The following is a 144,179-nucleotide window of genomic DNA, read 5'->3' as shown; positions in this document are numbered from 1 at the left end:
GGGAATGAATTGTCAAAAATAGGAAGCAGCCAAAGGTTCATAGGTCATATGGGATCACAGAAGAGATTCAGATCCATCCATCCATCCATCATGGCCTGACATTTACTACTCTGCAGTGAATTCAAGTTGTGCTAATCATCTGTCTATAAATATTAAAATGAGCTGCAGTTTCCCAAAAGATTTGCCACAGAGTATGTGAATAACTCTTTGCCTGTGTCTTGTTGAAGGAGTACCAGATTTTGGGGAAGTAGCCTTGCTACTCTTGTGCTTTTTCAAGTCTCCCCACCCCACCTTACCCACTGCCTCAAAGGTCCCTTTCTGAATGAGTTTCACCAGGTTTCTAGAACTGAGGCAATACAAGCAGGAGGTGGGTGTTAGCTTGCTCTTTACCCATAAGAATACTCTGGACAGTTCAAAAGCTCTTTAGTACTCAAAACATACACAAAAAATAGGAAGCATAAGTATGGCAAAGGAAATTATATATTATGGTCACTGAGCACGAGGTGCAGCTGGCATTAACGCAGTGCACAAAACTGTTGTTCACACATCCCTCAACAAGGAACATTTTCTGAGAAACTTAAAAAGCAGTTACGTTTGTTTATTTTCAAAATGTAGTATATAAGAATCAATGACAACTGTGCTTGGAGGATATGATTTCCTTATAATGGATAGGCTAATGGGGGATAGATATCCCCTGTGAGAACTCAATAGCTAATTCTAATTTTCTTTGTCTGGTCTGAAGGCATATGATGCAGCAGCAAGTCTGGGTTGGGTTAGCACCTAGGTCAGGCGACCATCTGAAAATTATATATATATAACTGTTCTTTAATTTATTGGTTTTTTTAAATTCACTTCTGTATAAAGTCATGAAACATACATTCAATATAACAAGAAATACAAAAATAAACAACAAAATGTTGTTGCTTTAAATATGTTTAAATATCTTGAGTTTTGGCTGAGATCTGATTAAACCTGGAACTCACAAAAATAGATTCAAGCCTTATGATGACATGAGAGGACCATCACTCTTAACGACGGGCAAAATTATACTACATTTTTGGCAGTGTTTCATAAGTGGATATGCTTATGGCAAGCATTAATAAGTAGGAAACGATGGACATGCTATTTATGTATGTGTGTTTATGTTCCGGGCACCACATAGGGGCATTTTTCCTGTGCTTTCCAAACTCAAGTGCAGTCCAGGAGCGGATAAAAGGATTAAGAGTTATTTACATTCTGTCTGCAGTTCCGTTCTGGAAAGTGGTTAGGAAAACTAATTGCTCTCATAACATTACTGCATAGCTTTTACATTTAAAGAGGGACATTCAGTACTTAATAAAGACTACCTATGTTATATTTCTGACTATGAGCCCCTGTATTTGATGATAGCTTTGTGCTGTCCTTAATATTAGAGTGGCATACTGAATAAAGAGAACCTGGTTTAAAGTTGCCGCTCATCCAAGGAGCTACTGCTCCAACATCACCACCATCCATGACTGATACGGCATCACTTTGAAAGCTGGAAATTGCAGATCGGTCCTAATTATAAGTGTACAGTGGTACCTCGGGTTAAGAACTTAATTCATTCTGGAGGTCCGTTCTTAACCTGAAACTGTTCTTAACCTGAGGTACCACTTTAGCTAATGGGGCCTCTCACTGCTGCTGCCGTGCGGCCGCCGCACGATTTCTGTTCTCATCCTGAAGCAAAGTTCTTAACCCAAGGTACTATTTCTGGGTTAGCAGAGTCTGTAACCTGAAGTGTCTGTAACCTGAAGCATCTGTTACCCGAGGTACCATTGTATACAGTATGAGGTTGAGCAAGATGTGCAGGGGAAAGAAGAACCACCAGCATCAGATTGCCATTAGTGTCTTAGGGATTAACTGGCCATAGTCCTGAAGATGCTGCCATACAAGTTATTCTGAAAGGAAGGGGCTGTCTATGTAAGAGCACTCCTGGTAGATTGTTCCCATAGTGGGCATTTAGTGTGGGGTGGATAATTTTTTTCAGTCCAAGGATGGGGATATGCACCAGTGGTGGGTGGGATCAGAGGAAAAAGTGGATGAAGCAATTAATGTAAAACTTATCTTTGAAGAGGAGGCTAGTTTCTATCCAAACACACCCCTCTCTACCCCCTATCCAGGCAAGCAAGAGGCATGATCAGAGTTCAAGGGCATATTCCAGCCAGGCAAAACACTTAAGGGGGGGCATAAAAGAGGGCCATTGAGGGCATGGCCTGCAGAAAGTCCCAAGGACCAGATAGAGAAGCAAGATGACCACAAATGGCCCCAGGTCTGAGGATCTGCAGCTCTGGTGGATAACAGACTGTCCGTGCCTCAACAGTGTGATATGATGGCACATAAGGTCAATACTGTTTTGGGAATATTTTCACTGAATAACAGTTTCCAAGATTTCATGAGTAATATTACCACTTAAGGGGAGGACTGGAGCTTTGTACTTACTGCACTTGCAACCCAATTATGCCTCTTATTATTTCTCACCACCACCACAACCCTTTTATGAAAAAAGAAAAGCAGTTTGGAGAGTTGGAGGAGCAGCAGAGAGTGTGTTCTTAACTGTTCTCCCAGCTGCCATTTCTTAACTTTCAATCTCTTCCTAAGGGCTCTTTCATTGTGTGGTTGAAAATCAAGTGAACACAATGAGGTAGCCCTGTGAGGTAAGGGAAAGCTATGAGGCACACAATTTTGAATGGCAATAGCAGGCAAGGGAAAACAACAACAAAAGCTGGCCAATGGGCCTTGATTACATTTAATATATAGTTAGCCAGTAACTTTGTAAAAGACCTCATCTGGAGTACTGGGTTTCAATTTGGGCCCCAAAGTAAAAAAAAAAAAGTTGTGAACAAGTTTGACAAGATTTTTAGTGTAATAACCTGCAGTTTCATAAGAGTATATATTTAAAGGAGATGAATAAATGACCAAATTAAGTTAATTTGGATATGCAGGTATATTAAAAATAAATTTAAGGAACCCCAGAAAGAGGGGGAAGGAAGCCAAGTTTTGAAATGTTAAAATGACTGTAAAATTAGTGAAATGTATAAACCTGAAAAGCATAAATTTTTTTAAAAAACAAGTTTGACAAGATTTAGACAGTGATAATAGTGATAATGGACCCAGAAAACAAATTGTGCAAAGGAGGGCAGAATGAACTGAGTGTGCTTGGCTTTAAAGGAAAGATAAGAAGGAATATGGAAAGCTTTCAATGTTTAAAGCCATCGGAAGCACACAGGGAACAATTATTTACCTATCCACTGGACAAGAAGCGATGGATTTAAAGGACTGGAAAGTATACTTAAGCTAAGCATTATTTATCTAACAACACACCAACCATAGAGGTTGAAAGATCTCCTTCTTTTCAAGGTTTCTAAGGAAAGTTTAGGCAAGTCTCTGCTAGAATTTGATGCTGGAGGTAGATGAGAGCCTCCATAAGGTCAGCTCTTGGCCTAGATAATCCTTTTGGTGCCACTACCTCTGTGATTCGAAACAGCAACAAAAAAATCTTCCAATCTACAAAAGTAGCAACATTATTGAATTGCCCTGCAGTCACCTAGAAATAGCAAGGCTGGCTGCCAAATCTTTGAACTTTCCTTGGTATTTAAAAGGTCAGTTCACCATAGCAACCTTGACACTTCTCCAGTAAAGCCAGAAACATCAACATTTAGTTAAAAGGCAGTGTTTATCCATTACAGAATAATATAGAAGGAGTCTTTTGTTTGCCAGATTTGAATTTTATCATCTGCTCCATTTTCCTTGCCTATCTTCCTTTTTAATATCTGATAAGATGGGCCCAGACGTGAATAAACCTTAGCTTTCCTATACTTGCATTCTCCTGTCCCAGGGCCTCACATTACTAATAATAGGTTCAGAAGATGTGTGTGAGTGATTTAGGTTGGAAAAACTGCACAACAATAGAAGGGTTAAATGTCCCTTATCCTACTGCTGTTTGGAAAATTGCCACCTTTCCCCTCCAGTACCTGCATTTAAACAACCTTGGTGGGTGGTCTTGATCCAGTCATGGATCTTCCCCATAGTGTGTAGTCTAGCCCAACACATGAAGAAAATGAGCAGTGTATACTGATGAGTTAAAGTACCCATCTGTATTTGCTTGACAAAATGGCTTTACAAAGCAAATACATTACTCCCTGAGAAATTAATTGAAACGGCAGTCTTTCCATGCCAGCAAAACAGCGATTTTAATAATTTATAATATATCAACCTGGCCCTGGGCAAGCCGAAGATCTTTAACAATGCCCCAATTTCAGCAATCAGCTAAATTTAGGAGGAGTTGTACTGGTAGCTATCCTAATTATTTTTTAGTAGATTCCTACTACTAGATTTCTGTGATCATAGCCTATAATTTCTGATAGATCGGTGACAGGCCATAAAAATCCCTGACCCATCTTTTCTATCTTGAAAGCCCAAATATTTTGGGTACAGAGAGACTAAAGAAATCTGTTTTCATCATAACTGGAAACAAACTGTCCTCTGGCTGGCTGGCTAATCTAAGCCAGTGTCACGGCAATTCCTATCAGGACTGGAAATATCCCCTTAGGATCTGAGTGATTTCATTCTCTTCTTCCTCTGTCTCATCTGAATTGCACCTGGCAGTGCTTTAAGAATGACGAAACTGGAACATTTTGCTACACAAACCTGTCCTTGTTGAATTATTTTCCCTAGTTCAGGTTAAGGTTGGTTTAAACACCACCACTTCCCCATTGTGTATTAGCTACTAATTTCATAATTCATAGCAGTTCCATGGTGCCAGAAAACTCCTAGGGATTTCTAAGCAGGTGAACTAACTAGCAGAGAAACTGAGCGCCTATGAATGACACACTGCAAATTTGCCATGGTAAGTACTGAGCACAATCCAAATCAAGTTAGGCATGCATATCTGTCACATTGAGATCAATAGAGTTTAATGGCATTTTCACATGGCAGTTTATTGCAGACTTGCAGTTGCTCATTCATGCAAGTTCTGCACAGCACCCACACATTGCCCTCATCAAAATGCCATCACATATTAGTTTGCTATTTAATATGGATTTACCATTTCCATGGAAAAATCTAATAAGTTTACATGCCCCCAGCCAGCCAGCAACAGTAAATCAGGATTAAATATTTGTGATATATGGGATAGCATGTTTAACGAGGATGACACTGTAAAAATCTTGCATGAATCCACAATATACTGTCAATACATGTATGATTAATTCATAAGAACATAGGAAGAGCCTGTTGGATCAAGCCAGTGGCCCATTTAGTCCAGCAGCCTATTCTCACAATGACTGGCCAGATGTCTATGGGAAGCCTGCAAGCAGGACAGCACTCTCCCCTCCTGTGCTTTGCAGCAAGTATTTTTTTACTCAGAGTAGACCCATTGAAATTAGTGGACTTAAGTTATTTCATTAATTTCCATCTGTCTACTCTGAATAAAAGCTAGTTGATCATAACCCAATGTTATTAACAAGTGATAGAAGGTAAAAAACAATTCTTTCTTCATGTCTGAATTTTCTTATAATTCTGTATTATTCCAGATGATTGCATTTGGATTAATTAATTCTGAATGTGTTATAACAGCAACTAATGCAAACTGGGATAGTTATGTCACCTTTTAAACACATGTTACTATACAGGGAAGTTGGTATTTTCACAGTTTCTTCTAATTTGAACTCTTGGATTGAAAGAGTGGTTAAGTGTCTTAAGGAGAAATTTACAGACTTCCTTAGGCAGGGATAAGGAAAACATTTGAATATCATCCTACTTTGCAGTAAGAGTAACAGCACCCTACTACAAGGTTACTTGGTTTCTCTTCATTCAGAACCTTTGGGTGGCACTTCAAAGGGCAAAATGTTCAAACCATCTTTGACTTGAATGGTTCTATACTTAATAAATAAAAAATATATACAACTATTTTCCTTCCTCCCCACCCACTCCAAACCTTTTTGAAAGATGCTAATAACCTCCATTCTCTCCGGTCCTCAGTACAGCCCTTTATCAAAATCTTTCAAATAACTGAATGATTAACATTGTTGTTGCACTTTTGATAACAGCTGTATAAACAGAATGCTAGAGAATAAGATTAGCAGGTTGCCTGAAAAGCAACTTCATACAAAGGCAGTTACATATCTTAGTAGGTCACAGCTCCAACTAACCCTTTTACAGGCCATGAATCCAGATTTATTTCCCGGAAGTTATAGCTTCCATGTATGAGAGTGTTTTTAAAGACATTATGTGACTAGAATCACCCTTGAAGCCTGTTCTCCAATTTTTAGATTATAACCACCCTTCTCTAAAAGACTCTGCTCTTCCTCTGTACGATTAACTTTCAAACATGTATAGTGCACTTCTCTGCTTACAGACTATAAATCCATTCACATTAGTAAAGGTTCAGGAGGGGAAAAAGTTCAGCACTAAATCAGTGTATGTCACAAATAGTGGTTCTTGGTCAGCACCATGCATCACCTTTGACTTGAGAGACATGGATGGAATTGCTGTCTTGGCCTCATAGTAATTATACTTGGAAAGCAGCAATAGGTTGCAGCTCATGAAGCCTAGATGGCTGTTTTCGAGGAAAGAAATTTAGCTGACTTTTCATTATTTTGAAGACTCGGTTGTTTAAAGATTTTAGTATCTAGGAGCAACAAGTTTTACTGCCCATTCTGAGGGCTTTCATTGTAGAAATTACCTAAAGCCTATATTTTGCAAACGTACTGGCACAGGGACTATAAAAACTGTCATTAGGAAATGCACATGCAGGGAAAAATCCAAGCTCCTTTTTCATCATTGTCAGGAAGACATTGGATTAGTACCGTACAGTATAAAAATCAGAACGTTTCTGAAGCCTTGAAGGTGAGTGCATGCCTTTAGTCTTCCCATGAGAACAGAAATTATGATTCAGCTTTAAAGAGAGGCATTATGGTAGACTGGCCAAAGCATTAACCTGGGACCTTGGAGGACATGGGTTCTCCCACCATCAGCACTGCTTAGAATCATAGAATGGTTGTTGAAGCTGCTGGAGGCAAAGTTGTCATGTTGGAATAGAATAAAACTATTGTTTACAATTATTATTATTATTATTAATTAGAGAACCTCTTTTAGACCTTTTTGTGTGGAAAGAAAAATGAATGAATTTGAGACATTTGGGTCCATAGATTGGGAAAGTATCACTTAACAGAAGGAAAAACAGCTGGATGTCTTTCTAGAGTGAATACTTTGAATAATCTTTTTATATGAAACTGAAAGCGGGTGAATTGGAAGTCAGTTTTATTTATTTATATTTTTTTCTTCCTTGTTCTCTGCCTTCTTCCTTTCCTTTTCCTTTTTTTGTGTTCTTTATTGTGGGTCACTATTGGCATTATACACACATGAAGGTAATGGACAGTTAGTGAAGGACCTTGTGTTTGAGGCAGGGAAGGGAAGATCTCCCAGCGTGGCAAAGTGGGAGAAGAAAGGAAAGCTCCCAGGTTACAACTTGAGGGTCCACCCAGACACACTTTTGTTCTGGGTCCTCCTCTGCTCTCCTGCGTGTGAAGGGGGCACCCTGTTGCAACAGTTTAATAAAGATCGGGCTTACTAGCTGCTTTGCTTCTCAATATTCTCTGGTTGGCCTCTGTTATTTTCTCCTACTGATGGAGAACCTACAAAGGACTCTATAAGGGCTCTTATATACCCCATAAGGGAATAAGGGCAGATTTTGTTTACAGCACAAGCACTTATCCTATTGAGGGAACGGTCAGATTTGGGGGAATCCAAGTCTGTTAAAGTTCTGTTACTGAATAAAAATAATCGCTCATGGGTAATGACTAAGCCTAAATCCTCAATCATCGCTCACCTTTCCAGTCCCCTGGTATGTGGAGGCTATATAAAATGGAACCTTCCCAAGAGAACTTTCTTGTGTTTGTTTCACACACTACAGGGAGGCAAATCCAAGGTTGCCATTGCATGTACACTCAACTAGAAGCTGTAACCAGTCCTGGATCCCCAAATAAGTGTGCCCATAGCTGCTCAAGGCACCTCTTTGCAAGTATGTGTGTGTCATGCTTTATGTTTTTAGGTCCACATTTGAAACACCTGGAAAGAAAATGTAATGGACAAAGCAGCCTTACATGTCATCAAACTTCAAAAGTGCATTGTCCGTCCCCCACCCCATTTTTTTTTGTACATTTGCAACTGAAATGTAGTGGGGTAGAAGCTTTTGTACAGTGATACCATTAGCAGGGCCAGGCTAATACATTTTCATGCCTGAGGCAAAGAACAAGATGGTTCCCCTCCTTCTTTGAACAGGCAGTACTTTGGCACTGGTGATGGGAAAGTATTCTTCACTGCTCTTGAGGGCAGCAGGAAAGTGAAGTGGGGATGTGTAGGCCATGTGGGACACACAGCTCTGTCCATGACCAGAGAAGAATGCCTATGGGGGCTCAGGAGGAAAGGCTGGGTGGCTGCCACTCCTACCCACCAGCATCTGCCACTTGAGGTGTTTGCTTCACTCAGTCTAACAGTAGAGCCATCCCTGCGCATGAAAGCCATATTTTTAAAGGAGTTGCACACATACAATACAATAGGCATAGCTATTTTTTGTTGTTGTTGTCCTTACGCTTCACAACAGATTTCCTCTGTAAGGGAGCTCTGTGCAAATACTGCGGTCCAATACAAACTGCACAGCAGTTCCACAGTTAGCTGTTTCTCTCAGAACCTCTGTTCAGGGAACTGTAATTCTCCCCACAACCTTTTTATGTAGATTCAAATGTATTCTACATTATTTGGATGAACTATATTCTGCTGTAGCAGATTTTAAAAAAACAAAACAAAAATCAGAGCCCATTAATTTAGATTTACTGTTTCTGCAGTCCAGTTCTCTCATTCATTTTCCACATATTTATGAACCCCATTTTGATGGGCGTGCCAATTTTTCACTCTGCTGGAGTGAAATTAATGATTTAAGTGTGTCTAACTCCCAATTTTTCACAATAGTGGAGGTTGAGTTACACTGTTGTGTAAGTGTTACGCATTGGGACTGCCTTACTCTGCAAGGCAGATTGAAATCTTATAAATTAACCAAAAGTTGGTTGTGTACATTTGTAGATGTATGATTCACATGCAGAGGAGAAAAGAAATGACCAGACTAGACCTTTTAAATTTTGGAAATGTATATTGGCAGCTCACTCTGCACAGTTGTTTTCTTACATGATTCCAAATCCAGTGTAATTTATTTTACCTCTGCCTAAAAACACCTTATGGGTGGAATTCAACACAGCGCTAAGTTGGAGTATGCATGCAGAGAATGAGGTCTGCTTGCACAACAGGACTCCCCCCTCTGTCCTCCCTCTATGTGACCCCTAAATCTGGGGGGAGGACAGGGGAGGAAGTTCCATTGCACAAGCAGACCTTGTTCCATACAAGCAACAATTTAGCTTAATCCCATCCGAAATCCATATAATTTATCTGTGAATTTACCTCTCAGGTACTAAAAAATAATACTTGTGTTTATATGTGAGAATTCCAATATAATGTTTCCTAGTAATAACTTTATACTGAGTCAGAAAATTGGTCCATTGACCTCAATATCCTCTGTACCAACTTGAAGCAGCTCTCCATTATTTCAGACAAGTCTTTCCCAACCCTACCTGGAAATGTGATTAAGTGTGATATAGTGGTTAGAACGTTGGACTAGGGCCTTGGAGACTAGGGGTCAAATCCCCAATCATCTATGAAGCTCATTGAGTGAATTTGGACTAGTCAACTGCTCTCAGCCTAACATACGTCACAGACTTGTTGAAAGGATGTGGGAGACCCATATATGCCACCTTGAGCTCCTTGGAGGAAAGGTGGGATATAAATGTAATAATGAATAATATAAAAGAAACGAAGGACATTTTGTTTGCAAAGCATGTGCAAACCTCTGAGCTTCAACCTTTCCCCTAGTAATGTGCTGTAATCTGGAGCATTTTTAGATCCTGAGCATAAGAACTTGTTCACACGCTGGGTGGAACTTTCAAGAAGAGCTCCTTGAGTTGTGCTGCAGTGGAGGATCTTCAAAGTTGTTCCAAATGTTGTGGGCATGTTATCAGGCAGTGGGAAGTGCTGCTTTTAGAAGCCTTGTGTTGTGTATGGAGCATTGCACACCATAATTAGAGCCAAGGCTCTTTGTGGTCAAGTTGATATTCCAAATTATTCTGCATGTGTTTTTCAGGTTTACTTGCCATAATTTTTGTGGAATGCTATGAGCAGAAAATGTTGGACACATACATTCATTGTTTTAGTGAGAGCGAAATCTGGAGTGCTTCACACATATTTGAAAACATATTTCTGGACTGCTGCTCACTTTGTGATTCAATTTAGAGTTCCAAATCCGTTATAGCTTTTGGCTTTGCTGGCCCACAGTACTCTCAACAACACAAATGCTGAACCACAAGCTGCAACTCCTTATGCAAATGAATTTTGCTTTCAGCCTCCAGATCTAAAACCGATTGGCATCTTTTCTGTCAGAAATAAATTTTCACCTAGGTCAGGTTTGCCTTTCCTCATATAAATCAGGACCTGATTTAGGCTGGTGATCATGATGGGTCTGGAGGATCCTGATCTAAAGCAGGGAATTGGACCAGATAGGCTTCAGGATTGACATAATACTACACTTCTATAATTTGAGACCCCTATAATTAGTGAGGCCCAGCATTTTATAACCTTACAAACGAGTTTGGAATTTAAGAAGTTCTGCTCACTACTGAGTGGCAAATGTGGAAACTAAAATTAGGCAGATGTTGTGATGTATGGCACCAAATACATCACAAACAGGCTGCTAATGGGTTCCTTTAATTTAATGGCTTTAGCAATCTATTCTGACATCTGATATGATAGTCCAGAAAGCAATAGGACAAGAAGTGGCTACATCCTTGGGGGTCCATCTGCTTTTCCATTCTCACTTACAGGACAAGCAATGGTGCATACAGGCAAACCACGCAGAGATGTGCTATCAGTTTGGTTCACCCCATTTGAGGGCAAGTGATCCTGCTCCAATAACCTGGTACAATTTGTTATGTGGTCATGAATCTCCGTAAGCTGAAGTTTCCACATTGTAGGTGCAGAACCTATGTCAGTCTTTACAGATTGTGACCCTATTGCACTTATTGGTGGGAGTTGGAGTCCAACAACATCTGGAGGGCCACAGGTCCCCCACCCCTGTAGCCGAGCTTAATCCAATTATGTTTGCACTGCTGCCTCTTCCTGTACTTGATACTAGGATTGTGACTAAATGCAGACTTTGTGGCTGCAGCATCAAACCAGGTTTTCCACATACCTCACATCCTTTGCTTAACATCCAATGTGATGAAAAGTTCTGGAGAACTCAAAAGCTTGCTCCTTCTTTTGTGACATTTTCATTGATACTAATAGATATATTGCCACCTAAAACTTCGGGCATTTTCCCAGTGGACCAACATGGCTTCTTTTGCTTTTTGTGCAGCCAGGAGTGAACAACATAATTAAAAAAAAAATATTACAAAGCTTTAAGGATGCTGTGGCAGCTCCATGTGACATCATTGGTTTATTCCTATCACATTCTTCCTAGCTGCTTACACACTTTAAAAGCTTAAAGACGTATCATATGATTTGTGCCACAAATACATAGCCACAAGTTAGGATTCTACTCAGATATATTTAGTTCTGTAAAGAGATTCTACCAGCACCCTTAACTGGCCCCTAGTTCCATACAGACTTTTTGACATGGCAAGGACAATTCTGCAGTACTGTCTGAAGCAACAGTTTCCCCCAGGAATGAGTTACCATTCATCAGTGGTCTGAGATTAAGGGAGTTGGGAGTCCCATAATGTATCTGGAGGGTCACAGGTTAGCCCTCCTGTACCCCTGAATAAATCTTGGGCTTGGGCTCTTGAAATATGGCAACCCTAACACTGGCAACACTATTTTAAAATATTGTTGTTGTTTAGTCGTTTAGTTGTGTCCGACTCTTTGTGACCCCATGGACCAGAGCTCCATGCAGTTTTCTTGGCAGGGATACTGGAGTGGCTTGCCGGTTCCTTCTCCAGGTGGATCACGTTTGGTCAAAACTCTCCACTATGACCTGTCTATCTTGGGTGGCCCTGCACGGCATAGCTCATAGCTTCTCTGAGTTATTCAAGCCCCTTCGCCACAGCAAGGCAGTGATCCATGAAGGGGCTACAGTCATACCTTGGGTTGAATGTGCTTCGGGATGAGTGCATTCAAGTTGCGCTCTGTGGCAACCCGGAAGTAACGGAGCGTGTTACTTCCAGGTTTCGCCACTCGTGCATGCGCAGATGCTCAAAATTACGTCATGCGCATGCACAGAAGCGCCTAAATGTGACCCACACACGCGCAGACACGTGGGTGCGGGTTATGTTTGCTTCTAGATGCGAATGGGGCTCCAGAACGGATCCCGTTCGCATCTAGAGGTACCACTGTATTTTAAAATATTGATTTCTTAATTTGAGGTTAAAAAAAATAGGAGTCGTCTTATACATGGGGGTTTCCTATACACGGAAAAATACGATATTATGTCCTCTACCCCTGCCAGCTTTGTCCCCTGTTGTTGCTAGTGAACAACAGAAAGGGGGTGACAGTGGTTCTCCTTACACCCCACCACCTCCCCACAGTGGCTCATTGTGTGGTGGGTGGGACTCACGTGTTCTAACAGGCCTATTTAACTATCTGTTGCCTTTCCTCTGCAAGAAAAAAGCCCTCTGATAGAGTGTCTGGCTCTTCTGCTCTTAGTATCAAAGGGGTTAAAACATCATGATGAATCACAAATGGGAGGGGGCAGGAAGGTGGGGAGGAGGAAATGCTGGCTTTGGAATTCTGTCTGGAGCCACTACCTATGCTTGACATCAGTATATTTGGGGTCAAGCTATGGCTGTTCTATTTTGAGCCCTGGAATGCCAGGACTGCTGGGCATTCTGTCTGCAGCAGTCATTAGAACCATGTGAGTTTTCTGTCGCTAGGCATAATGCCTGCTGCATGGGCTTAGATGCTCAAGATGGTACGTCTGTGCTGTAGTATTAGTGCAGCATAATAACATCTCTTTGCTAGCGTTGTGCTTGGGGTGGGGTTATCTTTCTGTTCTCCCCGCCACACACACATACACCGGGCACTCTTCTGCAGTTTATTTTCAGCTTCCTTGTTCTTTTGCCCTAAGCTTCTCTTTGCACCAGGTGGTCAAGCAGCTGGTGAAATATTTTTATATCTCTATAAAGTGAAATGAGATTGGGAAAAGGGGTGTGAGTGAGTGTGGCAGTAGTGAATGAGCAGCTGAACGCATGGTAGTGGAACAGATTGCTCAAAAGCAGTTGACTCTCAGACCTCATATTCAAGGCATAGAATTGGCAGCTATTAAGAATTGCAGAACAGGTTGCGCTGCAGAGTTCTGCAGTTGGAATAAATTATTATGAACTGGGCCCACTTGCTTGAGTGCATCCCATCCCAGAGGAAGCATTGGAGCAAAGGTCAAGCATGTTTTCTCTGGTTTGATTTTTGCTCCAATTTATCACTAAAGAGCGGATTCCCCCTTGGGAAAATGGTGGTGCAAGGGCAAAAGCACTCAGATCCATATCTAGAAAGCACGGGAAAACCACTCAGACCCATGCTTCCTAGGCAAGTAGAAGTGTGGACCAGCCCCTAGTTACCAAGGAAGTAATCCAAACTCCCACTTTTGGGCTTTGTTAGTGCCTGTCTCACCTGAGAAGACCTTACCTGTTGGTGCCAGCAAAAGCCTGCATGTCTGGAGGCCAGGCTAGTGATAAACAATAGCAGTACATGTGGATGGCTGGAGCTGTCCTCTGCCCAGTGGAGTCCTTCTGCTTATCTGGATGAGGTGGGGCGCCAGTGCTCTTATTAGTGCAATCGCACAGTCCCAGCTTTACTGTTGCCCCACCCTGTTCAGGTAGCAGCATTATTATGGTGGGGAGGGGATGTCGCCTGTGTCCTATGGTCCAAGGCCCCCAAAGCTGTCCATTCGCATGAGAAAAGGAATTGAGGCTAAATTGCAGATCCTGCTTATGGGTGTTTATGCAGACTCCCCCCCCCCTGCATCTATGCATGTTGTACAGATGCTCTTAGATTTTGTGAGATTCGCTGGAGCCAATGAGTAGGCGGTGTTAAAACAGAGCAAGCAACATACCCTATGTGAGATGCTCTCTCAAAAGAGTCTCATAGTTCCTGGCATTTCCTGTGCATTGTCAGGAGGAACCAAATGGATGTGGTTGCTGACTGGCAGCAAGAAGAAAGGTTAATCATCATCATCATCATCATCATCATCATCATCATCAGAGATATTGAGGTACCAGGGACAGAGGGAGCTAGTACTGGCAGGTTTTATAGGCCTTAAAACATAGGCAAGTATGCAGGTTAGGCCTCGGGCCTATTCAGAGCTCAGGGAAGAATGTAGAGTAGATTACAGGGATACAACAGGGGCACTACAGGGAGCAGCATCTGAAGGGTTTTGTTGCTCATTTATAATTAGTATACATGCATCATACTATACTACCATGTCTGGCAATAAGTATAAATTAAGCTGAAAAGTCATGTAAGCAAATACTATTTTTTGCCCATTTATAAATCCAGTCAACAGCTTTGTTGTGTCACATACAACTGCAGGGCACTGCACAGCCCTAGCAACGTGCCATGTGTTGCTCCCAAGGCTTCTAGGACCTTCTGCCATGCTTCTTCCAGGGTTGCTGATGTGGCCATGGTCTTTGTGGCACCTGTTCTGTCTGCCAGTTATTTCCAAGGATGTTTGTATGTGACTTAGATTTTTATATGGACATTTTTAAGAGCTATGGTTTATAACACTAAGATTTGTTTAGTTCATACGTGACCGCTGATGGAAACTGCTCTCTATTGTACGTGTGACTCCTTCTCACCAATGTTGTTGTGGGTAACTGAAAACCTCGTTCATGAGATGAGTAAAACTAAATTCTTGGTTACATGTTTGGTACACAACTGGGGGGGGTATAATCTGAGCTTCAGTACTTAGGAACAGCATAGAAAATTGCTGGACAGTAAAATCCGCATGTGTCATATACTGCTAGCAAGTAGAAAATGTTGAATCCTCTCCAGATTTACCGGTAAATGGTTATTCTAAAAAGAAGGTTGCTTGTATAAGCTGCTGGAAAATGTTAATTGGCAAGGAAAAATTATGTTAAGTAAAGTACTCTGGGGACTATTCAGAACCATAAAATAAGATAAGGGAAACAGTGAGTGTTGATGTATCACATTCTTTAAAGGCCACTTAACCAGGCTTGTCAGTGACTTCCTATGTGCTAATTATAGCATGGAAATACATTCAGGCCGGCATATGACATATGCAATTACCTTGGGAATTTGGCAGAGATTTAACCTAGAAACAAATCTCCAAACAATTAATACAGGATACTTAGAATGGTGATGGATGGAACCCATGATCGATTGGGAAAAGCAGATGGAACAACATAGGAGGAGGAGGAGGAGGGAGAGATGAGAGAAGAGCCTAAAATCTTGTTGGAATGTGAAGAGAGTGTAGCTGACAGTAACATGAAAGAGCCAGGAAAACAGGCTGACGTGTACAACACTGATGATCTCTCTAGTACAGTATGTTCTAATCACACTGAAGGGAAAGGGAAGCCTGGTCACAATTTTAAACACGAAATCCTTTCTTCGGTTTCAAGGGCAGGGTTGGCTTCCCTTCCCTCCTCCCTCCTTTCAACTCCACCTCCCTTTTTTAAATCAACCGTGATGCTGTGGACTGATCGTATTAAATTTAGTGCCATATTTTTATGACCCAACTGTGCACTTTGCTGCTGGCTGTTGTTATAAATAGTAAAATTGCTCTTGCCTAATGGTGCAGAAGGCAACTTGGTCCTTCAGTGGGTTCTGAAAGCTCGGAGTAGTTCTCATTGCATCAACAACATCCTTGTAGTTGGTTTTCAACATCTCGTTTGGCTTTCTTAGGTAACAGAGGAAGTAGCTCAGATTATTAATCCATCTAGCTCAGTATTGCCTACTCTGCTTGGCAGGTGGCCCTCCGAGGTCTCCCCTTCACCTGATCCCGAAAGGGCTTCCAGATTGTCACTATTGCACAAGTTGGATTAAATCTCAAACCAGTAAATCCAGTTTGTGCATTTGAGATGGATTTGGTGCTCTTGCAGAACAAACCCACTTCCCCCAAATATTTACTGTTATGGGACGCGGGTGGTGCTGTGGGTTAAACCACTGAGCCTAGGATTTGCCGATCAGAAGGTCGGCGGTTCGAATCCCCGCAACGGGGTGAACTCCCGTTGCTCGGTCCCTGTTCCTGCCAACCTAGCAGTTCAAAAGCACATCAAAGTGCAAGTAGGTAAATAGGTACCGCTCCGGCGGGAAGGTAAACGCCGTTTCCGTGTGCTGCTCTGGTTTGCCAGAAGCGGCTTAGTCATGCTGGCCACATGACCCGGAAGCTGTACGCCGGCTCCCTCGGCCAATAAAGCAAGATGAGCGCCGCAACCCCAGAGTCGGCCACGACTGGACCTAATGGTCAGGGGTCCCTTTACCTTTACCTTTAAAGTAACAGCAAAATGCATTGGGATAAAATGCTTGATGCAATGTTGTATTAATTGTCCAGAAACCAGAACAGAATGAATGCTTAATAAACAGGTTGTCTGGAAATAACCTGAGATCCCTCTTTAACAGGAATGATTAGGGGCTGCACTTGACATATTCTGCAGGCAAAGAGTGTAACCAACTAAGCCCTATTCAGAGTAGACCCATTTAAGTTAATGGGCCTAAGTTAATTATGTTCATTAACTTCAATCTTTCTACTCTGAGTAGGACTAGCATTGGCTACAACTCAAAGCATGTGCTCTACCACTGAGCTATAGCTACTTATGGAGAGTATTACAGTGTTTCTTAGCTCATATAGGCTAACAGACCAATATAGGCAAGTGTTTGGACAGTGCAATAGAATATGTTCAGTTTGAAGAAGAAAGAAGTGCTGAGACTTGCTGCATCTTTGGGTATATGCTCACAGTTATGTTCAACTTGTTGCTCAAATATTTTGAATACAGCAAAAGTCACCAATGATCTTCCATAGGAAGCAGAAACTCGGACAATGCTGATGCCCTTGAAACTTTTAACCACTCTGGGATGTGAGGAACACATTACAATATAAAAGCAGCATAAGTCCACAAAAACAGAGCCGTATGAAATCTTGCACAGCTTCCTTCACTTTAAAGTTTTAACTTGTTGAATGTTCTTTTTGAGTGTTCAAAGCACTTCACAGACATTCTCAGTAGTACTTAAAAGAAGTACTTATGGTAAGTCAATATGGTTATCTCCCCCATATTGCAGAAGCTGGGGGAACAGTGGCTTGTCTGAGGCCACCTGCTGGTGAGAGAAGCAGATTGAAGTAGGTGGGGAGGAAGCAGATTAACGTCAGTGTTTGTGACGACTTTCCTGCGCTCTCAGAGGTTGATTAGTGGCTTTCCTGTTGGAATGTCACATTTAATGCTGTTTTAAACGATACTTTTAAGTCTGGTTTTTATTGTACAACACTTGGAGTATGTAGATAGAAAATAATTTTATAAATACAGTAATAATACTAATAACTATATTATTATTGATCCTGCCCTACTTGGGCTGTAGCTCTCCCTGCTCCTAGTCCTCTATGTATTATTATTATTATTATTATTATTATTATTATTATTATTATTATTTACTTACTTACTTACTTACTTACTTACTTATAAGACACATAACATTTTGTTAAGTGCTGTAGAGTCACAAAACTAAGACAGTCCCGGCCTGTAGGCGCACAGTCTAATAGATGCTCTTGTTACATATCACAAAAATGGCTTTGGAACATCCTAACATTAAATCTTCCATGGTTGATTTGTATCATGTGTAAGCTCAACAATGTGAACTGAGTTGTGACTGTGTGGGCAGTTAAGTTATTCGGCAACATTGGCCTAGGGTGTTCCAGAGATGACGTTCGTACCTGGCATCGTTGCTTCACTTAGTGAAGTCAAATGCCAGTTCAGGGGCATTTCTAGAACTAGGAAGACTTTGTCTGTGATTGCATTGGATACCCATGACTTCCATAAAGCTTCCCTTCTCCCCATCCTGGAGAGTGGAGATCCTGTAAAGAAAAAAAGGAAGTGGATCTCTGCAGACCTCTGCTAGCCTTTTATTTTTATTTTTTTCTGCGTTCACTACATGTCATTCCCACATGATTTTAAGACAGATTTCTAGTGCTGTGAGAATGTGCAATTTCTTCCAACATGTCAGACTGCTTGCAGGCTTCATATTAGCTTCCTAGGGCTCAGTTTCCCTGTTTCAGGGAAACTTGTTCTAAGGCAAGATTCTTCAGTTGTGCCCCTGCTTTGCTGTAGCTATCAGAACTAGTCTTATTCTGCATGTTGCTTTATAGAGAGACATAAGATGTTCATGTCAGGGCTTGCTGTAAAGTCAGCTGTGGCTTCTTGGATTACATAGGATGATATATAAAGTCCACAAACGTATTCCCTCATCGTTACCATCTCCAACAGCTGCACTAGGTCTCACTGAGGAGCATGCATGACACAACACACAGATCAAGATGGCAGAACAGATTATGGAAACATTTGTTATTTTCAACTACGTAGAGAGTAATGAGACTGAACAGCTTTGCAAAGAGCTCCAGCTATTAATTACAAGTGTTCCAACAGGAATGCTGCCCTGGGTATAGGTTAGCCTTTTGATTTTGGACTTTTTTAAGAATGTTTATTCTTTAAATTTAAGGGGTAGCATTGGATAATGGAGAGTAATTAATGGGTATCTCAATCTATGTGAATGTTTAATGAAGAAAAGATAGTATTAAATTAAAAATACAAATTATTACCTGAAAAGGAATCTAATACAAAAATGCACATCTGGGGTTGTGGGGAAACTGTTCTCTGTAAGACCAGCATCAAATATCTGCAAAGCTGGAAATCTGCAAGCTCCCATATACCAAAAGTGGGGCCCCTGCAGACCCCAAATATTTTTTAAGTATGCATGCATGGAAACTATGGTGAAGAGAGGGGTCTGGTCCCATCTGGGTATTTGGTGGTCTCAGCCCCACATAGTTTGAATAGCTGGCAGGCTGCTTTCAAGACTGGGTGGTTTCTCCGAGTCTCCTGGTGGCAGGACTTGCAGAGCCAAGCCAACAACTGCAACAGCTCCTGGCTTAATTCCGCCTGGGGACGGCTTTGGAGATCAGGAGAACCTGAACCCTAAGCCTATCCTTCATGCTAGGATCTTATTGCTCTTGATAATGGCCATTGTGACATGCAGGGCAGGACATGCAGACAAGCTTAGGTAGAGACTCCTACAACCCAGCAGCTCCAAGGGCAGCCTCTCTGCTCATTTTCCCACGGGAGCAATATTATGCAGGAGCCTCAGGTCAGGCTGTGTGTGTGTGTGTGTGTGTGCGCACACGCACGTGCATGTGTGTATGAAAAAGAGAGAGAGAGATTGAGACAGAGAGTAAGATTTGAAGGAACACTGCAAGAACTGCAAAAGCTTGGCAGCACTGCCAGTCCTAGCCCTCTGTAATTAATGCTTGTTTATTTAATTTGCCATATTTAGTAACCACACTTTCAGTTATTGAGGCAACTCAAAAGGCGGTCATGCTTGCATGTTGTGAAAGTCCTCTCAGGTATTCAAAATGAAGGTTGACACTAGGCATTACTATTCTGATGCCTTGAAAGACACTTGGTTATTTTGATGCATTTTGGAAACCTGGTATATGCACAGTGGTTCTTACTGCCCATTCTATGTGTGGGTAGTGTTCAAGTGTGGCTCTAAGGCAAGGGTGGGCAGACTTCAGGACTGCGGGATCCACTTTGTTCTTTACTAGAACCATGAGATCCACCAGATGGTAATTGGTGCAAAGACATACATTTACAAATAGAGAATCCTCAGCCTAAGAATGATGTTTTCAGTACTGAAACACATGATTTCCCTCCCCCAACCCCACTTTCTTTGGGCAATATAATGTAAAAGGGGATTTTTGCTGCTATTGTTAGTGAGCAATTGGGAATCCAAAATCCTTGCTGGTATACTTAAAATCAGCCAGAGATCTCCCTTCAGATCCCAGTCTACCTTCTGCCCTCCCCTGTTTTAAGCCAGTGCTTCTCAATTTATCTGATGTGGTGGACCAGTATTACCACCCCTAATGTGTCAGGGACCAATACCATATTTGATCCCTAAAGTGTCTCACCTGATCTGGGCTGTGTGGGACCTACTGTGGACCAGCAGGCGATGGCTTGTAGACCAGCACAGTTCCGTGGACCACCACTTTTAGTAGCACTGTTCTAAGCCACAGAACATTCCTGATGATATGATACCAGTCTACTAAAATTACCAGTTATTTTTCCTGGAGAATAAACTGAAAAGGGAGAGCTCTATTGGCTGAAATCCATTTAAAATTAGTGGTGATGTTAAGCAGTGAAAGTCAATTCAGTACAGTTGTTCCATTTGTTTCAGTGATACTTTATCCAGGAATAAATGTGAAGCTGTTGTCTTTAACAGAACAGACTTATTCCTGTTTGCTTGGAAGTCCCATTTTTGTCAAAAAGGGCTTACTTTCCCTAGTATGTGTTTAGTTAGGACTGAAGCCCAAGGGTTAATGTTCACAACCAGCATCTCCATGTTATTCATCTACCTGTTGCTGGCAGTACCACTTTATCCTTTAGGTAAGGCTCAGGTGTTCGAATGACAAATAACCCTCTCTGCACTTACAATGACCACACACTGAGAGGGGCTGTTGTAATTGTTAGAGCCCTGCTGTTGAGAGAAATTCGCCTCTGATCAGCGGCTTCAGCCTTTCCCTTCCTCAGCGCTGCCCACTCTACTACTGAGTGGTACAACCGACAGCCTTTCCTGTCAATAGGAAGGAAGGGAAGACACTGACCTACCAAAATGAAACATAACTTATTTTCTGCAATAAGCCTGTTAATGTTAAAATAGGCACATGTACAGGGGAGAAGGAATTTATCTTTGCTTGTATGTTGATTATGCGGGCAGTCAGTTGGGGTTATAGCTAGATCTTGGAGACAGGGGCAGGTGGGCTGAGACACAATGCCTGTACATGGCATTGGGATGTTGGGATAGGGGAATCTGGGACAGGGGATAGGTGTCTGGGTGAGTGTATTTGTACCCCAGAGTAATCGGGTATTATTATTTTTTTAGGCGTATATAGTTAGGGGTTTTAGTTCTGGCAATTTACATTGGCAGAGTTGTGGCAAGTCTGGGGGGGGGGGAATATTCTTCACACCTTTTAAAAAAGTTTAGGAATATATTACCTGCTGATATATTTATTCTCAATGAATGTGTAGTGTGTGATAAATGGGAGGATTTGCATACTGAACCATTAAAAGGTCTGCTTCATTACGGAGAGACAAATACAGTGGTACCTTGGGTTAAGTACTTAATTTGTTCCGGAGGTCCGTACTTAACCTGAAACTGTTCTTAACCTGAAGCACCACTTTAGCTAATGGGGCCTCCGCGCCGCCGGTGCACAATTTCTGTTATCATCCTGAAGCAAAGTTCTTAACCTGAAGCACTATTTCTGGGTTAGCGGAGTCTGTAACCTGAAGCGTATGCAACCTGAAGCGTATGTAACCCGAGGTACCACTGTTTTTTAAACCTAGAATTTTCAGAAAAAAAATTATACATATCGAAATCTTTGTAAGGCTGCTAACATCTTGCCTGTGCCTTTAGGGAGAAAGCCAAAAATAGTAATAATAATATAAAAGTTCTAACAAAAAAAACCACAAAGTGCTACCATCTTCTCAAAAACCTATTTCTGGTTAATTCTCTTGGGGGTATGAGTTACATAACATTTAGAGAAAATAAGACCACACTCCCTGTCTGTCATTCTGCAGCCTTCTTGAGAGAAGGTTGGGGGAAGGGAGAAGATCAAAACAACAGCCACTGCCACGCCTCTGCAACTTAAAAAGGTTTATTTTGGGTTGAGACATCTGGTTGTTCTAGTTTAAGGCAGCATTTGAGCTTTTGGTTGCAACAAATAGCACAGATGGCTATGCTGATATGCCTACCGTATAACTGAATATGGTCCTGTACCTTGCACCCCAAATATCTAATTACTGCGTGCTGCCTTGTAGACTTGGTTGCTTTTTATGAGTCTCAACAAAAGTGGATATTGTGAGCCCTTCTCGTTGCCAAGGGACTTGTACTTCAAGGTACCCTTGCTATATTTGAACACATTTTTAAATACATGCCAATTTCATATAGATACCTATTTGAACATCTGGACGGCTTATATGGACATATGCTTAATTTTATACTGGTGGGTGGTGTATTTGCAAAGTGAAGTGATAGCGTGAATTATTGTTATATGTTTTTCTTTAAGTCCTTTAAAAAAAATCTATCCTTTTTCCATATACACGTAAACTTTTTATGCTTCTCGGATTACCCCTGTCAGAATGAAAGCCCATGGCCTCTGCATTTTATGTATTGGATAGAACATCAAGAAAGATAAGAAATTCTAGCTTCTGACAAAGGCAAAGGGATGATCTAACCTTACATACCAAACCAGCAGGTCCTACTTTGGCCTGAGAAGCTGTTTCCCCCCTGTTATGCCTCCTGTCACTTACCTGATGTCATATGATATCAGGTATTTATCAGGTGAAGCTGTGACTGCAAAGGAACCACCAGAAACCTTTCAGTGCCCTCCTGATTGCACCTTTCAAAGTGTGGCTTGCATTTGGTGCTCAATGCAAGCCACACAGCTGGGGTAGATCCATTCAGGAGCTCCGAAATGGATCCAATATCTGTTGAAAGCATGAGGAGCTCTGGAATAGATAGTGCAACTTCTATTCACCACCAAATGTAAGGTTCCTGATTGTTCCTTTTCAGAACTGTTTCAGTTAGTGCTGGATGCAGGGCTTTTTTTCAGCAGAATTCAGTTCCGGCACCTCTCAGGTGCGTGCCATTGCCATTATAAGAGAACAAGGAGGCGTTCATGGTGAATTCTGGCACCTCTTTTTCTAGAAAAATAGCACTGGCTGGATGCAAGCCTCACTGCTTACTGCAGTTCTAGTTAAAGGTAGGTAGCCGTGTTGATCTGCCGTAGTTGAAACAAAATTAAAAAAATCCTTCCAGTAGCACCTTAGAGACCAACTAAGTTCGTTATTGGTATGAGCTTTCGTGTGCATGCACACTTCTTCAGATACACTGAAACAGGTGAAACAGGTGCTACTGGAAGGAATTTTGCTTTCTGCAGTGGTGGTGGGGCTGTCAGCTGGGATCTCGAGTGGCTGGCAACAATTGAATCTGGCCTGCTAGTTAGAAGGGATTTCCCACTCCTGTTCTAACATCCAAAATGGTATCTTTGTTTTTATTTCCTTGTTCTGCTTGAGCTAGGTGATGTGCAGAATTCTGCCGTATCTCAACAGGAATTCTGTTCCACAGGAAAGGGCAGCCACACTGAAAGCCCTGCTCCAAGTTTCTGTGAAATGGGCTTCTGAAATCTTGGAACTTTCATGAGAAGCTCTCCTGCAGACCACAATGACCTACTGGGTACATAAAATATAAGGCAGTCTCTCAGTTCACCAGGTCCTGAGCTATATAGGGCCTTATAAGTTAGTGCCAACATCTTGAACTTGACCCGGTAGTAGATTAACAGTCAGTGCAAGTCCCACAAGTAAGATGTTGGCAGTAGTTTGCCCCCACAAGCATGTGCCTTCCAGCCTGGACTTTGACTCCCATGCATATGAGGAAGATCCACCAGACCACAACCATCAGAAGCAGTGGTACTAGAAACTATCTCAGGCCACAGCCTCCTGACCTGGCCTGAGCCTCAGGGGTTCTTTGGCCATGGACTCCTGACTTGGGACATCCAGAGTCTGTGTCCTTGGAGCCTTGACTCCCTGAGAAACTAACCCACTCCCCTCTGTACCATGAACCCATGCCCATGGTGACTTAGCAATGTACATAGGAAGAAATGTCAGAAAGCAGTAGTAGAGCTGGTTCCAGATCAGCAGTCTGCCCCTTTAAAGCTACCATTTCTCAAGAACAGGGTCGAGCCCGGAAGGAGTGATCTGGCCCTGAAAACACAAAACCCCACAATCCATTATTAGACTTCATTACAGCAAGTGGCTTGCTTGGAGTTTTCCTTGCTGATTCCTCTCATGGTGCCCTGTGGGTGCCTTGCCAAGATCAGTATAGGTCAAGCATTCTCAGATTGCGTAACCATCAGTCCTGGAGCACTCATTGAGCAACATGGATATGCTCCTGCCACCCACTCCCTTGCCTCACCTTTCCCCTCCAGGGTTTGGGTGACCTGTGCTTAAGATTTTTCTCCACCCTCAAAATCACTTGAAGATTTATCCATCTTCTGCATCATGTAGGAGTTTTAGACAGACCAATAAATAATTAAAAGAACTTGATGTGCTCAGTTATTTGGATGCCTGTGAAGAAGGATGTTATATTACCCAGTGGACTGAGTTTGTGCTATCATGGACCGAGTGAGCTATCCTCTCTAGTCTCACAGATTTAGTCCTTAGGGGTGTTTCTTCAGAGTACATGCTTGTAGCTGAATGTTATTAAATCAAAGCACAAAAATAGCAGGACAATTCCCGTGACAATCTTAAGAGCCAGCAGAATGAAAGGAGCAGGCTAAGTTTAAAAACAGCTTGGTAAATATATTCTCTGGCACTGAAAGAACAAGCTGCCATGTTTTGCCTATGACAGTCAGTGCTCACTCCAGGTTTTGGTGGGCCTTTGGGCAAAGCACTTTCAGTAGTCCTCCTCTCCCTCAGTGAATCTACCTCCTAGCTGCTATGGTTGCTAGTGGCTCCACCTCCTCTGCCTTATCTTGTTTCATGCGTATCACCCACTTGTTTGCCAGTCAAAGCCAATGAACAAGTAGGCAGTGACAGCTCTTCCTTCTGCTTCTCACTACTGTTGTTGCTTGCTTGCTTTCTTGCACATTCCTGCAAAGTCAAGAGTGAGAAACAGGTGATCAAGGAGGTTGCACCAGTGAAGAGAGAAGCAGACATAGGTGGCTCTTGTCATGCATCCCCTGCCAAGATGGGAGCCCTCAGCAGATGCCCAACCATGCCAGCTGTTGATGCCAGCCTTGATCACAGTCATCTGGACCACTTTTTGCAATAGGCTTGTTTTTTTGGGGGGGGGGATTGGGCAACTTTGCCATGACCCACTAGTGTCCACTTCTAACTGTGTGTAGCTGTCTTTGTGCCAATGGCAGTTTTCCTTCTGGACAAATGGCAGCTGCAGGGGCCTCAGAGCTTGACCAGGGCCATGGAAGCAGTAAAGGTTAAAGTTTCTTTCATTCACCCACCCTGCAGTCATGATGTCAAGCATGCAAAATGCAATCCATACAATTAGTTTCCTGACATGCCTATTTGCCCCTCTGTCTGAGTAGGTGTTAAGTGTGTTTAGCCACAGTCATCTCTTTATTTCCTAGTCTCTTCCCCTTTTTGTGTGGATTTCCCCACTGTATAGTTTAGATTGTAAGATTCTGCAAGAGCACCTCTTTTTTGCCTAGGAAACTCTGTAACATGACATGCACAATTATTATCCTTCATTATTATTGTTGCTATCAATAATAGTAGTAATAGTGAGCAATGCACAATTATTTTCCATTTCTTGCATCTACTATCCATAACTTCCCCACCTGCCTGCAAGGTTGCACTATTATGGAGATTTCTGCAGTGTATATTGGGGGGGGGATGCAATGCGCCCTCACAGATAGCCCATACATTGCAATTCTAGAATTACTGTATTGAATGTGATTATACAAGTATTATAGGTAGCTACTGGCTACGTGCCATAACTGGAGCTGTGCAATTACAAACCCACACCACCCATGCCTGCACCATTTTATGAATTTGCTGATTTTAGTTTCAGATTTTTTTGGGGGGGGAATTGTGTTGCCTGTGGGCTCCCATGCCATATGGCCAGCTGTCTTTGCCTGAGAAGTTTGGTAACATCAAACCTTTTCCCTTGCTGCAAAATTATCACTCTCAGTCACCAAGGCTAGATTCCCTGTCCCTTCCTCATCAACATCAAGATATACTGTTGTCGATGTGAGAGTAAAGAAGCCTGTGTGTTCCCAAAAAGGGAGATCCAGGCTAAGTAATATATCAGGAAGAATTTAACTATGACAACACTTCAGAGCTATCTCTAATCACTGAACGTTCAGGGATGGGTGACTTGCCACTTTTAGAATGTTGTAGACAACAAGACAGGAGGTGCCTGTAAAGAACTGAGAATGAATCTATGACAGATGTGAGCAAAGATAATTATAATGCAAAAACATGTGTTAGGGCAATGGCTGTACTTAGGCTATTACTACTGGTATTGCTCTTAAGATTTCCTTTGGCATGAACTGTGGAAGCTTACTTTCAATGTAAATAGATCGTGGACTGTTATACTGTCACCTAGGACTATAGCTTAGAAATTTGTAATAGTGTACTCTGGTTAGTACAGTATTGGCCATTTTTAACTCACTCATTCAGTCCCAAGCCCAGAAATGGCACCCAAAATTAACTACAATCACATAAACCAAATGAATAATAATGAAATTTGTCTGTTTTCTGTTGCCAAAACAATGGAGCTATTTGTGGTCACTCTCCTCAACAGAAATGTGAGGGGAGAACTGGGATGCTGTCCTTCCTTTCCCATGACATGTCATTAGCCAAACCTCTGCTAGTTAGCAAGTGCTGGGTGGGTGCCCAGTGTTCTGTTTTGCTTTTTCATTGTTAGCACTACTTATAATTTGTGCATAACACCCTCAAGCCTTCATGCCTGTTTTCTATTCTAAGCCAGCGGCAGACTGTTCATTTTCCCTGTCCTATTCCTGCGCTATGTTGTAAACATGCAGATCTAGTCTAGTGTTTGCACAAGAGAGCATTAGGCTTTTCTTCTTGTGTCTAGTTCAGAAAACATCATAGACTTCCTGGTCCTATGCTAATCCTTCTTTTGGGGTCCCTTTCACCCTCTGTTCATCTTCACTAGCTCTCGTCCTCTCTTCAGGCTGAGACTGAGCCAGCCACAATCCTAGGATATAACAAAATGACCATATTGAGAAGGAATGTATAAAAGGCTCCCCTTGCACATACAAAATGATCTAGCTCCAGCTGCTATGGTTTTTCCAGGACACCTGTGAATATATCCCCATTGAGCTTTAATATATGAAAGCTGAGACCCAGGGTTTTTAAAAAATGACGTTGTACTCAAGCCAACACAGTGCATATCAGTATCAACTTTTCAGTGTGGTAACAGGTTTCCAAATCAGGCTGAGGCACAGGTCAGCGTGACTTGGAATTTTAGTAGCACCCTCTTAAAAGACCTTGATTTGGAGGAACGAGACATTGTAAAGTATACCAGTCAAGGGAATGAGCTCCCTCTTTCTTCCCCTGCTCCAGAAGGTGGATGCTTTTATGGACTCTCTCACATAAAAACAAGCTCTCCCCAATTCATGGAACACCACCAGCACACCAGAGTGGACTCTAGGGTAGCCTTCTCCTTGACATGTTAACCTTATACATCCAAGTAGTACAGATGAGGGGGAAATTGAATTCGGTTTGCATTTAAAGCCTAATTTCTCAAAATCACACTTTCCAAAACAATATGCGAACTGAAACATAGCCATCCTTTTTAAAATTTGCCCTTACAGTGGTACCTCGGGTTACATACGCTTCAGGTTACATATGCTTCAGGTTACACACTCTGCTAACCCAGAAATAGTGCTTCAGGTTAAGAACTTTGCCTCAGAATAAGAACAGAAATTAGGCTTCAGTGGTGCGGCAGCAGCAGGAGGCCCCATTAACTAAAATGGTGCTTCAGGTTAAGAACAGTTTCAGGTTAAGTACGGACCTCCGGAATGAATTAAGTACTTAACCTGAGGTACCACTGTATCTGAATTTGTAATGCAGTTCTGCAACCAATCAGTGTTTACAAAAATGCGTATATTAGTTTGCATTAAAAAGAACTTATTTGTGAAAATAATGCAATATATTAGGCAAAATTGCTTGCAAAAAAGTGTGCTTTAGTTGTTGTTGTTTTTAAAAAAACCGATACAAAGATGTGTCCATTTTGCGAAATCCACACACACACAAAATGCTGATGAATTTTCATGAGGATTTTTTTTAAAAAAGAAAACTTTCAAATTGCTGCAGAAATGTAGAGAACTGAATTTAGCATTCAAAAAATGAGAAGCTGAGAGACCCAAATTGACAGATTCTTCCATCTCTACCAATGAGATTTGTTGTGATTGATTGATTGATTGATTGATAAATAATGTTTGCCTGATGACATGTATAGATGTATTGCTTGATGGCTAAGGTCTTGTGCAAACATACAACAGACATGCGGCTTCGACAAAAAGGTGATTTATCATGAGCTCCGGCCCCTAATTCTCCTGTGTGCTGTCCATTACCCCATCAGGTTCTGCCCCTTTGCTTGTTTGGGCTCTTTCCCCCAGGTTCCGCTCAGGTACCAGAATGTTCACTTTCATGAATTTGCAACCACAATGAATATTGATTATTTGGAAATTTGAATCATCCTGGGTGCAAATGCGCTTATGCTCTTTGTTCTAGGAAGAATTTTACCATATATTGATGATATGAAGCATGCATTGCCACATCTGATTTGGTGTCAACATCAAGTGCTCAAACACCCCTCCCCCCATGTTAAATGTGTGGTACTTACTGTAACGGGACGCGGGTGGCGCTGTGGGTAAAACCTCAGCGCCTAGGACTTGCCGATCGTATGGTCGGCGGTTTGAATCCCCGCGGCGGGGTGAGCTCCCGTCGTTCGGTCCCAGCTCCTGCCCACCTAGCAGTTCGAAAGCACTCTTAAGTGCAAGTAGATAAATAGGTACCGCTTTATAGCGGGAAGGTAAACGGTGTTTCCGTGTGCTGCGCTGGTGCCGGCTCGCCAGAGCAGCTTCGTCACGCTGGCCACGTGACCCGGAAGTGTCTCCGGACAAGCGCTGGCCCCCGGCCTCTTAAGCGAGATGGGCGCGCAACCCTAGAGTCGGACACGACTGGCCGGTACGGGCAGGGGTACCTTTACCTTTACCTTACTTACTGTAACAACTTCACAGTGAGTACTGGCATCCTTTCTCTCTCTCTAAAAAAAGCACTGGTCAACATGATCCGAAGTCACACCATACATTTAAATCACTATGATACCACTTTAAACAGTCATGGCTTCCCCTAAAGAATTCTGGGAGCTGTAGTTTGTTAAGAGTGTTGAGAGTTGTTAGGAGACACCATATTCCCCTCAGAGAGTTACAATTCCAAGGATGGTTTAACAGCCAATCCCTCTTCCCAGAAAACTCAGAGAGGGGAACAGATGTCCCCTAACAATTCTCAGCACCCTTAACAAACTATACTTCCCATGATGCCTTGGGGAAAGCCATGATTGTTTAAAATGGTATCATTGTGCTGTAAATTTATGGTGTGAATTGGGTCATAATCACATGGGCAAAAATTCTCAACTTCACCTTACAGTGTTTCAGTCATTTGTGCAGATGCACATAAAATGATGGCAGCTCTGTGCCCTGTGTCCACTTTGATCCTTTCATGTTTGGGGCAGTTCATTTTCTTTTTGTTTGTATTTTGGACAGTTGCATAACTCCGCAAATTCATTTGCTGAACCAATGTGAATGATGCCAGATCTTGAGGAGTAAAACAATAACAATAACCATGTCCACATAGTCTATATGGACAGCCCATTTTTCTCACACTAATGTTTACAGGCATCAATATGTACTTTAGGGGGGGAAAGATATTTGAAAGAAGCAAATAAATATTATTTGCACTGTATATAGCACAAACACTTCCCAGAATAAAAACACAGTGACAAGTTATGCAGACATAGCCCTGGCCACTGTAAATCTGTCTCTTCTGGTGTTAACTTGGTTCCAATTGGGGGATGGGTAGTGCAATTTAGACAAGGCAGATGATCAGTAACAAGAGAGAGTATGTTATGTTCCAGACAGTTATTGGCCCATGTTAATCTATACTAAACCCTTTTTAAACAAGTTGCAATCAGGATGATATTGCTCTGTTTTAATTCATTTTGTAGATCTCTAAATACAATGTCAAGCCTCACATTTTTTTCAAACTAATAATAAATAAGGGCAAACTATATAGGATGAAATCCTTGTTGCCATGACATTCATAGGTGTATTGCCACTGATTTTACGGAAATCAATATACTAGCACAAACTGAAGGATCTGTGTGTCTAGCTCTGTTTAAATCAATACCAAACATTAAGCTGATTATTAGAACCATTTCCCCCCTTCGTTTTGAGAAATATTCAAATGGGTCATAATTTTAGCCTTTTGCTAGCAATTTCTGCAGTTTAATGCTAAATCCTTGTAGCTTTAGCCTTTACTCTACCCAGTCAGGCAGCAAAATAGGGAAATCCCAGCAATTTGAACTTCTGATGATCCCTGAGATTTGAGGATTTTGTTCCCCACTCAAGCTAGATGTTGATAATGCTTTGGATTCAGCTCTGCCAATCACATTCTTTATATCTAGGGAGTATGACAAAAACAACACATTAAAATTTACTTTCCTAGGAGGAAACGAGAGTGAAAGAAAGAAGGATCAATTTGCCAGTTTTGCCTTGCTGAGTATATAGGTCAAGTAGTTAAAACTTTCCTATTTACAGAGCTGTTTGTTATGCTGGGTAATCAAATAAGACCCTGCTATGTACTAAGTCCAAGGGACGCACGGGGCACATAGCCTGACCTATACTTGAAGAATGGTATGTACTTTGGGATGCTACTGAAAAGCTAGAAGGTTTCAAAGAATTGAAAAAAGAGTTTTCAGATTCTTAGGAAATGAACATGGAAGCAGGGCATGCAGCTGCCGTTCATGGCATCTGGCACCTCTAGGGTTACTGAGACACACACCACTCCTTTGACCTTTGGCAAAACAAGTATTACTGCTACTGACAAAGAGGAATCTATGCTTGTGCTGTTATTGGTTATTTGCGATTGAGCTTTCTCATATCAAGGCCAAACATATTGACAGCATATTCCTAGCTCATTGGAGCCGAAAGGGCAGTTGTTGCTTGCTTTTACAGAATCATAAGCTAAATTAGTTATCATTTTCTCTTTGGGCTGTTGGCATGGATATTTTAAAACTTCCTGTGGGGAGGAAACTGTTAGATCAGCTGCTTGCACGTGAGTAGCCCAGCCAATCAGCCTGCATAAGTTGCAGGTGGATATGGGGATGATGAGAGGCTACAAGCTTTCAGCCTCTTCCTGACAGCTTATAAAGGGAAGGTGGTAGAGTACAAAGAAAGAAAATGGAGTTGGGGGAGAAATTTAGCCAGGCTTCAGATTTGCACTAAAATGCAGTTGAATTTTCATGAGGATTTCTTTTTAAAATTGATGTAAAAATTTTAAGAATTGACCTTAAGACTGGAAAAAGTAAGAAACCAAAACTGACAGATTCCTTCATCCATTGCTGGCAGTGGTAGATGTGTTGTCTACCTCTTTCCCCCTGATGAACATGGCTTCTCTGGTCCATGGGAAGGAGGTAAGAGAATGCATGCAGCCTGTGCTTCCGAAGGAAGCTCTGAGAGTTGTGGACTCTGGAAACTGTGACCACTTCCGTTAGAAATCTTGCAGCCCTTTCCTTAAAAAATAGAATAAAAATCTAGCACACATATCAGTAGAAACAACACTTACTAATTTGAGGCACAAATCTACTTGAGAAGACGGTTTCATTACCATACTAGTAGGCCTTCTGGTATTATTCGTTTATTTTTAAACTGTACGGTATACCACCCTTCACCATTGTTTCCAGGGCAGCGTGCAACAACAAATAAAATAGCATGAAAGAATTGTAGCTGCAGGAGGTAGGCTTCAAAAGGCTGCAACCGTATGTAAATTTACCTAGGAGTAAGCCCCACTGAACTCACTGGATTTGCTTGTGAGTAGGCATGCATGGTAAAATACTTTAAAATATCTAGAATTTAGTCTCCATCTGGTACCTAAATGATAATGATGTGGGTTGGTTGCTGAGGTGAGCATCCTTAGGGAGGAAGTAATACAGGTGGGATATTACAGCCCCTAAAGCCCTTTCACTGGTCACTTCACCTCCAGTAATGGGAGCACCTGAAGGAGGGTTTCAACGCTGTTGAATCAACGGACGACTGCAGACATGCATCTAAAGGCACTGTTTTCCCCACAATTTTGGGAGTGAATTACTCACATCATGCAATGTTCCATGCTAAGCAACAAGTATAAGATAACAAACCACCCCAAAGTGGCCCCACAAATCCTTTGACAACCATTGCAGGTTTGGAAAATCATACAGAAAGCCGAAAGGGATTGTAGGCTTATTTTTAGTCACATCAAGTCTTTATCTTTAAACAAAAACAAAAACCTTGGGTTTATGTGAGAGCACTGATGAAAAGTGTGGGAGAGCGCAAACACACACACAGTTCTTGGCTAAATAATGAAAAATACACTGCTAAATAATGAAAAATATGCTCACTGGGACATAATGGAACATAAAAAGAAATGCTGAGTGTCAAAGATCAAGCTTCTACTGCAGGTCATCAAAAGTTCAACAGAGTGGATCATATTTCACGTTCCTTGCAGCTGTTCAGAGCTAGTTGCAATCAATTGGAATATAGTCTGTTTTTATTCTGGGATTATCCCATAAAAAATTGCAATCTTTAGTCACTTAATCCACCAGAGAGAGATGTTGATTTATAGTGGAATGAAATCTTCAATCCTTAGCACATGGGGTGTTTTAGAGTTAAAACAACAATTGAGGTTGAACTGCTGTGCAATGTTCCTTCCAGCACTCAGAGCTGTTCCTTCCAGCTTCAGTCCATTCACAGTTTGCAGTGCTGACCTATTGCAGATTTATGATTGGAAGACAACAATGAAACTTAATGTGTTGCACACCTCCCAGATCACCTGGTTTCTGCATTGCTACTGAAGCAGATGGGCTAGTTCTTGGCTCCCCAAGTGTATGGTTTGGTGGCGGGTTAAAGACCACTGTGGACTGGGAGCAGGACAAGACTGACCAGGCATTTGAGAGATTGAGTCCCTTTTCATGAGTAAACTGTTCATATTATATAGTGCAGAATAAATCCTCCTTGGTGAATAACATTTTTCAACTCACAGCTTAACACAGTTTAAATTAGCAAGGGGCAGCCTTGTTGTCTGGACAGACTAGGTTACCAACTTAATTTGAGCACATGCACACATATCTGGTTACTGGGGATTTATCTGGCTAAGTTTTACTTAAGAGCAGACCCATTAAATTAATGAGCATGACCAAGGTCGATTAATTTCAATTTGTATATCCTGAGTAAAACTTAGTTGAATACAACCCTGTAATCTTTAATCATATTTGGATAATAGCTATGTTAGGGTTTCAAATGGATGTCTCTGTGACCGGAGGTCTATTCAAACAACAATATTCATGTGGTGAAGGAAAGCCCTTTCTCTCATGCTAGCTCACCAAATCTCCATAGCTGAATTTGTTGTTGTTTAGTCGTTTAGTCATGTCCTACTCTTCATGACCCCATGGACCAGAGCACGCCAGGCACTCCTGTCTTCCACTGCCTCCCGCAGTTTGGTCAGACTCACCAAAACTGAATAGCAATGCCTATGGCATTGAACACAATTCTTACATTAGGCCTATAGGGAAGCAAGTGGTCCCTAAGGTCACCTGGTCATAATGCAACTATAGCATTAAAGGCCAGAACCAGCATTTTGAACAGAGACCAGAAGCACAAAGGAAGCCAAAGGAGCTGACATAAAGATAGGTGTTATATGCCTTAAGCTGCAATTGCTGTATTTTGCATTAGTGGAAGCTTCCCGCCTGGCTTCTAAGGCATCCCAATGTCTAGCAATAACTAAATCATTAATGACTGAGACCAAGTCCGTCTTCATCAAGAAATGCCAATCCTGATAAAAGGCACTCCTAACAACTGCAATCACCTGAGCATCCAGGGGGAGTGATGAATCAAGGAGTACTCCCAAGCCATATACCTGCTACTTCCAAAGGGGAGTGCAACCCCAATCTAGAACATGTTGACTCGCCTTATTTAGATCGCATCTATGCTTGACTAGTAGTACTTGCATCTGGATTCAGTTTGTTTGTTAATCCCCACCTGAACTATAGGAGTTAATGCAATTTAATTTCACAGGGTCATATAGTTTCTGTCAGAATATTCTTCAGATCTTGTTAAAATCCTATGGCTTCTGATGGAGGAAAATTCTACTTTTGAAGCTTACTTACTTGGAAGTAAGAGAGTCCTGAGTTGTGAATCTGATACCAGTGTCCCCCAGCTGATGTCACTATTTTCCTCACAGAGTCATTGCATAACAGTAGAGTGATTGAGGCTATCTAACAATCAAATTCTCCATGCCATTTCTTTTTAGCAAGGGAAGAATATGATTAGATGCCTCCAGGTCTTATCCCTTACTTTTATATTAGCTGCTAACAGTGATCTCCCCATAGTATGCAGAAAAGTAAAATATGCTGAACATCTAATCAGTGCATTTCTGACTGGTACACACACACACACACACACACACACACACACACACTACTTGATACAGGGAACATTATAACTTTCTGAAAAGGATGACACATGTCACAGTTATTAGAAACTTTATTATGACTGGTTTTGACTACATTAAATGCTATCCTGCCAACTGAGCTGGAATTCTAGGGCTATGTTTGCACGCCACGTTAAACCATAGTTAAACTTGTCATGGGCACCACAAAATACCCATTAAACAGAGACCCTTCCCCTCAAAAAATCCAGGCAAAACATTATCCCCAACCTCACTCCACAGACAAAAAGAGCCTGCAGACACACCCATACCAAAGTGGAGGGGGGCAATAAAACCTTTATTTTTTAAACAGAAATATTGATTGGGGCAGTGAGCCTTCAGGATGTATCTGAGGGTGAAATGATACCCAAGAACATCAAGTTGGAGACTCCAGGCTTAATGTGGCCTGAAGTTGAACTTAAATCCAGCCAGACTGATCACAGACATAGTCTGATGTATACAGTTCAACAGGACACTACTGGCCACCTTTTCTACAGTGGCTGTGAAACTCTTTGTAGAGGTGATTCTGTCTTACTATTGTTCACCAGAGTTAGGGTATGCCTCTGGGGAAGGGGGCAAACAGTGTACTGTATTGTGACCACCCCCCTTGGTTGCAAGACATTGTGTTTTTAACATCGGAATGTATGAACAGCTACATTACTACAAGTAGACATCTCTGCAATACCATAAAATATTATTTGTTCTCACTTTTGCAATGAACTAAGTGTCTAAAAAGCAACCGAGATTACACAGCCTTACCTGCAAAAAAGGAGAGAGGCATTTGATGATTGCTGAAAGACAGTTATAATTCTGAAGTCGGAATAGCTTTAGGAACAAAACACCTCAGCACTTTTTCTGCAAAGGTCACTTAAATCTATGGGGAAATTAATACTGTATTATGTTCCAAGGATGCTATGAAGTGATTTTGTCATCTAGTCTTCTTCTTTTTTTTTAAGTGAAAAAATCTAAATTGTCTTCCAGAAGCAAGTTCTCTGGAGACAAGGCTGATGCTAATTTTAGTCACTGTGTAAACTAATGTTCTGTCGTTCAGTTATTTAAGTTCCAACATAAATTTACCTCCCAGTTGCTCCTTTCTACTGAGCTTTTATCCTAAGGGGCTTACATTTACAGATAAAAAATGAAAGTTTGTAACTGGAAATACACATTTAAAAAATCCTCATTATTTGATCCTTGTACTATAAATCAGGAAATATCCATCTCCCTTGGGCCCATTAGAGGCTTATTTAATATTCAAGGCATGTGTGGCAAATGGCTTATCCTTAGTCGGTGACTCCCAAGATGGCTTCTATCTGAAGCCACCATGAGGCCAGGCACTAAGCCTAGTTCAGGAATTGCTGTGCTGACAATCAGCTAGGATGAAGATAGCATAGCCTGGTGATTAGCTGTTCTTTGTGTGGAATGCAGCTCCTGAGACAATAAAAGCAACCCTGGGTTGTGTGACCGGAGCAATTGAGACAGCGGGTGTACGGGAGATGGGGCAGTTTCTAGAGCCTGTCTGGCTCCCCTAAAACAATGTGGAGAGCAAGAGGAGAAAGACTTGGGAGAGTTTCTGTGAGAATTTCCACAATGGCAGAGTTACACTATGCTCAAGGCCTGTGTGCCCTTTAACTGCCAAGATTTATATAAGCAAGTGTTAATGTATACACAATCCACAAGAATAATGAGCTGGTTATTTTCCTGTCCAGGTGTTCAGGAATACAGCCTACTGAGCTAGAATAGTAAATATAGATAAGAACAATGGGTTTTTAAATAGAGGGCACACTGTTCCTTGCTATCAGCCCATGCAAATATTGCAGATACAGTATGTGTGTGTGCATGTGCGCATCCATGCACACTCACCTAGCTTGCACATGCTCATTATTTTGCAGCCTCCTTTACTCAAAAGGATAGTCCACACCAGAAGCTTCCATGTGTCAGTATGAAAACAAGCATATAGGATACTTTTTAACAATCAAATAGGAAAATGGGGAACTTATGTATAAAAGCACCTTATATGGGCTACATACTTTACATTAATTAAACTCAAATCCTTGACCACAGACTCATCATCTAAAAGCCAGCTTCAGTGTAAAGGAAAGCAAAACAATTTTTTAAAAACGCTGTGAAAAATCAGAATTTTATATCTTTAAAATATAAAAAAATGTATCTTTAGGCTGCAATCCTAAAAACACTTACTGGAGATTTGGTCCCATTGAGCTGATTGTAATTTACTCTGAATAAACATGCTTAAGATTACTTTGCCAGGCTGTGATCCTACACACACCTACCTGGGTGTAAGCACCAGTGAATGCAGTGACGCTTACATGTGGGTAAACATTTATAGGACTACACCCCCTGTTATTTCTTTCAAACAGTTTTGAAAGTGGGTTGAAAAACTGCAGAATCCTTTGTCCTCTGCCAACACAATTCCACAGAACGCATGCAGAACCGTTATTTAAAAATTCCCTAGTCCTAGGAAATACCACAAAACAGATATTACTACTGTACTACTTCTGGCATTTTCATATTGACATGACTACCTGTCTTGCAGAAGACCTATAAGCAATCTAGCCACCCTGACTGTCCACTGGAGGTCACTGGTTCTTTGCAGTGACAGTACTGTTTTGGGGACTGAATAGATTGGTTGTAGAATAGAATTGTGGACAATTGGGGCTGTTTCTGTGGGTCCCTTTAACACATATCTATGTAAACCTGCGGGCACTTTGAACATGGTACCCAGCGTTGTGGTGGCTGCTGTTGTATGGTGTGATCCCATACTGCAGGGGATGTATGTGTGAATAACATGAAATTGTGGGTGGGGGCCATCGTTCAGCACTTGCCAGGAGGGATCAAACTATGTACAAGCACACACTTGAATAGGGTATGTGAATAGAACACTTGTTATAGAAGTATGAGAAAAGTAGTATTCAGTGTTCTGAACCTTGGGAAGTTAAGCATCTGAGGGACACTGTAGATATGAGAAGGAGCCTTTTTCTAGTGGGTGTTTTACAGGCAAGATGAGCCACTAACCTTTATGGACATCTGCATTCTATTTTCGTTTGCTTATGTGTGTCATTTGATAGCCATCTTGGCTGCTCATTAACTTCAGCTGCTCTGTAGAACATGACTGAGGAAGTTCCTCCCTGAGGTCTCAGTAAGGGAAAGTTGAATGGTGCTGTTGGAACTGCAGCCTCAATACTGAGGTGTTACAAATTCCATATGTGCCGAGTGAAGTTGAAATAAGATAGAGTGGACATTTGTATGCTCACTTTCCATATCAAGATGATCCAGCGGTATTAAATTCTTTTTGTTAATCTGCCCCTTTCAAATTTCATTGCAGTCAACACAGCAATGCACTTAGGAAGCTGATTTCAATATAGTCTGGAAATACAAAAAAAAAATTCTATTAGATTATAATTTGTGGGAGGAGGAAAAAGTACTGAAATTTAGCCGTGAATCCACTATGGAAGTGCTATGCACATTTTAGGCAGACGTACAGTCTTCTCCACTAAATCAAGCATGTGGGAAGCTTATTATGAGCACGCGTCAATGCAGTAAAACCTCAGTGACCCCTCTTTTTATAAGTACATCTTTGAGAGCTTGTACAGAGTAAGTAGAACTACATCAAGGCTCAGGCCAATATGATGCAGTAGTACAATCCTTAGCGCAGAACTGTTGTATTAAAGCTGCTTTATGCAAACTAACTTAGCGACCCGAAAGGAGGATGCAATCACAAGACATTGTTGCCTTCACAAATGTGGTTTTGGATTAGAGCTGCCAGACACAAGATGCTTTGTGCTCAGCAAAGATGGCAGAGGCATTGGGCTTGAAAGGCATCTCCTCGAAGTAATTGAAAATTACATGCAGAACGATTATAGGTTGGATGTGTACCAAAGGGTAGGCACCAACAGAAGAAAGCTTTGCATTGATTAGATTCTCTTTAACTTAAGCTGGTTAGAAATACTATATTCCTTTCTTCTGCCTGCCTTTTAAAGCACTTGGCAATATTTCCTTGCAACCCATGAATAAGAGACAAAGATTCTTCACCATGAAGACACTTACTACTTGATTGTCAGAAAAATGGTTGCTGGGGAAAGCATGTGTGTACTCACATGTTGATTTGTGATTGCACATACAAACTTGGCTAAGGAAACAAGCAAGCTAGGAAAGGGAAAAAGTCGCAGAGAGAGATCCCACCCTTGGGGGGAAAAAGCGGTTTATTGAGACCTTGTATACAGTAGTACCTCGGGTTACAAACACCTTGGGTTACAAACACTTTGGGTTACAGATTCTGCTAACCTGGAAGTAGTACCTCGGGTTAAGAATTTTACCTCAGGATGAGAACAGAAATCGTGCGCCAGCAGCAGGAGGCCCCGTTGGCTAAAGTGGTACCTCAGGTTAAGAACAGACTTCCGGAATGAATTAAGTTCGTAACCAGAGGTACCACTGTATTTTCAGTAGAAGACTCTTCCTTGTGGCAACTATTTCCTGAAAGGAGCAGCTTGAAACAGTCACACTGGGTTTGCTAAAATATCTCCTAGGTCCTAGGACAACTCTTGGGGAACTTTTGCTAGGTTGAAAATAAATGCATGAATTTCACTTCCATAACGTGTTTACATATGCATGAAGTGTGTGCTCATATCTGCAATTTTGTTGCCCCTCCAACCTGCCACCAGCGACATGTACCCCCTTTTGTGTGTCCCCCCCCCACCTCCGGGACTGCTGGAATGTATCCTTTAACTGAGATCATGCTTGCCTGGATGGAGAGATGTGTGTGTATGCCTAGGCGGGAGTCAGGTACAGGTCAGCAATAACTCACAAGGTGTCAATGAAGTTAACTCTTTATTCAAAGAAACAAACAGCTCAGGTCTCATGAGCACAGCAACTATTTCCTAGTACAGTGGTACCTCGGGTTAAGAACTTAATTCATTCTGGAGGTCTGTTCTTAACCTGAGGTGCCACTTTAGCTAATGGAGCCTCCTGCTGCCACTGCGCAATTTCTGTTCTCATCCTGAAGCAAAGTTCTTAACCCGAGGTACTATTTCTGGGTTAGCGGAGTCTGTAACCTGAAGCGTCTGTAACCCGAGGTACCACTGTACAGTCGTACCTTGGAAGTCTAACGGAATCCATTCTGGAAGTCCGTTCGACTTCCAGGAAGTTCGGAAACCAAAACACGGCTTCTGATTGGCTGCAGGAAGCTTCTGCAGCCCATCGGAAGCTACGGAACTCGTGTTGGGACATTCAGCTTCCAAAAGAATGTTTGAAAACCGGAACACTCATTTCCGGGTTTTGATTGTTTGGGAGTTGATTTGTTCGGTAGCCAAGGCGTTTGAGATCCAAGGTACGACTGTATGTTTCTCCCCACTAGGGCAGTTGTGAAGACTGAAGGCCCCCACCTTCCCATAGCTCTCTAAGTCTCCTCCTCCCCCAGGTTCTTCCCAAGCACCTGAGACTTCTTTGCCTTGTCTGCCTTTGCTCCGCCCTCTTCATACTTCTTCATACCTTTCTGGGAAATCAGGAGGAAGGAGCTGGTCACCACAGGAGGAGAGACTTCTTCAGCAGCCTGCCTCATCTCTGCCTCTTGTCCCCTCCCTCCAGCCTCCATTTCTACCTCTGATTCTGGACTGCCTTCTGCCACAGCCCCTTCCTATTCACTAAGCCCTGTTACCTTTTCAGCTTCCAACACCTGCTCCTCCTGGTCTGTTCCCTCTTCTCCTTCTGACCACTCATCTTCATCCCACTACCAATCCCCTGGCTCTGGCCTTCTTCTCTTGGTGCCTCCTACCGCTCCTCTGCATCCAGCCAGTCCATGACAGTGTGTAGAAACCTCTGACTTTTGCATGGCCCACTGTGAATTAGCAACAGGCTGATGAACACTTTCAGTTGTTCCTGCTTTGCTCCATGCTCACTGTAGCTGAGGGAAACAAACCATGAGACCTGTTTTAGCGTTATGTGCAAAACAGCATTCATGGTTTGTTTCTCCCAAACAAACAAGCACCAAGGCAAGAACAAACCATGGCTTACTGCTTGTGGGTTGGAGAGAAACAAACCATGAATACTGGTTCACACATAATGCTAAGCCAAGCCTTGTGGTTTTCCCCACCTGTAGCTGCCGTGACAGTGAGGACTCACACAGTCTTTCTTTTGCTCTGCATTTCTAGACACAGGTCTGGGCTTTAAAACTCTGTGTCTGAGTGTTTGTTTGTCCCAGCACTTTCCCTGGGAAAACCCACTTTTACCTGCTGAATCAGAGCAAGCAAAAACAGGGTTTTCAGCGAATTGCCATTTGCTCCAATTCAGCGGTAAAACACTGGTGTCCCTGAGGAAAGTGCCAGGACAAAAGAAAAACCTGCTTGGACCTGTGCCTGCAAAACGTGGTGCAAAAGGAAGTCTGGATGAGCCCTGACTGAGCAGGGTGCACCAGCATGCTGCTTCTTTCTTCACAGTAAGCTCTGGTTTATGTCTTACTTTGGCTTACTGTGACATGCACACCAGTCCACTGATTTCCCAGCCTGACAGCAGTCATGTCCTAGCAAATCATGACAACTGTCCCTCTCCAGTAAAACAAACAAACAAACAAACAAACACATTTTTATTCTATTCCAGTTAAAGCTAGTTGTGTGACTAGGGAAGTTGCTGAAGTTTGTGATTACTTGGCTTGGAATTTGAATTTGTCCAGCTTGTTAATGCTCAGCTCTGTTATAAATCAAGTGTAATTTCACCCAGACTTTCTTCCCTGGCTCGGAATGCAAAATGAGATTCTGCACGTGTGAGATCAGCATTCAGGCTGCTTTTGCTTGTGCAAATGTTCTTTAGGTTAGCCCCATTTGTTGTTGTTGTTTAGTACTAGAGGCTATGGAGATGGAACTCAGTCCCAGTTCTGTCTACTCCAATGGAAAGTAGCTCTCCAGAGGTCTTTCACAGAATCTGCTACCTGATCTGTATACAGAGGTCACACTGTATGTCATGTCCAGTTGTGGTCTTTCTGGTGCTATGCAGGAAAGGAAAATGAAACTCAAAATCTTTGGGGTGGGGTGGGGGCTCTTTTTAAGCTAATGTAAGGGTGCCCTGTTTAAAATCAAACCATTATGTAAGCAGACCAGCCTTGATATAGATGAACCATATGGTTACCTTTTCCTCATTCTGGTTTTATTTAATTGTGTTTTACATTTATTTTCCCATGTGTTGCAGAAGGGCTGAAGCTTTATGGTTGCCTCTGGGATCACTAATAGAGAACATTTCTCTCTCTCTCAGCTCCCACGTTCATGAAAATCAACAGGAGGAGCCACAGTGATGTGTATACCAATGTTTCATGCCTCAAAATTCAAAACATCTCACTCAGAAGTAAGTCCCACTGTTTTCAGTAGGGCTTATTCCCAGGAGTGTAGGCATCAGCTTGTTCTGTTAATCTCTTTGGGTTACAGTCCTTAAGAGAAGACAATGCGAGCATGTCATAGAGCAAGTCTAATCACTTTTTAAAGCTATATCAAGCACTGAATACTTTAACCTTCATCTCCCATCCCCATCCTTTTCTTTGAAAATGTCTGTTTTGGGGTTGAGTGGGGGAAATGTTTGCTTTTAAATAGTATTGTTTGCAGCAACTACAATATAAAAGTTTTGGCAGCTGTTTTTAACTGTGGGGTTTTGCAGGAGGAGAGAAGTGCACACAGCATTGTATTTATAGGCTTCTGTAGGATTAAATACAATGTGTGGGTGTGTGCAAACAATATGATTGCTGTAGTTTTGTGCTTGATTTTTTCTCTCTTTTTTAACGTTCCTTATGTAACAAAAACAACTCAAGAATTAAGTCAGTATGAACACTAGACTCATTTAAAAAAAAATCTATTTGAGCTTCCATAAAATTATTCATGGTTATACCCTCTATACTGTATTGTGTATATTGGAGAGATTGGGATGGGGGAAGGTGGCGTTCACACAAGCCACTATAGGCACATCTTTTTTATTAGAATCTGTTTGCACAGGTGCTGGGTAATTATTTTGTGTGTGTATGTTTTGTACTGTGAGGCTGAATTGTCCTGAGAGTTGCTGTGGCATAGTGAATACAGTGTTGGATTTCAACCAGAGAGGCTTGTGCTCCAGGCCCAGGAATGCAGGCTATTGGGAGCAAAAAAAGCAGAACAAAACCCACACAAAGAGACAGGGAGTGGGTGAAATCAGGGCCACAACTTACAATCATAAGTGGCATTAGTATTGGGCAAGGATCCTGGCTGGATACTCGGAGGGTGTTGCTGGTCAGCAGAGACCTGCCCCAGTTCAGCCCAATCTGGTGGGGACTCTCACCAGAACTTGGGAACCTTGGGCAAATATCACTCAGCTTCACAGCATTGTCACGATAATAAAATGGGGGAAACTCATCTCTGCCACCCTGAGCTCCTTTGAGGATGGCAGGATATAAATAAGAAATATTTATTTAGCAGGAATGGCATTAGATGAAGGAACACCATAACAGACTAATGCCTAAAGGGACTTTTCCCATAGTGGTATCCCAGCTATAGAACTCCCACCTCTCTGAGTGCTGTGCAGACTCCCTCCATGTCTAGTGCAGACTTTGTTCTCATTTAAAAGGTAAAGGTAAAGGGACCCCTGACCATTTGGTCCAGTCGTGGCCGACTCTGGGGTTGCGACGCTCATCTCGCTTTATCGGTCAAGGGAGCCGGCGTACAGCTTCCGGGTCATGTGGCCAGCATGACTAAGCCGCTTCTGGTGAACCAGAGCAGCACACGGAAACGCCGTTTACCTTCCTGCTGGAGCGGTACCTATTTATCTACTTGCACTTTGATGTGCTTTCGAACTGCTAGGTTGGCAGGTTGTTCTCATTTAGGCACACGCTATAAACATGGTTATTTGGTAAGGCTTTGGGAAGTAACTGAATGTTTCAGCTGGAACGGGATGTTTGGAGTTTAATTATGTGCCTTATCTGTGTGTTTTATCTGCTTTTCTGTTTTAATGTTGTATTTTAACAAGTGTTTTACTGGATTCTTCACCTAAGAGATGGACTATACTTTTAATAATAAAGCAAGTGGTGTGGAATCTGCACTGATTCCCATCTGCAGTGCTCTGACTGACAGGAGCAAATACAGGTGGATGACGCTTGCAGTGGTTCTGATCCTTGGGTTTCTGCCAAGAGGACACATGCACCTTATCTCCTTCTGCCTCAGCCTATCTGGATCATTTCATAGCCAGCCTGAATGTCACGTAGTTCTAAGATTATACCCTTCTAGCTGACCTGGAAACAAACAGGCCAGACAGAACTGATAGAGAATTAACTGCATAGCACAGCCGGTTTGGAAAGAATGCATTGTTCTGTCACAGTCAGGAGTCCTAGCTGGGAGACAGGGCTCCAGCCAGCTGGGAGCTTGTACTAGGGACAGAGACTAGGGAATACCAGATCACGTATCACTAGCACTAGCTCAGTCAAGCATAGGTCATGTTCCAGCAGGGCAAGGTCAAACACAGCAGAGCATAAGTCCATATAAGCAAGGTCTGACAAATCAGAGGTCAAAGCCCAAAAGGCAAAGAAGCAAGCTATGTAGCACCTGGATAGCTCCAAATTGTACCTAGGCTGTTCATCAGACAAGGCAGGCTTAAATATTGCTCCAACAACCACCGCGGGTGGCGCTGTGGGTTAAACCACAGAGCCTAGGGCTTGCCGATCAGAAGGTTGGAGGTTCGAATCCCTGCGACGGGGTGAGCTCTCATTGCTCAGTCCCTGCTCCTGCCAACCTAGCAGTTCGAAAGCATGAAGTGCAAGTAGATAAATAGGTACCGCTCCAGCGGGAAGGTAAACAGCGATTCCATGCGCTGCTCTGGTTTGCCAGAAGCGGCTTAGTCATGATGGCCATGACCCAGAAGCTGTATGTCGGCTCCCTTGGCCAATAAAGCGAGATGAGCCTCACAACCCCAGAGTCGTCCGCAACTGGACCAAATGGTCAGGGGTCCCTTTACCTTTACCTATTGCAGCTTGTAAAACAGTGATTTAATTGCCCCCCAAGCCTCAGGCTTTTATATACATTATTTACACAATGAGTCCTGTCTGATTGGCTGGTTCTGTTTCCCTCCTGGAGCCTGATTGGTCTTTTCCTGCAGACCAATCAGTTGCTGCATTCTACGATCCTACTTGCCTATTGTTCTAGGATCCAAGCTTAGTACATAACACTCCCTAAGTGCAGTCACTAATTAGGATCATGCCAAGTGTTCATAACTGGCTTGTCATTGAAAGCCCTATAAAACCTACTATTCTCTGTTAGGGATGTCGGAGAAATCTGCTGTAAGCAGACAGATACAGAAATTCCCTTGTTTTGCTAATACACTTGCTTGTCAGGATAGAATTTCTTCTTGCGAATGCAAGCAGCGTTGTTGTCAAGGGTCTTGTCCCCACACCCTGAAGTCCACAGGTTATACTTAATTAATGATGTATTGTACTCTTCTTTGGAATGCCTAAAAAATAAATCCCATGATACATAAAAAAACCACACATTGTTCTGTGCACCTATATGATAGACCCAAAACAAACCCTTTTGCTGTGGGCTTTTTTCAGCCAAGGTATTGAACTGTTTGTCCAGCTTTTCTGTTTTTAACATGAAAAAATGTTTTAGTTTCCTCCACCAAAATAGAAATGGCCTCAGGTGTGTGTGTGTGTGTGTGTGTGTGTGTGTGTGTGTGTGTGGAATGTGTTGGAAAATTTCTACACCAGCTCTTAATCCCATTAATGCTCTTGCTGATTTTATACTACGCATGTTTTTAAAGTTGGTTTTATCCTGGTTTTTTTGGTTGATTGTTATTTACTTCTAAACAAAGTGTACTTCCCCACCCCACCTTGTATTGTAACCCCCTCCCTCTTGGATATTCTACAGGCAAGGATATACTTTAAAATAAGGAATGAGTAAATTGCAGGGTAGTGATAGCCTGCAATAGAATACTATGATTTAAAAAATGAACTTGCACTCTGAGTTTTGCCTAGCTTCCTTTAATACTCTGTGGGAACTTTATACATAATCATAAACACCTATAGTTCTGACAATACCATGGTGATGTTCCTTCAGTTATGCATTCTTCTAAAATTAATATATTTTTAATTGTGTACCTCTCTATATAGTGTAACTCTGCTTCGCTAGAGGCACCTTAGCTGCTGGCCATATTCAGTAGTACAGGGATAACTGTCAGGAGGATCTCTGATGCCATTCATGTTGTGATATCACTCATCCATTACTAGTGCCTTCAGCAACCCAGTATTTTCTGATAGTATCAAGAAGCTGCCTCCGGTGAAAAATATTGGCTTGTTGTACCAGAATGCCTTGTAAAAAACCATCAGCACTGCAGAAGGCAATTCACTCATTTGCAACAGAAAACTCCAGTTGTTACCCTGGCAACCAACCAATGAATTAGTCAGCATTATAATTATGAACACACCATTTTTTAGCAGCTTCAGTAGCACTTTAACAGGGTTTTTCTCTTACTATTATTTTTGTAAGATATAAAGTAGAAACAAAAAAGAGAAAGGGGATTACAGAATTTATACAATATTTAGTATACCCTAATATACTCATTTGTATGTTTTTTTAATCCTGTTCCGGTATAGTCACAAAAGGTCTCCAGTTGTCCATAAGTGAGAACTATGTATTTTAAAAATAATTATCAAAGTCTGCCATACACAAGCCTAGGCAGTGTGTATAGAGGTCCTCCTGGCTGCCCAGATGACAAGATCCCTCTCTTGGCCTCCATATTGTGGTCCAAAGGAAAGCAGAGCAAAACATTTTGGCACCAGCTTAGCTGCAAGAGTTGCTAGAAGGAGGTGTACAACCATATTAAAACTGCAGAATCTCCTTCAGTCTAGATGAGCTTCTAACCTTTCCTTATCAGCTAAATGCCAGATGCTGAGTCAAAACAGGTTCTCTTCCAGCACCTGTCTTTCAATTAAAATCTGTGGCTTTTAAGCCCAAGTAAAAGTAAAGCAGATAAAACAGATATTGCCTGTATGTTGCAACTAATATTGACAACTGAGCCAACTGACTTTAAAACTATTCAAAATAAAAACAAATTAAAACAGATGAGGAACTCAAGGACAAGCAGCGTTACTCATTGCCATCTTCAACTGGAAGTCTTGTTATTGTGGCCTATGGGGCTCATGGTAATCATGGTCCAAAACATTTAGGGAGCACCCGGCCGGCGAAATTGCACAAAGTAGCATATGGTGCAAAACTAAGGCAGAATAGCCTATCCTTTCTAAATTGGTTTAAAATTCAAACATAAAAATGTTTCAATGGCCCTCCTGATGTGTATTGTTCAATCCCCAAAAATGCAGTGAAAGTTACAGAATCTTTTTGCCAGCTTTTGTTTTGGCACACTAGCAGGGGGAAAATCCCAGCTGAATCTGCAAGGCCACCACTGTTGAACAAATGACTACTGGCAGCATATTTTTAGATGAGCTATGGTTCTCTGTGTTGTTGTTTTTTCAAAGATCCCGGTTATTTGAAATGATTTAAGCTGTGGGATATGGTGCTATCCTACCAATATTTATACTTTGTTCATATAAGTCTGAGCTACCAGATTTACTACTTGCAAAGCATATCCAAGTGTATTTTTGGTTTAACACATGGGGAGATGTTCTGCAGCAAGACTGTCTGGCCATGCAGCAAGAACTAGTATGCAAGCTATATGGAGCTATGTAATGAAAACCATTAGGCTGGATGCCGTCCATGAGCCTAGTCCAGTTCTCTAGTGCATAATGAGACCAAGATGCAGGTCCAGTCATAAATCTGTCTGCTTCTTAACAGTGAAATATATTGTTTTTATAAAGTTTTTATGGCTGAATGTGCAGTTGTGTGAATCTTTCGCTTTGACTGCTTCTTTAATGAAAAGCAGCATTGGATGCTAAAACCAAGACCAGGAAGAGAAGGGAAGTTGCTCAACCCTTTTTTCACTTGTCTATTCCCCCCACAGCTCTTTTTCTTTCCACGTAGGAAAAGATATGAGAACCCTGTGTCTTTTCCCTTGTGGCTGGTAAAACAGCATGAAGAAGTGATTTTGAGTGAAGTGGCAAAAGCCCTTAAAAAGGGCAAAGAACAGGCAAATGAGGGGTATTGCCCAGGAAGTGAGTGTTGCCCCAAAGACCAGATAGAGGGGCCTGGAGGGCTGCCTCATGCCCCTGTCCCTGAGACTATTGTGATGTTTAGCAGCAATATTTCTAATAAATTAATCACATAAGTTTGTTGCAGAGCCCAGTTCAAAGTGCTAGTTGTCACGTTTAAAACCCTAAACAGCTTAGGGTTATCTGAAGGCCCACTTGCCGCCCTGTTATCTGCCCAGCCATTGAGGGTATCACTTGGATTTATGTCCCAGCATTGTCTGAGGTTAGGCTAGGTGTTCTGGACAAGGCCTTCTCAGCAGTGGCACCTCTGTTCACTCTTTGGACCTCCTTCCCTCAGGTGGTGCATTTGTCTCCCTCCCTTTTTTCCCTTTCAATGGATGATAAGCTTTTTACGATGACTGAGGCTTTCTCTTGTTTTCTCCCACATGTTTGCTATGTTTAATCTGTGAATGAGGCTATTGCTAGGTTGTTGTTTTTTTAAATTTGTTTGGTTTTGATGTTAGTAGTGCTGTATTTTGTTATGCACTTTTAACTCCTTGTCTGCTTGCTATGAGAAAAGTGCAAATTAATATTTGTACTTTGGGCTGAAAAGTACAAATAAATATTAACATAACATATAAAATTTCCTATGACATTTCAGATACATGTCGCTTGTAAGAGTTCATCATGTCAGTGCAGTCTAGAGCCAGTAATTTGTTAATTTGACACATTTCAGTTGTGCAGTGCAGTAATCAGTTTAAGCTTTGCCTTGCCAAATATAGCTCACTGAGTATTTTCAGATTATGACTTTACCCAGGGTGTTACTACAGGAAAAGACTCCTGCTATAAAGGTCTCCCTTGACTAAGTGAGCATCCTGTGAAAGATGTCACAATGTTCATAGTTTCAATGTATTATGTTGATATATCACTCATCCATAGGAATGGCAAAGTTGTTTCCAGAAGGTGACATAATCTGATAAACAAAGGGAATTTGCAAAGGCAGCCACTGTGAAATATGGGTATAGCTGGAATAAATTAATCAACAAAGAGCTATTGGTATTTAGGTGTTGTGTTGGTGAAGCTTCAGTCCTATATCCTTTTACCTACAGTAACTCCAGCTAAACACATTGGGGCTTACCTCCACATCAGCGAATACTTCATATATGAAGAAACTACTAACCTTGTTTTCTGAAGGCAGTACCCCCTTTTAATTTTTGCCTCCTTAAGGCCTTACTCTGCCTTTAAAAAAACACAACAGCCAGCAACCCTTCTGCTCTGGGCAAATGTACAAAACCAACATGATGAGCAGTTTATTTTGCTTGTAGACTCACTACTGAGCACTATAAAGAGCCATGAATATTTAAACACTGGCTGCCTAGTCATCTTCTGTTTGCATTCCACTGAACATTCTACTGATGTAGCACGCCAACAGGGATGTTTGCAGGAGCATAAAAGAGAATGTGAAAAATATATATTAAAGCAATGCGTTTGTTCTAAGAGTATTCACTCCCGCAGAAGAAAAAGACTAGCCTTTCTTTCAGCCTGCGTGTGTTTTCAGCAACCAGGTTGGCAGTCAATGCCATGTCCAAGTTCCAAGTGAATTTTGAGCAATTGCATTTTCTCTCGGTTTCAGGTCACTGAAGTTTTTCCCCCAGCTCCCAAACCCATGCAAGGCAAATGAACCTGAGTCTCTGCCAGCTTTATTTTGGAGCATAAGTAACCTGGACATTTCGCCAGCTGTTGCTTATGCTTTCATGGGAATGTTTTATATAGTGCAGGTGATGTGTACAGATACACAATAGCTGTTCCTTCTACGAAATATGCAGCATTAGATATCAGAATATTGATTTCAGCCAGGCATTTAGGGTATTTTCAGACATGAGTTTATTGTGGAATTGGTGATGTTCATGCATGCAAGAGTATTGGAGTCTACACAACATTGTCATCAAAATGCCAGCCTATGCTTTTTTAATGATTGTAGGGGAGGAAGCGCTGAGTGACATATTGTTTGCCAGTTAGCTCATGCTGTCTACCTTTCTGGTTTTTTGCCTTAGCAGCAGCTGGCAAAAGCTTCTACATGAAAGAGAACAGGTTAATGGTTTGGGAAAGTCAATAGGAAAGTTTCTTAAGGACATTCTTAAGGATATCAGAAGGATCAGCTGGCATTAAAAGCACCACTGGATTTAAAATATTTATATCTCACTTTTCTAGTTATATTGTTTCATACAATAAAGTGTGAACACTTTCTGTGGTTGCTCCCTGGTCCTAGAATTGCCTCCCAAAAAAAGTTAGTCTAGCCCCATCCCGGATAGTTTTTAGGTGGATAGTAAAAATTGTGGTTTATTTTGTCTCGTTTTCAGTGGTTTTAACTTCTCTGCTTTCTTTGCTTTTACCCTTTCTTTGCTCTTAATTTTTGCTTAAGTGCTTATAATTTATTAAATTGATGAATGGTTTTATTGTTTTAGCGTCACAAGTATTGCTTGGTTGGCCCTTGTTTAAGAATGAAGAGAGGCTTAGAACGCTCTGAGAAACAATTTTTTTTTAAGTGTAGAAAACATCGCCAATCAGGAAAATAGCACCACGTGGCAACCTCAGAATCAGCAGTGGCATGTGAGGAGGGTGGATCGGCAGTGTCACCCTCTCAGTGGCAGTGCTGTGTTCACCAGGATGAAGATGGGTGAGTTGGCATCAAGATTGGGGTGGTTTCAGGTTGGTGGCATCTCCATGGGTGTGGAGGTTCCCCAGATAAGTAATGTGTAAAAAAAAAAAAAAGCATATACTAGGGTAAAATGTGCATAAAAATACATACATTAGTGAAAACAACATACAAAAATGCATTATATTAAGAAACATTGCTTTGCAAAAGTGTGTAGGTTAGGAAAAATTGCATACCTATATTATGAGATTGGCATTTTGAAACGTTGCTAAATTTTCATGAAGACTTTTTTTAAGCAATGCGGAAAAGTGGAGAACTGAACTTAAGACTGGAAAAATGAAAAACTAAGAGAATCCAAAATGATCAAATTTTCCCATCCCTAAAAATATGAAAGAATATCTGTGTTCGAACATATGAATGAATCTGAACCTTATAAATGAAACTCGAAATGTAGTTGAAAAGTTGAATAAAGGATTAGGGAATGAAGATGAAAAGCCTTCAGGACAACCATTTTTTAAATGCCCCAGCAATGGGTGAATGAGTGTTTTGAGGTTATTCAGTCAAAAGCTGTCTTTCATAAAAAAAAGCACTCTGTACCTATTACTTACCCGTGGCATTAGCTGATCAAAGAAGCTGTGCAAAGCCAATGTAAACATTCTGATTCCGTATAGAAAGCACTTGTTATCAGGGATGTGTTGGGATTGGAGTTCATAGCACAGAGGATTATTTATCCAGTATGACGATAATTTTTCGTTGGCCCACACTGGATTTTCCAAAGCTGAGAAATGAAGGTCAGGAAGTAACTCTATCTGGAGTTATTTATAAACCAGGTGCTTGCCACTTATAATAGTGACATTTGACATGGGGAGTTGTGGTGGGGGCGGCACACCAGTGGTGTGTATTGATTACCAGCAGTTTAACAACCGCTTCCTTTCAGGACCTCACCAAAGGGCTAAAAAGTGAGAAAGGGTGAATTGGGCTGCTGATACTCAGTGGCAACACTGATAAATGTAACTCATTGAAAAATGCAATCTAGACAGACATGATCTGCCTAGACTAAAGGCATCTTTCATTCACATCCAAATAATCAAATAGTAACATTTATTTTTCTTTCCTTAAACTGGATTGATGTCTTGCCCTCAGCTTAATTATTTCCTTGGGGCTTTGTGTTTATGTGAAATTGTTTGTTGTTTTAAGTTCTAGGCAGATCAGAACTGTTTAAATGTGGTCCTAGTCAAAGATTTTGTGTTGAGGATCTTGGAAAGAGCACTGTGTACATACCTAGCAGGCCAGCTCAAGCAACCGTCTCATAAACCTTGTGCCAAAGCTCATCCCATATAATTTGTTGACACTCAATAGTGAGCAATGCCTATTGCTTTAGCACTGAGGTTCTCAGACTTCATGCTCCTTCATGCTACCATTAGGCAGAGTGAGGTGGCCACTTCAGGCCGCTGATTTGACTGCTGTGCAAGGGCAGCTAATTGTTACTTAAAGTAAAGGTAAATGGACCCCTGACCATTAGGTCCAGTCGTGACTGACTCTGGGGTTGCGGCGCTCATCTTGCTTTATTGGCCGAGGGAGCCAGCGTACAGCTTCCGGGTCATGTGGCCAGCATGACTAAGCCACTTCTGGCAAACCAGAGCAGCGCACGGAAACGCCGTTTACCTTCCTACCGGAGCGGTACCTATTTATCTACTTGCACTTTGACGTGCTTTCGAACTGCTAGGTTGGCAGGAGCAGGGACTGAACAACAGGAGCTCACCCCGTCACGGGGATTTGAACCTCTGATCTTCTGATCGGCAAGTCCTAGGCTCTGTGGTTTAACCCACAGCACTACTTACTTCATAGTTATATTTTTACTTCCAGGCAAGGAGAGAGGTACTTGTGGGATTATCTACATCAGATGCCAAAATGAACTTGCTGGCTTGGTTGCTCTATACCTTACTGTTGGGGGGGGGAGGGGGCACCATTTGCTCTTCTGCCTCAGGCAGTGAAATGTCTTGGGCCAGCTCTGTCTGAGAAGACACCATTGTTCCTGTTTATACTGTATCAGCAATGCTAAAGAGAGAATTAAAATGGATTTCCCTTTCCAAAGTTTATTTTATTTCTTAGCTCACTCCTCATTGGTAGGAGGTCAGGGTACAACATAAAATAAGTTATAAAATAAAAAAACAGTAAAACAAAAAGAAAAAATATGAAATACACTGTAAAACAAAGACAACTAAGTACAACTAGACAGATAGGGAGGCTAAAATAATTTAAGCAGCGCACAACACATTATCTGTATACATGTGTGTATGTGTGAGGTTCCAGTTTCTATCCTCACCCTTCATTTTTGTGATGAATTAAGATGGCTATCCTATCACAAGTATTTGATCTGAAAGTAAAGGTAAGTTTTATTTGTTCTTTTATGCTTTACCATATTGGCTTATGGCCAAGCCTCAGGCCATCCTCATTCTGCTGCTTTTAAAAACCATACAAATGTTGCCTGTCATGTTAATACAATGGGCTGGAGTCAAGCTGCTTTCTATTTATAGCTTTCTTGGAACTAAGAAAATGAGACAAACTGAAAATATATGCTTAATCACCCCCAGGAAAAGCTACCATTATATTTTTGGTTGCATAAGCATACTAGATTGGAAAATCTGGGATCTGTTCAAGACCTTTTGATCAGAGCTTTGCAAGTGCAGAAAATTAAAAACACAGGCAGATGGGGATTAGAGTTGAGCATCGGGAGAATAATTTCCTTTTTTAATTTTAGTTCCACCCATGTATAAAAAGTATTAACAGCCCAGTTATGTAACTTGCATCATAGCTCAACTATATATGGAACAATAATGCTAAATGTAATTAAGTCATTACACATTCTGTGTTTGTTTTTATGGAGAGGAGATTATTTTCACATGCATGAAGAAAATGCACCAAGCATCCAGAAAGATAAACAGATGGGCCAAAATCACTCATCCAAACTTTTTTGGATGTTGAGAGTTTGGATACCCAGTGCTTTTTTGTGGGGGTACTCAAGGGTACACAGTACCAGTGCCTTTTTTTCTTTCAAAGTTGAAGACGGTTGGGGAAAACCAATTTTGCAAGAGATACAAAGAAGAAAGAAACACCTGCTTCTTGTTCCCTTAAGAAACCTCTCATTTTAAAACAGGATTTTTTCCTTACAATTATGTTGCATACACAAACAAAACACAACTTACATGTTCTAATTCATCTGAATTCAGTTTTAAGAAATGAGAAGTCATCCAGGAGGAAACAGAGCATGTATATAAAAATTGTAGCTAAGAAAGCAAGAGTAAGATGAGGTGAACAGCAACAGAGTTGAAGATCAGCACAGAAATAATCCTGGAAACAAAACACACCCCCCCCCCAAAAAAATCCCCCTGCAAAATATTAGATGCAGAGGGGAAATATAACATTAACAGAGAGATTGAACTGTGGACAAAACTTTCAGGAACAGTAAAGGACCACAGAAAAGTTGGGGAGAGAGAACTGCTCACAGAAACTTTGAAGGAATTACCTGGCTTTTTAAAATAATAGCAGATGGCTATACTAAGGACTATCAATTATACTGCAGTCCTCTGCCCCCACCTTGCCAGCTTATTTCCTTCTCATTAGAATCAATGTGAGGGAAACTTGTCATAACTGGATGGTGAGGAAGGAAAGATGCAACACCCCCCCCTCCATGCATTTCTCTTTTGCCCTGTTGGTACAAACTGAGCAGAATACAGGAAAAGGTGCTTTGCCTGCCTTTGGCTCCATCTCCCCCTTTTTTTGGTATTGCCCTGCCTGAGTTTTTTCTAATAATCTTGCTGAATCCTTTTACTTTGCAGTCATTGGTTTTGTGAGAATTTTCTCCTAAGATTTTGAATTGAATCAAATTAACTCCAATTTCAGAGTAGTTACTTGTCTGCCATGAAGGTCAAGGGACTTTCCCCTTGTGTGTATCATAACACTTCAGAGCTGATTCCTCACGCCATGCTTTCAACCACATTTAGGTAATTTTAGACTCTGGACTTAATCTTATGGGGATTCCCACCCCCTCCGACTTTAGATGGTCATGTGTACTACGTAACTTGCTTCAAAATGTGGTCAGGCAGTCATGCTATGGTTTTTGGAGGCCCTCTTTTTGCTCATTCTTCTGAGCAGGGGGTCCTAGAACTCTGCCCAAAAGTCCCGCCCTGATGTCATCATCACTGTTCAGTGTTCACATAGGCATGATGGTGGTAGTTTGCCTTTGAGAACATGAAGGCAAAACTTTTGTGTTGTACCACCAAAAGATAAAAAAAATCCAGACAGACATGTCTATTTTAGCCTGTTGTAGCCAAAACAGCAAAAGGACTTGTGGCACCTAAAAGGCTAGCCAAATTATTGTGCCATAACCTAAGAGAGAAAAAATATTGCCTTCATTTGGGAGCCAGACTTCCCCAACACTCAGCTTCCTGGCTTTGTTTCTTTGATAGTTTAGATAAGCAAACACTGAGTGAATTCTAGACAAGGGCCCTTTGAAGGCCCTTCAAATATCATCGGAGCAGCTCTGGGACTATCTGTTCTGCAGCTGCAAGTTCCTAGGGAGGAAATGGAGGGTGAAGCCCAACTGGAACAGGAAACAGAATGCCTTGCTGCTCTAGAAGAAAGGGCAGGAGCTAGAATTCCACAGATCCTGGTGTTTTCCCCAATGTAAGCAATGTGAGCATCTTGATAGCCACATATGTGTGTGCGGAACTAGATAGATATATCCAAAGGCATGCATCAACAACAAAATTATATTTATCTAGTAGCTACCTGAAAGGAAACACTGCTCAGCAACTGCTCTATTTTATTGTCATGGTCACAGACCAGGAATCCTCACAGATGCAGAGCCCTCCTACAACAGCTCTAAGGAGAAGATGGATCCACTCCCTATTACTTCATCCTCATCCCCTGAACCCCCAAAAGACACATCTGCCACCAGATGCTGATGAAGAGAAAACAGTCTCTTCAGAGGATCAGGAAAATTCCAAAGAACTTTCCCCAAAACAGACTGCACAGCTTGAAACCCCACTGTCTAGAGCACAGTGGCGTAGCGTGGGGGTGCAGGGGGGGCCGGCCGCACCGGGTGCAACATCTGGGGGGCGCGCTCGCACTCGCAGCTCTCTGCCCCTACCTGGCTCGGGTAGGGTTAGGGGGCGCAAATTACTTGCCTTGCCCCGGGTGCTGACAACCCACGCTACGCCACTGCTAGAGCAGCCTTTCTCAACCTGTAGGTTCCCAGATGTTGTTGAACTACAACTCCCATCACCCCTAGCTAGCAAGGCCAGAGCTCAGGGATGATGGGGGTTGTAGTCCAACAACATCTGGGGACCCACAGGTTGAGAACCGCTGGTTTAGAGAAAGCCTCCAGTTAAGAAACAGTCTTTGGCTCTTTAACTGGCCATTTGTGGCACTTGGGGCATGGAGCTTCTAGCTTGACTACCTCAGCCAAATTATAAAGTTCTACCACTTGCTCCAATACAGTGCTGAAACAGCTTGTATTTTTTTACTGGTTCTGCAGGACTCTAACAGTAGTCCAGAAGCAGCATTTTGGTCTTTGTCCAAGGTCCTGATCTTTCCTTGCCTTACCTTCCTGTTCCAGAACCCCAGGCCTGCAAATCTCCACCATGGCTTGGGCTGTCACTTTCCCTTAGTGGTGGACCAAGACTTTCTCCTGTGCTTTCTAGGCGTGGGTCCAAGTGGTTTTTCGTTTGTCCAATCTTTTTCCTAGGGGAATCCCGCTGTTTATCACCAAATCAGAACAAATGTCAGTCTGCAGAAAGACCAATTGATGTTTGTTCCAATTCAGTAGTAAGCAGTGGGTTTTCTTGGGAGGAAGTACCCAGACAAGAAGAATGGATGAGCCCTTTTAAATGGGTCTATTCTGAGTAAAACTTAATTGAATACCACCCATTGCATGTACAAAGAGCAGAGAGGAATGATGTATAAAACTGGCAGTTGAGAGGAACAAGTCAACTCTCACTGAATGAGATGGCAATGGGGTACAACTAATAGATAGCTAATGTTAGCACAGGGCTAACAGAAACTTTCAGAAAACCTGTGGCAGTCTGCTCTCTTTTTGGAAGTGCTCTAAAACGGGTGGGCAACCTAAGGCCTGGGGACCAGATGAGGCCCAATCACCTTTTCAATCTGGCCCATGGACAGTCTGGGAATCAGCATGTTTTTACATGAGTAGAATGTGTGCTTTTATTTAAAATGAATCTCTGGGTTATTTGTGGGACATAGGAATTCATTCATTATTATTTTTTCAAAATATAGTCCGGCCCACCACATGGTCTGAGGGACGGTGGACTGGCCCACAGCTGAAAAAGTTTGCTGACCCCTGTTCTAAAACTCTGACAAGGGAGGCCAGGTCAGTGGAAATAATGTCAGAGAAACCTGAAGCAAAACTGACAGGCTACAGTTCTTGTTTGTACCAGTATTGCAAGGGGAGGGGGTTCACCATTTTATTATAAGTTGACAGCCCTTAGCACCAGCTAGGTACCAATAAGCTTGCCTTTTGTCTAAAATTATATTATTATGAAATATGCTTTTTGTTTGCTATGCTACAAACTGCTCTTGATTTTATTCTGGGGATAAAATGTTCCTTGCATAAAGAGTCCATTTGCATTAAATCAGTGAGCATGTACCCAGAAACATCAATTAAAGTTAATAAGATACTTTCGTATGGCATCAGGAAAGGTGGAATCATTTAAAAACTGTTAAAACCACTTCCCTCTGGTGCTTATAGCAGCAGGGTAGCTGTAATCTCTTGTTTTTCCTTTCCTCCCTTGGAAACAATAAAATCCCTTAAAGTTTACCTTTTGAAGCATTCTTAAAATACAATCATATTAATCTTTAGTCAACCCAAAACCAATCTACGGTTTTTGCTTATACAGTAAAATATCTCTTATCCTGAATTCACTAATCCTTGTTCTGAATGTTGCATTATATAACTCCCACACAGGTCTGGCCCTACCATTAGCCTGAGTGAGGTAGCTGCCTCAGACAGCACATAGGAGGACTGCAGCCCCACTGATATTCCTCCTGTGTCCTTCAGCACCTAAGTTAGCCTGCTGCCCTCAGATGTAATGATGTGCACTAGCCCATTGCTAGTGTTGAAGTGAGATTCAGTTGCAGCACCATCTTGTCCTTTGCCCCAGGCAGTAAAATGTATTGAGCTGGTTCTGCTCCCACAATAACTACCATGGACAATTATATGTATACAAACATGGTAGTGAGTTTCCTACTGCTCATTTGTTCTCACTTGTTGTCTTTTTTTAACAGACTCACAAGACATTCACTGTTTTCTTACGGTGCCTGCCATTTGCTGGAAACTAGCAAAGTTTTACCTAAAATTAGAATAAGAATTCTTTCCCAAGAGATCAAGCAAATCTCTATACTGTTCTAATAACTGGCCCATGTTCCTTCATAAAAGAATGTAAGTGATTTGCCATTGGAATGGTTCACACATAGGTTTTCTTCACTTGATAGCCCCATTTAGTGCTAACTACGTGAGAGGGTTCTGAGAAGGCACCCAGGTAACCCTACCCATGAACACTGACATGCACAATAGTAATAAAGAGTTGACATCAGACTGAATGGGGCCCTATATGTATGGACACAGACAAGTCTGGACAGCTTCTATGGGGATTTAACCTGGGGTGAAAAGAAGTGTAGGGGGTTAGGAGGTAGGAGGCTATCCAACAGGTGCATCACTACTTTAAAGATTAGATCAGGATATAGATTTCTTCAACATGCAGTGACAATGGCAGTTTAGATCAAATGTTTTGGGATCAGTCCAGTTTTCTTCTCTAAAAAGCTGTTCCCATCAAGTTGCAATGATGGGTTTTCACTTTCACAGTATGCCCTAATAGAAGGGGTGTGTGTGTGTGTGTGTGTGTGTGTGTGTGTGTGTGTGTCTGTGTGTGTGTGTGTGTGTGTCTGTGTCTGTGTATTCAGCTGAACAAACTATTTGGAAGCTATTATTCATACGCTTAACTTCACAGTGGATTGCATGCATGATTCAGCAGCTAAAATAGTTCTATCTTCACCTTCAGATATTCATTTTATTGTTATTGTTACTGTTATGGGTTGTTGTTTTTAATCCTTACTCCTTAGGGCCAAACCTGTTCCTATTTCATCACAGCACTATAATGAATTGCGGCATACAAAGCTTGTCATACAATATGCAGTGCTAGAGCAGAGCAGAGAGAATCTTTGGGGTAGGTTACCATAGAAACACTGACGTACTGCCTGGCTAACAGGACATTGAGTTCTTGAATGAGAGGCAGTTTAAAAAAAGAAGAAGAAGCTGTTAAATGGCTGAAAGCCAATCCAGCTAAACCATAGCTTTGGATCTTCCTGCAGAGTACAACTCTAAAAGCTGGGGAGAGGGGGTGGGGTGGGATGGGGAAACTGCCCTTCACTTTATAAAGTTATTACTGTTGGACAGCTGTATTTTATAAATAAAGGAAAGCAGCAGCTCTAGAAAATAATTAAACTGCTAATCAGAACAGAGTCAAGTGAGAGTGCCAGAAACATGTCAGCACCTGAGGCTGCAAAATGTCTCAAACCTGCTTTGCTTCTGTCACCAGATGCAGTGACTCGGCTGCCTTTATGTCAGTAGAAATCCAAGCCGCAGGGTTGCAACCCAGTGGCAAAGTCCCCAGGCTGGCCCTGGAATTAGGCAAGGTATTTTCCTCAAGTTCTGCATCTGTATTTTGAAATGTGTCATCCTCTTGTCTGAGGAGGAAGAACCTTCTTGGCTGGAATACGATGCCTGGGGGTGATCACTCAGAAGAATAAAACAGGACTGCTGTTCTGCTTTCCCCATGTATGAAAGCTAAAAGAAAAAGTAGGTTTGACAACTTTTTCTATTGGCTCGCCTTTTGTACCTTTAACAACAGTCTGGCATACAGGATTTGAACAGAAAAAGATTTGATGGCATGGTGATAAAATGATGAGAAAAGCTTCATTTGCTTTATTTCTGTTAAAAGAGCAGGCCCAATAAATTAAAAAATATGGCAAACTAAGAAAATTTAGCCTGGTTCAGATGTAACCTGGCTATCTTGGTCCAAGAAACCACGGCTTGTGCCTGCATATTCCCTCCTCCACTTTCTTCATGTGCCATAATGCAAAATTTCCAGTTTGACAGAACACAGTTTCCAGTTATGCCCCAAGCTGCAATTTTAGATGGTTGCAGTACACTTGGGAATAGTGGAACCACATGGAGATAGTCAATGGCATGCATCTTTCTTACACAAACTCTGCCTTCCCTCCCAGCAGGGTGAAGGTTGAATTGGATGAGAAAGGCCCAAATGATTGGTCACACCCACATGGTTCTTCAGTGCTGTTGTGTGGCATCAGGACACTCAGAAGTGCCTTCCCATCTGAAGGAAGCTTCCAGGTATTCTATCTCCTGGTGGCTAGAATAGCAACTGTAATACCAAATCAGTAGTGGGGAAAACAGTTGCTACTGGAAGAGGTGCTTCCTAACCTGGGGGAGTGGCACTATTCCCTCTCCCAATTACTGCTGGTGATCACTGCCATCATTGCCTACGTGGCTTATGGGTGTTGGGCATGCTGCAAATAGCACTCTCAATACTACCTGTCGGAAAGTTGTTACTTGGATTAAAAACTATTTCACATTCCTGTTTTTCATTACATTGCCAGATATTTTTCTGATTTGTATCTAGTTTGACATCACTATTTCTTACTGGAAAAATAGTCAAATATTAAATAATACATGGTGTGGAGGGAAAGCCACTTTTATTCAAGTGGCAATTTGCATGTGTGAATGAGCCATCAGAGAGCAATCCGCTCAGACAGAACTTTAGTAGTACCCCACATAAAGCTTTTCAGTGGAGTCAGTTCACACATATAGGGCACTTCCAGACTTTCAGATATCTGGGTAGTTGAAGTTTCCCATGACTACTGTATCTCACATTTACAAAGATAACTTTACTAATATTTTGTTCATTTTGCATCCTGCTCTTTCTTGTGCAAGTTCATAACCCTTCAGAGCAGTCAGCAATATATATATATATATATATATATATATATATTCCACAGTGCAAATACTTACAAAATGCTTTTGGTATGTGCCACATTGCAAGCACTTTAAAGATAATTGCTACTTCATAAATAAGAATATTCTTCAGAGTCAGAACACATAGATTGCTTTCATCTAGGAACCATGAAGTAAACCTAGTGAATGTGCAGCAAAGGCAACTAAGATTCAGTGCCAGTAAATAATGCAAATTGAGGCAAATAATAATAGCAATCCTTGATTTAGTAGGCCTTTAATTCAAAGGTTTAAAGAACACTAAGTAATGCTGCCTCTGTTTAGGGTTCAACAACTTTTGGCCCTTCATTTAACATGAAAGAGGCTGCCTATATATATAAGCTGGGAAACCAAATATGCTCCCTTAATTCTTCTCTCTAGTTGGAAGGTTAGAACTGATCTCTCCAAAGCAAAAGCATCAGGAAAACTCATTAAAACTCTTGCATGCCTTTACAATTATGCCCAAGCCACCAAAGTCTTTGAAGCAGAAACCACAGCGTAGAGAAGTATTTTTTTTACTGACACCAATTTAACAAAATAAACTATTATTTTCCGCCAAGTTTGCTGAAGCATTGTTATATGTGGTGCTTATTTAATCCTGGAAGTACAGGAACAGCAAGTTCAGTTATCTAACTAAGGAAATAAAATGAAAATTGGAGTGGGGTATGAAAGGGGTGCTTCTGCCTGATTTCCAATGTGTGTGTGTGTGTGTGTGTGTGTGTGTGTGTGTGTGTGTGTGTGTGTGTTAAAAATAACAACATAGGAATGTGAGCCACACTCCCCCCCGTAACAGCTGAATGCCTTTTAAAATTATGTAAAACCACCAGAAGGTTGCCGGTTCGAATCCCTGCGACAGGGTGAGCTCCCGTTGCTCGGTCCCAGCTCCTGCTAACCTAGCAGTTTGAAAGCACATCAAAATGCAGGTAGATAAATAGGTACTGCTCCGGCGGGAAGGTAAATGGCGTTTCCGTGCGCTACTCTGGTTTGCCAGAACCGGCTTAGTCATGCTGGCCACATGACCCGGAAACTGTCTGCGGACAAACGCCGGCTCCCTCGGCCAGTAAAGCGAGATGAGCGCCACAACCCCAGAGTCGTTCGCGATTGGACTTAACAGTCAGGGGTCCCTTTACCTTTTAAAACCACCACAGGGCGGCTTTTGAAGATTACGTTCATTTAATCAATCCTGATCTTGAATACCAGCCTTTGGTTCTGTTTTTATAACAGTCAAGTCAGATTAAACATATACGCCACAATTTGTTTTCAAGATCACCTAATAGGGATTTAACACAATTTAAATATCTTTGCATAGTGAGGATGGTAAAACTGAGTCCCCCCTCCCCCTTTGTCAAAAATTCCGATTCAGTAAAACTGGAATGTTTTTGCAAACATGAATGTAATTTAGAATGACTTGTTTTCCTGAGAAGGGCCCTGTAACTTTTGAAGAGTTGTACAAAGAGGTAAGCTAGAAAAGGTGACAGCACTAGGTCCACCTAGCCCTGCAGTCTCCAAGTCTGACGTGGGTTTCATCAGTGAGGCATGGGCAGTTGCCAGGTTTCTTAATAGTAAAAGGCGAAAGATTTATACGATCTGAAGAGAAACCAGAGTATGGCAGTTGCCAGGTTTCTTATACAACCTCTTGCCTGATGCTTCACAGATAAGTTTTTGTGCACATCTTGCTTGGCCAGAAAGCAACATGCTAGCTATGCAAGCAGCACTGTGACCTGAGAACCAGCTCTGCCACTAAATCTCAACTGAAGTGTGCCATAGATAATTGCTTCATCCTGTAGCAACTTGCATCAAATGAGTTAGCTGTGAATGCACACTTGCTATGTACATATACACAGTAACCTATGGTTTGTTTGCTGCTGTTTTTAAAATCTGCTTTTCACTGTATAGTCTTTCTGAACAAACGTGAGGTCCCCTTTAGTTTGGAAGGAGAGGCATTGGGAGCTCCAGTTTGCTGAGGCTTCCTCAGTTCTAACTTTGAGGCCACTCAAGGAGCTCCATGCTGAGATCTCTTACCAAATAAGAGTTCCTTCTTTGCTTTTCTATAGCACCAGACCCTCAATTCGACCTTCCACTCAAGACAATGGTGAGTGTGAAGACAGAGAATTTCTATCAGCTGCTGCAGTGAAAGTGCTGCCAAAGTTGGTGGGAGAATTTTCTTGCTTCTGCAGAAGGAAGGAAGGAAGCAGAACCTCATGGTCAATAGCAGGAGTGAGCACTGCAGGTTATCTCCTTTGACATGAACAGGAGGAAATGTTTTACAAAACAGAGGTGGTCTGTGGAATAGTAGATGATTGGAGTTACAAAAGATACCTCCCTAGATAGGCTGGTAGTACCACTCTGTAGGCCTCATTATCCTACCAGCCCCCCTCAGGGTGTTCTTCAGTCTTCCAACTATAGAAATAAAGTGCAGAATTCACACAGGCATGCAGAGCTTTGAAATTCTCTATTATGTGCCTTCAGCAAAAGCAAATATTCAGGGAAGCATTTATTTAAAGCCAGAAAATGTCTGGCAGAAGAGAATACGATTGAAATACAACCGCTTTGCAGAACCTGTTGTGGATTTTGATTATAACTTGGATCTCATTGACTACTATAATCACCCAGACAAATCTATACATGCCAGCTCATATCTTCACTCCCCACTCCCCAGGTACACCTTTGACATGGTATTTAGAAGCAGACAGGTACTTTATGAATTTCTTTGCTTTTGAAAATGCTGTACTGCATCCTTATGTGGAATTTTATGTAGCAGTTGAGCTACTTTTTTAAACGTATTCCCATACCCTCCGTCTTTTCTCCAGTTAAAATAGGGACATCCTATTCCATAATAATAAATTTCTATTTATACCCCACACATCTTACTGGGTTACCCCAGCACTCTGGGCATCTTCCAGCATACATTAAAAAAATAATAAAACATTAAACATTAAAAAGCTTACTTATACAGGATTGCCTTCAGACAGCTCAGGGGTTGGATAACTCCATACCCTCCATCATTTCTCCAATGAAAATAAGGACGTTCTAGGGAAAAGTGGGAAATTCCAGAATCAAATCAGAAACCAGAACAGGGATGTCCCTGGAAAATAGGGACACTTGGAGGGTCTGTACTTGCTAATATTTGATGAACACGATGATGAGAGGAAATATATGATCCATTGAAAACTTTCAGTACAATTCAATGCACGGTTTTTACTTGGGAGGGTAGTTAGATACAGTATGTCAGTGGCCTTTGTTGTAAGCATAAGAACAAAATAAGTGCCTGCTGGATGAGGCCAATGGCCCAGCTAGTCCAGCATCCTGTTCTCACAGTGGCCAACCAGATGTCTGTGGGAAGCCTGTGACAGGAATGGCACAGCTTTTAAGTAGGATTGATTCCTTTCAAATATTTTGTAAAATGAATATTTTAGTTTGTGCTTGCTGCTGTTGTTATCTGACCTTTAATGTCTTTGTTAGTTTATTTTTACTGTGCATGTCGCTTTAAAGCACTTAATTACAACATGTAACTAAAGCAACAACTTGGATGTAAGCCCCTTTCTTCAATGAAGCTTAATATCCTAGTAAGTATGGACTGCAGGTAAGGTAAAGGTAAAGGGACCCCTGACCATTAGGTCCAGTCGTGGCCGACTCTGGGGTTATGGCGCTCATCTTGCTTTATTGGCCGAGGGAGCCAGCGTACAGCTTCTGGGTCATGTGGCCAGCATGACTAAGATGCTTCTGGCGAACCAGAGCAGCACACAAAAACGCCTCTTACATTCCCGCCGGAGTGGTACCTATTTATCTACTTGCACTTTGACGTGCTTTCAAACTGCTAGGTAGGCAGGAGCAGGGACCAAGCAATGGGAGCTCACGCCGTCATGGGGATTTGAACCGCCGACCTTCTGATTAGCAAGTCCTAGGCTCTGTGGTTTAACCCACAGATGCCCTAATTTGGATTGTGATCACAGCAGAAGGAAAGGGTTAAAATCCCCCCATCTCCCCCAGGCCTCCTGCCCCAGCTGTTTACTTTTTAAAAGGTCATTCACACAGTTACGTGAATGGTGTTGCATCTAGCTTCGCCCTGTATTTTGGTGGAAATAGAAACTCTCAGCAGGTGATGTTTATAGGGCAGTCTTACAGTGTCATAACCTTTTGGGAATAAAATCCATTCATGGTGTTGCTTCTAGTAAGATCAAACACAGGCATCTGCAGAAGAATCAGAGTTCAGAACGGGAAATCTGAGCAATACTGCAAAAAATAAAAACAAATCACTGTGTGAGGAAGAATGATATTTATTGTGTGAATGAAATTTGCATGTGACCTGTCTAAGAAGTTGCCACTGCCACCATCCTGTGCTCTGCTTTTATAGTTGCTTTTTGGAGTGCTGGGCCCAAAGTTGGAACACTGTGCTAGGTTAGGGGGCCTGATACATTCTGCACTGCAGGCAATGAGCTTTAATAAATAAATAACCTCCTGAAAAGCTATGGTTGTAGTTCAGTGTATTGCACTGGCAAATAATGAGAAACAAATTTCTATATCAAAGAGATCCAAAAATAGACCAGGGCCAGGCACAAACACAGTCATGAAATTATTTGTCCTTGATCTCCTCAGTACGTCAGATTCAAAGCCAGGCCTCCTGCTTCCACTCTGGCACCTTATCCTCTAGACCACATTGACTCTACAGAATTGTTCATATAAATTGCTTACAAATTGTTTGTCTTGCCTCCCCTGCAAATTTATAAGCAGGCCACACAATGTATTCTTCGAGCTAAAAGGAAATACCTGCAGAGGCTCCATGTTCCTTGCTCAGCAGAACATCATTCATTTTGTTTTGGTTAGAACTTTGTGCAGAGGTCCTTTTTAATTTTAAAAATAAAATAAAGAGCTACAGGTGAGCTGTTGATGCAGGAGAAGTTCAACAACGAGCATTCAATCTCTAAGGAAGTTTTATTTAAAGTGTACAGTCACAAAATGGTGTGGGCGCAGGGTGAGGTGTCATTCCCAACGTCACCAAATGTTGGGTAAGCCATTGTTTTCTAAATGTTTCTCCACACAGAAAATGTGACAGACGGGTAGAGGTGATTGGATTCATCTCAACTTAGTCCAGCAGACAGTTTAGTTCTGAAAGATACGCCTAGCAATTTTCACAGTGATTTCTGTCTGAACCAAAATTGGCAGCCATTTCATGGAACTGCTATCTGGGTGGGTATAGTAGGACAATTATTGCCTGCACCTAACCACAGATATGAAAGGAAAGGAAAGTGGACATCTAATTTCCCTGAGAATTTTTTGTCTCATCTGTCATTTTCTGAGTCCCTAGAGAAAAGCAATGCATTCCATATGAGAGCATGGGAAATACTTTATGCTGTTGTTTTAAAGCCAACCTTTTTGTCTTCTGTATTTAAAGAAGTGGATCCTATTTGAAATGACATGGATATGTTGAAAGTATTCACTGACCTTTGCAGGTCATTCTCTAAAAATGGATTTTATCACTAGCATCATACCTATACATGCTCTGAGTCAGCATGAGTGGTGTGAGTGACAACTTTCCCCCACATAATGGACTGGAGCAGCTGCAGGTATGGAAGCACTGACGGCAGCAGCAGAACAAGGCAGCAATTCCTGTTTTGCCTCAAGCGGCAAAACAGGAGGTGCCGCCCTGGATCTGAGCATCTGCGGTGACATGAACAGTACTTTGCTCAGTAACAGCAACTGCCTAGGACTGGGAAGGGCAGTGCTGTCCTAGCAACTGGGATATTTACTATTAAGAAGAAAAGCTGTCTCTGAAAGCCCTTTTGGAACTGCAAGAACACCCAAACAAGCATGCAATGGGTTTGTGGAGGAAAACGTTGATTTAAGCATGTTAGGTGCTGACTAATCAATGGCAGGGCATCTGGAAAATACATTGCAACATATGGAGGGGCAATTCTAATCCATGTTAATGATTTTGGGTGCTAAGCATGTATTAAACAATGGCAGTGAAACAGGCCTTCCAAGTGTCCCTATTTTTCAGGGATGTCCCTGTTAGAGAAGCCGTCCTGGTTTCTGATTTGATCCTGGAATGTCCTGCTTTTCCTTAGGACATCCCTATTTTCATTAGAGAAATATTGGAGGGTATGGTAGGATGCCCCTATTTTCAATGGAGAAAGTTGGAGGGTACAGGGTTATCCGACCTGCGAGCATTCTGAAGGCAATCTTGTATAGGGAAGTTTTTAAAAAGTGTTTTTTGTTTTATTATGTTTTTATAGATGTTGGAAACTGCCAAAAGTGGCCGGGGCAACCCAGTAAGATGTGTGGGGTATAAATAGTATAACTATTATTATGGAATGGGACGTCCCTGTTTTCAGTGGAGAAAAGTTGGAGGGTATGGTGAAACAGTGATGGTAGATCTAGAGTTGAGGGTGTTTAGTTCAGATTAGTACATACAAAAATAATACTGAAAATCTGCTAGGGAAACGATGCTCTGCCTAAGAAACTAATCTCTCTCCTTCTCCCTGCTCCATTAGTTACAGGACTAAATTTGATATAAAATGGGAGAAGAGGGAGGACCTGAGTTTGCATTGGTTGCTGGGGAATAAGCATCCCATTACCTATCACAGGTTTGTAGATGACTCTCACCATTGTAGCTCATATGCTTATTACTACTCTGGCAATGCCTGCGAAGTTGCATTAGGAAGAATGGCAGTGCATCAGACACAGTCTTTTTAAAACATTACCGGAACATCCTATCCCTCAAAATATAGCTGCAAAAAATATCCATTGTGGAAAGACATGTGTCTGTGTGAAATGCTTCTTTAGGGAAGCTATGCCTCTTGCAGAGCAGCAACACACATGTGCAAACAGAAGAAGCAGAAAACACACACACACACACACACACACACACAGCCCCCCACGGCTATTCTTACAAGTGTTCTGTGTCTCTCAGATGCTGAGGCTGCAGAAACAGTAGATGGTGCTGTGGGAGTGTTCCTGGAGATACAAGGGAGTGATTGTTTTTCAGCTGTAACAAATGCTGGCAGCTAGGATGTCCTTCCCACTACAAGTGGGCCTGGTAATGGATGGACATTGGGATCCCATGCTTTGAGACAGATGATATATTTCCAGGTTTCTCCTAGTCCTGAGCAGGCATGCTGATCTTCTTTCTATCATTCCATTTTTAGTTTGTGCTGCCAAAATGAGCACAATCCAAGCCAACAATATAATCTTCTTCACTGGATTTTGCATTGAACATTTTCCCCCCATAGCAGGCCTTCCACATTGTCACTGTTGTGTTTGGGTTGGAAGATGTTCTCAGTTATGGAGCAATGTGGTTTTAAAAAATACAAACATGCTCAAAAATAAACAATTTCTCTTCTCCACATACCACAAGTCCACTTTTTATGTACCCACTAGCAGTGCAACCTAGTCATGGCTGAAGTGCAAACACAAAGATTCCAGAAGGGTTAGAGTTGCCAATTTTTGTCCTCAAAGAATCTGCCACCTTGAGGTAATCACCTCTGAGCATGTCCAGAGTGTGTTTTCTCTATGGAAAGAATCTGACCTTGCTTCCCTTGCCAGAAGCTACCTGGTCATCAGTCATTAGATCTGGTATTCGGTATCTGTTTGTTGTTATGTTATGTATTTTGTGTTTTTATACTGTAAACTGTCCTGTGATCTTCGGAAGAATTTATTTATTTATTTATTTGATAGATGATAGATAGATAGATAGATAGATAGATAGATAGATAGATAGATGATATAGATAATACATCACTTCTGTTTTCCTGCCCAGAGCAAAGTAGTCAAGCAACTGCATTACAGGCCAAGAAGCAGCCTGAAATAAGACCAAGAGGCTTGGACTCTCTTTTAGGTGGTTGCTTTGGCTGGTAAACCAATGTTCACACTTGGTTCACACTTGTTGTATAATAATTATTTTATTTTATTTTTACCCTGCCCATCTGGCTAGGTTTCCCCAGCCACTCATCAGATGTGACCTGCAAACAGTATCAGCCACTTTCATACTTCTCTTTTTAATGGTTTGATCTTATGTGGTAGCATCATGCACCTACATACACATTCTGAACACATAAATGCCCTATATACAAGCCCTCAAGTACTCCCCACACAGTACTTTTGTGTTAATGTGTTTATTGTGATAGCTCAGCTATATGTATCAATAGGAAAAGTGGAGTGTGGGGAAGGTCTTCTGGATTTTTTTTCTCCAGCTCTGCATCCTTCAGTTATGACAAGAAGATAAAATGATGGCCCAGCTCAAGAAATTCTAGCCTGCTGGGAACCCTAAAAAAAGAATGTGAGACTTAACCCCTTATGATTCAAACCTCACTTATTAAATATGTGTTAGCCCTTATTAGTATGCTCCCAAACCTCATGTGCTTCAGTTTCAGTTTCATAGAATATAATCATAGAGGTGGAGGCAGAAGAGTTTTCTATTTGATTTGCAATAAGTTCTTCCTGTTCTCTGGATGTGCAATGCAAACAGGCAAATCATTTGGTCACCTACTGACCCATGAAACATGGGTGCACTTCAAAGAGGAGTACTGTACTCTGCAATAAAGATTAGTTTCAGAGCAGCCAGAAAGAAAGAAAGGAAGAAAGGAAGAAAGAAAGAGCAAAGTACAATGAGTGCAGTGCTCAGGGACAAGTTTGAATGAATGTTCTCATACTATAAGCACTAAAAGTGCAGGTCATTTGGAAATGTTCATTTTAACACCAAGTCCAACTGTGTCTAGGGTCACTGCAAGTCAATAGAAGGGGTCAGGTTTTGGGGGGCCAAGATGAGCAGGGGCCCCAGGCTCTCGGCTGTCATTTTTAAAAAAAGAGATTAAGCTGACCAGACTTTCTCAAGAAAGTTAGTGCGCAAACCATGGAAGCAAGCACTTGGCAGGCAGCACCATTGCTAAGGACACTTAATCACTTAATTGCTGTTGCTAAGCAATCAGCGAAAGGCATGTTGACCACTCCCACCTGCCCCCCTCCCAGAGCAGCAGAAGCTGAATATGGGAGGATATTGGGGTATATTTCTTTAAGCACTTTCCTCATGATGTCCACATTTGCTCCCCAAGTGTGCTGCCTTTACAGAATAAAACACAACTGGCAGGTTTTAGTATGATTTACTTTAAAGTAAAAATAAGTGAGGTTGAAATGAGATAGGTTTCGGACTTCCGGGTTGGCGCCATCGCCGAATGGCGGACTCCCTCCGAGCTCCGGAGGGAGCCGGCTCGGCAGGGGCTGGGTTTTACCGCACCGGCGATGCGGGGACCCTTAGAAACCACGGCCACGGGGGCCGTGGACTTGGAGACTCGGCTAGCACCGCTAGCGCCCTCCCGACTCGTGAAGGAGCCTTTTTAAAGGCTACGGATCGGGTGCCGGGGAGAAGCGTGGTGCTTTGAGTCCTCTGCCATCCCTGCCGAGCGAAGCCGCATGCCATCCGGCGGAGAGCGCTGACTTCTTCCATTGAGAATTTGGACTTTTAACAACAACCCGTGAGTAAATTGGAAATCGGGTTTAAAAGAAGAAAAATTTTTTGGATTTGAGACGAGCGGGGGGGGATCTAAAAAGGAAGTCAGTCCCCCTCCCTATTGTAGACATTTTAAAACAAGGATTGGGAAGCCAAGGCCCAAAAAGAACGGTATCTTTGCTAAAATCAAGAATTCCATGATGGGAAAGTACAAGAATTGTGCTGGAGGAAGAATTGAAGGAGAAGGAAAATGCACCCCCCTCCCTGGGAACCGGGGCGATTGAGGAGTGAGCCTGGTGAAAAGAGCCGGTGATTTTGACAGCTGTCAAAGTAGCTGTCAAAGTCGGAATTTTAAAGAGGATTTTATTACAAGGACCTTGCTGGTCAAATTTGTTACAACTTGATATAATTTGTTAAGACTTGAATACAAAATGGCGAAAATACGGAGAACAATCGGATTTTTGGAAACAAAGTTACAACAACCCCCCTAGAGGAGCTTCGGGACATTACAAAGATGGGCGTAAGCCGGGAAAAATACAACACTTCGGAATTTCACAGAACTGGTTATCTCCTGGGAAAGCTGCAAAACTGAAACTGAATCTCGTCTACAGGGTGTTTAGACTAAAAGGAGACAATAGAATACTTTACTGAAGAAGGAAGGGACTGAACGCAAGTTTTTGTTCCTGAATAACAACAACCCATGTAGAGTTACTAAACTTCTGAATAAGAAAGTTTTAGCAGCGGAACAAGAGGAAGCTGGACTATAACCTTGAAAGAACAATGGGGGGAATTTTATAATTTGACATTTTTAAAGATTTAGGAATTAATTTTTAAAAAGTAATCCTAAAAATGGGAAATAATTCTGCAAGGAGTTGGGGGAAAATGGGATTGATGGACTTAAGACTTCCAGGCTGGAAACATAGATTGGAGGATAAGGGAAATTAAACCGGGGAAGGGGAGGGAGAATTAGAATCCAAAGGCTTGCAACTATTTTCTGAATTGGTTTTCTTTTTTCTAATATATTTCTTATTTTTTTATACTTTTATTCTGTGTGCTTTTACTTTAATGGGAAAAAAGGGGGACATTGTGGAAAGAAAAGGGGGCGGGCTATGGGGAGAGATCTTTTGCTTTTTTTTATCAAGGGTGTTGCATAAGGTTTGTATAAATTTAAATTTGAACAATGGGGTATATAAATTGTGCTTTAAATCAGAAACAGAACTTGTGGAAACAACAATATGAAAGGGGAATACGGTAGGGGTGGGGGAAGGGGGGAGTCCCAGAAAGTGGATGTTTGAAAATAAGGTTCTGAATGTATCTTCATAATTTCTTTTCTTCCCTTTCTGTATTTTGGAAACTTCAATAAATATTATTTAAAAAAAAAAAAAAAAAAAAATGAAATGAGATAGGTTTCCTCCCTACTGATTTTTTTTTAAAGTGACATCAAAATCATCATCTCCCCCCACCCACAATTTTCCATGTTCTCTGCACAACCACAAGTGGTCTGCTTGTCATCACTGGGCTGTTATTTATTAATATACAGTAACCATAAAACAAAAATGCAAAATGAATCAGCAAATACAATCATAAAATTATTAAACACCTTACTGATGCAACAAATTAAAAATCCTAGATGCTGTACTTTAACCCAAGGATGTCTATATTTCTATACTGAGGTTGGCAAAATGTTTTGTGCATATATATGTTTCGCTGAGAGTTGTGAAATTGCACATATACTTGTTCAGTTTTTGTGTTTTGGATTTTCCTCCCAGGAGTTCAAGTCTATGTACCTTGTCTCCCCCCTTCGCCCTTTGATCTTCACAACAACCCTTTAGGGTTGGGTAGGAGAGTTGGCAGTTCAGGCATCAGAGTTGTAAAACTACACAGAGTACTTTTTGCTTGTTGTTATTTAATCAGGGTAAATATCAGGACTATGAAATGTAGTCAAAGGCTGCTTTTCTAGCTTCCTTTACATGAACGAACAACAACAACAACAACAACAACAATTAATAATAATAATAATAATAATAATAATAATAATAATAATAATTTATTATTTAGACCCCACCCATCTGGCTGGGCTTCCCCAGCCACTCTGGGCAGCTTCCAACAAAATATTAAATGACATTACTTAAGAATATAGGAAGAGCCCTACTGGATAAAGCCAATGGCCCTTCTAGTCTCTAGTCTAGCAACCTGTTCTCTCAATGGCCAACAGATGCCTGTGAAAAACCTGCAACCAGGACCTGAGCAGAAGAACACTCTCCCCTTCTGTGGTTTCAAGCAACTAATATTCAGAAGCATACTGTTGTAACTATGGAGGCAGAAGCATAACCATTGTACCCATTTGCCACTGAAAGCCTTATCCTCCACAAATTTGTCTTTTAAATCCACCCATTTTGGTGGCTCTTACCGCCTTCCATGGGAGCGTATTCCATAGTTCAACTATGCAATGTGTGCCATGTATTTGCTTTTCTGTCCAGGAGCAGAAGGTTGTTTACATTTCCCTCCCCTCCCCGCATTTCTGTTAGCCAAGCCTACCTCACAGGGCTGTTGCAAAGTTAACAACTGTACATAAGGAGCAGCCCTTGTCCATAGATTGTAAGGGGGTGGGAGCAGAGTATAAGGTCCCTCATCCAAATACAGTATCAGTATCAAACTTTATTTTGGTCACAGACCAGCATAAGATAAAACATATGGATAAACTGAACACAGAAGACTTAAAACAGGTAAGGAATAAAAAAATAGTAATTAAAAGGTGATTAGATCATACATACTTAAAAAGATAGAAATAGGGACAAACAGTTCAAAGTGACTATAAGGGAGGGAGCGTGAAGGAGCACAGGTCTTGCATTTTGGGCCTAGTTTGTGGCGCAAACCATCCTTTGGCGAATATCCATCACGGTAGCGCAGAATCTAGCAACTCAGTATGTAACACCTGTGTTTTCATCTTGAAGTAGCAGGGAGGTATAAAGTTCTTCTGTGCAACCTGGGAATTTATGTAGTACAGTGTTACCTCTGGTTACATATGCTTCAGGTTACAGACTCCTCTAACCCAGAAATATTACCTCAGGTTAAGAACTTGGCTTCAGGATGAGAACAGAAATCATGCTCTGGGGGCAGCGGGAGGCCCCATTAGCTAAAGTGGTGCTTCAGGTTAAGAGCAGTTTCAGGTTAAGAACGGACCTCCGGAATGAATTAAGTACTTAACCCGAGGTACCACTGTATAGGCAAGATGAACCTAGCTTGTATATCTGTATTGTATTGGCAACGAAAAAAGACAAGTTCTGTTGTTTCCAGTTGCCCAGAGCCACATGGGCATTTTCTCTCCTCATACACTCCAAATACAGTGTACCAGGCTAGGAAATCCTGTTGGCATCCCTGACACTATCTATGGTAGGCATATTCTTTTGTGCTGGCAGAAGAAGCGCTTGTCGGTTTTCAATTTGTTAGGCTAAAGTAAACAAAAGCTGCCTTTGTGGCAGAAAATACTAAAGCTGAGTGTGTTGGCTTAAGAGTTTTAGTTAGATGTCCAGTGAATCTGTGATGAATTCCTTGGACTGATTTGTGTGATTCAGTGCTCTCATTTCCAGAAAAGCTACCAGTGTGCATGTTTATCAGCACCATCATTGGGGCTGCAGCTGCAGGGGATTTTGCTCTTGCTAGACTGATAGGCTAGGAGGACTGGTAGAGTCAGAGCCATAAATATAAGCATTGGTGCAGGCTACCCCAACCTGGTGCTCGCAATATGTTCTGGATTGCAACTTCCAGCATCCCTGACCATTGGCCATGTTGGCTAGGACTGATGGCAGTTGTACTACAAAACATCTGTAGGGCACCAGACTGAGGAAAGCTGCATCAGCATGTTGATGTAGAAAAGTATGAGAAGCCAGTGAAAAGATGTAATAATAATAATAATAATAATAATAATAATAATAATAATAATAGAGAGCCAGTGTGGTGTAGTGGTTAAGAGCGGTAGACTCGTAATCTGGTGAACCAGGTTCGCTTCCCCGTTCCTCCACATGCAGCTGCTGGGTGACCTTGGGCTAGTCACACTTCTTTGAAGTCTCTCAGCCCCACTCACCTCACAGAGTGTTTGTTGTGGGGGAGGAAGGGAAAGGAGAATGTTAGCCGCTTTGAGACTCCTTCGGGTAGTGATAAAGCGGGATATCAAATCCAAACTCTTCTTCTTCTCTTCTTAATAATAGTAAATTTTATTATTTATACCCTGCCCATCTAGGTGGGTTTCCCCAGCCACTCTGGGCAGCTTCCAGCAAAATATTAAAATGCAATAATTCGTCAAATATTAAAAGCTTCTCTAAACAGGGCTGCCTTTAGATGTCTTCTGAAAGTCAGATAGTTCTTTAATTCTTTGACATCTGATGGGAGAACGTTCAACAGGGCGGGCGCCACTACTGAGAAGGCCCTCTGCTTGGTTCCCTGTAACTTTGCTTCTCGCAGTGAGGGAACCGCCAGAAGGTCCTTGGCGCTGGACCTCAGCGTCCAGGCAGAACGATGGGGGTGGAGATGCTCCTTCAGGTATACTGGGCCGAGGCCATTTAGGGCTTTAAAGGTCAGCACCAACACTTCAAATTATGCCTGGAAACGTATTGGGAGCCAGTGTAGGTCTTTCAGGACCAGTGTTATGTGGTCCCGGCGGCCACTCCCAGTCACTAATCTAGCTGCCACATTCTGGATTATGTGTGGACAACATGATTAAAGTGAAAAGGAGCAGAAATCATTTGAGAGAAAACTGCTGCTTTGTTTTACTAAGGATCAGCTACTTTTAAATTGTGTTTAATTGCCATGGAGACGTCACTGTTGCAAATCAATTACTTTGTGCATATGGAGTTGTCTAAGGCTAAAGAGCAGGAAAAAATATCCATGTTTCTCAAGTAGGGCCAGTACTTTCTTCCCCAGCTGTCAAAGTCATAGGAAAAGGCAGCTGAGGAGATGTTTTGAATAAGCAAGCCTATGACCCCATCCGCACTATATTTTTAAAGCACCATGGTGCCACTTTAAATAGCCATGGCTTGCCCCGAAGAATTCTGGGCAGTGTAGTTTGTTGAGGGTATTGAGAGTTGTTAGGAGACCCCTATTACCCTCAAAGAGTTGCAATTTCCAGAGTGGTTTAACAATCCATTTTCACAGGGAACTCTGGGAATTGTAGCTTTGAGAGGGAACCAGGGGTCTCTGAACAACTCTCAGCACCCTTTACAAACCACAGTTCCCAAGATTCTTTGGGGGAAACCATGACTGTTGAAAGCAGAATGATACTGCATTAGATGTGTAGTGCAGAGGGGGCCTATGATGTTAGAGGTGCAAACAGCTATTTCAAGTGTATGCATGTGAGGGCATGGGGAGTGGTAGTACAGACATATGATTATGATTACCAAAGTACAGCAGAAAGTGCCATATGACAATTACTGCCTCTTCCATTGCTCAAAATTTTGGAGTGGTATTCTCAATCCTAAAAACTTCCATGGATGCAATGATATATTTTGAGGGTTTTGCACTTGTAAAGTGCAAAGTGATATGCCCCGTTCCATCTTACTTATTTGCTTATACAAAATGCCAGATGCTATTTTTCATACATGGTAGGGCCGTCTAGCTTACAGAGTGGATCTGCCTCAGAGGGTATTTTTGGTGTCCCTCCCAGACTCCTATAAATTTGACAGTTTAAAAACTGTTCTGCTGAGATATCTCCCACCATAGTGTTGTAGTGTACCCACTGAGGTGCTTGCAGGGTACAGAACCAACAAAAGTTGGACACCTCTGTGTTGACTTACCTTGCACAGAAGCCACTCCTCTCTTTGGTGCAGCACCACTGCAAGAAGATCCTAGAGCAGGCATGGCCAAACTTAGCCCTCCAGATGTTTTGGGACTACAACTCCCATCCTCCCCAGCTAACAGGACCAGTGGTCAGGGATGATGGGAACTGTAGTCCCAAAACATCTGGAGGGCCAAGTTTGGCCATGCCTGTCCTAGAGCATATCTTTGGCTGGCTGCCTTCCTATATCTCCCCTACACACCACAGGGTGTGTCTGCTCACCCACCTGGCTGCTTGTATGGGGCATGTGCTGTCTGTATGTGTGCCTGCATTCGCCATGTCCATCTCTGGCATGCAGCCTTCAGAGGGGTGGCAAACTCTCTATGCAACCCTTGGGCCACAAATAGTGAGCCACCCCACATATATGGCATTTTTTTACAAAGCACACTTGAACATCCCTTCCACTGTTTATACTTGTGAATGGCATTGTTGTGTGAATCAGACTGATTAATCTGTGGAGTAAAAACATTAAAACTACGGTACTTAATTCTTTTTATAGTTTCATGGCTAATGTCACATTTTGTGGCAACAAACTCCATGCTTGCTGCTTTGTCAGTGACTCATGGAAGGCTGAGCAGCTTTAGTTTTCCACTTTGCATGAGCCCTGATTTTCAGAAGTGGCTGGCATCCTTTTCTCAACCCTGGGTATATATGTGTGTGCTTTCACTCTTAAATGTTGGGTCCAGATATATATATTTGAAGCATCTGCTTTGTTTCCTATTCCCTAGCGATACTGTGAAAGCTAGTCATTTTACAAAGTGCCATGGAGATGCATGTAGCTGTCTACATGAGCTGTACGTCATCAAATACGGAGATGAGTTTTGTTCTTTATATGAGTCATCATTCCCTTTCTGACCTACTCTTCTAATTGCTAGTCATTTATTCTTTGGGAATTCATTATCCCCGCCAGTAGCTTTTAACAAACAGGCAGCAGCCTGAAGTGGCAGGTATTTGCCTCTGAGGTACCTGATGTGTGTGACAAATTAAAAGTCGTTTAGAAACCTGACAGTACTTTGCCATGGTTCCACCACCAAAAATGATCCTCCATTCAAGCCTCCTGCATTTCACATGTTGTCTTTGTTCCAAGGTCAGCCCAGGGCAAGGCCATTTAACCGACTGAGAAAATTCTGATGCTGAGCAATGTTCTAGTTAAATAAGAGGCCTTGGGAAGGGATTCTCTTGAAGTCCCTTGTCTCTGTCCGTCTGCATTTCAGTCTCACTAACTGTGGTATCAGGGCAGTGACTGGACTGTGTGTGCTGAACATTGCCAAAGGTCTACACATCTTCCTTCATAGGTCTATTGCTCCCACATTCCCATGAAGGAGAAGATTCCCAATATATGTTTCTTTCAGAGGAAGGAATACCGGAACTCTTAATGTTTTCAATAAACCTTTCTACTGACAAAAGTTACACAGCCGTGGGAATCAGGCGGAGACTGTTACTGCCCTAGGCAAAATCAGAGGTTATCCCCTTGCTTGGATTCATACAACCTCAGTTTCCCATTGCAGTTTTGCTCATGTCTGCCTCAGCTGCTTCTGTGGGTTCTGTAAGGGCTGCAGTCCTAACCCCACTTATGTGGGAGTAAGCTCCATTGAATTCAGTTGGACTTACTTCTGAGTAGACATGGCTAGGATTGCATTGTTAAGGGCACTTCGAGATGAAGGCAATTTAGCAGCACTTTATCATTGCTAATCTGCTTTAAGCTGGAAATGGAATAGCAACTTTGCTTCCAAGCTTCTAATATGCTGTGGTCAAGTGGCAGGCTCCCTTTCCCTTGCTTGAAATATCAGAGGTGACGGTGGAGTAGGGTGAGTTGTTTTCATTTTAGCCATTATATGTGAGAAAGGATTAAATGCTCCCCACCCCATGAGAAATGGCCAGCTGAACAACCCAGGAAATAGCTAGAGCAATTTAACAAGCTGCAATAGCAGTACGAGAGGACATCTATACCTGAAAAACTTGCACTGCTATTCCACTGAGTTTTGTTTTGTCAGATTTTCTGAACTTTGGGGGGGGGCGGGAATCCAGAAGCTGAACTGGGAAAACATGAGAGTTGGATGTTTTGTCCCCAATGTTGTTCTTATTTCCCCTAAAAGTAAGTGAATGAAGCCTGGCTATTCCACAGTAAATGCCCAGTGTGGAACCAGGCTAAGAAACAGTCGTTATTTCACATATCTGTGGTTTGATAAAAAGTGCAGAGGTGTTTGGAAGGTGCTTGTTTCCAAAATCCTGAAGCTTATACTGTACTGAGGTTTATACTGTAAACTGTGATCCTCAGATGAAGTGTGGTATATAAATTTAATAAATACTAATACGTAATAACATTCCTCCTTTTTAAAAAGAGTTTGCTGTGTACACCTTTAAAGCACACTCAAAACACTTTCCCTCAGAGAATTCTGGGTACTATAGTTTGTTAAAAGTTGCTGGGAAGTGTAACTGTGAGGGGTAAATCTCAGGGCCCAGAATTCTTTGAGGGAAAGAAGATGCTTTGGATGTGCTCTAAAGATATAGTGTGCATAAATAGCCTTTGGGGGGGCTGTCCTATGTGTCCTTCACCAAGTTCCCAGCTGTGTCCTCATAACTCTGTCAACACAAAGACATGGTGATGTAGAGTGATCCATGCAAGAGGTTCCATATGTTCCATGGCTAAGGTTTTATATACTCCTGTTGCTGTGCCATGATTAACTCTTGGGTGAGAAACCTTGATCCTGAAGGAATCCTAACTTCTGATGATATGGGGTAGGAAAAGTGTGCTGCTGTTTTGGGCTTTTTACTGACTCCACCAGGAGTTTTTGAATTTACAATCCCTACTTTGCTGACACAGCATTAGAACGGGGCAGGGGTTACCTTTGAACAGGCATAGGATTTCATCTGAACACGATTCCATTTTTGCCACACCTCCGGCTCCACCCATTGGAGAGGACTGTTTGATGTAGTGTTCAGTTACATGACTGAGAAAATCTGGGTTCAAATCCCACCTCAGCCATGAAACAAACTGTGACTCTCTCGGCCTGCCCCACCTTGCAGCAGTCTTGTGAGAATAAAAGTTGGAGACACACCACCCTGAGGAAGGGTGAGGTTAAACTATACCGTAATAAATAACACACCCACCCCTCTGCTCTGGTATTGTGTCACTGCACTCTTCCACTCATGTAACATAGGTAAAGGGTAAAGGTAAAGGGACCCCTGACCATTAGGTCCAGTCGTGGCCGACTCTGGGGTTGCTGCGCTCATCTTGCTTTATTGGCCAAGGGAGCCAGCATACAGCTTCCAGGTTATGTGGCCAGCATGACTAAGCTGCTTCTGGTGAACCAGAGCAGCGCACGGAAACGCCGTTTACCTTCCTGCCGGAGCGATACCTATTTATCTACTAGCACTTTGACGTGCTTTCGAACTGCTAGGTTGGCAGGAGCAGGGACTGAGCAACGGGAGCTCACCCCATCGCGGGGTTTCGAACCGCCGACCTTCTGATCATCAAGTTCTAGGCTCTGTGGTTTAACTCACAGTGCCACCGGCGTCCCCCTCATGTAACATATTGCCATGCAAATGTAGTTTCAATATGCAAGCATCTTTTGTGTTCCACTTTCAAAAGGGAATGTAGCAGTGATCCTGTCTCACCCAAGTGAGTAAAGTATGGAAAGACTGTAGCCCTGTACACATTTAAACAGCCATAGTGTCAGGCTGATAAATGCCTTGGTGTGATGCATTTCCAACAACAAATGTACTTGGCAAGATTAATGCCAAGTACAGCATGGCTGTTTTCTGCTGTGGTTGTGCTCCAAGATACACATCAACCAAGACCTGACCTCTCTGTTGACTGCCTGTGCATTGGGTTGTGGGCTTCCTGGTTAATGATTGCAGGTGCCCCTTCCCTCCATTATGCTAAGGTCATGGTTATTCTTCCACTCCCATTCCTTATGCTGCATTCAAAGCACAAGGTGCCTCCAGGGAGAGGTAAAAGGTCAGAGTGCTGGCATGCCTAATTGCTACAGCCAGCCGAATCTGAGATCTGTGTCCTTGCTGTTTATCTTTAATTTCATCAAGGTTGGCTGAACCAACCTCTAGGCACATACCCATGATTCTTAACATTGTTCAAATTAAAGCCTAGGCCAAAAAGAAAAATAAGTCAGAGGCCCCCTTAGTACTCTCCAAGCACAAAAGGAAAGGCAAAGGTTTTCTCAGCCAAGTGAGCTCTGCTTGTGTGATGAACAAAAAGACCTTGTTCTTTCATTACACTTGAGAGTAGCCAGTTTGGCTCATTTCATTCAAAGAATCATACAAAAGCTTGATTAGGTATTTCAAGGGTTCATGTTTCCTCAGACTGCAATGTTCTTCTGAAGGGAACACACAAGGTCTCTGACATTAAGCATTCCCACTGCTGTGTTTGTTTACAACATCACAGCCCATGTTCAGTAACTAGTAAAGCCACCTACTGCACGGGATCCAAGTGTCTAAGACGGACCTCCTCCTCTAACAACATCCTCATTGTCATTACCTCCTCTTGACCATAAGATCCCAGGGTGGATTACAGCAATTAACCTGTCCAACAACTACAACTACAGTCAGAGACTACTAGGTAGCTGGGAAAGGGAAATTTTGGTCCGGTCCGACCATGAAGCAGAGTGAAGCATCTGCCATAAGCTCTGGGGCCCCTAAACTAGGATGTTCCTAGATGCAGTGGAAGTTGATATCCTGTCACCAGAGTTGAAGTAAGATTCAGCTGCCAGTTCAGTTGGATTCTGTATGTGGAATGTAAGAGCCCTATCTTGGCCTTTTCCTCAGGCAGCAAAACAACGACCCTGTTGTTTTCACATCCCTTTGTCATGCTCTCCACAGGGAAACCTACTCAGCACCAAACTTTTAGCTGCCAGGTAAAAACCTGCTTATTTTATTTTATTTTTAATAATTTTTTGTTGGTTTTTACACATATTTTCCAACATAACATCCTTTTAAACATCATTTAGAAATTTTTGGCTATCACAGCCTAAGACTTCCTTCAACCTCGACTGATGGTTTTCTAAAGTCTTTCTAATTATGCATTTTGTTACTATAATTATTGCTATAAACTCAAATTTCCAGTACATCTATACTTAATTCTTTTCACAATAATTTATAAATTACTCCTTACAAAACTTCTTTTAAACCTACAAGCGATGTCAATTGGTAAAAACCTGTTTATTTACCTTAGCTTTTTTGTATATGTTCTGCCGAAGAGAGCACAATTTACCTTAGCTTTTTAAAATGGCTGGCATAACATAGCCTTTCCTCTGCTGCAGCCATACTTAGGTGCCCCATGCCTGCAATTTGGAGTTGGAGGGCAATTCAAATGAGGATGGCGACAAAAGCACATCATGGTCCTTATGCAGTTTATGCCCTCCCTCATGTACTTTCATCTTCTTTTTCTTTTTTGCATGCCATTTGTTTTTATACCAGCCACATTAGGGCCAAAGGCATTCACATGTCACATTTAATTGGGCCTTGGCTCTTCATATTTTCTCGCTGTGTTTTTTTAAGCATCTGGTGTTATGTTATTGTCTTTGGTCTCTTGTTTTTAATTCCAAAATTGGAAGTGGAATATATATATAAATAAATGTGCAGATTCAGGATGTCTTAAGGGAAAGCATATAGGATTTTAAAGACAGGTTGATGCTGGCAAATTTGGCATATCCTTTCCTTTCTCTAAGCAAAAGGTAACAGCAGAACCTCCATGATTCTCGAAATTCCCTTTCAGCCACTTTTGCTGTGTCCCTTTACATTGCTCCATGTCAATACCATTCATGTAAGCAGTATTTGCTTTACTTCAAGATCTGATGGTTTGGATGTTACCCAGGTCATTTGGATAAATGAGGTTGAATTGTATAAGAATCATGGCTGTTTCCAAGCTAAATGTGAGTTTCATATGGCAAAGCATTCTCTCTCTCTCTCTCTCTCTCTCTCTCTCTCTCTCTCTCTCTCTCTCTCTGTTTTTGAGCATTGAAAACCCTCATCAAACCAGCCATTATGAATGAGAAGCTTCACAAATGCAAAATTAGAAGGTTGCAAAAATATATCCTGGAACGAGGAAGGAGAGAGTTTGGGTGAGTCTGCCTACACAACATACATTTAAAGCTTATTACTTCCCCCAAAGATTCCTGAGAACTGTAGTTTACTCCTCACAATTTGCAGTACCCTTAACAAACTATATGTCCCAGGAGTCCTTGGAGGAAGCCATGGGCTTTAAATATATGGTGTATACTACTGTCCCATCTAAGTTTGCATAGGACTGCAGCCCTGGGTTTCGGGTTTTTTGTTGCAAGGTTAGAAGGCCAAAGAAAGACGATAAGCTTGGAATTGGTATAAGGAAAGACTGCAGGGGATAGAACTCTACCAGCAAAGATAAGAGATGAAACCACAGATATGGGATTATGCAGCAAATTGATCAAGATTCTGCAGAGGAAAAGAGATGTCTTAGATGGATTTAGCTGGATAGTAGGTGGATTTTTAGCATCCAATTCTGAGTTGTAGGAAATGGGACAGTGGCAAAAGAAAGTACATGATGTGTTTGTTTAGAGCACAGACAGATAAATAGAGAGCTTTCATCTAACATGAGGAGGGGGAGACTTTGAAGACAGCTTAAAATGCTTCACTATTTATCCTAATCACAGGGTGAGTCAGTGATAAATTATGTTTATCCAGTCCTGTATTCAGCTTTCTGTAATATGGTGAAAGAACAGCTGATAATATAGTCATACAGTGGGAGCAGATTCTTACCCCTCTCTCCAAAAAGGGGCGGGTGGGGAGAATTGAGTCAGCCAAAATCATGTAATTATTATCTGAGGTAAGAAAGAGCCATCATTTATTCCCAACCAGTTCTTAATGCAAAGTTATACACTGTGTAGAACTGCCCAGTTTTCTCTTAAGAAGCCCATGCCAGCCACTGCTGGGCAAGTGAGGGAACAAATACAAAGGGAATAAGGAACTGAAAAAAATGAAGGTTTAGCTTGACTTGGAAAGTTTGCCATGACAAAAAATGAAGAGAGCTCCTTATCCTTAGGCAGATGAGCTTGAAGATTTCATACAGGTTGACCCTGAATCTGAATTTATACTTAACCATAGAAAACGCTTATCCAGATGCTAAAGTCCTGAAAGATAATAAAAAATAAAAAAAATTCCTTCCAGTAGCACCTTCGAGACCAACTAAGTTTGTTATTGGTATGAGCTTTCATGTGCATGCACAGTGTATCTGAAGAAGTGTGCATGCACGTGAAAGCTCATACCAATAACAAACTTAGTTGGTCTCTAAGGTGCTACTGGAAGGATTTTTTTATTTTTTATTTTGTTTTGACTACGGCAGACCAACACGGCTAGCTACCTGTATCCTGAAAGATACATAGCTATTCCTCTAACCGCCCTATGTGTCCATGTTGCAGAGGAAAAGCAGTAGCCATTAAGTCATGGTGTCCAGAAAGAAATAAGAGTAGGATGGTGTTTGAAAGTGGGGGAAGGAAATTGTTTAGTGCACTGTGAATGGTTAAGGCTAAGGCAGGGAATGGACGGCCAGCTTCTGAATTATAATGAAGTTGGAGCCATCTGCCAGTAACAGCTTAATTGTTGTGGAACACATGCACTGAGGCATAGCCAGGACGCCCCACACAAAATCCAAAGGAAGAGGTAACATTGGCAGGTGGGTTCCCACTCACCCTGTCTCTGATAACTCTTCTCCATTTCTGTTGTCTGTTAGTATTTCACAAGACTCATCGAAGATGGCTACCAGAGGAGGGACTTTCCCCTGGTGATGCCCTGTTCATGCAATGCCGTGTAAAATTGATACCCTTCATGGAAGCCTCCACTTGGATCAAAGAGCTTCTAGGAATGATTACAATTGGGGGGGTGGAGAGCAATGGCTAAAATGTTTTGATTTGAAAGACAGTTAAATTGATCATTTAATCTACTCCTTGATGATACCTGATGGCTGATTATTTTTATGTGTTTTATTACAAATATTGTGCATGTGTGTTTTAAATTCTATTCTCCCTCTGCGGGGTTATTGGGTTGTTCTTGTTTTTATTTTGATTGCGTATTTTGTGATTTTATATTGTGATTTTATCCTGTGAACAGCCCTGAGACTTACGGGTTATAGGGCAGTATATAAATTCAATAATAAATAAAATAAATAAATAAGCTACTACTGATGTCAGTGAGTCCACCTTGAGTATGACTGACATCACTCATAACAAATACATACGTTTTCTCCTCCCCTCACCTTGTATATTCCCCATCTTGCCCAGCTGAGTCACTCCTTTTGTTTTAACGATTTTGGAATTTATACTCCAGAATCATTGTCTTCTTGCTCTTCCTTATAAATGCCATGAAGCCCCCTAAGTGCCTTGGGGCAAGTTACTGCCTATCAGCCTACCGTACCTCACAGGGTTGTTGTGAGGATAAAAGAGTTAAAGTGTGCATTCCACCTTCAGCTCTTTGGACAAAAGGTGGGATATAAGTGCAATACTAAATTAACTAACTGCAATCCTATCTTGCGGGGTTGAAACATCATCTGAAGTCAAACACAATAAGATCAATATTTATTCTATTCCTGCAAAATCTTCTCCTAGTAACCTAGCTGTACTTGCTATTACCCATACTACTTTTACAGCTCATTCTACTACCATTTGCAGTTGAAAATGTATTAATTCGATTCTGGGCAATCTGTTGCAAAGACCTGCTGTTATTTCTTGTTTAACACTGCAAAAATGAAACTGCATCTGCCTTTTGCTATATAACTACAACTCTAGTTCAAGTGATTGTTCCTCATCTTGATTGGGCTAATATTATGCCTGCTGGTTCCCAACTTTTCATCTTCCCCTTATTTCAGCTTTGCTACTTGTCTGGGCTGCTGTTCTGCTCATGTGTTATCTCTTTTTTTCTTTTCTTATTTTGCTTTACTAGCCCCTTTTTTTCCTTTTTCCATACTTGCTATAAACTCATTTTTACCATTAAGGCCCGTCATGCTCTTGCGCCTTCCTTGATTTCTCCTTGTTGTTCCATCTTGTTCTTCATGCTTTGTTTAATCCTATCTTCAGGCTAAGCCTCCTGCTTTCTATTGTCACTATCTTGTTGTCACTGATCCTGTGGGCCTAAAATGGTCTTTTAATAGATATATTGTATAGGTGCAGTATACATAAAATGTGGCGACAATCATGAAAACAAGTTTTCTTTTCTTTAAAAGTGAAACTGTGGCCAAATAACATCTGCCTCACCTTTATTAAAATTGTGCGAATATATCTGTTGCTAGATTCAGCTGCTTTGAGGAGCAGATCCAGGTTACACATATGAAGTTTTCTTACTCCAGGTCAGCTTATTTATCCATCTAGCCCAGTGTTGTCTGTTCTGACTGACAGCAGCATTCTGGGGTCTAAGGTAGAGGCATTTCCCCTCATCTGATGTTTGATTCTTTTAAATAGAAATGCCAGGGATGAAACAAGATTTTATGCATGCAAAGCGTATATTCTATCACTGAGTTATAGTCCCTCGCGAATCAATAGACAGGTTGATTATCCAATGCAGTAAGATAAGATAAACTTTAAGTATTGGTAGGAATTGAGGTGGTATTGCAGGCTGTGGAAGACACTTATTCATTCTGCTGTGTTTATTCAACCATGTGAAGAGTGAATCAGTAACAAACTGTACAATCTTGGAAATTCCTTTTGAAAAAGAGACACTTCTGAGCCATTTTAGCAACTGCTTTCTATTTTTCACTAGGAACTAAGGAGACATTGATCTCCATTTTGTGACCATTTATCTGCATTTTATGATCACACAATGCAGTTTGTGGCTTATAGTTGAACACATAAAATTCAAGTTCCTAAAATTTCCAGGCAGGTATTGTTTCACCTTCATAACAGTTCTGAAATAGGTTAGATCCACTGAAGTCTAACAAGGGTGATTTTTTTTAAAGGGTTTTGTCATCTTAATTGCTTGCTTGTTATATCTACTTCCGTTCTCATGCCTAAGGTATTTTACATTTCATTACAACCCTTTTTAAAGCAGATGTATTTTGTGGTAAAGGTAAAGGACAACTGTTAACGGAAAAATCTGAGGGCTCCCTTGGACAAAAACAAAGACACTAACCAGGATAACTTGGGGCAAAGCAGCAGCCTGTAGGCTTGGCCTTTATTGAACTGTTGCAACAGGGTGCTCCCCTCACTTGCAGGAGAGAGGAAGGACACAGAAAAAATGATGTGCAAGGTCTTATAAAGACTTTTGAAATTCCCATCCTCTAGATCAAGACCACCCCCAGAAACATCATATTTTATGATTTTTCCCCTCCACAGAAAGGAGGGGTTGAGGGAGGAGTTGTGGTGGTAACCTGAGTGTCCTGTCACCTGGCTGGTTCCCTCTTTCTGCCTCCCCATGAGTACTTTCCAGGTGACAGAGGGGAGTTTGCAGTTTCCTGCCCCCAGAGGAAAGAGCTGATTATTGTCCTTTGTTCCAGTCTGTGCTGAATCCACTCCCATATGCAAGTTCTTTATGATCTTGATGGTCTTCTGTCTAAGACCATCAGGGTTGGCATAGCAACTGGGCAGGGCTCCTGTGGATGTGCTGGTATGCTGAAGGGATTATGGCTGCCCTGTATCAAACCTTCCCCATTTTGTAGTCCTTCCTTCATGGAGTAAAATAAAAGTGGAACAGTGCAAATCCGATGTATGGTTGATTTTCTATGAATTTATAACAGAAGCGTAGCGTATGTAGTGTGTGAGTGTGTGTGAAGTTTGTACAAACTGAATGATGGGGGGGGGGTTTTTCCTGCTACGCCCCTGACAGTTAAGTACAGTCGCAGACGACTCTGGGATTGCGGCGCTCATCTCGCTTCACAGGTCGAGAGAGCCAGTGTTTGTCCGCAAACAGTTTTTCTGGGTCATGTGGCCAACATGACTAAGCCGCTTCTGGTGCAATGGAACACCGAAACCAGAGCAGCACACGGAAACGCCATTTACCTTCCCGTTGGAGCGGTACTTATTTAACTACTTGCACTTTCGGTGTGCTTTCGAACTGCTAGGTTGGCAGGAGCTGGGACCGAGCAACAGGAGCTCACCCCGTCGCAGGGATTCGAACCGCCGACCTTCTGATCATCAAGCCCAAGAGGCTCACGGGTTTAGACCACAGCGCCACCCTCAGCCTATGTATTTTGTGGTAGTTTCTATTAAACTGGGAGAAGCCACCATTGAGTTGAATCCATACTGAGTCGTGCTTAACCTTAACAGCTTAAAAATATATTAAAACATCAGCCATCAAAAACTTCCCTAACAGGGTTGCCTTCAGATGTCTTCTAAATGTTATATAGTTGTTTATTTCTTTGACATCTGATGGAGGGCATTCCACAGGGCGGGTGCCACTACCGAGAAGGCCTTCTGCCTGGTTCCCTGTATCTTTGCTTCTCACAGTGAGGGAACTGCCAGAAGGCCTTGGAGCTGGACCTCAGTGTCCGGGCTGAACAATGGGGGTGGAGACGCTCCTCCGGTATACTGGACTGAGGCCGTTTAGGGCTTTAAAGTCAGCACCAACACTTTGAATTGTGCCCGGAAACATACTGGGGAGCCAGTGTAGGTCTTTCAAGACCAGTGTTATGTGGTCTCGGTCGCCGGTCACCAGTCTAGCTGCCGCATTATGGATTAGTTGGACTTTCTGGGTCACCTTCAAAGGTAGCCCCACATAGAGCGTGTTGCAGTAGTCCAAGCAGGAGATAACTAGAGCATGCACCACTCTGGTGAGACAGTCTGCAGGCAGATAGGGTCTCAGCCTGTGTACCAGATGGAGCTGGTAGACAGCTGCCCAGGACACAGAATTGACCTGTGCCTCCATGGACAGCTGTGAGTCCAAAATGACTCCCAGGCTGCACACCTGTTCCTTCAGGGGCACAGTTACCCCATTCAGGACCAGGGAATCCTTCACACCTGCCCGCCTCCTGTCCCCCCAAAACAGTACTTCTGTCTTGTCAGGATTCAGCCTCAACCCGTTAGCCGCTATCCATCCTCCAACCGCCTCCAGGCACTCACACAGGACCTTCACTGCCTTCACTGGTTCCAATTTGAAAGAAAGGTAGAACTGGGTATCATCTGCATACTGATGAACACCCAGCCCAAACCTCCTGATTAGATCTCTTGTTATGAAATTGCAGGTAGATCCAAGTGGGATATATCCTTGGAATGCTGGCATTGACCACATGCACCCTTGGAAAAATCAGTGGGCTAACATCTTCATCTATGAATTATTACAGAAGGGTGAGGGAAATGCTGTATAGTCTGAGAACAGGAAGAGGAATCAGATCCTCTCTCCTCTTATTGTTGTTACTTTCTATAAGTCCTTCGTCTCCTGTATGACTTAGTGGAATAAATCATTAGGGATGTTGACACTTTGCAAGAGTTACTGCAGCTATGGTAATAAGAGATGACATGTGTGCTGATCTTCCCCTACCATGCGATTATTAAAAGCAGGGTGGCTCCATTGGGACCATGAGCTGACAACCATGTATATGAATGAAGCATGAGGTTGGTTCAAGTTTTGCTAATATCCAGGGAAGAAATAATTCAACACCTGAAGCCTGTGGCAAGCATCACCATGACTGATCTCTCAACCTTTCCAGAATGAACACAGGAAGAGCTCTGCTGGATCACACCAAAGATCTATCTAAGCCAGAATCCTATTGACTGCATTGGACAACCAGATGAGCCCAGGAAACCAACAAGCAAGACATGTAAGTAACAGCCCTACTCTTCCTATTTTCCCTCTTCTCCTGTAATAATTGGTATTTAGAGGCCTAAGTTTGCCCTTGAACCTGCAGGTTCCATTTAGCTTTTCAGCTACTAGCTGTTAACCGGCCTGTTCTCCATTCATTTCACTAGTCTCTGTTTGAAGCCATTTAAGCCAGTGACCCCCACAATATCTAGCGCCAGATGATTTTGTCAGCTAATTATGTGTTGTGCAAATATGAATTTCCATTTGCCATCCTGAATCTATTGCCAGTCAGATTCACAAAGTGACCCCAAATTCTTCTGTTATGAGAGAGGAAGAAAAATGATCTCTTTTCACTTTCTACACACTGCACACTTTTTTTACAAACCTCTTATCAGTTATTATTGTTTTATTGATTTATCCCCTGCCTTTTTCCATGACGGACTCAAGGCGGCTTATAGATAAATAGAAACAGCCAAAAATATTTGGGAGGGGGAACAATCATTTAAAAACAATTGAATAGAATTAAAACTATATATAACTATAAAATATCTATTAAAAACACGCAGGTAGTTACAATCAAAACAGCACGGCACCAGCCCTTTCTTTAAAAGTGGTCAGTTCCCCAAAGCCTGTTGAAATAAGAAGGTCACCTGCCAGCAGAAGGACAAGGAGGGAGCCAGTCTAACTTCTCTAGGGAAGGAGTTCAAAAATTTGGGAGCCACCACTGAGAAGGCCCTCTCCTGCTTTGACAGTTGGTATCCTTTTAGGCTAGAATAGGGCTGCTTTCTTAAATCAGGTGGTTGCAACTGGCAGCACACTGGCAATTCAACTCACACAACCAGAGGCATTCATGTAGCACTGGTGGAAAAGAAACAGCACCAGTGACAGCTAGCAGTGCTTATTTGTTACTGTTTTTCCACCAACTGAATGAGCTACTGTAACTGCAGAATACTTAATGCTATGCTGCTTTGTGGCACTTCCAAAAAACAACCATATAAATAATCCTGGTGCACTCTGCCCTTGTAGGTAAGCCTAACAACACCATCAAAGGATAAAAGCCATATATTTTCCAGAATTAGTAATCACTTATTGGAGAGGATTATAAAGGTCTTTATAATGAAGAGGTGGCACAGCTACTTTTAGATAAATTGTCCCTTCATTCTGTTGCCAAAAACTTCACTAATATTTTATTATAAAATACTTGGTTTGTGTGGACTCCTGAGATAACATAGTATATTAAGAACTTGACAAATGAAAAGTCTTTCCCATATGCCACAGTTTGTCATTAGTGGCATTGGTTATTATTATCATGAATGGTAACATAAGCACACACTTCATGTAGTCCAACAGTCATAGAGGCATGCTGAAAGCTTGAAAAAGTACTGGTATTAATTAAACTTGGATGACTACGTTATGTACTGCCATTTTCCCTCCACATGATTGACACCTATGTTCACCAGAAAGACTGTCCAAGGACCACAGCTGATATATTATTACTGAAAAGAATGGCTATCACGATTAATCACATAGATGAATAGCAATGATGAAATATCACCAGATAAAATGTGGTTATCATAGCATGTGTGAAATTAAAGTAGTTGACTTGAAGTTAACAATTTATGTACTTCCTTTGGGTGTTCAGTTTTACATTATTATTATTTTTAAAAAAGTACTCTCCCTTTTCTGTAATACAACATTGGTTTTTCTTCCATAAAGAGATCAAAATGTATTGTTCAGCCCACTTTATACAATGGGAGCAATTGTCAAGGTATTCACAGTACACTATTGCTCCTGACTGTAAGGTGTTTTGAAAGAGCAAAAGATATCTGGGAAACCAGGTAGGAAAGGGTAGCTAATAAACTTCAAGAAAAGAGCTGTGGCTCAGTGTTTAAGACAAAAAAATGTTTTGCATGCAGAAGGTCACAGGTTCAAGCCCCAGTGAGGAAATAGACATGGCTGAGTCCTTGAGAGCTCCAATATATTTGTTGTTGTTTAGTCGTTTAGTCGTGTCCAACTCTTCGTGACTCCATGGACCAGAGCACGCCAATATATATAGTACAACAATCCTCTGGTTTGATATAAGGTGGCTGCATATTTCCATAGTATGGGAGTTCAGAGATATGAAAATCCAAGTGACAGATCATAGGGTGCCTCTAGTAAGTTCAGTTATATCATACTTATTGCCCACTAGACATGAAATAGTTGGAATTAGCATTTTAAAAGGGCTACATGGGTAGCTCATTGGCTGACCCTGCACCAGTCATTCTCTTTTGGTTGGCTTAACCTGCATCAAAGTATTGATGTAACAAAATGGTGGAAGAAGAAAGGACCTTATATGCCGCCTTCAGCACCTTGGAGGTAGGGTGGTATAAAAATTGAGAAATTTCCAGAATTGTTATATTCATATGCAAATTTAAACAAATATAATTGATTAAGGCTCAAATCTTAACTCTGCTTAATAGAGAATAAGTGCCATTGAAGACAGTGGGACATATCTGAGTAGAATTGCCCTGCACAATTTCTTTGATTAAGCAACTAAGATGACAGCCCTGCTTATTTTCTTCTTTCTTTTTTGTCAAACTTTAGTTCCTAAGGTCTTGCGAAGAGGGACCTTTTTCGCTTTAACGTATGGTATAAAACAAGGATAGGGAACCTGTGGCCCTCCAGATGTTGTTGGACTTCAACTCCCATCATCCCATTGGCTCTGCTGGCTGGGGCACATGGGAGTTGGGAGTCTAACCATAGGCTCCCATCCCTGCTATATAGCAGGCACCTGGATGCCTGATGACCCGCCAGCCCTACTAATTCAGGAGTTTCTGCTATCTGCAGTTCAGCTTGAAGTTTTGTATTTAGGAAGTCCTGATGCTGCTCAGGGACACAGCACATGTCTTGCATGCAAAAGGTCCCATATTCGGTGCCCAGCATCTCTAGGTAGGCTAGGAAAGAGCTGAAACCTTGGACAGTCACTATCATTCTGTGTGCAAACAGTGTTTATTTCAGAAATGTATTTCCCATTTTCTCCTCCAAGAGGAGCCACTCAAAGCAACTAACGAAATATAAAAACAAGCACAAAAATAAAAACAAGAATTCAACATTAGAACAAATTACCAACAACAAACAAGACTAAAAGCATCATCAGAGAACACAGGGGCTAGAGCTAAAAGCAAGCAAGCAGGCAAGCAAGCAAGCAAGCAAGAGATAAACAGCAGAGTCAAAGGCTTCAAAGGCTGGCAGAACACAAGAGAAAAATAACCTAATTTCTTAAGGCAGGGAATTCAATGTACAGGGTGCTGGTATAGAGAAAGCCCTTTCATGCATTGCCACCCCACCAGCTCAGAAAGCAAATGGACGATGCAACAGGGCTCTGTTCTACCTCAGAAACAGTAAGCCTCTGAATACCGGTTGCTGGAAAATCACAAGCAGGGAGAGCAAGGTTGCGCTAAGGTCCTGCTTGTGGGCTTCCCACAGGCATCTGGTAGCCATTGTGAGAACAGAATGCTGGACTGTATGAGCTTTTGGCCTGATCCAGCAGGCTTCTTATGAGTGACACATTCTCCTTGGAGCAGACAGTCTTTCAAGTAGCTTGGGCTGAAGCTATTTAGGACTTCAAAGGTAATTACTGAGCCAGGTGGACCAGTGGTCTGACCCAGTATAAGACAGCTTCCTACATAACACCAGCGTTGGCTTTTTTAATTTACAAAAGGAAACTTTTAAAACTTGTTGTACAATAGATTATATGGTTATCCAAAGGAACTCACAGCTACACATCTCCTTCCTGTCCCCATTTTATCACCACAACAATCTTGTGAGGTTAGGCTGAGATAAAAGGAGGTTCCAACAACCCCACCCCCTGTATTCAAGGATTGTGCGGGGGGGCGGGATTGTGGGGCAACACAGGCTAGTCTCATCACTACCACACCCAGCAGCCATGCCCCTTCCCTGCCACCCACACATTTGGCATGCATGCACATAGAGATCCTCCATGCAAACATTGTGTGTGCACACATATAACCTGGCATGTGCCCCACAACCCACTTACACTTTCCTTGAATGCATGGCTTCCCACACCACCACCACTACCAACAGCACCATATAAACTCCCCAATAGTGGCTGGCCAAATCCAGTGAGCTCCCTGGCTGGATTAGGCGGCCTTGTCTAATATTTTAACCATTTAAGAACGCTGGCCTCAGATTTATGCTTAAGACATGTTTGCTTGCCTATGTACCCCTTCCAACGGAAGCAGTTTTACAATCCCCCCTCCCTTAATTTTCTTAAAAACATATGGGTGACCACTAGTTTTCACAGGAGCACCACTCGTTTTAGGAGAGTTGTGCTTTAAATATTTTTTTTTCTTGAATTACTCTGAGGCCAGCTATCCCGGAGGGGGGGGGGCTGTTTGCTCTCCCTGCCTCCTTCCACCACGTGCCCCCAGTTAAGTGCGTCCTTTGACGTTGCTGAAGCAGGTAAGTGAGGCAATGGCTTGCTGCGCTCCAGTCACGGTTATTTTCTTCCACAGTAACCTCCATTAACTTATTCGCCGCCACCCCCCTCCCAAAAAACCCGACTTTGACGTATTCCTCCTGGATACTGAGTGACCAATCAAGCAGAGACAGAGGAGGGAATGTAGCCAATCGGTCATCGTTGCTACCTGTGGGCAATATTTTTAGCTCAAAGGGAATTAAAAGAAGGGCGGCGGGAAGATGAGAAGAAGGGAGAGAAAACAAAAGGAAGTATTTCTGCGCATACAACTGCAACGTTTTTGCGTACGTTTTATTATTAAAAAAACCCCAGTAAGTTAAGTATTACCGTGAAAAACAAAAGAGAGGAATCTATGCGCATAAAGGCAAAGAAGATTTCAAATATTGAATCGGACACAAACGCAGAAATCCGGTTGCTTTTCTTCCAGTCTTGTTGGCGACGCTCGCACGATTCATAACCCCCACCCACCACCCCGGCCTCGCCCGGTTTTATGTGCATTGCCTGGACGCTGCACAGCCCCATAAGTCCCCCATGCAGCACTTCAGGCAGATTTCAGTCATCTTCGTGGAGAAAGAAACCAACGCAATTCCTTCCTTTCCTGCGAATATGGCAGAGCTCCACAGGGAAGGGCTGCCTGGCAAACCGCAGAGATCCTGCCTGGTTCAGCAAAGCCTCGACGTCGCTACTACGGAAACAGGACCTCGCAAGTCCCTTCGCTGTTCCTCCCTTTGAGTGGCAGATTCCCGCGCCCAATGACTTTCTCTTCCTTCTCCCAGCTCCAACCAACGCAGTCAGACTGGAAAGATTGCGCTTTGCCTCCGCCTATAGAAAAGGGCAAAATTGCAAAGCGACGTTTCCCTCCCCACCCACCCCTTCTTTTGCTTTACCTGCAAGGCCTCCCCCTCCGCTTCCTTTCATCTCTCTGCTTTAACTTCTCTTCTCCCGCTTCCTTTGCATTGCTTTTTTCGTCCCTAATAATAATTTAAAAAAACCCAGGGACTACCAGGAGCAGCGCAGACGCACGCGTTTCAGCAGCGGGGTGGGGTATGCGAGATTGGCACGCAGCCTGGTCACCGCTGAGTGACCAGCTTGGGAACCAATGATAAGAGGAAAGGGGGCGGGGATTAGAATTGGTGGATCTAAGATTACTCAGCCGCCACTCTGTGGTAGGAAGCTTGCCCACCCAATGCCCCCCTCCCGCTTTCACTGTTTATACGTCAAAAAACAGCTAGAGATGAAGATAACACCCACCACAACAAATATCCCCGAGTTTTCCTCCTTTTTTGCCATCCCAGATCACCATCATCAACAACAATAGGCATGCTGGGTGCTTATTACCTTCATCATCATCATCTGACAGTTTAGAAGTGTTACAATCAAGCGGTATATAAATAAGCAACACTAAATTATTTGCCACGCTGGATACTTATTCCCTTCAACATCATCATCATATGACGATTTTAAGAGTTGATACTACAGTCAAGCGGTATATAAATAATGAACACTAATTATTTGCCACACTGGGTACTTAAATCCCATCTTGTAAAATTCCTTCGCAAGATCCAAAGGCCAGAACTTGAATATATCCAACACATTTTTTCCAAAACAACACCAAAACCTTTGTGTTTTTCTATGAGTGTTCGTTGCGGTTGGTGCCTCGCTAGTAAAAATGTCTGTCGCTATGACTGACATGGGTGTGTTTAAAGGGAGTGTATTGTGCTATAGTGTATGTTATGTGAGGCAGTGCATCGCTGCGCCCATTGAGGTACACTGCACCACCCGCGGGGATCAGTCCATCCAGTTTTAGGGTAGGATGGAAGACAAATTAAAGGAGTGCATTTAGGAGCACTATTTGGGTGAGGATAAAATTGCTGCCTCCCTTTTGGGAACTCAGCCCGTGAAATTCAAACAACTTCCTCGCCACATAGCCCTGCCTTGGGATTTGTTTGTTTGACAGGTTTCTGAGTATGACGATGTGTTAGGAGCTGTGCTGAGGGTTTTTTTTTTTTAACCCAATATAGATAGTAACTATAGCAACTATCGATTCAAATCACACCCTCGCTTTTTGATAAGCCAGGTTGTGGTTTTTTTAAAAGGCGTTGTGCCTTAGGTTTAGGCTCTTCTCAATTACAGAGGACTATTTAATGATCTGTATCAGTGGTCAAGGCTAGAGACAGGGGAAAGAACGCAGGCATTCAGAGTACAGTCGCGTTTCTTTGGACCCACGCTAATACTTTTGAAGAAGCAGGAATTTTGAAGCAACGCAAAAGCCTGCAAAACCTGCTTTGCCAAAGACAAAAGGTGTCAGCAGCAATCTCCATTTCCATTTGCCTTCATTCCGGGGAGGGGGCACCGGGACCCCCTGACTGGATATAGAAGCATTGAGTTTGCCTGGGATATATTCTTCGGGAATAATTACAGGCGGAGAAATGCCATCCCTGGTTAAACCAGGTAAATCTAATCCTAGCATTGCTTTCTATCAAAGGTATGTCACTGAATTGATTCTATTGGTATGAAAACGACGACTCCTCCCAAAAGGGAAGAAGCGCGAGTGCTCCCTGCCCGTGTAGCTAGTGTCGGGTCACCTTAAACTGGGGAGCTCTTGGCCTTTGATGCCTCGCAATTCTCCCTTTCAGGTTCGGGCACATTTTTCCCCTAGATGACGTCAAAAATCAAGGAGCATCCTGGGAAACGTAGTTTCGCTCTCCCAGGGAGGGAAGGGGTGTGATCAAAGGAGAGTGACGTAGACGTTTGACGTAACCGCAAGCCTCGAAGCAGCAGGGGGTGGGGATGAGGGAAGGCGTGAGCGTAGCCGTAGAGAGAGCCCGTTTCCCATTGGCTCCTGAGAGGAAAGTGGGGGAGGGGGTAGAGAAGGGGAGGGGGAGGCACAGAAAGCAAGATGGCGATGAGCAGAATATATCAATACACTAAAGATGTGTGCATAAGAAGGGTGGGAGGGGGACCCGGAGCGGACGTATAGGCAGGGGAGGAGCATCTGCAAAGATGGGGAAGGAGGAGGCGGTGGCAGCAGCAGAGGACGACGCTGTTGGCAGGAGAGTTAAAGGAAAAGCAAACAGCAGAAGAGATGTGGGAAGAGGAGGGAACAGCTGCCAGAGGAGAAAGAGGGAAGCCTGAGGACGACGGCAGAAGGGAGAAAAGAAAAGGCGAGGCGTAACTCAGACCTCGAATGCAATGCAGAGCTACGTCACTGCCGAAATATTAAATAGAATAGAACAACTGGGCGAGGAGAGGGAAATGTGTGTCGCAAAGTGAAACCTACAGCAGAGAGACATGGGGAGGGCACTCTTAGTCTGGGGGTTGGGAGTGATCTGTGAGTCCACCTGGATAAGGGAAAAGGGCAACGATAGGAACCCACTGCTGGGGGGAGAGCGAAGACAAGGGGAGGGGGAAGTGGGAATGTGATGGGACCGAGGGGTTAGGAGTAGGTGGGGGAACAGAGGCGGGTGGGGACTGTGCCTTATTGGCAAGCCCAATGCCCCAATCAGGAGCAGCGCCCGGGACAGGGGACGGCCGATTGGTAGGTGGGTGGGTGGGGCCAGAGAGAGCTGTGGGCGGAGAGCGGGTGGGCGTAGCCACACGGGATGAAGGGGCGGGGCAAGGGAAGGCATATATAGAGGAGCGGCGAGCGCTCGGGCGCTACAAGAAGGCGTCTAGCAGCTGCTGAGGCGGAGCGCGCTGTCTCTCTCGTCCCGGGGTGTGAGAAGCGCCATCCTCCCTTTTTCTCCCCCCACCCTTTCCTAGCGCTCTTCCTGGGGTTATGGGGCTTCGGTACTGAGCTCCTCCCTCCTTTCCTTCAACCCCAACCCCCGGGACTGCCACCGGGATTTGTTTGCACTATTCACATCACCTTCTTCCCCCACTCACCCCGGGTGAGTATCTCTCCCTCCCTCCTTCCTTCCGTGTGGGGCGAGCGGTGGGGAGCTGCTGCTTCTGTCAAGACCCGGCTGTGAGGGAGGAGGTAGAGGTCGGCGACTTGCCATAGGCCGGCGGGGCTTGGAGGGACCACAGCGGCCGAGAAGATAGATTCGGTGGGGTGGAGGAGGGCGGCTTACCGCACCCTCTCGCCTGGTCTTCCAGCCCCATAGAGCAGGGCCGGCGGTGTGCGTGAGGGGTGGCGGTGGGGGGCTTTTGTGCCAGCGCCGCTTGAGGAGGAGAGACTGAAGAGTTGGCGCAGCTCGACGGGGAGGAGAGGAGTATGGGGGGGGGGAGGCTGGGGGGAGCCTTCGTGGGGCCGCCCCACGGAGGTCGGCGAAGGGGGCGTCGGACCAGACCTGGCTGGCTGGCTTTGCTGGTGCGGAGGCAGAGGGAGGGTGTTGGCAGAAGGGCTGACAGGGCAGCGCTGGCTGAGGGTGTTGACACAGCCCTGCAGAGGGAGGCGGGGAAGCGAGCGAGCGAGAGGCGCTGGCAGGCGCAGCCCCTCCGAGGCAGCGGCTGGGGAAAGGGGGCTGGCGGGGGGGGGCGTCGGTGGCACAAGGCAGCCTCGTACAGCAACCGTGTGTCTCTGGAAGGGGGGGGAGGATTCGGGTGCCAAGTGTGTGTGGGGGTTGTTTTTGGTTGGCACAGCTTTTCTCCCCCCACCCCACCCCCCAATCCCGCCGTGGCTGGGGAGGGAGAGGCTGCTTAGGTTGTCTGGCAGAGCCCCTCCTCTGGGGGGTGGGGGGAGGAGGAGGGGGAGGAGGCAGAAGTGTTGGGACGGCCCTCTTGAAGGTTGGCGGTGGAGGGAGGGGAGGCGCAAGTGTAGTTGGCACAGCCTGTTCGGGGAGGGGAGTGCAGTTGGGGTGGGGTGGGGAGAAGGGGGTCGGCATAATCCCACCCAGAAGAGAGATTGTTTGGGGGGGGGTGATGGGGACTCAATGCATTGGCAGCAGTCTTAAGATGGATGTGGTTGTTGTGAGGCTGTGGTGGCAGGGGCTGAGAGAAGGTAGATTATAGTATGGTGCTGAGAGAAACACACCAGCTATAACTGGACGGGGGGGGGGGCACCTTTGGGCAGGGAGCCTGTCTTTACATGAGTAGAGACCGTAAAGATTCAGACAATACCAGGTCAGAATGGGAGAGCGATTATAAAGCGATCTTGCCCATATCTGTTCGATCAGGTTCAAAACTCACTTTTAAAGGTAGTGGTTGCCCTTCTGGCTCAAAATCATGTTCCTAGCACAAGGAGTTGAGAGGGAAGGCCACTGGGAGTGAAACAGTGGAGAACTGGGCCTGGCTTGACCAGGGGAGAGAGGACTTGGCCAATCATCTTCCTTTTCATAGAAAGCACTTTTTCTCCTGCTGCTGGAGCTCCAAGAGCTGTGAGCAGAAATCTAATGAGACCCAACTGCCTGGTTATGTAACGCCCATATACCCCGCTTAAAAGTTCCACCTTTCCCCCTCTTGTTTCCCAGTTCCTTGACTAACGCAATTAACATATAATTAATTTTAAAAGGTTTTTTTTAAAGCTAGAAAACATTTGAACTGTTCCAGGTTGTTTTGTTTAATCAGGTCTTTGTGCCAGGGAAAGGATGCCAATTTAATTTCTGTTCTTCTTGAAAGGGTAATATATTTCCTACGTGCAGGGGTGGTTAAACAGATGGATTAATAAATCATTTTGTATGTTCGATGTAGCTAGTCCAATCAGATCATCTGTACTTTTATATGTTGCATTTGTAAATATCTTCTGTTTGCCCTTGATCTTTCCTTATCCCCACCCAGTGCTGATCCAGCAATCGTTTAAAGGTCGCCTTATCGTACAGCTGGTAGTTCTCTTATCATGTAAAGAGGGCAAAAGGAAAGGGAAATGTCTTTAAAAGCTGGGTTAACCTCTGAAAGCTAATCATTTAGGGCAAGGAAATAGAATCTACTCATTTTGAGTGCATTTTTGCTTTCTAGCTTATGAACTTACTAGATTTCAAAACTACTGTTGCGATGCAATGCAGTGCAGTTGAAAAACAATGTTAATGAGTAAACACAACTTTATTAAATTTTGTAGTAACTTTTTAAAGATAGAAACCTTGTCTTTACAGGCTTTTAATCTGGGCAGTATGATTTTTCAGTAGTATGTTAATGTTATTGATTTAGCATTGTATTTTGTATTACAATTTATTATTAACTCTATAGAGCTCCTACATTGATTTCATTCTAAATGAGAATACCATCTATGTAAGGAATTTGGCTAACAGCTTTTTCAATTTCCCAGTACACTGAAGATTTTAATACATTCTTTTTATAGTATAATGTATTCGTAATTAAAAATTGGTTGTCTGGTAAGGATGGACTTCTTACTTGATACCTCATAATGAACTTCATGTGTGAATATTGTAATAAAATTATAATTCTGGAATTGTATGTAGATTTTTTTTAAGTATCAAAATATAGGAATTACTTCTCTTTTCTTTGAGCTCAAGCAATTTTGAAATTCTACCAGCATTGAAAACTACATGTTACACTTCAAACTAAGAGTTTTATAGCCTCAAAATGAGGAATTACTTTTTAGCCTATTAGCAATATTTTCAAATATCTTAATGTTACGGCTGGCTTCTGTCAGTCACCAAAACTATAGGTGGTAGCAGAAACATTTACAGGACAACTACCACTGTTTAGTTTATGTCCTAGACTCTTGCTCTTCTCGCCACATTACTTAAGTACCTGAGCTGCAAACTCAGAACTTGAAATGCATCCATGGTGATCTTGCATTTCTTCTCTGTGTATTTAATCTGCTTAGCTTTTAAGTTGCATATACAGTGCCAGTGTGTTGCAAATGTCTGTAGTTGGGAAATAGAACCTATTTTAGGGAAAGTGTGATGCTAAAATAAGAGGCCTAGTTGACTTGCTTGTGCACTTTCCTTATTTGGATCTTTGCTTTTGTTTTTCTTAAAGGAACAACACTAAAGGTGAAGAATAATAATCTTCTAGAATCAGCACTTTGAACAAATTTTTGCTTTCCTGTGGTATTTTGAACATTTCTCCCATTCTTTGTGGTTTGAAACGGAGACTTTGTAATTCTGTGCTGTAGCAGCTATGCAGCTTGAAATACAAGTAGCACTCAATTTCATTATTTCGTATTTGTACAATAAGCTTCCCAGACGACGTGTGAACATTTTTGGCGAAGAGCTGGAAAGACTACTCAAGAAGAAGTATGAAGGGCATTGGTATCCAGAAAAGCCATACAAAGGATCAGGGTTTAGATGTATACATGTAGGGGAGAAAGTGGACCCAGTTATTGAACAAGCATCCAAAGAGAGTGGTTTGGACATTGATGATGTTCGTGGCAACCTGCCTCAGGATCTTAGTGTCTGGATTGACCCGTTTGAAGTTTCATACCAAATTGGTGAAAAGGGACCAGTGAAAGTGCTTTATGTGGATGATTCCAATGAAAATGGATGTGAATTGGATAAGGAAATCAAGAATAGCTTTAACCCAGAGGCCCAGGTGTTCATGCCAATTAGTGACCCAGCATCTTCTGTCTCGAGTTCTCCTTCGCCTCCCTTTGGTCACTCTGCTACTGTGAGCCCAACCTTCATGCCCCGTTCCACCCAGCCTTTAACGTTCACCACTGCCACATTTGCTGCCACCAAGTTTGGCTCAACCAAAATGAAGAACAGCAGCCGCACCAACAAGGTCGCCCGCACTTCTCCCACTAACCTTGGCTTAAATGTCAACGATCTGCTGAAACAGAAAGCTCTTTCCTCCTCCATGCACTCTCTCTATGGTCTTGGCCTAGGGAGCCAGCAGGTTCCACAACAGCAGCAACCACCACAACAGCAGCAGAAAACGTCTGCTCTTTCTCCTAATGCAAAGGAGTTCATTTTCCCCAATGTACAGGGCCAAGGTAGTACAAACAACCTATTCCCTGGCGACAGTCCCCTTAACCTTAGCCCTCTCCAGTACAGTAATGCCTTTGATATGTTTGCGGCCTATGGAGGTCTAAATGAGAAGTCTTTTGTGGATGGCTTGAATTTCAGCTTAAATAGCATGCAGTACTCTAACCAGCAATTCCAGCCTGTTATGGCTAACTAAACAAAATACAAATCATATTGTACAAGTTGAAATGCACGTACCCAAGGGTGTATCTTTTCCACCTCTTGAGTTTTTTTAAAAAAAGCTTGTAGTATGAATACATTCAAGCTTGGTTAGATAAGGACAACATGCATCATTTTTTCATTTGCCAACCAAGCACAAAGTTATTTTTTACTGACTGTACATTAAATATACTCGAGATATGGCCTCTTACAGTATTTAAGATATAGCAAGGACATGGCTGATTTTTTATATATATAAAAAATTGGCACTAATAAGTGGGTTTATTGGTCTTTTCTAATTGTATAATTTAATTTAGTACAAAGTTTGTAAAATATCAGAGTATATATTGTTTCTACAACATGGTATTGCATTTTTATCTTTTTACTACAGTGATCTGTGACAACTGCAGCAGCTTCATGTTGTATTTTTTTTACTGAAATTATAAAATTCATCTTAAAAAACATCAATTCTAAAAAGTGTGCAAAATATTCCTTAAGCGGTGGAATTCAAATTGTATGGAATACTTTTTTCCAAGAAAGAAACACAAATTGTATTTTCTGTTAAAAAGTTTAAAGATTTTTTGCTATATATTATGGAAAAAAATGTAATCGTAAATATTAATTTTGTACCTACATTGTGCAATACTTGAAAAAGGTATAAAAGTATTTTGAGTCAGTGTCTTATGTTAAAGAGAGGGACTGAAATAGTTTATATTAAGTTTGTATTAAAATTCTTTAAAATTCAACTGGTCTTGTGGATTTTTTAAATGGTCAAATAACATTGCAGTGTTAATACTGGGTAGCAGCCTTTATTAACATGGATCTTACAATATAAAGCAGTCTGCTGTGTTGATGCAAGCTGACAATTTTCTGTGCTACTTACTATTCTAACGCAGTGTACTGTTGTATTAAGTTTATACTTCATCAACTAATTTTCATCCTAAAGCTCTTCCTATATGAATCCCCTTTCCATACTGCAATCAGTTAGTGTTAAAACATTTATTCCTAAACAGTGAAAGCTAAATATTATTTAATGCTGGATTTCTGAGAATAGTTTATTAAATCTATAGAGAATTGGGGAGGGGTTATAATGAAACTCATGTGAATCCAATAATCAGTTTTTTTTAATCTTGTGTTAAAACTTTAGAGCTCAGAAAGCTACCTGAAAACATGCTTTTTAAGGAAAACAAGTTCTATAAATCTATTTCATCATTGTTTGATCCATTCTGTTCTGATAAATATTGCAAGATAGAAATTGCAAAATATCATTTAATGGGTATTTGAAGAAACACACTCCCCCACTCCTTCCCCACCCCAAATAATAAGAAAAAGTGGTTTGTAGAGGCTAGTGAAATTTACACAGGCAGCTTAACACATAAAGTTAGTTCTGCTGTGGGTGAATGTTGAATTTTTCTGGAGCCAGTTTGAAAAGTAAAATATGGAGCAAGATAGCAGCTGTTGTTTTCCAAAGCCTGACAACTAATTTGACTGACATTTTCTTGCCCCATATTGTCATTCTTGCATCACACAATCCAGGGTCAGTTTTGTAGTATGTGTATATATAATTAAGTTCTAGTGTTCTGCAGGCTCCATTGAGATAAATGCCTTGAGTTATCACTGCTCCTGGTTTTAAGTTGGGATGGGGGTGGGTGTTTCCAAGTTCTTGGAACAGAATCAAGCATGCTGCTTAGCACCATTGTACACTTTGTTTTGGGGAGGCTGGAATGAGGCTGTGGAGGAAAATAAGGCCAGCAAGAGTGGGAGGACTGAATCCTGACATAGATTTTACTTTCTGTGTGTGCTAAAGTTCAATAGCTGTAATAAGGCTTGGGATTTTTGTCCCTTTATCACTCCTCCTATCTGGTCCGCTTGTATCAACCTCAGGATCTGCTTCACCTTGACATCCAGCAAATAGTACTGAATGTATAAAGCAACTTTGTCAGATCAGAACTGGCATAGCATTGTCTACTTTCACAGGGCATAGCTTTCACACAAGAATCTTCCAAATCCTGCTACCAGAGATTATGCTGCATATGCCATGGATGGTAATTATGTGCCTTTCTGCACTCCCATTAAGCTGCTCCCATTTGCCCACTAAAAGCAACACGGTAATATAAATGATGGAGCTCTCTGTTAGTGTTTCAATTATTAACTGAACAATGCAGTTATTGTTCAATTGAAGTTAATGTCCCAGGAATTAAGGTCAGACTCCTTTCAATTTGCCATATAGCACCAAGATCACTATCATCTAACAAACTTCCATGACACAGATAATGACACGATTGGATAATGTGTTCATATAATCAAGGTACAAGATATGCACATGCAACCTAGTTGAGCTAACACAAAAGTAGGGTTGAACTGCATCTTTTGGAGTAGGTTTTTGTTTTTTAATTCACCCTCTTAATACTGAAGGCATTGTTCTAACTGATGTACGGTACTTAATTCTGGCCAGATCCATACCATACATTTATAGCACATGACAGTTCCCAGGATTTTTCAGGGCAAACCATTTCTCCCCCAGAGCTACAGTTCCCAGCACCTTAAACAAACTACAAGTCCCAGGATTCTTTGAGTGAAGTTTTGTGCTTTAAATGTACATTGGATGTGTTTTAACTCTATGGTGTGGATCTGGTTGGAAGAAAGACTGCAGATAAGGATGGGCAGTTTTGATGATTGCCTTTATTTTTCTCCTAAAGACGAACCCTTGGGTGTATTATTTATGGCTGCAAAGTGGTGTAGAAATCCTTTAATAAATAAATGCTCAAATTAAAAAAGAAAAGGTTTGAGTATTTAGGGTTTGCATTGCAAGTTTATTGTAGGTCACTGCAGAATTGAAGTGTGACTAATCACCAAGACACTATGATGATTACATATTAGATTCAACATAGGTACTATTAGGTTTTTTGTTTTTGCTTAGGAAGAAATGAAGGGTTTCTGCTTAACCCAAGTAAGGTTCGGAGGAGGAGGAGTATTTATATTCTGCTTATATACCACAATGGCTTGTAAGTGATTTACAACAATAAAATCAATACATAATTAAAACACACAAAAACAGTTCCATTGGAATGTTAAAGGAGATGTGTGTCAGGCAAGTCCCTTTTCCTCATTTTCTTTTGTCATTTGTGCAGTTGCATTCGTGTGTGTGTGTGTGTGTCCTTGCAATGTTATGCAATTGCACATTATTCAGATATTTTTCAGTTGGACCCATGACTGCTGGGCAAAATCTTTTCCAATATAGGTAGAAAATAAAATTAGGCTGAAATCGGGACCAGCCAATGCAATGTCAAGTTGGCCACTGCTGTTTGAACTTAAAGGATGTGCTCATAATTTGGCATCAAATAATAATTTGGAATCCAATAGAGAAGTGGAACATGCCTTCCTTAGCCTACACATATTGTATCAGGAAAGTACTGTATAGTACTGTTGATTTCATCAGGACTTGATTTGTAATATGTTTCCACTTAATGCATTTGAGAACTTATGTCAAAATGTACTCTGCGCACCAGAAAGTGCTCACTTTTGAGATGGGAAATGTCAAATTGAATCATGCATTGCAAAATTATGCGACTTACCTGACCAGATTACTAAATCAAATGTCATTGTGGCTGCAAGTCCTGAATCTAATTACATTGCCTATGAGGTGGAACACTGCTGTATCCCTGTAATTTATAAACAATGGCCTCATCTCATGAACTGTCTGCATCTCTCTCTCTGTGCATATTGTATCATTGGCGGAAAATAATAATGTGTTTACTAATTTTGTGTCAATCTCAGTGTAATCTCAGGACTGCAGTTTTAAGCACACTGATCATGGACAGGGAGCAAATCCCACTGAACTCAAAGACAAGCTCAGGATTGTGCAGTATACTGTTGCGTTTCTTTTACAGCCTCCATCACTGCCATTTGGCTCTGAAATGTAGTTACGAAGATTAGTGGGAGAGAAATTGTGACTTGTGTTTCAAAAACTGTATAGTGGTTCAGAGTATCTGGCTACTTAGGCGGTGTATGCATCATCTCTGACTGCTCAAAGTAAGCAGGTCACTTTCTTGTACATAATGGCATTTTATAGGTTTTTAGCAAGCTGTTTTAAAACAAAATCTTAGAATGGTAGAGTTGGAAAGGGACCATGAGAGCCATCTAGTCCAACCCCTACAATGCAGGAACCTTTTGCCCATGGGGCTTGAACCCATGACCCATGAGATTAAGAGTCTCATGCTCTACAGCTTAAAATAGGTTTGTAAAAGGGTAGATCAGCCACGTGACTTCTAGCATGACTTGAGTCTAGTGTATAAAATATATTTCCTAATACAGGAAAGTGTCAGCTTTTGACCTGATGTGCTTTCAAGATACATGTTAGAAATATATTTCCTGTACATTATATTTTCCAGTCCAAACTTTTTTAGGTGAAAGCACACACATGCAAAATTGACAGGCAGTGATACGCCAAAACTGAAGAAGGGCAAATTATTCACCATTGCCTAACTCAGATCTGTGGCCCTGAGCTGCATGCAGTCTGCAGTTTCCTCCAGGTCTGCCCTTGGCTTTCTAGATGCTACAAGCCTATTTTTGCCCTACAAGCCTATTCTTTTAGCCTCGTGAATTTTTCCCAAGAAAAAGCAAACTCGAGCTGAACTGAGAGAAGGATAGGGTTGAGGTTACGGTGGCCTGGCTGGTTTATACAGCGCCAGTGTATTGTGATTATGAATTCTGGGTACATGGTGGCAGCTCCAGGGAAGATGGTGATTTCTAAATTGAAGCAGAAATCGTTCTGTGTGGTGTGTGTGTTTATGTGTGTTAAAAGAAGGGAGTGTTTGTTGTTTGTGTGTGTGAGGAACTACCTACCTGATGCCTACATTCTAAGCATAAGCAGAAATTGGTGGTAATGGTAAAAAAAAAAAAAAAGGACACCATGCTATTCCCACCAGAACCCCACCCGCCCCAATTCTTTACTCAGAGCAAGCACTGTGCAGCCATTCCCTTCCTTGTTCCAGGAAATGAGAGAGAAAATAAGAGGATCCACCCACCTTTGACCCTGGATTTGCCTTCCATCAGGTGAAGTCCCTGACTGATGCTTCCTGTAGGTCAACAGCCCTTCAAAGTTCTGTACCCTTGGTGTAGTCAGTAAAATAACATAGGTAAAGGTAAAGAGACCCCTGACCATTAGGTCCAGTCGTGGCCGACTAGGGTTGCGGCGCTCATCTTGCTTTATTGGCCGAGGGAGCCTGCATACAGCTTCCGGGTCATGTGGCCAGCATGGCGAACCAGAGCAGCGCACGGAAACGCCGTTTACCTTCCCGCCGGAGCGGTACCTATTTATCTACTTGCACTTTGACGTGCTTTCAAACTGCTAGGTTGGCAGGAGCAGGGAACGAGCAACGGGAGCTCACCCCGTCGCGTGGATTCGAACCGCCGACCTTCTGATCGGCAAGTCCTAGGTTCTGTGGTTTAACCCACAGCGCCACCCGCATCCCTAAAATAACATAGACACAGGCTTATTTCTTGGAAGAGGGGCACCCACCATGTTGTGCCTTTTCTCACATTCTAGTCAACAGCACTTACGTGTTCCACAGCCCTAAAAGGGGTACAAAAATCTGATGGTCAATACAGTACCAGGACTGCCAGGTGCCAGCAGGCTTATGTGATTCCATCCCCCTCCCCCTCCTATCCAGTTCTCTCTCATCTCCACTCTAAAAGCCTCATTCGCTTATTTTTGCCACCGCACTGGCACATTCTGTCCCTTCTCCCCGCCATGCTCTGCATGCACACCTTCACCTGCCGTGAACTGTGTGCCACCATCTGTTGTGCGCAGAACCACTGCCACCCTCACTCTGCTCCACAATTTGAATTTCCTGTCAGTGCTGGTGTGAAGTTGAAATGCCAAAGGGAAGTTCTTCCTCTGACTCTGGTCACCGTCATGGCCCTTAGAGGAGCCACACCTTGAGACTGTGGGCCCTGCCTGAGTTCTTTGGCTGCTATTGCCTGCTGCTACCTCTGCACATCTGCTGGCATGTATGGGGAACGTGGCTATCCCAATTAGCAGTAACTGAAACATCAAAATAGCTGACTTCTGTACTAGCCAGTGGTGCTTTGGAAACAAGGACAGCTAGTTTATGTAGCATCTGTTTGCACATAATACGTGATCAGGTTGGTTTTAGAACTCTGTACTGTTCTATAATGTTTGAATAAGAAATACCTCAGAGTTTGTATGTCTCGTTTGGAAACCGATGAAGCAAACTGTCTGGTTCAGCACTCTCCCCCCCCCTTTTTTTTGGTCATCAGCAAGCTGATTTAAATTGAATGAACAATGTTGACTGCATTCCTCTCGTGAGTAGCATTAAAAAAAATAATTGCTAAACTGTAAAATCCTGCTGAAGTGATTGTTCCAGAAAAGTGTAGTGGTGGCTGGGCATAGTCAAACAGACTGTGTTCCTGTGGCTTTTTGCCCTGTTGGCTTTATATATTAGTGGAGAAAGCTTGCTGCATAGAAGTGGGGGGGGGGGCATTTAGCAGGATAAAGCACACTGCCCTCAGTACTGTATTCTCAGACATTTACCTCACAGATAAAGCATGATCAGTGTGCAGAGCTGAGAACAGTTGTAAAATATTTTTAGAAAAATCTTGGCATGCAGCAACACAGAGTTACAGACCCTTTTACCCCCATCTCTCTGCCCTTGTTTTGTTACTTTCAGATTTGACCCAACAGGCTCTGTTTTGATTGGATTTGTGTAGCTGACTTTGAAAAACCAAGCTTCAGATGAATAATCTGATAAACTACTAGGCTGACCTCATTTGTAGAATGCAGGCCCCATAGGAAAACATGCCCTGTCTCTTACAACAAGGGGCCTCAATCTCAAGGTCTTGCCGAACCTCTTCCAGGTTCATTGAGCACCAAGGGGCAGTCCATAAAATATATGCCCTTTATTATGTATGTGTAGTAGATTTGTGGAAAAGACATGACTGGGCAATTGTTAAAATAGGACCAAGCATGAGAAGACGATATTTCTTTCTTTCTTCCTCTTAAAAGGATAACATTCTTTTTGGATGGTCCCAAAATGCTGGCCTGTTTATAGGACATACAGTACACAGAATATGAGAATAACAGCATCCTTTCTCTGCTCTGTTTCCAACATCACAGCAAGGTGCTATGAGGACAGGTGCAGAAAGGACAGAGAGAAGCTTTAGGAAAGGCAGTGCTGTCGTGAATGGGAGTTGTAGTCCAACACTTGGAAAGCATCATATTGGGTATTCGTGCGCTAACCACTACACCTGACCAACCTCACTATTCTTTCACCATCAGCTCAGCCTGATAAATTGGGTTTGATGTCATGTAGTGCTGTTCTTTCTTGTTCTGTGTTTTGGATCAACACAGCTGCCAAGATTTTGGGCATGTCTATGGACTCTATTTGTGGGATGTGGCTATGGGCTTTTTTGGGGGGGGGGTGTAGGACTTTGTTGGGGGGGGCAGAACTGACGAGATTGTTCAGTTAGTTAAATATTTCTATTGTTTTACTTGATCGGGGGGGGGGGGGGCAGCTGCCCCTCCCTGCTCCCTGCCCCCAGCTACTCCCATGGCTATGGGGGCTGTCAAAATTAACTCCTGCACCAACACTTCCCATTTTGCCACTGATAAAAAGTTGGCCATTGATCCACAGAGAGATACTCACAGTGGTGTTTGCATAAATCATTCTGTTTGGCTGCATCCCTGTTGACTCTATTCTTATGCTGTAAATCGGCTCCCTTGGGAATTTGGAGGAGGGTTTTGGAGATAAGACTGTACCTCACTGGGTAGAGGGCACCGTTTTCATGCCAAAGGCCCAATCTCATTCCCTGGCATCTCCAGTTTCCAAAAGTCAGGTAGCTGTTGATAAGAAAGAGGGCTGCTGCCAGTCAGAGTGGGTAATATTGTGTGTGCTAGATGGACAAGCAGTCTGACCTGCTTTACAGTAGCTCCCTTGTGCACCTGAGACTGATGTTCTTAGCCTGCAGATCACGAAGCAGTGCAAATCATGACGCAGGATTAGAGTGGAATTACGTTACAGTGAAGCCTTTAAGCGATCTGCTTCATGAATATGGCTGCGGATGTGCGGCTAAGGTGTGCTTTTTGCTGTTTGTTACACAGACCTCAAGTTCCACAGTAATTTTGTGGCTGGCCTATAGAAATCAAGAGATTCCCCCCCCCCCCCTTGAGCATCTTTCCATTTGCCAGAACAAGAGAGCTTGATTTGAGCAGCACATGATTAGGAAGCTCACGTCACACCCACCCACTGAATTTCAAATTGTCTTTTCTGGAAACAACAAGCTGCTCTGGGAATAATCTAGTCCTGGATGACACTGGAGAGTGCCACTCTGGCGTTTTCCTGTCAGAGGCCTTTTAGGCTTTTGTTGGATGCTGCAGACTATTTTCATTATGAGAGCAAGAGCTGTATACTTGCTACAATACGCTCGGTTTGAAGAATCATTTGGCTTTTCATTGACAAGAAGGAAAAATACTACAGTATACCATCCCATTTCTAGATTATGATGATTTTCTGCCTGCTTTTATGGATGCAGAACTAAAATGTGCTGCTCAGTCTGTATATTCCTCATCAGTCAATTTTTAAAAATTCCCTTTTTATGTTAAATAATATAATTCGAATTCTAAATAACAAATGAGACCTGAAATAATGAGCTGTATCCAGTGCTAGCCCCAGAGTAGACCCAGTGAAAGTTAATGGGCATGACTAACTTAGATTTATTAATTTAGATAGGCCTACACTGAGAACTTGTGATGTAAGGAAGTGAGAGCTGGACCATAAAGAAGGCTGATCACCAAAGAATTGATGCTTTTGAATTATGGTGCTGGAGGAGACTCTTGAGAGTCCCATGGACTGCAAGAAGATCAAACCTATCCATTCTTAAGGAAATCAGCCCTGAGTTCTCACTGGAAGGGATCAATTCCAATCTGTTACCTCCGAGGATGTGGACAGGCTGCTTGGACAAGTGAAGCCAACCACCTGTCTCCTGGATCCTTGCCCATCCTGGCTTATAAAAGCTAGCCGGGAAGGACTTGGTGATGGGCTTCGTGGGGTGGTGAATGCTTCCCTCCGTGAGGGAGCCGCTGAAAGAGGCGGTTATTAAACCGCTTCTTAAAAAACCATCTTTAGATGCGGCCACGATGGCCAACTATCGCCCAGTCTCAAATCTTCCATTCTTGAGCAAGGTGATTGAGCGAGTGGTTGCTGAACAACTCCAGGCACGCCTGGAAGAAGCGGACCATTTGGATCCCTTCCAGTCGGGATTCAGGCCTCATCATGGGACTGAAACTGCCTTGGTCACACTGGTTGATGATCTGCAGCGGGCTAGGGACAAAGGTGAGAACTGTTTCCTAGTTCTGCTGGATCTCTCAGCGGCGTTTGATACCATCGACCATAACATCCTTCTGGACCGTCTTGAGGGGCTGGGAGCTGGGGGCACTGTCATACAGTGGTTCCGTTCCTTCCTCCTGGGCCGTGTTCAGAAAGTGGTGGTGGGGGATGAGTGTTCAGACCCCTGGGCTTTCACTTGTGGGGTGCCTCAGGGTTCTGTCCTCTCCCCCATGCTTTTCAACATTTACATGCAGCCGCTGGGAGAGATCATCAGGAGGTTTGGGCTGGGTGTTCATCAGTATGCAGATGATACCCAGCTCTACCTCTCTTTTAAATCAGAACCAGTGAAGACGGTGAAGGTCCTGTGTGAGTGTCTGGAGGCGGTTGGAGGATGGATGGCGGCTAACAGATTGAGGTTGAATCCTGACAAGACAGAAGTACTGTTTTTGGGGGACAGGAGGCGGGCAGGTGTGAAGGATTCCCTGGTCCTGAATGGGGTAACTGTGCCCCTGAAGGACCAGGTGCGCAGCCTGGGAGTCATTTTGGACTCACAGCTGTCCATGGAGGCACAGGTCAAATCTGTGTCCAGGGCAGCTGTTTACCAGCTCCACGTACGTAGGCTGAGACCCTATCTGCCTGCGGACTGTCTTGCCAGAGTGGTGCATGCTCTGGTTATCTCCCGCTTGGACTACTGCAATGCGCTCTACGTGGGGCTACCTTTGAAGGTGACTCGGAAACTACAACTAATCCAGAATGCGGCAGCTAGACTGGTGACTGTGGGCGGCCGCTGAGACCATATAACACCTGTCTTGAAAGACCTACATTGGCTCCCAGTACGTTTCCGAGCACAATTCAAAGTGTTGGTGCTGACCTTTAAAGCCCTAAACGGCCTCAGTCCAGTATACCTGAAGGAGCGTCTCCACCCCCATCATTCTGCCCGGACGCTGAGGTCCAGCGCCGAGGGCCTTCTGGCGGATCCCTCATTGTGAGAAGCAAAGCTACAGGGAACCAGGCAGAGGGCCTTCTCGGTAGTGGCGCCCGCCCTGTGGAACGCCCTCCCACGAGATGTCAAAGCAATAAACAACTTCCTGACATTCAGAAGACATCTTAAGGCAGCCCTGTTCAGGGAAGTTTTTAACGTGTGATATTTTAGTGTATTTTTGGTTTCTATGGAAGCCGCCCAGAGTGGCTGGGGAGGCCCAGCCAGATGGGCGGGGTATAAATAATAAATTATTATTATTATTATTATTATTATTATTATTATTATTAGATAGTGAAGCTGAGGCTCCAATACTTTGGCCACCTCATGAGAAGAGAAGAGTCCCTGGAAAAGACCCTGATGTTGGGAAAGATGGAGGGCACAAGGAGAAGGGGACGACAGAGGACGAGATGGTTGGATAGTGTTCTCAAAGCTACCAGCATGAGTTTGCCCAAACTGTGGGAGGCAGTAGAAGACAGGAGTGCCTGGCGTGCTCTGGTCCATGGGTCACGAAGAGTCGGACACGACTAAACGACTAAACAACAACAACAACACTCTGAGAACATGTTGCAATGTGAGGTGAAGTTGTTCAGTGTTTCAGCCACTCCAGCCTCCCCACCCCAGTTTTCTGTCTCCCCTCAACCATCTGATGGCACCAGTGATGTGCTTGTTGGTGCAAATGGTGACAATGACCTCCTCCGATGGCCTTGAGACTTCTGTAGCGCCTCCATTTTTTCTCCCTTTGGCTGTACTAGCAAGGCCAGATTAAGGTGGTTGGGGGCCCTGGAGGAATTCCAGAAATAGGACTCTCCTTCCCCTTCCAAAAGCAATGCATGAAATAAGGCACCAGTAAATCCATATTGAGGTATCTTAAAGGCTATTGGTAGGATTCACCTAACAAACCCCATCAGCAGAGGCCCTGCACAAGGCATCTGCATAATTGACTCTAGGGTGACTGGGGGAACCCCCAGGACAGCACATGGATGAGGAGGTGTCATCAGTTTGGGTAACTGGTAACTGATAGGCTTGCACAGATGTAACATTCAACATAGTGTGAATTACCCCCCCTCCATATTATTAATCAAACTTGCATTGACTATGAAAAAAATACTCTGAGGCTGTACTGTTTCACATCTCTCAGCAAAACACAAACATCTGGGCAACCTTAACCATCAAAAAGAGAACACTGAGCACATGCAGTCAGTTTCATATTTTAAACACTTGTTGTTTTTGTTCACTTCCCATCTTAGGTCAGTCATCAGCTCTCAGGCTAACCTACCTTACGTAGCTGTTGCGAAGATATAGGACACGAGTAGGCAAACTAAGGCCCGGGGGCCAGATCCAGCCCAATCGCCTTCTAAATCCGGCCCACGGACAGTCCGGCCCATGGACAGGGAATCCGGCCCACGGACAGGGAATCAGCGTGTTTTTACATGAGTGGAATGTCTGATTTTATTTAAAATGCATCTCTGGGTTATTTGTGGGGCATAGGAATTTGTTAATTTATTTATTTTTCCAAAATATAGTCCAGCCTCTCACAAGGTCTGAGGGACAGTGGACCGGCCCCCTGCTGAAAAAGTTTGCTGACCCCTGATATAGGAGGCAAAAAATCTCCACATGTAACCATGTGCGGCTGGTGGTGGTTGCCTTTGTTCCGATGAACTGATCATTTGTAAGTTAATTTTACACTAAATTCTTAATGACTGCCTGGACCCCAGCTGCTTATTGTGTAGTAGCATTTGCAGTAAATAACTTCTAGGGAGCACCTGATCTCTCATGAAACCACCATAGGAAAGGTTGCCAGGAATAAAGAAATCAAAGGGGAAATCTGGGCGATTCCAGGGATTAGAAAGTGATATGGAAGCAGGGATTCTTGCAACATGTCAGCCAAATCAATCAATCACAGTTCTGACTTTACTCACTGGTTAAAAACACTGGAAGGCAGGGAACAGCCTGGCTGGCTTCCCTCCCAGAAATAGCTTAGAAGTATGCCTGTACATTTTGCTTTATAACTTTTTTTCTAGTGTGGTTTGAGGTTTACTCTCCCCCCCCCCCAAAGAAAGCTCAGAGTCTGGGTCCCCTTAAGGCATTGGCCCTGGTGCAATTAATTGCACATTATACATCTGATCACAGGCAGTAGGCAGGGGCCAATCACACCCTTTAAAAAGCACATAGAAGTGAAGGAGGAAGTGGGAAAAGGTCACTTCCTCTCTCAGCTCCATGACCTTTTCCAGGCTGAGACCAGGACTCAACCCCCCAAGGGAATGTGGGGAAGGGGCCTGCATAAAGGTTGAGAGAAGCAGACAGAAAAAGGTGAGGTTGTGGGGAGGGCAGCAGCAACCACCAATAACCCATTGCTATTGTGGGAGGGAGTGTGTAGCTTGTAAGTTGGCTGTTTTTTGTTGTTGTTTTTTGGCCTCTTGAGTTTCTCCCTCTCTCTAGGGCTGATTTTGTCTCTCTGGCTGGGTTTGTGTGTGTGTTCCTTTTTATTTTGCTAGGCCTGTGTGTATTGGAAGAAGGGGAGTTTGCCTTCTGTAAAAGTGGTGTTTGTGTGGCTGGCCGCATGTAGTAATAATAATAATAAATTTTATTTATACCCCGCCCTCCCTGGCCAGAGCTGGGCTCAGGGCGACTAACAACAGTAAAAATTACAGTAAAAACATAATGGGGGGGGGGCGGACCAATTTAAAATACAGGTTAAATTGCAATTTAAAATGCAGCCTCATTTTAAAAGTAGCCCATAGATCAAAAATGTACTACTACGGCAGTCGTTTTGGTGAATGGGCAGCCCCTCAACCCATTAACAGTCATTTTTGTGAGGGTGCCCATGGCCCACTCCCAAGGTTGTAAACATGCCCATGGGCCTCAAATGACTCAATTAGGCTGGATTTAAAAAACAACAAATACTTTTCCTTTTTTTAAGGAGGAGGAGTGAACTTTATTCATTCATTTATTGCATTTATATCACATCTTTTTCTCCAAGGTGTTCAGGGTAGTGGGCATGGTTCTCCCCACCCCCCATTTAATCCCCACAGCAACCCTGAGAGGCAGTGCCTGGTGCAAGGTCACCCAGTGAGTTTCATGGCCGAGTGGGGATTTGAACCCTGGTCTCCCAGGCAGAGATGATGCGTGTCTCATTTGTGGGTGGTGCCATTTGGGCTACAGTAAGCAATGTCACTCCCAGCCTGGGCACTGGAAATAGAAAGGATGGTTATAATCTCCACAGAAAAGTAATTGTTTACAATATGTAATGGCAACCTTAATATTTTCCCCTAAACTTCAGTCCCAATTCTTGCCCAGCATCTTCAGCTAAAATATATAAGATAGATAGCAAAGCTGGGAATTATCCCTTCATCAGAGCTTGAAAAAAAGACTGCTGCTCTGTTTTAGACAGTCCTGGGTTTGATTGGGCCAATGGCAGATTACTATTTATATGTTCTTAATATTAATCTTAGGGTAGCCAAATGCAAAAGAGAACATGGCTGCTGCCGCTTTAATAATTGGACAGAAGAGGGGATTTCAGCAGATACAGTTCCCACTACAAGCTACACCTGCTGAAATTTCCTCTTCTCCACAACTATGAAAGGTGCAGGGCTCTTTTTCGGTACCCAGACAGCCTAATCCTTCTCCACAGAAATGTAGCTGAAGTTGAGGGTGCTAAGATAGGCACAGAGCAGTAGAGGTTGCTTGAAAATTTCAAAAACACCATTTGGCACTTTAAAATAAATTATTTACTACTTGTCATACCCAATTATCTAACAGAGTCAAAAGAAGCAATTCCCCCCCCAATTCCATTTAGGAAAAAGGACGCTGCTAAGGTAATATCAGTGCTTCCTGATACAGTGGTGCCCCGCAAGACGAATACCTTGCAAAACGAAAAACGCGCAAGACGAAAGGGTTTTTCCGTTTTTGCGTCGCTTCGCAAGACGATTTTCCCTATGGGCTTGCTTCGCAAGACGAAAACGTCTTGCGAGTTTGTTCGCTTTTTTCCTAAAGCCGCTTGAAGAGGCGCAGTTGCGACGGACCGTGCTTCGCAAGACGAAAAACATCGCAAGACGAAGAGACCCGCGGAACGAATTAATTTCGTCTTGCGAGGCACCACTGTACTGGCTTTTCCTATTGATTTTAGTGCTTTTGCAAATAATTGGGTACATTGTAGTGTTGCTTACCTGCAAGCCAGGTGTTAATTGTGTGCCAGATTCCAAATCCCATGCAGATAGTTGCAAAGGACCACTGGTGTGTGTGCCTGTGTGAGGGAGCAATAACAGAATCCACTGCGCAAAACTAGAAATGGTATCTCTAAGCCCCATGATAATGTGAGGCGCTTCCTGTTTTCCTCTCAGTTTTGCACACAGCTACTGTTGCTGGGGAAGCTGACATCTAGGAGCGCCCTTAGCAATTAAGGCAGGAGCCAGTATGGACACGCTTTCCCTTGTGTGTCACTAAACTCATTATATTGGCAGTCAAACAGGAAATAAAAGCCGGGCAAGCTTCTCCCGTTCCTCAGCAATGGAGTCACTGCAAGGAGGAGTGCTAGGATTAGGAAGAGCAGCCCAGAGCGTCTCTTTTCCTTTCACCTTCCCATAGACACAAGAGGTGTAGCCGTGTTAAGTCCATTGCAGCAATAACAACAGTGGAGTGATTGCACCAGAAGCTTTCCTGGGCCATAGCTAAGTTTGTCCAATGAATGAAGCATTACCCAAATTTGGCAGATTACACAAAACACCCTCACATGGGTGCGGAGGGGAAATGTTGTAAGCGGTGAGGGCGAAAAGGCTACAAAATGCAAGGAAGCAGAAGGCTTCTAAGATTGTTATACAGCACCAAAATGTATACAGTGGTACCTCTGGTTACAAACTTCATTTGTTCCGGAGGTCCGTTCTTAACCTGAAACAGCTCTTAACCTGAGGTACCACTTTAACTAATGGGGCCTCCTGCTGCTGCCGGCGTGCGGTTTCTGTTCTCATCCTGAGGTAAAGTTTTTAATCTGAGATACTACTTCCGGGCTAGCGGAGTCTGTAACCTGAAGTGTTTGTAACCCGAGGTGTTTGTAACCTGAGGTACCACTGTACAAATTAGTGCTCTTACTGCAGTACTAATTTAACATACAACAGAGGGTTGCTTTTCCATTAGAAGTGTTAAATTAACATAGGATAGCTGGCTTGGAACCATGATCTCCCCACCCTGCAATAAAACGACTCATGTAGCTCAGTGGTAGAGAATCTGCTTCGTATGTAGAAGATTCCTGGTTCAATAACCAGCATTGGCAGGTAGTAATCAGAGAACCTCCTACACACAAAGCCCTTAAGAGAGTCTGCTGTTCAGTGTGGACAGTACTGCGCTAAATGGACCAGTATTCTGACTCTATATAAGGCAGCTTCCTATGAGTCCTTTTCCAGGCCAAACGTCAGCGGATGCAGAATTCTTGCCATGAAGAAAGCTTCAGCTCTCGAATTCCCCCCTGCCATGCCGTTGCTAAAGGCACAGGAATTCTGCCAGTCCTAGCCCCATCCTATCCTTTAACTCAGCACCACCCATATCCAGTCCTCCAGCCCTTTTAGTCAGTACTGCTGCACCCAGTAGCCCTTTGCTTGCATGGATAATTCAGGTCGCTGTGATGCAAAGTAAAATGCTGGTGGCAGCAAAGACAAATGGCCCGCATGCTTCTCAGGTTCAGGTTTGCTAGTGAACCAGAAGAACCAGAAAAGCTGCCAGATCAAGGTCCAGAAGACAGCAGAGGTGGACTTTCCCCCCTGTGTTTTTAAACAGGTCTGTAGGACATTCTTATCAGGTGGACCTTTAAAAAAGGCAATTAACCCTGGAGTGCTCAGTGTCCAAACCGCTGTGCACAGGAAACGGAGGGTCACTGCATTTTGTGAGGTTTTTAATCTCTGTTGAAGGGATTGCAGGATGAGGAGCTTAAGATGCAGGTTTTATTTATTTAAAAGGGCATTCCCTTCCGGTCTTAATGCTGCAGGAAAATAAAGGATGACCTCTCCCTGCCCCTTAAACCTGAACGTTAGTGGCGTCAAGATGTTTAATGAGTAGTTTTCGGTGACATAATATATGAGAATAGTGAGGAATAGAAATAGAAAAGATGGGGAAATAATAAAAAGAGAAGGGTTCTACTTTCTAAGAACTTCTTTGGGGCTCCTCCTGACTGGCTTCTACTGCAGGTGTACTCTGCAATGTGCTCTGTAACCTTTACACAAAAATAGGGCATTAGTGGTGGATTTGTTCTGCTTTATTGGTTTGTTCTGGGATGCATCCCCAATGCTACCACATTGTTGCTGTCTGGAGAGGCTGTAATGCAACAGAGAAGCACAACCCACCCTGAACATCTGTGGTATGAGAAGTTACTGGATCTCAGCAGGAAATTGCAGGGTATGCACTATTTGGAAACGAAGCAAGTACAACTACTGCCTGAAAAGACTTGCAGGCACAAATCGTCCTGAAGGTACGACCGCCCCAATAGCATCGTGAGCACAAATCATCATGAAGCGGTTTACACATTCCTGATTACTTTGCATTCAGTGCGCTCCTCCCAGTGCTGTGCACACATAGCATTAGCCATAATCCATATCTATCCTATATCTACCTTTTCGTTTCTGATGAAATACTGTGTTTTGATGCACTCCACCCCCCCAAACCAACTTTGGTTGAAATGGAGTAAAAATGACGGAGCTACATTTTAACCTAGTAGTGTGAACACATCTGATGAGCAGGAGAATTTGGGGAAAGGAGCCCAGCAGGTGTGGAGATGGGGATTCACATCCCAGGGAGGGACCGAACAGGCTGTTACGGAAGTGTTCTGCCCCTAAACTATTGAATGTCCTGGGCCTGAGTTTCATGGCACCTTAAAGACAACATACATTTATTATGCCATAAGCTTTGCTGAATTCAAGCCCACTCCAGCAGACACATTCATCAGTTTCATTGCAGTGTCGTATAAATGGGGACCATGAAACATGAGCAAAGAGATTGAATAAATATGCCAAATATTAATTTAGAGATGCCTTGTTGCCACTCACACCTCCCGCAAATGCCAGTATGTGTGTCCTCTTCTGTACTGCAGATCTGAAAACAATAACCAGTCACTTTATGACTTGTATCTGGTTTTTATGTTTCACAGTTCTACAACACCCCAATATTTTATGATATGGTGGTACGGAAACAAAACACCATTTATATTCTTAGAAATGGTAAAGGGGTAAAGGGGACCCCTGACCGTTAGGTCCAGTCGTGGCCAACTCTGGGGTTGCGGCACTCATCTCGCTTTACTGGCCGAGGGAGCCGGCGTACAGCTTCCGGGTCATGTGGCCAGCATGACTAAGCCGCTTTTGGCAAACCAGAGCAGTGCACAGAAACGCCGTTTACCTTCCTGCCAGAGTGGTACCTATTTATCTACTTGCACTTTGACGTGCTTTCGAACTCAAGCCAACAAATACTCTAAGGGACAAAAGTGTGATCCAACACATAAGAAACACAAATGGATGATTTTAAAAATCCGTGTAGCTGCATTACACAAAATCCAAATAGTCCCATGCAGAAGTAATAGATGCTGTACTATAGTTCATCCTAAACAGACTGTTCATAGTCTTCAACAATAGGTTGTAGTGCGAGCTGCTTTGAGGCATAAGAAGAATCAGAGATCAGAGGATTGCTTGCTCCAATGCTAGTGGGTATAAGGAATATTAAGTCAGTGTGTCTTACAAAACTGTATGTTCTTGGTGATTAGATACGAAATGGAGGCAGGGCTCTTTTGTAGCAGGGTAGAACAGGGAATTTTGGCAGGTGCAGTTTGGCAGCAGCATCTGTTGAGATTTCCCTCTTCCGTGCAGCTGTTAAAAGGTACAGAAATGCTCTCATCCTTTGCGCTTGACCATCCTACACGTATTTTGTCATAACGGGGCAGGGGGAGGAATTCCCCCTCGCTTCATAAACACCAGCTAAAGAAGCTAATGAGCAAAATAGGCAGTTCCAAAATTTCCTCTAACAGTTCCAAGCATCTCTATCTTGTGATGTCAAGTGCCACCTGGTGTTTGACTTAGTGAAAAGCAATGGGATGTGGGCCATTATTTCTCAAGCACCATCTTGTGTACCTTGCACAGAATACCAAGCACAAAAATTTCCCTGTACTAGCATTTTTTCTGTTTGGGGGGGTAGGGGTGGGGTGGCCATCAGCAATGCTTACTCCTTGGCAGATGCCCCCTTTTGTACTGCAGCACTTTAAAAAATGGTTGGAATGGAATGAAGCAACTTTTTTGATGCTCTATATCTAAAGCATAGCTTCTGATGTATTTGATTTATTTGTTTTTTTTTTAAGTATGCCCTGCCTCTTGTCTTTAAAAAATAGAAGAGACAAGTCACATTTTTTCAACCCCATTTGCTTTCACAGCACGGGCAAATAATTGAGTTCATATGCACCAGGGGATGGAGAACTTGTGGTCACATTCCCTCCCGGGAAACCTCCTATGGACCATATATGAGCGGTGGGAACTAGAACCAAAGACAAAAATGGGCAGAACAATGGATGAAACTCATTTGTACAGTAAACTGTATTCCAGCCACACCAAAGTTAGAGGTTTACACACACACCCTCTTCATCCCGGAAAGCAAGAGGTGTTATCACAATTCAAGAGACATGTTTCAGAGAGCCAGCGTGGTGTAGTGGTAAAGAGCGGTGGACTCGTAATCTGGTGAACAGGGTTCGCTTCCCTGCTCCTCCACATGCAGCTGCTGGGTGACCTTGGGCTAGTCACACTTCTCTGAAGTCCCTCAGCCTCACTCACCTCACAGAGTGTTTGTTGTGGGGGAGGAAGGGAAAGGAGAATGTTAGCTGCTTTGAGACTCCTTTGGGTAGTGATAAAGTGGGATATCAAATCCAAACTCTTCTATTAAAAAAAAAGAGAGAGACTTGTTTCAGCCAAACACAAGCACTCAAGGAGGGCACAGAGCAGGTCCAATGAATGCTGTGGCCTGGGAAGAGTACAGAGGGTCTGTTGGAGAGGTCTCTGTAGGGCTGCATTTGGGCCCCAGGCCTGAGGTTCCGCACCCCTATAGGCACACAATTGCCTTGAGAATTAGTTGGGCCACTGCAAATGGTCTTGTGGCCTGACCACGATAGGTCACACGGAGGGATCATTTATACGGGTCACCACTATATGTGATTGCTCCCCTCGTGATTCTTCAGACTGTGAGATAAAAGTATTGTTTTCATTTGTGTAAATAAGCCCTCAAAATAAATCTGTGCCATCCAGCTGTTTTGAACGGGAACCATTAATTGCAAAGCACCTTTTAAGGTTGAATTGGCAACCACAGATTTAACTTAATGTTCCAGGGAGCTTTCAGTTTGCAAAATAAATGTACAAGTTTATTACTGGCCCTGCTCTTGTACCTTTCAGAACAGCCTAATGTACCAAAATTTAAGTTTTTCCTGGCATGCATTGAGGTTAATAGTGGAAAAATACATTTTACTGTCCCTTATAGGTTGGTTGTTTTTTTTTTAATCCCCTTAAATCTGAAACTGACAGACATCTCCATACTTAAGAGGGAGGGTAGATGGGATTCCTTTTACAATGCAAGTCATTAGTTACCTGAAAACCTATACTTCAGTGTGCGGATCCTATGTAGGTCTGAATTGGCCCAAATATACCCTCCCCTTACTCACATGCTTTGGCTGCGTGCACCCCCTTACTTTGAAAGCACATGATTTCCCTCAAAGGATCCTGGGAATGTAGTTTACTCCTCACAGAGCTAAAATTCCCAACACTTTTAACAAACTACAGTTTCAAGGAGTTTTTGTGGGAGTCGTGTGCTTTCAATGTATGGCGTCTATGCAGCCTTCCAGCCTTGCAATTTGATCTGGTGATCTTGCACAGAGTTCTGTGACAGAAGTGTGATCATACCCGCCTTAAGCAGCCTATATATTCCGAGTGTGTTTTTGCCTCAGAAGTCGTCTCCTTTTACTCAGCCCTAGCCATTTTGCTGCTTCTCCATAGGTGGGTGGTTGAGATCAGATCAAGAAGCAGCTGGTTAAAACAACACAGACGCTTAGCTCAGTGTAGCCAATGCTATTTAAGTGATGAGCCGTGGGATAAAGTGAGGCTGTTGTGTGACGGTTCGCTTCTCTCTCCTTCAAAATGGTTCCGCTTGAACATTCTGCAGATAGTTACCACCAGCGCATACCATTTGCAGCAAACGGGGCACTTGGCACTGCATTTCGTAAAGATGCTCCTCCTTTTCCCTTTGGCAGCCAAGCATTTGTGGTTTAGCAGAACAGAAGGGAAAGTGCTTATCTCTAGTGGACCAGAAGGTGAATCTGAGGTCTGTGGGAGGATTGTGGTTTCATTCGCGTGTGGATTCCAGCCCCAGATTTTCATTCCTTGGAGAGCTGTGAGCCCCCAAAAAGTGTAGGGTATTTAAGCACTGCACTCAGTCTGAAAGTTATTGCTATATTATAATCTGGCGTCAGAATGAATTCTGGAGTATAACAAACAGCATGTAAGGTTTGTAGGTTTTGCCACAGACCATCTCTTGGGAAGGTCTGTTCCACTGTCAAACGACTTCTTCTGTCAGTAAGCTCTTCCTGATATTTAGTTGGAATCTCCTTGAATCCACTAGTCTGTGCCCTAGCCTCTGGAGCAGAAGAAAACAAGCTTGTTCCATCCTCCATGTGGCAGCTGCTTAGATATTTGAAGATGGCTTTTGTATCTCATCTCATTTTTGTCACATACTCAATTCTCTTAGCTCAGAGCTTTCCAAATGTGTGTCGTGACACATAAGCCTGTTCCTCATAAGGCTTGGTTTCCAGACCCTTGATCATCTTGCTTGCCCTCCTCTGCACACATTCCAGCTTGTCAACATCCTTTTTAAATTGTGGCACCCAGAACGGGACACAGTACTCCAGGTGTGGTCTGACCAAGGCAGAACAGAGCAGGGCTATGACTATCCTTGATGGGGACACTAGACTTCTGTTGATGCAGCCTAGAACAGCATTAGCTTTTTTTGCTGCTGCATCACACTGTTGACTCATATTAAGCTTGTGGTCTACAAAGACTCATAGATCCTTTTCACATGTACTACTGGCAGTCCAGATGTCCCCCATCTTTTATTTGTGCAGCTGGTTCTTCCTGCCTAAGTGTACATTTGTCCCTATTGAAATCCATTTTGTTAGTTTTGGCCCAGTTCTCCAATCCGTTAAGGAGTGTCGTAAGTGAACAGTGGGGGAGAGTAGAGATTTTCTTTACTAGCACAAATGTACCAAGGGAATAAGCCCTGAACATTTCCCCCTGACTCATGTTATATTCACAGTATGGACAGTTATGATTCTCTTGTCAGAAGTGGAGAAGCACAATTTACTTAAGAAGCACACAGGCTAACTTATCTTTAAGAACGGCTTCGCTGAGCTGGAGTGTAGTGCTTTGTCTCCAGATGTAAATAGCTACAGAGCTGAGAAGCTAATGAGCAGGGCATTTTGATAGATCATAATCTAGTATTCCCATTTACTTGACTTAGCCCTGAACCTACCTCTGTTGTTTTTATGCAGCGCAGGATGGGCAGCTGAAAATAAGCACAGGACTCCTGCACCTATAATAGATAGTTGTGTAGCAGAAGGAATTTACGCTGTATGGCAAGTTGCATAGAAAAGAAGAAGAGTTCAGATTTGATATCCCGCTTTATCACAACCCGAAGGAGTCTCAAAGCGGCTAACATTCTCCTTTCCCTTCCTCCCCCACAACAAACACTCTGTGAGGTGAGTGGGGCTGAGAGACTTCAGAGAAGTATGCAGCCTCCCTTGTTACCCCAGGGAATGGGGAAACACTGCCTCGCCTGCTGTTGCCATAAATCACCCCTGAGTTCGAAAGAAGGGGGTGAAGGCACTAGGCGCACAGCACCCGTGGGAGACAGCTCTCCTAGACGCTGTCTCTGATCGCGCAAACTGGTTGCAGGAGCTCAAAACAAACAATTGGAGAGAAGCAAATGCACATATTTCAAGTGAAGAACGGGAGTTAAGACTGCTAATTAAAGTGACCTCTGTGAAGTAGAGCGACGGGTTGGATTCAACAGGACAATAAATCAAGAAGAAGATACATCAAAGGGTCGGTATGTCGGAACGGGACTGGAAGGGGGTGGGACTTTTCTTTTTTCTCTCTATGTGACTACCTAACAACCTCTCCCCAAGAAAGAACCGTTGCACAATTGACTATAAGCGGGATGATTAAAAAACTGTGTGGAAATGAACTATTAACCAAAGGTTTGGCTTATGGAGACTTGGAAAAGAATAAGGGCTTTTGGAATGACGCAGCTATAAAAAGAGAGTCGCCATGTTGGCAGGTTTTGTCGAAAGATTGATGATTGAAGAGGAGGAAGCTATGGCGGTTATCATATTGGACTCCTGGCAGAACCTCCTTGGAAGACCGAGAAAGGGAGTGACAGGCCTGCGAAGATTAACGAATGGATGGTAAAATTGTTTTCTCTATGGAAGTGATGAAAGGCAGCAGCCGTCTGAATATGACTCTTGGATGAATGGAAAAACCCACACAGGACTACAAAAACATTTGTCTTCAACTCGCTTGCAGAGACTATCAGAGGTCACAAAGAAAAAGGAAAAATATATGAAAATAACAAGAGATGTGGAAAACAACAAGAAAGGATTGGACAGAATTGTGAACATCATTTGGACAGAATTGTGGATATTAAAGCAGCAGCAACAAGATGATTGGATCCCTTTCGGAACTTGAAATATGGGTACCCCCAACAAAAATTTAAAATTTGGCTCTGTAATTTGGAATTAATGTGATTTGATTTGATTGGTCTGTTAATAAAAAATATTTTAAAAAAAAGAGAGAGAGAGAGAGACTTCAGAGAAGTGTGACTGGCCCAAGGTCACCCAGCAGCTGCATGTGGAGGAGCAGGGAAGCAAACCCGGTTCACCAGATTACAAGTCTACCGCTCTTAACCACTACACCACACTGGCTCTCCAAAGGGAATTGCATGCAAACTATCCTTTTTTTGTCATGCAGATGACACCTGCTGAACTTCTATTGTCTACATGACTAGAACTGAAGGTGCAAGGAGCCCTGTCCTGTTTTACATCTGCCCTCCTTAGTTCCAGCTGCTGTTTCCTTACTTGTGCCTACACAACACACCAGCACAGTAGTTACATAGTGACCTGAACTGAGACACAGTGAACCACTGTGAGTATTGTGTGTGTGTGTGTGTGTGTGTGTGTGTGTGTGTAGAGGGTTGGAAATAGCTCTGCCCACTCCAGTAGTCAGAGCTTCAGTGCCTTAAACAGCTGTATGACAAGCAGAGCTTGCTCTTAAATGTTGTTTTGTGTTGTCCTTTGATTCTGCTTTGTTGTAGTTGTTCTTAATTGTATGTTGCTCCGTTGGTTTTATTTGCAAACTGCTCTCTCGGGGTTTAATGGCTCATAAGTAATTTAAATGCATAAGATTCAGCTGGTAAAAGGCAATGCTTTCTCCAGCTTGTAAATTCAGTGGTAAGGGGTGTGTGTGTGTGTGTGTGTGTGTGTGTGTGTGGAGACTTTACCTGCTGAATGTCTTCCTATCATACAACTCTTTTCCTGCAGTGGAAGGGTGGGGGCGGGGAAATAGAGGTGGAAACCTTATGAATACCTGTGACCTAGCAGAGAGGGCAGGATGGCTCACCCTGCATTTTATTTGCGCAGTGGTTGGGGGTGTAAACAAGCTGACGGGATAACTAAACAACTAAACAATTGAGGAAACCATCCTGGGCCCTGGCACCCTTTGGAAGCCAGCCTTACAGTGCATTGCATGGGCGGATATTTTTAATATTTCATGATCCTGGCAGTTCTAGAATTAGAAAATGTCCTGGGCGCTCACACTCGTGTGTGTGTGTGTGTGTGTGTGTGTGTGTGTGTGTGTGTGTGTTTCCAGGCCTTAACAGTGCCTGAGAGGAAACAGATAGGCATTTAGAAGAGCATGAATAGTAAGTTCAGGAGCTGGAACTGCTTCTCCCAGAGGGACTGCGTTGCTGCCTCTTTCATTGCAGGGTTAACCATTTCCTGCCCCTGGAGCTCCCCGGCTCTTGAAAATAAGGTGAATAGCAGGCAGTTGGGAAATGAAGGCTGCCATTCTGAACACAGGCTGCCGCACGCAACACACAAATTACATGGGGGTAGTTGCATTCAGATATATGAATATATGGCATACCAACATGTGTTTAATTGGAGAAATGTGCATTGAATTTGTGTGATGTCTTCTTGGAAACAAGCAAATGCAATGAGAAGGTGAGAGTAACCCAAATGGACAGATCCATTTGGAGTAGGGGTTGTGGTTTGTGTCCCCTTTGCCAGTCTTGAGAGTGCCAACAAAGCCTGGCCTTGCTACCTTCTGCAGCTTGCTCTGGATAAAAGTCCAGTCTCTTGACAGGCCACTTTGCATCTTGCATTTTTTTTTTCTGCAAAGAAATCAATCCTGCACCTATGTAGGAGAAATTTCCAGGTGCAGTTTTCCTCATCGCAGCACTGCAGTGACCTTAGAAACACCCTCCTGTTTCAGCAAAAGTCTTTAAAAACCTGCTCAGAATTTGAAGCTGGCAATTTGAAGCTCCTTAACTCTGTTTCAGGAGAAAACAAAAGCAGGTAGGTCCCCCCGACACGCTGGTCTGGGTCGCTTCCATATATGTTAGTTGGTCGTTTCCTGTGTCTGGGGCAGGAGGAGCAGGACAGGACAGGAACAGCACAAGAAAAGAAGCAGCTAGGAGGATGGCCGCTTCTCTTTTATAACATGTCACCCAGTTTCCAAGCCCGGTGTGTACATGGAGCAAGTTGCTCTGTCTGAGGGTCGAACTAGACCAGGGGTATAAGGAATCTGTGGCCCTCCCGGTGGTGCTGGACCCCAGCTCCCATCATCCCTGCCAAGGACCACACTGGCTGGGACTGATGGGAGTTGGAGTCCTACAACATCTGGAGAGCCACCAGTGCCCCCACACCTTACCTAGACCATTGCTCACATGTACATGAGCCTATGCCTTTTCCTCTGCTACATGGCCTTTTGCCTTTTGGTTCATACTTAAAATTATATCCATGGTACCTGCCAAGCTTTCAGCCACGATTCTTCTGTTTGTTTGTCTCTAAATACCTGTACACAGGTAGCAATACCTGCACGCTGTCCCATAAGCTCTTCTTGGGCTATATGGCTTTGTATACAACTCTTCCCTTTTTGCAGTGGACTTTACCTCTGTGTGCAGTATTTCTCAGCTTACGCTTTGAGATTTCGCACACCAACAGCACACTACACGCCCTCTTATCCCCTGAGTGAATCCATAAGGCGTGCCATCGTATTTTGTTTACCTAAATCCACGTTTGGTTTTTAAGGCTGCAGTTCTAAGCCTACTTAGGGCCAGTTCGGCTAGATAACTAGAGTGCTGTGATGATTAAGATCTCCCATAGTTTAGAGGTGGTTTTGTCGTCCGTTTTCTTCGATGGCTGCCAATCGTGATGACTCTATTCCTCCAGGATCAGAGGCCGCATGCCTCCTCTGTACACCAGTTGTGGGTTCCCACAGCAGAATCTGGAACACCACTGTGAGGAACAGGATGCTCAGCCAGGTAGGTCCTTGTTATGAACCAGAAACCAGGCTCTCCTGCCTATTATTATTATTAATAATAATAATAATAATAATTAGCAGCCTCGTGCTTTGCCGATCAGAGAGGCCAAGCTCTGTGAAAGGGTTTTAATCTTCTCTTTCTTTAGAATCATACAGTCAGACCTCAGGGATCTAGCCCTCTGCCAATGCAGGAGTCTTACTACTACAGCATCCTTAGTAGAGGATCATCAGGCTTATGCTTAAAAACCTCTATTCATTAAAATAAACAAAACCCAAAAACCAACTACTGCTAGCTTTGCAGGGAAATTAATAGCTGCTCTTGCATTCCTGCCTTCTCTTCAACATCATGTTTAACTTTTCTTGCTGTTAATTAGCTGCTATTTATTTATTCTGTTAAGTGACTTAGCTACCATATTCCAGGACCCAATTCATTCCTAGTGCGATGTAACAAAATTCTATAAAACCCTAATAATATATAGAACCATAAAATTAAAACCACTTTATGCCACTTTCAAACCGAGCTGCAGCTGTTAATTGCAATAATTGATCAATTTTAAAAAGCAGATTGAAATGTCAATGTTTCTTTTAAAAATAGAGATGGGCCACCTGTATTTTCTAGGGACGTGAATGCCACAGGCATGGGGACTAGAGTGGGAAAGACCTTGTCCCTGCTACCTGTCAACCTCCTATTGATGGGCCCAGAGAGCAGCTTCTTAGTAGCAGACCCTCAAGTAATTGACAAGTTCTCTGAGGGTTCCTCCAGAAGAGAATTCATCCTGATTTGTCTGCACTGTACTTAGGCAGAGTTTTGACTGTATCTAGTTTTTACTGAGTTTTTACAGAGGGAAGTAATCAGACAATGAGCATTCATCCTGATTTGGTTACATAGTGTTTACAGGTTTTCCTGTCAATTGTCCATGCATTTCACACTTTTCAATGCATTTCCCCATCACTTTCCTAACTGCAAAAAGTTATGTTATTGTGGTTTTTTTAAAAGGTAGATTTCAAGTGCCAGGGCAACAGAGTGCCTTAATCCACTTTTGTTGCCCGAACCTAATTTCCTTGGAATGCACTTGAATCCCTCCTGCAAAATACTCATTCTGGAGGCACCCTAAACTCAAATATGTTTTCCCCGAGCCAAATGTAACGGCATTGCTTGTTGGCATGACAAATGACAGTGGGAAGAATGTAGGAGAAAGGGAACGCCCACCCAGTGCTCCTTGCATACCTGCACCCTCGGGCCCTTGGAGGAGGTGCTGTGGGGGTGGGAGGGTGGGAAAGGTGCCCCTTCCAAAACAGGTGCAAAACGTCTTCATCAGGATTTCAAACTGCCAGGGGGCTGGACTTTGGGGGCCCATGTGAAAGACTTGCTTCTTTTCTTAGGCCCTTCCCCCTGCCAAATCCTCCCCCTCCCCCTCTGCCCCCTTCCTCTGAATTAGCAAGTTTGTTCTGAAGCCTTCCTTGGCCACCGAAGGGTAAAACAAAGAGGCCTTATTCGCGGCCAGCGCTGACAACCGAGCAAGTCAGACAGCTGTGTTGGGCCTTTGCAGCTTGAAGTGGCCCATTATGGCCCATCCTCGGCCACTGCGTGCCAGAGCTGAATGGAGCTGTGAAGAGAACTGAAGTCCTTTCTCTCCAGCTCCCATGTTATTTCCTCCTTCCGGCAACAGAGGGAATATTTTTAGAGGAAAATGCCCATAGCAGACGGGTTCCATTTAGAAAAATCTCAGCTAGGAGGCTTGGCCCTGCCTATTGCCAGGCTTTGAGGGATGGCGGGGGGGGGGGAGAGAATGCTCCAAGAACTGGTGACTGGGGGGGCGGGGCGGGGTGGTTCGTGCTCATGTACAAGGCCGGGTCATTAACAGCAGTGCCAGTCTTGTCTCTAATGCACTGGAGGAGCCCCCCCCCCAAATCTCCCACTGTTTGACCCATCCTGCAAGCTGTGATGTAAGCCTGAATTGGCTGAGGAGGATTCCTCCAGCAGCGTCGGTACTGCAATACAAGTACAGAACAATATGGGGCATCTTTGCTAGTCCCATGTTCTCCATCCTCCTCACCAGGATTTTGTACAATCTGTGATTCTGTATACAGTGGTACCTCAGGTTAAGTACTTAATTCGTTCCGGAGCTCCATTCTTAACCTGAAACTGTTCTTAACCTGAAGTACCACTTTAGCTAATGGGACTTCCTGCTGTGGCCACGCTGCCAGAGCACGATTTCTGTTCTCATCCTGAAGCAAAGTTCTTAACCCAAGGTACTATTTCTGGGTTAGCGGAGTCTGTAACCTGAAGCATATATAACCTGAAGCGTATGTAACCCGAGGTACCACTGTAGTGTAATTGTGGATCACAGGACATGCCTGCTGAGTTGTGAACCCCAACTTCGCATTTTTAAAGCTTGAGGCCTTAACCCTGATGGGACACTGCCATTTTTTAAAAAAACAACAACTGAAAACGTGTTTCCTTGTTATGAAATTAACCTTTTACAAAAACAACTCGCCTCTTAAATCTCAGTCTTTGTGATCATTGCTGCTAGCCAAATAGGCTTTTTTTTTTTATAACCTGAGGGGGTTAAAACATTTCCACTACATATTTAGTCAGTTATACTTTCCACAGACATTCCCATGGTTCATGCATAAGCTGAATCAGCCTTATGCACAAAACACAATATACCTTCCTACACACTTTCTGTTCCCCATCTGGAATGCAAACAATGCCAGCGGCCTCCTGCTGTATCCTCCATAAGCTAGCAGAGGCTGTTGCAGAAAAATGCTTCTAGCCAAACAGTCCCCATCTTCCTCTTTAACTATAAAATGCCTCAGTTCAGATCACAGATGGATTAGCCTTTTGTACAATAGCAGAGGCAGCCTTTTGGGTTCTTCTAGACTGGTTTTCTTTGAAAGCTGAACGGGAAGGAAGATGGCATGGATACCACATGCACCCAATATCAACTAGGCAGGTAAACTAGGCACTTTACCCTTAAAGGTAAAGGTAAAGGAACCCCAGACCATTAGGTCCAGTTGTGGCCGAATCTGGGGTTGCGGCGCTCATCTCGCTTTATTGGCCGAGGGAGCCGGCGTCATGCGGCCAGCATGACTAAGCCGCTTCTGGCGAACCAGAGCAGCGCACAGAAATGCCGTTTACCTTCCCGCTGGAGCGGTAATAATAATAACAATAACCTTGACAAAACAGAAAACTGGGGTCAAAGTAACACAATTAAATTCAGCAGACACACGTGTAACGTTTTTCATCTCCAACCCCAAATCAAATGCACAGGTATAGAATAGAGAATACCTGTATTGAGAGTAGTGCGTGTAAAAACAAGACCACAGAATTGCTGTTCATCACAAGATGAATGTGAGTCTGCAGTATTGTGTGGCCGCAAAAAAGAATAATGTGATTTTAGGCTGCATTGATAAAGCCATGGTTTCCAAGCTATCAGGAGACCTAATAGTTTCACTTTATTCAGATCTCGTCTAAAGTACTGTGGCCAGTTTGGTATATGACGATTTAAGAAGAATATAGAAAAACTGGAATGGTCAGAGGAGGGCAGCAAATACAAGTCAGGAGGAGTATGGAAAATGTCCTGTGAGGAAAGGTATGCTAGGACTGATGAGGGGATGAAAGCACTCTTCAATACCTGGAAGTCTATCCCATAGAAGAGAGCACAGACTAGTTCTTTGCTGCCCCAGAAGGCAGAACTAGATGGAATGGGCTTCAGTTCAAGAGAGTATTTTTTGGCTGAACATAAGGAGAAACCTTTCAGCAGCGAGAGTAGCTTGGCAATTGAACCAATTACTGGAGATGGGCATTCTCCCTCATTGGAGGTCTTTGGGCAGCCATCTGTTGGGGGATGCCAAAGCTTTGGATTCTATGCATGCAAGTATGGGTTAGGACTTGGTGGCCTACAAAACCCCTTTCCATCTCTATAATACTTTTGGAAATAAAATTGGGTTTTCTGCAGTCTGAGGGACGTCATACAGTTGCACTGTAATAAGTGAATTAATGTGACAATTAACATGGTAAATACCCTAGAAACCATTAGCCAGAGCTGTAGCTACAGGGGAGCTAGCCAGGGTTTGTTTTTTTTTTTGCCTTGCAAAGCCTCCAGAGGGGTGCCATTGAGGCTCCCAGCCTGTGTGTGTGTGTCTCCCACCTATATCAGAGGACCTTCCCTGTTAAACGTGGCACATTCATTTTCTATTTTTTTATTTTTGCGTAGGAAGGTGCAGTGAGTCAGGTCCTGTGTTTGGTTTTGCCCCTAGGCTCCTTGTGCTCATTGCCTGACAGAAGGCACTGAAATGACTTCAGTGTGAGTTTGGCTTGATCAGACAGAATCCGCAGAAATCTGAAATTCCTATTAATTTTGCGGCTCTTTCCCTCTGGCTTGCATTTCAGATAACAACACATTCTGCGATGGATTGGTTTAACTGGTATAATTATCATAACTATAGACAATAATGTACACTTCTTTCTCTCTCTTACAGCCTACTTAAATGTTTGTGATACATTTCAGCTGGTTTTCACACAGGTCTCCGTACTCCAAACGAGAACAATGATCGTTAGGTTGATTTAGGTCTGAACCAAACAGAATGCTACAGATTTGGTCTTTCGCGGTTAAAGCTGCGTTGGTATTGTGCGACAATTGCTGGGGTCGTTTCCAGGCAGATACATTTTCAGATCTGCTAATAGCGGTTTGCTGCTATTTTAAATGCTTGCCTCCCCCCCCCAAAAGGCTACTGCCTCATTACTACACATGATTAATGAATTAATATACAGCTTCTGTGTAATACATAACATCAATCAGCAGAGATATTTTCTTAAAAATAAAAAAAAAAGTTTCCAGGCTAGCCTACCTTTTTTGTTAGCACTATATAATACAGGAATCTGGAAAGCTGACAAGATACAAGCAGGGTATTAGTGCAGTCCTGAGAACTCTTTTAATAGCTCACAGGTTTTCTTGTGGATGACCTCACGAAGCTTCCGAACACGCCGGATGCTGGAGGCCCCCACAAAGCTGTCTGGCTGCAAAACAGCCATTCCGTTGTGGACGTCGCCCATGATGATGAGCTGACCACCCGCTGCAGTTATGTTGGGGCACGGGCAGCTCCAGTTCATGTTTAAAAGGGTGATTTCCAGAGGCTCCCTCCCCAAGAATTTCAGCCCCATTTTCTCGTCCTTTAAAATCTCCTCCACGGTCACCAGCGCGTGTCCCGAGTCCTGGTCCTCCGTCAGTTCGGTGACGCGGCCAAGAATAACAAAATCGCTTTTGCAGAAGCTCGTCACCAGCTTTTGGCGGGGTTTGCAAGCCTTGCAGGCTTTGCAGTGCATGTTCCTAGGGAAAGGGCACATCTCTTCACAGGCCTCTCTGCTCTCAAAGTTATTCTCGTTGCCTCCGCAGCCTCCGTATATGAAAGACTGGCATTGTTTCGTCAAGCTGTTGTACGCCCACCGGGGCTCGTAGGCTTTGCAGAGGCCTTGAAGGGCTGGCAAGTTGCAGATGTTGATCGGCCCGTTCATGCAAGTCAGCATACAGTTTTCATAGGTCTCAAAGTGGTTCAGGTTGCTGTTGCAGTTTCCATAGATGAAAGTGAAGCAGTTGTTTTTCTTGGCGTCGTAGTACCATCGGGTTTGCTCCTCCCCGCAGTCTTCACTGTCCGGCTGCTTCAGGCACTCGTCCGTTGGAAAGTGGGTTTTGTTCTGGGCTTCTTCCATTGACGTAGCTTCTCCTTTGAGGACCGACAGTGGGAAATCTGCCTTGAGAATCCCGCCAAGGTTTTTGGCAGTGCAAGTGTACATGCCTGCATCTTGTAGCTGGGTGTTGTAGATGACCAGCTGGGCAATGTTTGTGACCACGATGTTCCCTCGGACGTGGTTGGGCCTCATGATGATTTTCTCGTTACTCTCGGTCTGCTTCTCCCAAGTGATTTCTGGCTTGGGTCGTCCAGTGACATCGCAAAGAAAGCTAACAGTCTCACCTACGTAGACAGACTGATGGGCTGGGTTGTTGACTAGTACAGGTGGAAGGATGTCAGTGATGGTTGTCTCTAAGTAGGCAGTAGTGGGGCGAGCTGTGGTCTCCGGCGGGATAGGGCTGGTGTTTGGCCATGTAAGGTGGTAGCGACAAGTCACCACGTTGAGTGTAATGCTTTTGGTACATGCTTCTGCATCCATGTAGCATTTGTTGTAATAGGTGAGGCCATCAGATGCGCAAGTAAAACTCGGCTCTTTTTCACACCTATCTTTGCATTTGCAAACAGGCTGCCCATCCCAGATGTCGCACTCTGAACCTTGCTGAATGCACATGAAACGGTCGCACGTTGCCTCTTTGGGCATCCCAACAGGTCCTTTCTTCCCTCTCACATCCATGTACCGAGCTGCAACACAGCTCCTTGTTCCGCAGACATTAGGACAGCACTTCTCAAAGGTCTCGCATTCCTAAGACAAAGAAAAAATAAGACCACGGTGACAAAATCTTTGTAAATTAATTGGAATCCCCAAGTGGATTATACTGCTTCTTAAGAGAGATGTCAAATTTGTAGAGTATTAGGATCACCTAATATTAGGCATTTTGAAAGGATATTTTGATATTTCAAAAAACCACATTCCCCAGAATCTCAGCCCACAGCCAGCAGGGCCCCCAGACTCTTAACTATTTATCAAGTAAGTTTCTAACCCTCCCAGTAGAACTTACTTTAGAGTAAACATAGATAGGCTTGTGCTGTTTTAAAAAAAATTCTCTTGGGAAATCCCATTGGTTGTACTTCTGTATTCTTGGACTACTTATAGCTGTCATCAGGGATTGAGGAATCATTTTTCACCAGGCCATCTGGAGTGGCAATTCTGTTGTGGTGTCTCTTTTTGCACTCCCACTTCCGTTTTGGCATTGCTCACTTCTTCACACCGGCGTAACCCTTTGCATGTCTCACTTTGAGTCTTGTTGTGAGCAGAGGTATTTACTCCCATGCAAAGGATCATGGCCTGAGTGCATCTTACAAAAATTCTTCTTTGTCCTACAGGACCTACACAGAGCTATGGCCTTGTAAGCCCTAGTTATTCCTCAAACCTTCTTTTCATGATGTAACCTAGATCGAGGGTTGCTTTAGCCACTTGAACAAAGTGGTTTGCTTCTTGAGGGGATGTTTCCAGAACTTCCTGCAAGCCAACCACATGTTCCACGCTGGCTGAGTCATGACAGCTTTCTGGCCTGTCATTCATGAACATCCGTGAGTGGCCTCTTACTGTTCTAGTTCCAAGGCTCCTGTAGGAGAATAGAAAGGTCCGGAACCGATTGAGATTATCAGTCGGTTATATTGTTGGGTTTAGGCTCATCTGATAGGGTGTTAAGTGTGGAGAGTTTGTCCTCAGAGCCGTAAATTGGGAGGTTCCTGCTCAAATGTCAATTGGCATTTCAGGGTGGGGGATGAATTTTACTGAGGCCACAGCAAAGAGGGATGACTTAGACCTCCCCATATGCTGCAGGGCAAATGACTATCAGCCCATCCCCTCTCTTCAGCACCGGGCATTTAATTTTTTGGGAAATGTCATTAGTATCAAGAAGCATTATGCATTTTAGCCTGGTGAAAACACTCAACGGTGGTGAAAAGCAGAGCCACACCCCTGGCTTACCGGAAGGCATAGCTTTCCTCTTGTTGCCTCCATGCTGTTTAGTATGGCAGCTGGAATCATCCAGGGATTTGGAGTTAAATATGCAGATGACACTGCACCCTCTCTCTCCTTTCTATCTGATGGCAAGGAAGCAATGGAAATCTGCAATCTGTTTATGGGATTGTGATGAGCTGCAAGTGAGCTAAAGAGCTGAGACAAGACAAGGATGCTCCAATTGGCTTTGGCCAATAGGAAAGCCAATTTGGCAATAAGAGTTCAGCCTGTTCTTGACAATGGGACAGTCTGCCTCTGGAGTGTTTATTATTATCATTAAAAAGAAAAGGAAAAAGAGGTTGCATGGTTATCTGCCAGGGATGCTTTAGATGCATCCTGTATTGTAACTTCTGCACTGAGCATTAAGTTGGACTACAGGATGTCCATACGGCCTTCCAGCTCTGTGAATCTGTAGGTGGGCTGCCTTTGAAGAGTGCTCAGGAACTACAACGGATGCAGAATATTGGTGCTTAGAATGTTCATAGTATTGTGGATTTGGAAGGGACCCCAAGGCAAACTGTCCCATTGTGCACAAGAAAGGCACAAATGAATCCCATTGAATTCAATGGCAGCACAAACATCCATTTCAATCTTTCTGTTTCTTTCTTTTAACTGGAATTGCATATTGTTTTGGGGGCTGGGTTTATGCCCTAGCTCTCTAAATTCCACTGGAACTTCAGGTAGTATGAAATGTGGCTTGTGTATGTGCACCATGTAATATATCAACAGTGTTTTAATTGGGCTGAGGGACAGGGTCTATATGGAAGTCTGCAGATGGCACAGTCAAATTTATTTATAGTGAGGAGGTTTTTGATTATTTAGTTTGGGGCCAGTAAACTCTTTGAAACACCTTGCAAAGCCTGCGAGAGAATCATTGACAATTGTTTTCCTTGTGTCTTGTGGGTAGCTGATGGAAAGTGGGGTACGCCTTAGACATTTAGCTGACTGCGTGATTTGAGAGGCACATTGCATGACAGGGTCTTCATCAAGCACAGTCACCCAGGTGATTCTTGGGTACAGCTCTTGAATTTAATGCTGCTTCATCTGTACCCTAAAAATCTTCCTATTCCAAGCAATCGCTTAAGAATCAATGAAGAAATTGGCCTGGTAATCTGCTTTGATCATAACCACAACCACAACCTCTTGATTTCATAAGCAGCACAATTTAACCAGCAGAATTTTTGTGTGTGTGTTCTAAAGCATTTCAGTCATATCTCCTCTCAGGTTCTCAGCTTGGAATCTGGGATGGGAGACATTGCTTGTCACCAGAACTGTCCTTTGTAACCAGATATTCTGGAAACATGAATAGCATGGAAATTCAGTGACTCTTGGGGGTCTGTTAAACTTCCAAATGATTTAGGAGTTTCCGCAATGTGTTTCTTCTTGCATCAGTGCCATTGGAGTGAATGTATCTGTTTGACAGAAGTTGTATGAGAACTGCCGTGTTACTTTCCTCCTTGGGGGTGAAAAAGCAACTAAGGTGCATATACAGTGGTACCTCAGGTTAAGTACTTAATTCGTTCTGGAGATCCGTACTTAACCTGAAACTGTTCTTAACCTGAAGCACCACTTTAACCAATGGGGCTTCCTGCTGCTGCTGTGCCACTGGAGCACGATTTCTGTTCTCATCCTGAAGCAAAGTTCTTAACCTGAAGCACTATTTCTGGGTTAGCGGAGTCTGTAACCTGAAGTGTATGTAACCCGAGGTACCACTGTAGAGTCATAGAGTCACCTGGTCCAACTCTCTGCAATGCAGGAATATGCAGCTGTCGCATACGAGGATCAAACCTGCAACCTTGGCGTTATCAGCATCATGCTATAACCAACTGAGCCACATCATGCTGTAGCGTGTTTTTACTTTACCAAAAACAAAAAGGAAGAGGGGAAAGGTTGCTCAGTCACTCTTTCAAAAAGTGAGCATCCACAAATTGAAATGTATCCTTTATTCAGGAGTGCTGCTTTTACTAGGTCACACAGGTGACTGCACTGCAACAATACCTCTTTGGCATGTGAGTGCCGAGAAAGCTTTCGCTGCTCTTGGTACACTACAAACTTCACAGCATCCTGCAAGGATTCTTTTCAGAGCGGCATTTGACAGAGACCACAAACTCAGTGATGGCAAGTGCACTCTATTATTCCAGGCAGGTGCGTGATGCAGAAAGAGCACAGGTGGGTGCCTGGATGCCACAATGAGCTGGCAGCGCTGGCTGCTGGATGAGCAGCCTTTTCTTACTTGCCAGCTCAAGTTGCATTTGGATCTGGAAGTGCTATGCAGGAGGTCCTGCCCAAGCTGTCATTTTTACTGAGTCATTTCTTCTGCCACTGCTGGGCTTTAAAATAGGTGCTGTCAGGGCCATGCCTTGCCTACGGAGGCAATTTAAAGTTCTGCCTTTAGAAGCAAGTGGGCTTCAAAAATAGGTGGGATTGGCACGGTTGTTGTATGCATTACCATGGAGTCCTGTGTGTGTGTGTGTGTGTGTGTGTGTGTGTGTGTGTATGTATCTAGTATTCTTGAAATGCACCTGTCGAGGCAAGACACAATGAATACGGACACACGGTGAACAGCAGCCAAAGGGAAAAGTCCTGCAGCAAGCCCTGTGGTATGTGCTGCCTTGGCACAGATTGGCTTTTGACACTGTTGTGATTGTCAAAAACGGATCCCTGCTGCGGGGCCGGGTGTGTGTGTGTGTGTGTGCATTGCTCAGCATGTGTCTTCACACGATTAACTTTGCCACAGAACGGGACTGATTTCCATCTTCAGCTTTCACAGGAATTGGCCTGGAATTAGAGAGCTGTCAGCCCAACAGATAATCAGATCTCTGAACTAGCAACCAAGTAGGCGAGGCTATGCCTTTTACAGGACGTGAACTCCTTACACATCCCTCTCTTGCTGGCCAGGGTTAGGTTTGGTTTTGAAAGGACCGTTAACAATTAATGTGCGCTGCTATAGTAAACAAAGCATCAACACACCCAGCCGCTATCATATTTAGGAAGGCAATTAAATTTAAACTTAAGAGGAGAAACAAAAGTGCATGACTTACCAGGTCAGTGTCGCATTCTCTCCTGCAGGTGCTCTGTGCGTCAACCCAGAGGTTGGGATTCATATCATTTGGACATATCCCAGCGTGAGAGTACCGTATTGGAGGCAAGGCAGTGCCTTTGAGGGGGACCTCCAGAAGCAATAGGATAAGGCTCTCTCCAGACAGCATCCATATCCATCGAGTGAAGAATGTGAAAAAGGACATTTCAGGACAGCTCCAGATAAAATATCCACAGTTGGATTGGGATCTGGGTGTGTCTGTGCCTGGATTTAAAAAAAAATTAAGCAAAAACAAAACGAAGGACCCCAACTACACCTGCTTTCTTTAAGCTCCTGCAGGCTTCCTTTTCCAACTTGCTCGATGGAGTAGTCTGCTCTGGACCGTGTTGGATTAAAAGTCTTGGGAAGGAGCCCCCTTATTTTAAGCTAAAGACTCTCAGTCCAAGCCAGAGTTAGCTGTATTTATACCCTGCCTCTGTACAACAAGTTGGAAAAAGTAAACTCTATTTCTGTGACAGGCACACGCTTCTTATGTCCTGGTGGCAGTCGTACAGATTTGTTACAAGGGGGGAAAAAAAGCTGGAAAGACTTTTAAGGCTGGAACTGCCACGGTGGGACCCCTGCATGTTTCTGAATGGAAGGGAGGCCTTCTTAACCCCTTTAGACCTAAAGTACTTCCCTATGCTAAGAATGGCATTTACTTCTGAAAGAGTGCTTGTCTAAATAATATGAACCTACAGTCGGAGGGATTTCCCTATGCCAGGGAAATACATGCAACCTCTTGTTTAAAAGGAGCAGCTTAATAAGGCTGAAGCAATTAAAAGCTTAAATATAACTTCTGATTAAAAAGAAGAAAGAAATGTGGAGGGAGGGAATAGCATGTTTCAGCGTCGGATCTGGAAGGCAATACGTCTTTACAAATTACCCCCCGCCCCAAGTCCCTAGTCTGCTTTATTTATCTTTTCCCCCCAAGTTTCTTTCTTTTTTTCCGCTGCACTCCAACCCCACCATGGGAAATTTTTAAAAATTCCTTCACAGTTCACGAACATGAGACCCCTATTGTACGACTTTTTGCTGACCTCTTTAAGGGGAAAAAAATAGGAACAGTTTAACTCTATGGAAACCTGCATAAAGGAATGTACTGCATTTCTTTTTTTTTTTTGCATAGAGGAGGGGGAGACATGGGGAAAAACACAATCAACAGTTAAGTTCCCTCCGCCCTGATCCTGATAAGGAAGGGTTTGTATTGCCCACCAAGAAGAAGGGTAATCTCATTCGCAGGGGCCAACGAGAGAGGACACAAGCGCTTGGAGAAGTCTGATAGTAAAGGAGTTTGGGGCAGGGAAGGTGGCTGCGACTCCCCACCACCACCACCACCAAGGTTTTTGTTCCCTCTCGGCGCCTGCTATGAAAAGCATGTGCTGGATGGAATCCAAGAAGCTGCTTTAGGTGAGGCAGAGAGGGCCTGTGCATGCCCAGTGGGACTTTTGATATTGAGCAGCAGACCCTTGTCAGAGCCTCACCGTGCAGTTTCTGAAACCTCTTCCCCCAGCCCCATTTCAAGAAAAGTTGGTCATGTATGCCGTCTCCCCTACCCTCACCCACCTGTTTGGGAAACCCAAAATATGCAAAATATGAGCAAGCCAGGGCTGAACTGATACTACCCTTGCTGGTACCTTTCCCGGGAAAATCAGAGGCTCACTATATCAGGTTCCTATTGGGAGACCGGACAAATGCTAGAACATTAACAGTGGCAAAGTTTTTATCGGTGGTTGCAAGAACCAATGATCCCTATATTCTGAACAAAATGCTTGTTTAACCTGGAGGTAGGCTGTATGAATTGTGTATTGTGTTGTTTGGGAAACCAACGTCCATGGGTGCACAGAAGAGCTACTTCTTCACATCTCTCTTGCTGAAATCGGAGGCTTTCTCATGTGTGGGTTTTGTCACGATGGCATGGTGTGGAACACATATAACGTATCTCCCCTGAATGTTTCGATCCTCTTCAAGTCAGGCTCTGGCTTGTTGATTTTGGATTTAAGGATATTACCTTCCTGAGTCAGGCTCTTCTAGTGGGAACTTGAGTTTTTGAGGCCTTTAGCTCATAACTGATGCAAGATGGTGGAGAGTAAGAGGATGGGTTCTGCTGCATCTAGGTTCTAGCGAACAAGCACGTCTCAGGATGCAGGAGTTGCATTCCCCACACCACGGGACTGCCTAATATGATTCTACGTCCCTGGGGCACATCCAGGAGGTGCTGTTGCTTTGTCCTTGAACCTAGACCAAAGACAAAGCTAAAACTGATAAACCACAGTTTCATAAGGGTACAGTTGCAAAGAGAGAAGTTACCTATATGCCACAGCGCACTGTGCTTTTGTGCACAGTGGTAGAGACAATGTATGGCCGGCTGCACTATGTCGCCCATATCACAGACTAGTGCCACTGTTCTGCATAGTTCTGGACAACATGGTTTTTCAGATTTTGGAGCTTCGTAGTGCACTACCATGTTGGTATGTAGGCTACAGGAGGTGCAGCCAAACTAAAATGTGTTGTTTATAAATCTCAGAAGTGAACTCTCATTACGCATTTGTCTCTGGTTCAGCTGTGATGGGAATGGTGGTGGCAGCATTGCAAGTAGTGCCCTTCCAGCAGACTCAAAAGGAATAATGTGTGTTCTAGATGTCCTGTTTCCTAGTCTAGAAGTGTGGCATTATGCTTTGGGTGAGCTGCTTCTCTGTATGCTGGGGTGGGTGAAAAACAGGCACTGCTATTTTCAAGGTGCATATCTGTGAGCCAACTTGCATCAGTAGATGTCTGGAATGCCAGAAGAACAGCATTTAACCATGTACGCGCTCTCCAAGGGGAAGTGCTATTGTCCTTCTCCTCCTTCCTCAATCTGTATGTATCTTTCATCCCCGTCCCTTAATCAGTGGCCTGGCCTTGTCACAAAATCCAGGTCAGATCAGGAAGACTTACAATGCTTCTAGAAGATACTTTGACTTTGGTCAGCTTTCAGGGAAAAAGAGTTCTGAAATAATATGTATAATATTTATTCAGTGCTGAAGGATGTCCCTTTTATAATTTGTGCAGTTTGGGTTTATACTGCTGAAAGCATAATTTTGTTGTCTGCATCTGTGATCTTCTATTGCATGTATCATCATATGATTACACCTCCCTTCCTCTGTTGCATACATTTTCCTGCATCTTCCTGTGGTCCTCCATTGAATGCACATTAGCAAAAAAAAAAAAAAAAAAAAAAGGCCGCCAAGAAGTTTATTGAATACATAGGTGGAAGTATAGACAATGCTTGGAGTAAATAGAAGTTTGCTGACACTTTCCTAGCCAAACTTTTGTTTCATTTGCACAGTTGTGTACACATCAAATTTTAGAGACATGTGGGATGTTGGTCTTCATCATGGCAATTTACCACAATTCTGTACGTGTGCAGTTGCATAATCTGTGCACCAGTTGAGTAGTACCCCGTTTTGTATATCACTTCTTGTATCAGGAAGAATGGATGAAATGTGCAAGATATGGACAAATTAAACATCACAAACTTGTCCTGTGTGTATCAGTTGGAATACCTGAGTACATATTTTAGATTCCCTGCCTTCTACTGCCAGGTCAAAGACTTGAAACCTGGCTCCTCTCTCTTTAGAAACTAGCCAATGCATCCAGGATTAGATTAACTGGTAAGATCATTACATTGCAACATATGGACTTCAGGCCCAGTATGATTGCCAGCCGTCTGTGTGTATGGTTCCCTTCCCTTAGCACTGCAGGGCATTTTTTAAAAAAAACTTTCCATTGGTGGTTGTTGGTGGGACTCCATCGAACATATTTTTGTGTAGGTTGCAGGCTGTTGTAGACAAGGTATCTGTTGGAATCCACTGGATGAAGGGAACAGTACAATTCTTTGAAAAATTAAGTGAAGAATAAAGGCAGGGCTCAATGTAGGGTGATATAGCTGTCCCCATAGGCGTCATTTTCTTGAACTTATTGCACCACCATATGACTTGGACTGCACCCACACCAGCGCTTGCGTCCTATACTGCTTATTATCATGGTTCTTATTTCCACGAAATACTTTGCAAGATCCCAGTCTGCACGTACTTTTGTCACATTTGGTGACCTGATCACATGAAAACGGGTTGGGATTGGTTAGTCTGCCTTAACTTAAATGGAGTGATTTGTGTGGCAGGCATCACAAAGAGAAGAATTGGGTCCAGTATCCAATGGGCAATCTACCAGGTGCTCTCCCCCACCCCTTAATGCGCTTTATCAGGAAATCACACTAGACAGAAGCTGACAGATTTTGACTAACTTTCCAGAACTGGCCCTACCATGTCTCAAGAGGGAAGAATCTAGGAGGAATAGATTAAAGCAGGAACTGTCTGAATGGTGCGGCAGTAATTTTAAAAATGTTGGTCCTACCATGTGTGCCTACCATGTGTGCCTTGCGTGCTCTGGTCCATGGGGTCACGAAGAGGCAGACACGACTAAACGACTAAACAACAACAACCATGTGTGCATGTGGGTGCCATATGGCATACCATTTAAGGCAGCAAAATGTCTTGGCCTGGCACCTTGATGATGACTTCCTGTCACTTTTGATCCACCTTCAGCCATCAGTTTCTGATACCTAAGTACTCCGTGCTCCAGAAGAAGGGCATTTTTCCTGGACTTTCTGTGGATGCTCTCAGCACTTGTATGTATATCAATTCATGGTAGTTCATAATAGCACAATCCTTCTTATCTTTGAGTTTTGAAACAGAAATAGGCAGAGGCCTCTGTAGGTTGAGTGTTGTTGAGTGTGTTGAGGATCTCTGAAGGCTGTGAAGTGGTACCCCCAACTGGAAGGTTGTACATTTCGGTCTTAATCACCTTGCCTGTGGTGTACAGAAGCAAACATGTCATAGAGGTAGGCAGAGAGCAGTGGTATAAAATTGACCTAATGGTTACCAGGGCAAAATGATTTGCAAGACCCCACTTCAAGATTCAAATAGCATAATTATATTAAAAGATTTGTACCAGTGAAACCACTGAGCACACTTGCACATAGATTGTGTTCTTTGAATGTGTTTCCTGTACGTTCAAAGAAATTTATAACTGCTACAGCTTAATTCCAACGGTTTAAAACTGACTAGGAAGGGGGGGAGGGGAAAGGTTTGTGACAGACACTTGTATCACTCACCAAATGTTGATCTGTTATGAATCATGGTTGTTGAGTCATTTTCTATGACTCACTAAGAAAACTTGAGACTTGGTTGAAAACTCCTAGGGAATCTAAAAGGAATAGCTCGTCTCATGTTTATTTGTTAAAAGCTATTCTATATCACTTTCCCCATTTAATCCAGATCCACTATTTCTGTGGAAAATCTGGTAAGTAACCAACAGAAATAGCAAACCTGATTAAATGGGAGAAAATATGTGATGGCATTTTGATGAGGGCATTTTGTGGATGCTTTGCAAAACTTGCATGCAGGAGCAGCACCAGGTCCACAATAAATTGCTGTGTGCAGAGCTGGCTTTGCCATAAAGCAGGCAGAGGCAGAAACCCCCACGGTGGCAGCCTTGCAGGTGCCCTGCCACCAGCACAGAAGTATTGGCCAAAATAGTGTGAGATCTTGCCCAAAATTGGTGCTGACACAGGCACTGCTTCTTCACCAGTGGGAAAGGCATCAAGGAGGGTGGAGAAGGGGTACCAAGAGCAGCAGGTGTGGCGGTGCCAGTGGGAGTGGCAGGGCAGGGCAAGAAGGCACTTCCCGTTTCACCTGAAGTGGTGAAGTGGGACATGCCACCCCTGGCTGTGTGAAGTCACTCCTTAACTAATACAGTGGTAAAAAGGTAAAGGTAAAGGTACCCCTGCCCGTACGGGCCAGTCATTGCGTGCTCATCTCGCTCAAGAGGCCGGGAGCCAGCACTGTCCGGAGACACGGGTCACGTGGCCAGCGTGACTAAGCGGCATCTGGTGAGCCAGCACCAGCGCCACACACGGAAACGCCGTACCTCGGGTTAAGTACTTAATTTGTTCTGGAGGTCTGTTCTTAACCTGAAACTGTTCTTAACCTGAAGCACCACTTTAGCTAATGGGGTCTCTTGCTGCCACTGCCACACGATTTCTGTTCTCATCCTGAAGCAAAGTTCTTAACCTGAGGTAATATTTCTGGGTTAACGGAGTCTGTAACCAGAAGCGTATGTAACCTGAAGTGTATGTAACCTGAGGTACCACTGTAGTATAGTTTCCTGTTAGACTATGTCTCATTTGGCTCTGTCTCCAGGCTCCACTATTGCACTCGCTACAGGCCCTGTACAGGTACTAGAACTGTTCATTTTAAGAGTTGGGCTGTGCTACACACCAAGAAGGGTGGAAATACACAGAGTCTGACTTAGAGTGTGCTTACTCCAACTCCATTGTGCTCCCACTGTTGCATTCACACAACTTAGCCACAAAACACATTGATCCCGTCGTTTATTGACAATGAGCAGCTCACACGTTCTGTTGTGGGCGCCCTTTGCAGGACCGCATGCAGCACCTCGGTCATGTGGCAACCATCAGCTGTTTGGGCTGGCCCGCCTCCCTGTGGTAGTCATTGGAGGTTCCCGCCAAACCTCAGCCAGTCAGCATCA

General features: G+C 43.1%; 3 protein-coding genes and 2 long non-coding RNA genes across 5 annotated transcripts; 2 read left to right on the top strand and 3 right to left on the bottom strand.

Annotated features, from left to right (window-relative positions):
* Positions 1-31,025: 31,025 nt before the first annotated feature.
* Positions 31,026-84,396, top strand: LOC310755453 (uncharacterized protein). The gene is made up of 5 exons (XM_083598349.1): positions 31,026-31,212; positions 31,502-31,566; positions 41,868-41,957; positions 81,684-81,789; positions 83,433-84,396. Exons 1-5 carry the CDS (start codon positions 31,154-31,156, stop codon positions 83,485-83,487), a joined length of 375 nt encoding a protein of 124 aa, XP_083454475.1. The 5' UTR covers positions 31,026-31,153; the 3' UTR covers positions 83,488-84,396.
* Positions 84,397-96,557: 12,161 nt separating this feature from the next.
* On the bottom strand, positions 96,558-99,925 carry LOC310755457. Its single transcript, XR_014544354.1, has 2 exons — positions 99,793-99,925; positions 96,558-96,803 (listed from the first exon to the last, which is right to left on the bottom strand). It is a non-coding gene; the product is annotated as an uncharacterized lncRNA (long non-coding RNA).
* Position 99,926: 1 nt separating this feature from the next.
* Positions 99,927-101,673, top strand: TOB1 (transducer of ERBB2, 1; the record flags this gene model as incomplete). Its single annotated transcript, XM_083598286.1, has 1 exon — positions 99,927-101,673. The coding sequence occupies one exon, from the start codon at positions 99,927-99,929 to the stop codon at positions 100,923-100,925; it is 999 nt and encodes a 332-aa protein (XP_083454412.1). The 3' UTR covers positions 100,926-101,673.
* A 12,487-nt stretch (positions 101,674-114,160) lies between these two features.
* Positions 114,161-115,556, bottom strand: LOC310755470. The gene is made up of 2 exons (XR_014544382.1): positions 115,423-115,556; positions 114,161-114,445 (listed from the first exon to the last, which is right to left on the bottom strand). It is a non-coding gene; the product is annotated as an uncharacterized lncRNA (long non-coding RNA).
* A 15,712-nt stretch (positions 115,557-131,268) lies between these two features.
* WFIKKN2 (WAP, follistatin/kazal, immunoglobulin, kunitz and netrin domain containing 2) lies at positions 131,269-138,188 on the bottom strand. Its single transcript, XM_083598196.1, has 2 exons — positions 137,551-138,188; positions 131,269-133,285 (listed from the first exon to the last, which is right to left on the bottom strand). Exons 1-2 carry the CDS (start codon positions 137,752-137,754, stop codon positions 131,765-131,767), a joined length of 1,725 nt encoding a protein of 574 aa, XP_083454322.1. The 5' UTR covers positions 137,755-138,188; the 3' UTR covers positions 131,269-131,764.
* Between the last annotated feature and the right edge of the window lie 5,991 nt (positions 138,189-144,179).

The sequence above is a fragment of the Podarcis filfolensis genome (assembly GCF_964270895.1).
Source record: "Podarcis filfolensis genome assembly, chromosome: 2".
NCBI lineage: Eukaryota > Metazoa > Chordata > Lepidosauria > Squamata > Lacertidae > Podarcis > Podarcis filfolensis.
The sequence above is the reverse complement of the archived record's forward strand: the minus strand, read 5'-3'. Positions and strand labels throughout refer to the sequence as shown.

What these genes read in the sequence shown, in the direction of transcription:
- LOC310755453 (XM_083598349.1), top strand. Translation starts at nt 31,154, where the DNA reads ATGGATATTTTAAAACTTCCTGTGGGGAGGAAACTGTTAGATCAGCTG. An exon ending in CTCTGGTCCATGGGAAGGAG is followed by an intron (nt 31,567 to 41,867) that starts GTAAGAGAATGC and finishes TCTCTCTCTCAG; the next exon opens with CTCCCACGTTCATGAAAATC. An exon ending in CGAGGAAGGAGAGAGTTTGG is followed by an intron (nt 81,790 to 83,432) that starts GTGAGTCTGCCT and finishes GTTGTCTGTTAG; the next exon opens with TATTTCACAAGACTCATCGA.
- WFIKKN2 (XM_083598196.1), bottom strand. Translation starts at nt 137,754, where the DNA reads ATGTCCTTTTTCACATTCTTCACTCGATGGATATGGATGCTGTCTGGA. An exon ending in GAGAATGCGACACTGACCTG is followed by an intron (nt 133,286 to 137,550) that starts GTAAGTCATGCA and finishes TCTTTGTCTTAG; the next exon opens with GAATGCGAGACCTTTGAGAA.